The sequence below is a fragment of the Rattus norvegicus genome, chromosome 17 (genome assembly GCF_036323735.1).
Source record: "Rattus norvegicus strain BN/NHsdMcwi chromosome 17, GRCr8, whole genome shotgun sequence".
NCBI classification, from domain to species: domain Eukaryota; kingdom Metazoa; phylum Chordata; class Mammalia; order Rodentia; family Muridae; genus Rattus; species Rattus norvegicus.
In genome coordinates this window covers 66,535,756-66,679,934 of record NC_086035.1, presented here as the reverse complement: position 1 = coordinate 66,679,934, position 144,179 = coordinate 66,535,756, and the positions used below count along the sequence as shown (strand labels likewise).

Genomic DNA, 144,179 nt, shown 5'->3' with positions numbered 1-144,179 from the left:
GTGCCTGTGTGTGTGTGTGTGGAGAGAGAGAAAGAGAGAGAGAGAGAGAGAGAGAGAGAGAGAGAGAGAGAGAGAGATTACACAGGGTACACAGGCTATCTGACAGTATATTAAATTCAAGAGGCCCCTTCTATTCCTGCAATTTTATGATTCCGTGCATGCCTGGAAGCATACTACTCCATTCATTTTGCAAAATTAAATGTAATGCACCCCTGTATTATAGACTTGCCTCACTTCATATAAAAATCACATCCCTGAAAGGCCTTGTGTAAATTTAATTTGGGGAGAGCGAATTACATTTTAAATATAGTAGGCTCACCAGCTATTTAAAGACATGCTGTAATGTCTCACTTATACAATGCCTTTTTTAAATAAATAAGGATTTCTTTAAAGTAAGGCACCTTTATAAAGCTAATGTTCATGGATGAGCTGTGGATAGTCTGCCTCTGCTCTTAAATAACATGAAACTAAGTGCATGGTCATAGAAACTGTTGTAATGATCCAATGCTGGCCAAAGGGAAAACAGTAGTATGTTAATTAACTTACCAGACATTGCTCTACTAGAAAGTCATAGAAGTGACATTTGACCTTGGCTTGTTTCTGACCTCATCTTGTTAACACAATTTCGTGAACCGAAATGCAATTCAGACAACCTCGATGAGCATGTCTGGTTAATACCCTACACACACACACACACACACACACACACACACACACACACACACACCCATCAACCTCCAGCATATATGAGTCAGAAGGTTGTAGAGTCTGGCTGATTTCCTATGCAGATCTACTTTGGAGTAAGAGATAACATTTCAGAAAACTCACCAAAGATGATTAACCTAATTACAAACGCCACCACATCACTCTGCTGAGTGGCAGACTGAACGAACCTGCAGTAGCGTTTTGTCTGTTAAAAGATTACTTTTGTGGAAGAACCGTTAGTTTGCTTAGACCCTTAGGGAGTGGCGTTATTGGAAGTGTGGCCTTGTTGGAGTAGATGTGGCCCTGTAGGAGAAAGTGCATCACTGGGGGTGAGCTTTGAGCTCTCAGAAGCTCAAGCCAGACCTAGTGGCTCACTCTCTCTTCTTGCTACCTGCCAATCCAGATATAGAACTCTCAACTATCTTTCCACCACCATGCTTCCCTCTGTAGTGATAATAGACTAAACCTCTGAACTATAAGCCAGCCTTAACTAAATTTTTTCTTTGTAAGGGCTGCTGTGGTCATGGTGTCCCTTCCCAACTATAGAAACCCTAACTAAGAAACCCTAACCCTAATTGGGAAAGGACCCACTCCCCATGGCTGTTCAGAAACAATTGCTATTTATAGTTAATTCTGGTGATTTATTTCCTGACCCTGCATCATGCTTCAGCCACCCTTTCTGCAAACCTCTCTTTTCCTTGTCTTTTATACAAGTTTCCAAATCCTAGAGCCTGTTGCGTTAAGACAGACCCACGCAGAAAGGTGTTTCCTCTATTCTGTAAACCTGAGAAACGACCAGGTACTGTTAAGGTGTCTGTGCACAGTCCCCCACTAGGACTAGCCTTGTTAAAGGCAAGAAGAAGGGCAAGCAATTGTCCCAGAGATGGGGGAGGGAACTGTCTCATCTGCAGATCTGTCCTTTGGCCAGTAGGTGGTGCCAGAGTGTGGGGCGATTCTAGGAACCGATGATCAGAGGGCAGAGTTTTCAAGGAAGTGGCCCTGAAAACTGCCAAGTTGTCCCAAGAAGAGATACCCAGAGTGTGGGATTATTCCAGGAAACGGCACATAGAGTGGGATTTTGGTGACATGTCATATTTGGAAAGGGGGCTCTCGCAGTTCTGATTAAAGTTCATAAAATAAGGAGACTATGACATAATTCATTTGAGAGAGCCCCACATGCAATCGCATTTGTTATTATAAGAAGAAAGTCACAGAAAAAAATAAAAGACCTATGAAGTCAGAAGCAGAGATTGAAGTGATACAGACACAGACCAAACGTGTAATGGATATTCCAGAAAACAGAAGAAGGCTTCTCCCCAAAGCTTTCAAAAAGCACGGCCCTGCTACCTCGACTGGAGATTTCTGACCTCCAGAATTGTCAGAGTGCAGATCTGTATTGTTTCAAGCAATTAACTTTATAATAAACTAAGTACACTGCTCCATTGGTAAAGCATAATTTTCTCAATTTTAGAAATCATACTAAATTATACCCTATTGTTCCCTCATTACAAAATAATTCACCAAAGGCAAGTGTTTCTTAAAATTTGTATCGGGTCAATTTTATTTGTTTTTATCTTTTGAATGCTGAAGAGAAAGTTCCCAGAATCCTTGGAAGGTAGTCTACAGAATAAGAAACAAGACACCATGCATCTTAGTTAGGTTTCTACTGCTGTGATAAAACACCTTGCCCAAAAGTAACTTGGAGAAGAACGTACCTCTCCCTTCTTCCCAGGGGCTGTTGGCCATCAGCCCAGGGGAGGAGCGGTGCAGAGTTCAGACAGATGGTTTGTCTTCCAAGACCACCTTCAGGGAGATAGCTCAACCTCACTGGGGCAAACAAGGGCTATGTAAATCTTAGGGAGTGAGTGGAGTGTACGCTATTGAATAAGGTGGAGGCTTGGGAATGCTTCATTTACATAAAAAGGAATTCCTAGAACCTGTCTGGCAGGTTCTTATAGGGAGAGAGGAAATTGAACATGTAATCCCGCCGTAGGCTATGTGACTTTCCTCAGAGGTTTTTGGCAGTTACAGGAGGGAAGAGCTGATTGGTCATAACACAGAGCGGAAGGGCTGAGCAGGACTTCTCTGGAGAATCATGCAGACGGAGCTTGCAGGAAGCTCTGTGCAGGTTGTCCTCTAGATAAAGTCAGGCAGAAGAGGAAGGTCTGTTGAGAAAGAGAGTCCACCATTTTTCAATGAGCTAGGAGTGTTTATCCGGACATGATGGACGGAGACCTTAATAGCAGGGTCTTCCAACCAAAGAAAAGGTTTATTTCATTTTAAAATCCTCAGGTCACAGTCCATCGTGGAGGAAAGACAGGTCAGGAACTTAAAGCAGGGACCTGGAGCAGAGAACTGAGGCCAGGACCATAGACAAACCCCGTTTGCTGGCTTACTCCCCTTGGCTTGCTCACCAGCTTTTCTTATACAGTCCAGGACCTGTCTGAGGGTGGCACCATCTCCAAGGAGTTCTTACCTCCACAGCAAACATCAATCAAGAAAACGCCCTGCAGATTTGCCTACAGGCCAATCTTATGGAGGCATTGTCTCTGTTAAGACTCCCTCAGATCTGTCTAGGTTCCAACAAGCACACCATGGAGTCCACGTCACTTGCTCACAGTACTAGGTTTCTGACTTTTGATCCTTCAACAGGGCATATAGACTCTTCATTCTTTTTTTTTTTTTTTTTTTTTTTTTTGGTTCTTTTTTTCGGAGCTGGGGACCAAACCCAGGGCCTTGCGCTTCCTAGGAAAGCGCTCTACCACTGAGCTAAATCCCCAACCCCTAGACTCTTCATTCTTAGACTATAATCACCACAATACTTTTTTTTTTTCGTGTTCAAAATCTTAACTGGAACTAGACCTTCTTGTCAACTAGAAGGTTCTGGTCTGTTGGTGTCTTCCACTGGAGGCAAATTTCGGAATAGTCCTCAGAAGATACTTGATACCGTAAACCGGGGACAGTTGGCAATTCTGTACATGTACTGGATTATTAAGTGTGTGCTAATGTATTACCTTGAGAACGTTGTGGGGTGGGTCTTAGCAGGACACATTGTGGCCGCCTTTTATTGTGTCCTTATAAGTTGGTTTTTATTTATCACTGTATTAATATGTTTTAACAGAGAGTCCCATGTAGCCTACTCTCTGTATAGCTGAAGATGACCTTAAATTTCTGCCCTCCTGTCTCTCTCCACCTCCCTAGGGCCAAGATTATAAGCATGCGTCACCATACTTAGTTTTATGCAGGTACAGTGCTAAGACTCAAACCCAGGGCCTCAAACATTCTAGGCTACCTCCCCAGCTCACCATGTGACTGTGTTTTAACATTAAATCTTTTCATGTTGCCTCATGAAGAATAGCCCCTGTGATTTATGCAATGTATTTCTACATCTCTAACCATAGAGAAGAATACGTTAAGCACAGATAAGTCTTCCCCTTCCATGCCTGCGAGGATGTACCGCCATCTTACCCAACAAAATCCAAAGCCTAGCTAAGCAGTATGGACCTTAATGGTCTTTAAACACTTTTAAAACCAATCTTCAGTGGCCTGGAAATGGCCTACAGTGGATACCTACAGTAGAGTAAATGGATGGACTATAAGGGGGGAGAAAAAAATCTCAGGTCTAGAAAATGACTCAGTAGATAAGAGAGCTTTCTGTGCAAGCTTGAGGACCTGAGTTCAAATCTCTAGCACCTACTATGTAAAACCCAGGCATGGACATGCCTGCCTATGACTTCAGCATTGAACCACAGAGACAGGTAGATCCTGGGTACACACTGGCCAGCCCAGCCAGAGGGTAAGTTTCAGGTTTACTGAGAGATCATGCCTCAGGAGAGTAAGGCAGAAAATATAGAGGACACTGACATTTGACAACCTATGTGCATGCACATACACCATACACACTACACATGTAAACTCAAACGTATATAGCACTGACATACATAACATACACAAAAAAAGGAAGGAAGAGATGGGAAGAGGGAGGAAAAGTGGGGAGGAGATACAAAATCTACAGCGTTTCCATCTGTGTGTATATACAGGACTACCAAAAACCGTACCTGGAGTGTTGGCTTAAAATTTACAAAATCTACATGTAGTGAGCTCTTTTAAATATGTGAAAACATTTTCATAGAAAATAAATGTCTCCGTATGGACCAAAAAACAAAGAAAAGTCTGGGTGTCATATCATTATCTTATTAACGTATCCTCAAAGCCCCCATTCACATCCAAGGGACTGTGTGTTTGAATGTGATGGGGGTGGCCAATGGGGAACAAAAACAATCACCGGAAACAGAATAAAATGCAAAAACAAACAAAAGTGGCACAACTGAGAGGGCAGCCTTTTCACCATGACGCAGAGTGTTGTCACCATGCCACCCTTCATCACCCCACCATCATGGTCCTTCTCATGGAAAGAGGTAACCTGGTGTTGACCAGTGGCTAAGGAACTAGACTCCCCCTCACTCCAACACAACACCCAGAGACCATCTCCTGACACTTGACATTGTTGCCATCCTTGCAGGGTTTGCCCTACAGCAAAATACTGTGGTGCTGGACTGATGGGAATGCTCTGGGAGGTAATCATATGTTTCATTGCACACTGGTAAATCCACACATCGCATTCAAGTGAGTCTGGCACAGAGCTCCACCTCCTTTACTCTAATCAAAACCAATCATTAATTATAGCAATGCCAAAATTGTTCTGCTGGCACTAATATATTTCGAGTGACATTTCATTGCGGTGATTTTTTTTAAATGACATCAAAGGTTGGATTTCCATTCCCATCAATTGCTTTAGAGAGGATTTTTGTTCTTGCAGGCAAAGGAATAGAATAAAAATAATCTTTAAACTAGAGGCTCAGACAATGATAACTCCTGCAGAAGTATTAAAGGTAAATGTTGGACAAATGTATAAATGTCATAACGTGTATGTTTAATATAAAAATCCTCCTGACTTCTGCTTGTTGGTTACTCCACCCCCAGGATCAATCAGGTAATCTATCACTAAACCCGAGATATTTCCTGTCCTATAACTGGGAATATTTTGGTGTGTGGTTTGGAGAAGACTAAGCAGAGTAGAGGTGACCTTCAAATCATTCTTTAAATAACAATTGGTATAGCATTGGATGTCCAGACAGTGCTCTTTTCTACAGCATTTGACCTCTGCTTAACCTTATGAGATGAAGTTGCTGTCATCAGAGAGCAAAAGAAGAGAATGAATGATGTGTGCAGTCTTCAGGATGGAGAGAGGTTGGAAACCAGGTCTCTCCAGTTCCTAAGTCTTGAAACTTGTCTTCACGTTGAATCCCACAAGTCTATTAGCCTGCGGCTCCCATCCAATGTACCGCTCACGCTCCACTCTTCCCCTACATTCTCCATGGGTAGAAACGTGAATGTTTAGGGCTAACTTTCTGGGACAGCTGAAGCCCTGGCGAGTCAGACAGCCAAGGACATTGAGAGCAGAGCCCAGCAGCCAGGCAGCAGCTGAGCCTTCTCCAAGGCAGGTGCGTCTGCTTGCTGAGAGCCAATGGCGAAGCTCAATGCTGTCTCCAGGAAAGTAGAAACAGAACAGGAAGCAGAGGTGGGAAGAATTGCAAGGAAGGTCATGTGTTGAGATCAGGCATTCAAAGGCATTCCTCTTGAGTTCAGACTTTAGGATTTTGGAGAAGCCCCAAATACGTGCTTCAGTGGTCAAGCCCAATGTAAAAGCAAGGGAGATGAGAGACAGGGAAGATGGAGAGAAGAGCCTGCAAAGAACAGAAGAAATTGCCAGTCGACTGAGCCTGGCTGCCCACAATTCCAAAGCAGCTATCACATCCCTTTGTACCCAGTCGTCCCTGACCTCAACAGCTGCCTCTTCCTGCCAACATGGTCCCTGCCCAGTAGGACAGTCTATGGCTGCCAATGGGCCAGATTGTTTCCCCCTGCCCAGCTCTCAGGGGTGGGCAGTCACAATAGCAAATCACTTCTAGGGGAAAGAGCTGACGTGGATAGAATTTGCCTGAATGTCCAACATTGCCCATCCATGACCAGAAGAAGGTCACAGGGTGACTTTCAGTCCGGGCTCTGGGCTGTTTAGGTGGCAATTGGCAAAGTTAATGACCATGTGCTAAGAGAACACGTCTCCGTTCTACCCAAGAATACTGGACACACAGTTGAGCAGGTCTTCTGCTGAGATGGGAACTATTCCCACACATGGAGTTGAACACAGGCCCTGGCCTCCTGATGTGCCCTTCCAGTAGTGATTTATAGCTGGAATGCTTCCCAACACCTGGGCTTCTCTACTCAGGGTATCGCATCCCAGGAACACCTGAGCAGCCATCCTGCTGGAGTAAATACAATGCTCTTGCAGAAATCTCTGGTACCTCCTGGCAGGCTCCATACAGTCATGTGATAGACAAACAGACCTGAGAGTTCCAGGGTATGTTCATCCCTTTGACGCTTTCGGCACAATGTTTCCATCTGCAAAATTCACGTGAGAGAACCACACAAGTCACAAAATAAAATACAAGGACAACAAGGAAACAACAGGCTTATGTCCTGAGTGTCTTGTGGTTTGAAAGTGTCTATGTTCCCCATAGACGCTTGTTTTTCAATGCTTGGTTCCCACATGCTGGGGCTGTTTAAGAAGGTTGTGGAACCTTTAAGAAGTACAGCCTTGATGAAGGAAGTGGGGCACAGGCTTTGAGATTGTATAGACCAACGTCACTTCCTATTCGCCCTCTGCTTCCCGATCGTAAAGGAAATATGGCCAGCTAGCTTCCCACTTCCGCTGCCTGCCATGCTTTCCCCATCATGGTGAAGTGTGTCTCCTCCAACTGTAAGCCAGGAAAAAGAAAATGTTTCCTTCCTTAAATTGTTTGTCAGCCATTTTATCCCAGCAGTGAAAAAAGTAACTGGTGCAGTAAGTTACTGATTTTATGGTGGGCCGCATTCGTAGCTATCCTTGGCCACGTGGAGCTGGTCATGGTTAAACACGTCTCCTAATAAGTCCACCTGTCTAGTGTCAATGGCTAGAGAAACAGAAGAGAGTATGCAGGGATATGTGGATGGCAGGTTTGACCTACACAAAGTGAAACTAGACAAGAGGAGAGAGAGGTCCATCTGGACTGCCTTTGGACCAGGACTTATACAGGTGAATCTATAGGAACTGTAAGGGATGAGAGACACAAGAGACATGGCAAGAGGGCAACTGACAAGGGTTTCTGGGTTGGAAACAGAACCTTCCAGAACACCAGTGAAATGTCCAGACCCAAGATCAAATTCCTTGTCTGCTTATATTCATGGTGGGTCCCTGAGACTCTGAGCAAAGACTGGCCATACTGTAGATCGCTTAGGACATAGGATGGTGCCATTTGTTGTGCATGAGGTTGCGGTGGATACCATCTGGCAGCATTTATCTGGGCCACATGGCTCCAAACCATGCTTTTATCTACGTGATCCTTTCCCGGGGTGATGGGTCAGCAAACATAACCTTCAAAAGGGAAAGAAAATGAGAAATCACCAGACAGATGGCTGTGTTGGGTGGATCCTAAGGATGATCAGAGAGGGCAGGTATTCACTGTAGGTTACCAGAAACCTTCCCCCAACATTTCTGGGAAGTCCTAATCAAAGATGAGGAGTACTGCAAGATAACCAAGCAGGAAGTAAGGCTAGAGCTGAGCGTGTAAGCCAGAAAGCATAATGATATGCCAGGTTGCTGGGGAGAGCATCTCCCACAGTGGGGCGTCTTGGCTTCCTCTCTCTGCTCTGTGGTATGAAGGATTGCTATAAGGGTTGCACCCTACCTGGACTTCAGAATTCATGGTCTAACAGGGGAGGAGAGGTACTCTGTAAAACCTGGGTTTAATGAAAATTCTGGAAGGTTCATAGGCAAGATTCTTCATGAGTCCAAGATCCACCCAGGTACAAGGGAACCTTAGCTTAGAAGAACCCAAGCTTGGTTTGTTCTTTGTTGTCATCTAGAAAAATGGAGTCACTGTGCTGAGAATTGATCCTAGGGTTTCCTATGTGCTAGGCAAGTGTTCCGCTCCTGGGCTGTATGTCCATAGCCCTCTTGATTCTTTTATACTTGGAAGCAGGTATCTCGGCTGGCCTTGAGCTCAATTTATAGCCCTGTGTGTGGTGTGTGTGTGTGTGTGTGTGTGTGTGTGTGTGTGTGTGTGTGTGTGTGCGTGCGTGCATGCGTGCGCACATGCATGTGAGCATGTATGTATGTATGTATGTATGTATGTATGTATGTATGTATCCTTTAATTAACTAGAGGTCTTTTCCTCAAAACTAAACCATAAGCCAAAGGGTCTTTCAGGAACTGTTTACTAATCTTGTATTTGTGGTATTGAGTGAGTGGCCAATAAAGTCACCTTCTTAGAATTTTCAAGTGGCTCTGGTCATTACTTCATTCAACAAACATATATTCACGGAAGATGAAAGATCTGCCCATAAAATCCTTCCAATTAAAAGGTTAGCAGCAGATCCCGGCAATGGGTTTTAATACAAGGCTCTCATCGGAGTTGAACTTAGCTTTCAACCTCCAGTTAGACAGGTAAAACCATGCCTTCGACACTATTTGTTATTTTGTCTCTTCCCCGCCCCTCCCCCCCAGAGCTGAGGACCGAACCCAGAGCCTTGGCACTTGCTAGGCAAGCACTCTACCACTGAGCCAAATCCCCAACCTCCTAAGTCTTCGAAAGAGGAAAAACAGGATGGTGTTTATGTGAATGTCTCATTCCAGTTCCAACCCAAACTTTACTTAGGATTATCTGCTCTCACAGGAGCCCTGTTTGAGCGGAAAGCTTGACTGCCTCCCATTTCTCTCGTGACAGGTGTGAGTAACGCCGAGGCCCGGCAGCCAGGAAAGTCTCCCCACTTCAGTGCCAACTGGGTCGTAGGCAGTGCCGACCTGGAGATCATTAATGCCACAACTGGGAAGAGGAGCTGTGGGGGTTCATCCCGGCTCTGCAAGCACGTGTTTTCTGCTCGGTGGGCACGGCTGCATGGTAGGGTAGGTCGCACCGGTCCTTTCCGGGGAGAAAATTAGCTGTACCTGGGCTCGGGTTAAAACCCCGAGGAAGCTCTAGGAAAAAGAGACATCATTTGGTCTGCAGTAACCACGAAACAGGATGTGCGAAGTGGTCCCCAGGGTTACTGCTGCCCAGGAATTTCCTCCGTGCCCTCACAGCTTTGCTCCCCAAATGAACCATCCGGGCTTGGTGAATGTGTCTCTGTGAAATCAAGTCGCAAAGAAGGTTATTGGTGGACACCTACTGCCACCACACTAGGCCAGTTGGTTTGTGCAGGGTGTCATAAGAAAGGTATATAAAGAGGCTGGAGAGAAGACTCTGTGGTTAAGTGCACTTGACTTAAACTTGTGATTAAGTAAAGCTTCAGAAATCGTGGCCACACACAACTGTCTGCAGCTCCAGTTCCAGGAGATCTAGTGCCCTCTTTTGGCCCCTGCAGGCACTGCACACTTGTGGTGCACAGCCATACACCCAAGCACACACATAAAATAAAATAATGTAATTATTGATTGATGTTGTCCGTAGGTGTTGCAGTAGAAAGAGAAGCTCACAAGATGCTTCATTTTCTGAAGGAGCAGAAGGGTATAGCCTCTCAGGGAAGACGGACACCCAGCAAGTTACTTTATTCAAACATTATACAAAGCCAATTGGGCCTGGGAAAGGTTCCAGCTACCAAAGTTATCTTGCCCTTTGCAGCTCATGAGAACAGACAACCCACATAAATCTCAATCCTTTTGACTATAGCTAGCCATAATCAAAAGTAAGAACTTCAATTTTTGCCGGGGGTGTCTTTAGGACCAAGATTAGTGCAGCTGCAAGCTCTCACATATAATAAACCCTTACCTATACTTTACTTGATGAAGTGCACACTTTCCAACAAGACAACATTTCTTCAAGGTCCAAACAGCCTCATGACAACTTCTCAGCCTCTACTGATTGACCCAAACATAGCAAAGGCTTTGCTGGAACAACATACTCAAAGTCACATACAAAATCTTTCATTTAAAGCCAAACCACGACATACATAGTAGATCTCTTTCTTAAACATTGAAAAAGAAAGAGGGGATTTCATACTATTCCAAGTTCATAGATAAAGAAATTACTCCTCAGAGAAAATAGACAAGGGCTGGAAAGGTGGCTTAGTGGACTCGCCACCAAGCTTGAGGACCCAAGTTCAGTCTTCAAGTCCTGCGTGGTTAAAGAAGAGAATTGACTCCCACAAGTTGCCCCCTAACCTTCAAATGCATGTTAGGTCATGTACACACACACACACACACACACACACACACACACACACACACACACACACGGGAGGAAGGGAGGGAGGGAGAGAGGAAAGGAAGAAGTAAGGGGAGAAAGTGGGTGATTTCCAACTAAATTTCAAAAATGTGACTGTAGGGGTTAGCATTTTCCCGAAGCCCAAAGGCTGCTCATTTCTACCACAAGAATCTTTCAGAATCTGCTTCCACTCATCAATAGATAGCAACTACAATTGGGTGGTTAAAACTGAAATGCAGGCTTTTATGTGCTTTTAAAGAATAGCAGACTATAATTAAAAATATAATGCAAATAGCAAAAATGGGCTAATGAAGAAAAGCATTTTGCTCATTCTTCTGTATTGGGATATAACTCAATCAATGAAACTCTTGCTCTGCAAGCACAGGGCCTTGAGTTCAAGCCCCAGAGATCATGAGAAAAGGTCCAGCAGGGTTGACCAGTAGTCCCAAAAATGGGGAGGCAGAGATTAATGGATTTCTGGACTTAGCTGTCCAGACAACCAGCCTAGCCTAATCAGCAAACTCTAGGCCAATGAGAGACACTGCCTTATAAAAAAAAAAAGAGAGAGACCCTGCCTTAGAAAGAAAGAGGAGAGAAGAGAAAGATAGAGACAGAGATAGAGAGGTGGAAAAGAGAAAGACAGAATAAAGTTGGCTGTTCCTGGAGAACAGTACTCCTGAGGTTGATCCATGGTCTTCATATGTACCTGCACACATAGGTTCACCCATATGACATGCACACCCAATAATCATGTCTGGATTTGTATATCAACCAGTAGAAAAGCAGATATACAAACAAACATTTTTGTCTACCCGAAGAATGTTAAAGGTTGCAGTTATCTATTTGGCTGTAACTGTCTGCCTTTCTGCCTCTGCCTCTGCCCCTGCCCCTGCCCCTGCCCCTGCCCCTGCCCCTGCCCCTGCCCCTGCCCCAGCCCCTGCCCCTGCCCCTGCCCCTGCCCCTGCCCCAGCCTCTGCCCCTGCCCCTGCCCCTGCCCCTGCCTCTGCCTCTGCCTCTGCCCCTGCCCCTGCCCCTGCCCCAGCCTCTGCCCCTGCCTCTGCCCCTGCCCCTGCCCCTGCCCCTGCCCCTGCCCCTGCCCCTGTCTCTGCCTCTGCCCCTGCCCCTGCCCCTGCCCCTGCCCCTGCCTCTGCCTCTGCCTCTGCCTGTCACAGTCATGCAGATGTGGGTCTAGGGCACAATATGCTGCAGTCCTGATTAGAACTCTCTGCCTTTTCTAATCCCTTCTCCCATGTCTCAGTTCTTCCAAAGAGTTTGGAAGGTTTGGGGAAGCACAGGCTCTTCTTGCTTGCTAAACAAATAGGTCCTCTTCTTCTTGTTGTCCTCAAAGTTGACACATTGGTTACAAACACTCTGGGGAGAGCTTGCAGTGTTATCTAAAGTTTCCCTACCGTGGGCCTGCCCTTTGCCTTCCTGCCCTTCTGTTGGGGAACTAAAGACATCAGTGATGTTCTCCCTGCCTCACATTGTTCCAACTTTTGCCTCCTATGAATCTGAGATCCAATAACATTCTACTTTTACTGCCTTCCCAGTTGACTAACAACATAACTCAAAGTCCTTCTCTCCTGCCTGCCATGATGCTGTTAGTACACAAACCCAACCTGGCAACCCTTCTCCACCTAATCAGGTTTTATTATCAATGCCATCCTGATTTTTTCTGGGGTTTACTGGGTTTTCCTTTTGAGTTGGGGTCTTCTTATATATCCCAGACTGGCCTTGAACATGGCTGTCCTCCTAAGCCTCCCAAGTGCTGAGATTATAAGTATGTGTCATTACACTCAGCTAAGAAAGCAGTGTGCAATTCTTAATAGAAGGTAAGTCACGTGTCCCATTATACATGTGCTAATCATCTAAACTTCTGATGAAGGAAAGTATCCTTATCAATTGGGTTTTTTACAAAATTTTCCAAGAAAACTCAGACAAATGCACTTTCGTTTAGTTTGATCTTTCACATGTATGTGTATGTGCGAGTTCATATGTTCATGGTAGAGAATGCATATGCATATGCACACGAGTTTGAAGGCCAAAAGTCAATGCTGGGTCTGATATAGGGTCTCTTGCTGAACTTGAAACCCACCAAGTGGCTGACTAGCTAGCCAGCTAATCTCAGGCCCTTACCTGTCTCCACCATCCCAGTGCTGCACAAACTCATCCAGCTTTTTACCTCATATCAGGGATCTGGACTGAGGTCCCCAAGCTTGTGAGCCAGGCACTTTACCAAATAAGCCATCTCCCAAAGCCCTGCCACTGTAGTGTTAGGAGAAGCAAAAGGTTGAGATTGAGCTAGTATTTGGCTTGTGAAACTCCTTGTGTTCACATGACAGGCTGAACAGACTTTCTCTTTCTTTCCACAGCTAAGCACACGGATCCCAGGCCACGGAGACACACCCTCCATGTACTGTGAAGCCAAGCGGGGGGCTCACACCTACCAGTCTGTTAAACAGCAGCTCTTCAAGGCTTTTCAGAAAGCTGGTCTTGGCACCTGGGTGAGAAAGCCACCAGAGCAAGATCAGTTTCTACTAAGTCTCTAAGTTGCTAGACTCCTTGGCTATTGGACCAGAGTGAGATGCCCGGAGAGGATGAAGCCGTATGATGGTGTGGTGTGTCCATCAGTTCTTGACCTTTGTTCTCCTTCATTGTTCAGGAACACATGGCCTCATGTGTGGATGAGAGACTACACTTGAGTTTGGGTCCTGCTGCTTCTCCCTGGGCTGTTAGTTCCAAGTACCTGTCCACCATAGCTAGAGATAGAAGGAAGCATCATTGTATCAGCCCCATCCCTTACTGGGTGTCAAAAGGAAATTATCTGTCCAGGCAAGGGGAGCCCAGAGGCGAGACTGAAAAGTGGTACTAAAGTGGAGTATCATGCACCTTCCTCTGGGCTTCCCTCCCCTTCCAAGGGCCTCTCTAGTGGTGTGATCGAGTCTCACCAGCACAAGTTTATATGGCACTTCAAGATAAGCCACAGGTGAACAGGAAAGCCATGGGCTCCCCAACTCCAAAGAACCCAACAGGAATGCTATGTTGTTCTCATTATTTATTCAGACCTTTCCAACTTTTTTCAAGAAGGACTTGAGACAGACAGTGTTGAAGAGCAGCTAAGGTGAAAGCTACGCTTATGACACAAAGGGATAGTTACCTGAGACAGGAAAGAGTCATGATCGATGAGCTAAGAAAACTCTGTTCTTAAACTGGTCAATGATAGAATGTTGCAAACAAACCCAAGCCTATCCACTTGATGACAATGTCTCCATTGCTTTTCACAGACAAGGACAGCCATGGAAGAGAGAAATATAGGGTGGTTAACCACTACCCAGTAACCTCTCTGCTAGTTACGAGTAACGAAGCTGAGTCTTAGGTCAAATTCTAAATTGTAAGTGAATTTTTATTAGAAAGAAGGCATGCGCGCGTGCGCGCGCGCGCGCGCACACACACACACACACACACACACACACACACACACACACACCACTCAACATGCTCTCAATCAATCATTTTAGGTTCCTTGATCATCATGTTGCATGAAGAAAATAACAATGATGATGATGTCTTACCATAGCGGCCGCGATTAAAGGGACAGAGTCATGCCACTTTTAGAACAGGCATCAGCGTTCGTGGGTAGACAAAGATTTCTTTAATATTTAGCCTAGATCATCATCCCTAAGAGGGAAAAATTACAGGCCAGGGGGAGGCATGCTGCTAACCAATGTTTCTTGAACTAATTGTTTTTAACACTCGGAGCTCGTTTCTAACATTCATCAAGCTAGTTAACATGTGTCTAATCTTTTCTATTTTAAGAAATCCCATCTGATGGGCTGGAGAGATGGCTCAGCAGTTAGGAGCATTTGCTGCTTCCATAGAGGGCTCTGGTTGAGTTCCTAACTTCCACACGGCAGCTCCATACATGACTTCAGCTCCAGTGACTCCACACATGCATGCAGTACACCTGTATAAATGCGGGCAAAGTATCATAGACATAAAGTTAAAAATAAACAACTCCCTTTCAATCCCATCTGAGATGCATTACAGTTTCTGTTTCATTTTGTTTTGTTCTTCAAGTATCAGAGAAACCACTTCTAGGATGTGGGATTCTTGATTAGAATTCCAGCTCCTCGGTCCCCAGTAAATTTCAACCATTACATCATGTCGCATTTATCCCATCCTATATTGCAGATATCATAAGAATGCAGCAAGCATGAAACACATTGAATTGCCACTATCTGGTTCGATAAAAAAGAAGAGCAGAGATATTAATTCCTTGGAATAATATGAGATTGCATCACTAGTGTCCTTTGAGAAAAGAATATGTGTGCCATTATAGGAATACTTTCAAGATAAACTTTCAAAGACATGCAGTGTTTCTGCAAATAAGTGACTCGGGTCACTCGCAAATGGAGAGTAAAGTGGAATCTTAACTCAGGGTAAAGGCTAAGATCAAAAGGCCAACTTACAGGAATCTCAGATACTTGATATATCACTAGGAGGAAGCTTAGAAACCCAAGAAACCTTGAGAGCTGAATGTGGCTTAGCTGCAGTCCTTCAACCGTTAGGCACACTTACTTCCTGGCTGGACTCTATGACCCACCCTCCAATCATTTGTATTCTGAGCTGTTGACTGAAGAGCACACAGCACTTCAGAGACGTGAGCTCCAAACGGTGTTGTTGGTTATAAAAATAAATAATAATTGGCATTAACCTCGAGGTCTAAAACAAGATGGAAAGAAGCAGAATGGGCCCCTTTCAGATTCTCATGAACACCCACACTTTGGCCATTGCATGAGACAGAGAAAGCAGTTGCTGCCCGGCACCATCGTGTGCATAAATTCCAGGGCTAGGTCCATGACTCACGATGTCTAAAGTGCTGTTTTTCCAAACACAACCCGAACTCTCCTAAAGATTATTTTCTCCTTCTGAACGGAGGATTCATTCCACCCCTGGGCACTAGCATAGAGATTTGTTTATTTATTTTAGTTACATGTATGTGTGTGTGATTGTGTGTAAGTATGTGCATGTGTGTGCAGGTGCCTGCAGGAGGCTGAAGAGGGTGTCAGGGCCACTGGAGTGAGATGTGTCAGGGCAGATGTGAGACACCCTGTGTGGGTGCTGGGAAGCAAATATGGGTCCTCTGGAAGATGCTTTTAAGCACTGAGTTAACTCTCCAGTCCTGAGAATCACTTGTTAAGCCAACAGGAGACTCCTATATAGGAGAGCTAGGGGATCCACAGTTTTTATAGTGGTAAAAGAATGTTTTTAACGCTACAAGTGCAATTTTAAGAAACTGGGGATTTTCCAAAGAGACATCGCAGGAAAAAAAATTTTTAAGTAGTTGACTAGCTTGCAAGATACTTGTCAGAGTGACTGTGAAATAAAGGAGGTGGGAGGAAGGAGGCAGAGGGTCCCTGGATCTCTTCAATGAAAAGAGGTGTACTGAAATGATCCAAAGTGAACCCTGCCACATGCTTGGAAGCAGAAGTCAGGGGAAGACGATCTTCAAGAAACTGGAAAACACAAAGAGGTATTAAGGACGAAGAATGAAAGGCTTGGGTACATTTATTATCTGAAGCAGGCAGGTAGCTACATCAGGATTGCACACCTCTACCATATTGGACCATATATGTGTAGCCCTTAACCTGCAGAAACCCCACCCACTCATAAGTAGTCAGGCACTGAATCTGGTGTAGGGTCTGGTGTGCATAGATGTACAGAGTGTGAATGGCATAAGACATTGGGCATAGCATCTAGTGTACGTGGAATAAACCCTGAAAGGGTCAGTGACAACACTGCTGTAGGCTGCCTTGCATTTTAACTACTGAGTTAGTGTCTTGGGGTGCCTCAGCGATACCCCTTCTGAAGTTTCCACGAGAGTGAAACGTAAATAGGTGATATTTATCTATTAGTCACCCTGAAAACAAATACAGTCAAACGAATCCAAAAGAATGTGGTTAGAATATAAAGAGGGCGGGCAGGCAGCTTAGCCACCTTGACTGTTTCTTATATATCCGATTTATCCCAAAGCCATCCCTCCTCCCCTAGCCCAATCTCTTTGATCTTCACACCCTTCGTTTTCAAATCCTCTGTCTTCTGTATCTACCTCCTTTGAGTCTCATTCCTAAACTCCATATAGGAGTCAGCATTATCTTTATCTGTCTCCAAAACACATGTTGCTTTCCTATTGGGGAGATAAGCACATTAGGGTTTCCTGCCAGGCTCTCAGTCAAAACACCAGTGTCTGATCATTTGTGAGCCTCCCCATAGGACTGAGGCCCATGGTAAAGGCCCCAAGGACACGAAAGCACTGCTCACTCACCTGTAGCAAAAGATTTCACAACAATGTAAAATATCAAGTTATTGGATTTAGGATTTCTTTGGATTGGGGTTTTTGCCAAGGAAAAGATTTGCAAGTCTCTAACAATCGTTTCCTTTTGATTTCTGTGCTCCTCTTAGAACCTGTATATATCTATCACACTATGATTGATTTTGTGATGTCCTTTTTGTCTCTCACGGATGTCAGGCTAAGTTGCTTTTCCAAAAGATGCATAGCTCATATTTTTTTCCATATAATTTCCTTCTCACAGGACAGTTCTTATCAATAAATTTAAGTGCTTTTTTGTATAGTGTTTACCATATTTGATGAGCCATGAACAGTAAATACATAGTAATACCAATGCCCAGAATAGAATAGTTACAGTATTTTGATGAAATACTATTTTTAGATTATAAATTTCAAGACGAGTCTATAGTATCTTGTTTTAAAAAAAATTTAAAGAGACAATTGAAATTTAAATATAGTAGACATTTTTTTTACTTAGGGAAACTTCTATGATCACTTTTAAGAAGCCATTCTAATAAAATGACCCAATTGGCCCGAAAGATAATAATGACCACTTTCTAATAGCAACCAAAGGAAATTTAGAAAATGTCTTTCCTTTTTACGTGCTACCATTTGACTGCTGTGACCACTGCTTCCCGCCCAAGTCTCAGCATTCAGCAAAGCCTGTTTCTCCATCACTCCTATCGAGGAGAGTTCTCAGAATCTACAATCTTGTATAGGACTAAGAAATCGACCATGCTGAACATTTCTAAAACTACCCCCAGCTCTGGATGTTTACAGAGTTCGTGAAGGAGTGGAGAATTCAAAGTGCTGCCCCGGGAAAGGTGATAGCACCAAAATCAACCTTTAGCTGGGGTGTGGGGCAGGGAAGTGATAGGGGAAACATGGGGTGCAGATCGTTATATTCTATGGATAGAAGGCTTGGAGCCAGCAGATTGACTCCTGGGCGCTGCCCATGGTTCTGACTCGTAGTTGATCGTGGAAACAACTATTTTTGGGAATGCTAAGGTATCGGTGGCTCTTGTTAAACTTCTTCCACATATGAAGCAGATAAGTGATGCTGGAGAAATAAGGAAATAGACACAAAATGGCATATGTGGAGGCCACCGGAGAGATGCCATAGAGAACAGAGCATTGTCCCCATACAGTTCCTCCCACCCCAAGTCTGGGAAACCAGAAAACGAGTTTGCTCATTTTCCCGGCAATTCTACTTCTTTAGACTCACTTCTCCCTTCCCACCACCACCTTCCTTTTGTCCGTGCTTCCCTCCTGCTAAACGTCTGCTGTTTGTTCTGATCCCCTGGTGTACCCGAGAGAAGTGAAGTACCAGACAGACTGCTGCTTACGGTCAGGAAGCTCCCTATGTGTTCACGTGATAGCGTGACTTGGGTGGATTTACAGCGATCCTTCTGGACTCCCAGAGCATGTCCATCTCATCTGACCTCTAACCAAAAGAATCGCCAGTGGCCATGTCGCAAGAAATTTCAACCAAACAATAGCGCCCCTGCAGGGAAATGTACAGTCTCAAAACCTGGAGAAAATACCACCTTATTTCCCAACTCGTGTTTTTTAGAGGTTGGAGAGATGATATACCCTTTTGAAAATAAAAATAAAAATTATCTGGATTCTAGTGCCTCTTTCACATGGGCACCCGATTTCTATCTCCCAGAAGTCTGTGAATCAATTTAAAGAAATCTTTCCCAACAGTGCCCAGCTAATTTTCAGCACTTTTTAAGTAAAATGAACATTAAAAAAAAAAGTCCATTCTTAGTTGAAGGTATGTACATAAAAAAAGCATGATTGAATGGCAATATTGTATCAATGGATGTATATTTGTAATATTTGTAAAATAAAAATCCAAAACCTTACAACATGAATTTACATATGTTAATTTGCCTCTTCTAAGTTCTGTAAATTGCACTTTGGTGATACCTGATAAGTGAATGTTTCTCTTAAGTGAATAAAAATATCAAGTAAAGTTGTTCTTTCCTGGATTGTCTGGCCTTTTTCATCAACCACTATATTAAGGGTTGTCTGAAACACTGTAATATAAAGGGCTTAGGTAAAGCCTGACGTGGGCCTACCTTCTTCAGAGAAATAGAATATTCATCTCTAAAATCTTTTTCTCTAGTAATGATCACGTCAGTTATCAGAATATGCCAGAGTAAAGGCTCCTAGCCCAGATGTTGCCCTTTTAGAATGTATGTACTCAAATTAGTAAAACTATCATGGACCTAGGAATGAAACTGCCTGTCTTCAAGCCTCGAGTGACTTCATGGGTAACTTTGAACCTCAGTTTTCTCACTGTTGAGTGTTGGAAATGAGATTTCTACAATTTTACAAGATTTCCCAGGGGATTCAAAGAAGTCACAGTGTTACAACGCACTAAAATGTTAACACATTGCCAAGATTCGATATGTTCTCAGTTATCAGATGAAATACGGTAATGGCCAACAACTGTCCAGTTGAACACTGATCCTAATGGATACTGGGGCATACAATAAGCCTAAAGCTTCCCCAGGGGGTGGCTACAGCCTAACTCTAACTCTGCATGGACTGAACACTCTAGAGTTCAGTCTAATATCACCCCAATAGCATATGTTGCTTCTTTCCAGAGACATGGGCTTAGGCACAAATATATTCATAAAGGGACATTTGCTAATGAAAAGATCTTTGGGGTTTTTTTCTCCCATTACCCTAGGAATAAACAAAAGAATAAAAAATATGTTGAACAGGTGTCCTCTACACTAACATATTTGAAGGACTGAGTAATATCTTTTGTTTCAAAGTATTCTTATCTTACAATGTATCTGAAATTCTACTACACATGCGCTTTAACCCAGAATACGGATTTCTCCCCCTTTTCTCATGTTATATTTAGTTTGCATTAGTGAGAGTGGTGCTCAGGTTAGGTGAGGGTGTGTGATGTGTCAGGCAGAAGTGGAAGTAGGATCTAAAACAGACTGTGGGAAGATCGGTTTCCTCCATACTCGGTTTAGTATCAGTATTCTAAGAGTGTGTGTGTGTGTGTGTGTGTGTGTGTGTGTGTGTGTGTATGTGTGTGTGTGTGTGTGGTATATGTGGTATCTGTGTGGTCTGTCTGTGTGTGTGTATGTGTGGTGTGCGTGTGTCTGTATGTGGTATCTGTGTGTGTGTGGTGTGTGTGTGTGTGTGCGCATGTGTGGTATGTGTGGTGGTGCTGGTGATGGTGGTGGTGTATGTGTCTGTGTATCTCTCTGTGTGTGCATGTATGTGGTGTGTGTGTATCTGTGTGTCTTTGCGTGTCTGTGTGTATGGTGTGTGTGTGTCTGTGTGTGCATGTGTGTATGGTATGTATGTGTATCTATGTATCTGTGTGTGCGTGTTTGTATGTGTGATATGATGTGTGTGTCTGTATGTGTGGCATGTGTGGTAGTGGTGGTGTGTGTGGTGTGTGTGGTATGATGTATGTGTGTGAATGTACATGTGCATGCATATGCATATTCAAATGAATATGGGCATATGGGCACAAAACCTGTGTGTGTGTGTGTGTGTGTGTGTGTGTGTGTGTGTGTGTGTAGGCCACTGGTTGATGGCAGATGTCTTCTTTGAACATGAACCACTTTATTCACTGAAGCACTGAATCTGGAGCCCACCAGTTTAGCTAGTTATAGGTAGCCAGCTTACCACAGAAATCCCTTGCTTCACCTCCTGAGGGCTTTTGTACAGGGTCTGGACACCCAAATGCCAGTGTCCATATTTGCACACAAACACTTTATCGATGAAGCCATCTCCCCAGCCCTGAGCCTGATGGTTAGTTACCCCTAGCGGAGAGAATACTAAGATAGGACTACTAGTACAAAATAAAGGATACCATCTGGGGGGTAGGGCTATAGTTCCATGGTAGCACTCTTACCTCGCATGTATGAGGCCTTGAGTTTAATGCCCAGTACATTAAAAAAAAAAAAAAAATCCGGGCTAGAGAAATGGCTCTGTGGTTAAAATCACTGGCCATTTTATTTTTTTTCAAAGAGCCAAGTTTGAATTCCCAGCACGCACGGCCATCTGTCTGTCTATTTTCAGGGAATCTGATGCCCCCTGCTGGCCCCTGAGGGCACAGAGGATTCGTGTGGTGCCTGTGTGGGTAAAATCCTGTTCTCGGATAATAAGATGAAATAAAACTATTTCCACAGATGGTTTTTTTTTTCTTAAGCTAGGCATAATGACTCACACCTATAATCCAGTACTAAAGAAGCTGAGGCAGGAGAATTGTCATGAATTTTAGGGCAGCCTAGGCTATTTAGTGGCAGCCTGTCTCAAAACTACAAACAACAAGTCGTTGAACGTGTGGCCAAGAGGTGCGCGAGACAGCTCTCGTGTGCGTCTGAAGTCACCCTGTTGGCATTACTAAGCTTCAAGAACTTGAGCATCAGCCATTAACAGGAGTTGCCTCCCATGTGTAGGAGAGAACGGTCTCTGAGCTAATTTATATTATCTCCCCGAAGCTGCTTTCAGTGCCGCTTTACCCATTGCTTGATATTACTCACAGCGAAACCCCCTCTTACGGGGAAAAATGGTCAACCATGTTTGGAAATGAGTGGCCAGGGTCTTGGTAACCCCTTTAAACTTAATAGTTCTACATACCCATCCAAAGCATTCCTCAAGCCAGTCAGATCCCTGCCTGCCCTAGCCTGGAGCAGAGACATCTTTCTGGTGGCATTTTTCTTTCTTGTTGAGATTTTTTTTTTTGAACACGGAACATGAAGTTTATGATATATTGTCTTTGTAAAAGGTTTCAGCTCAGCGTCTGTTCCCAAGGAGAGAAACTTAGAATCTACTCCAACTCTTAAAATGCGATCAGTACACATGAAGGTTGAAGGACGAAATGGCCACAGCTGTGGGTGTTCAGCTCTGTGATTGATCACACCCTTGTCTACTTTGGAGCTGTTAAATCAAGTTCCTTTAGTCGAGTTTCACACGATGACAGAAATACACTCCTTCCACTGAGGTTCGGAAAGCCACTCTCCTTAAAGGGCCAGCTTCAAAGAAAAGACACGCAGAAGATGAAATGCAAAGGCATGAGTGGGGTTGCAGCTCAGTTGGGAGCATCCTTGCCTAGTATGAATGAGATTCTAAGTTAGATCCCCAATACCACATCAACTGGTATGGTGGTGCGTGCAAGCCTGCAGTCCAAGAACTTCAGAGGTAGAGTCATTTGGAGGCTCAGAGGTGCTCTGTCACCCTTGACTCTAGATTGAATTTGAGACCAGCTTTGGCCAGAGACCTTGTCTCAAGAAGAAGATGAGGCATGAATAGAGCTCAAGATGATCGAGATGATGATCACGATACTGACGACGATACCGACAACGATGGCCAAGTAACGATACACCTCAAAGCAGTCGCTCTCAGCCCCCTACTCTTCCATTAAAAATTGCTTGACTACACCTAAAATCGAACTCAGAAAGAACTTCAGAGGTATGTCTGTGTGTGAACATTTTTGAATGTGCATGTACATGTGTGTGTACATGCATGTGGAAGTCAGAAATCAACCATAGGCATCATTTTCTTTCAGTAACTGTATAACTAGTCTCTGAGCTCGAATCTGGAACTCTCCAAGAAAGCTAGCCTGGCTGGCTAGTGAGTCCAGTAATGTGTGTTTCTAACTTCCCGGGGTTGGGATTATAAGCATATGCATATGCTACGAGTGCCTGGCTTTGGTTGTTGTGCGGTGCTAGGGAATGAACTCAGGTCTCTATGCTTATAAGGCAAGCCCTGTACTGAATGAGCTACCCCAGGCCCTAACACTGGCGTTTTTAAATGTAGCCTGCTTCCTTGCTCAGAACTCAGGTTAGCTATACCATTTTGACAAATACCTGGCCCTTATTCTAAAAAGTAAATTTCACGAACTCTTCGACAAGAGCTAAGTTTGCTTCTGAGAAGAAGTGAGCTCAGGCAAAAGAGCGGAAGCTTGATTCTTCAGATTCAGAAAATGGATTTCTAGTCCCGGCAGGGTCATCGGTCATCTCTCTGGCTGTCAAGCTGCTTTGCTCTGTCAGGAACTGTAGCCACACTTAACAGGTAGCTCAGGGGAGTGACTTACCTTTATAAACAACAACACTTAAAGATATCATAATATTAATGACAAGAGCATTAGTCCCCAAGAGGCAGGAAGTATTGGAGAACAGAACAGGGAATTTAACTCCCAGATGACAATGAGTTGTCCTATAGAGTAACATGGTGCAATTTTTAGAATCTAAGAGAAGAAGAAAAAAATGTCAGAAAAAAGTGATTGGTCAGGATATAGCTCAGTGGCAGAACACTTTCCTAACATGCATAAGCAACATGGATAAAAACAAAAGTACAGAGACTTAGAGCAATTGTTCACTGCAACTAAGAGAAGGGGTGTTAGTGTTAAGACCAAGATGCCATTAGACGTTCTGACTTTGTAAAATAAGGTGATACTGAGACCATAGAGAGAGACTGTAAATATAGGTGGTTCCTTAAGAGACTTCACTGGAACAAGATAGAGCAGTGGAACCGAGGAGGCTAGTCGGAGGGGTGAGCGTTCAACATACGGAGCTCAAGTGGGCATGCTCAGAAAAGAAGTTTGGATCTTCTAGACATAACCAGGACCATTCAGGGACCAGTACAGGCAGGGGAAACCTCCAGAATTGACCTTGAACATATGACCTTGTTCCCACTGCTACCCTGGACCCAACTCACCTTAGGCACAAACCAGATGTCACTGGAAAATCTTACGGGAGGAAAACCTTGGCCAGCATGGAAACTCTACCAAGACCCAGATTTGAGGCTTATGACTTTGCTCTGATTCTTTACTAAGGCACCCTCGGTGCTTTGCACACAGCTTTATTTAATAACTGTTCAAATAAGCAAAGGAATGTGCATTTCTATTGATGATGGGAGCAACGCAGTAGGCAACATAAAAGCAAGACTCGAGCAAGGCCAGGCTAATCTTTGTAGGCACTCGGCACAAATGCAAGCATTACTACCTTGCCATTTTAGCTTCTCTAAGTTAGACAGCACTCCGAGACTCAACACTGAGCAAACCTAAAAGTGCTTCTACCCTCTTTCCTTTTGAAACCAAGACCTTAAACTGGAAATGCTCAGGAACGCACCCCTACTGCGCATGCTCTATAATGTGCCTGACCCTATCACACATACCAACCCATACAGACACACTCGGGCTCCCAAATGAAATCCTCACGCTTCCTTCATTCAGAGAAGTCAAGCATTGGAAACAGCTCCTATGCATTCCTTAATGCTGGAAGTGTTAAACCTTTCTCCTCTTTTGTGCTTCTTGGATGTACTTATTCAGGTTCTGCGCCCACCACCATGCGAACCTATTGACTTTAATTCCATCATCTTCCCCATTCTCAGGGGAGTCCATAATCCAAGACTGGCATGGAAAACAAAAGTTGCCCTTCTTGCCCTCGGGGAGTGTAATTCTTCTTTACAATCTCCCCATGGAATCAAGCTGAAGCCCAATTTATCCCTGGCACTCTTCTCGATACCTTTGTTCTGAACGCACGAACGCTCTCTCAGTAAATCCCGCACCTCTGGCTTCCTCTCAGGCTCTGCGTCCGGCATCAGCCAGATGGGGAAGTCTCCCCGCTATGGAAATGTGTCCAGGAGCTTGGCGTCCACAACGAACTGCGGCCCTTTATAAGGAATCTTTTGCTGTGTTTAAAAAGGGGAAATATTTCTTCCTGCTCTTGAAAATCGTTCTTCGTTTTTGTTCTCAGCATAGCAAGGGTCACTTTTGTTGAGATTCTAAGCTTGTCCTGGTGAGTTAGAGAGTTTCTGAGAATCTGTTTTCAAAAGAGACCAACGAGACTTCTCGGCCAATACTTACGCTAAACTTCACTCAAGTCTACGGAGTGGGAGACACTCACGGTCTGTCCCATGCCTTCATCGTTGTGAAGTCATGAGACGGATGAAGAAAGCAGAAGGGAACGAGCTATAATTGTTCGTTTTTATTATTTTAAACAAATCTCCATAACATATGACTAAAAGGCAATGAAGCTTTATGCTCGTGCGACTAAATATGGAATGGAGAAAAGACGCGCCTTTACTTCCGCATGAACTCTGGAGGATCAAGAGAGCACAGGGTGCCTGAAGCCCTGAAGCCCAGATCTAGGGCACCTCCAAATGACAGGAATGCCCCCATGCACACCAACCAATATGGCTCCTAAGGAGCCCTCACACAATTTCTCAAGTAGGTAGCCTGGAATATTTTTGCAAATATTTAATTGACATAAAGAACCTTCCCCCACCTTAGCATATGAAGACTTTAGAGGTGCAGTTCCCAAATTAGCATGCATGGCAAGAGTCCAGGAACAGAGCTCATCTTCTCTGGAGGCGTGTTCTAATCTACTGCTCAGGAAAGGTGCCCATTGCCTTTCCTAGGTCTTCCTGTTTCCTAAACTTCTTGTCCTCACAGGCCCTGACCCAGGCATTCTTCCTAGCTGGAGTTTCTCTTTCAAGGAAAGCAGTCTAACTCCTGACTGCATAAATTTAACTCGGCCATTAAGCCTCTTTGCATAAATATCAAAGACTGGTGTCTTGAAATTTTCTGTTCCCTGGGAAGAGCTATTTGCATTTCAAAAGAACCAGTACTACCCTGAAAGATCACTTGTGAAGACAGGGGCTACTCTGTGGATGGCACAATCTATTATCAAGTTCAGATTATCATGTCCATCCGTCCAAAAGAAAGGGGGAATGTAAAATTCAGACTGGGATCCACTTTGCAACTTTACCCTTAAGTGCATTTTGTACATAATCGAGCTGCAGAACACTCTTCGCTGCTTTTCTTGCCCTGTGCCAGATTTGTGTGTGTGTGTGTGTGTGTGTGTGTGTGTGAGTTGTTTTCTGACAATGAGCAGAAGATAATTTCACAAAGGCCGGCTGATGTCAGAAAGACCTCTGTCCGCTGTGTTTTCCGAAAGCTTCCATACTTACTCTCTTGCACCTCCAACTCTTCACTTGTTAATAGAATGATAACACCTGCATTGAAGGACCATTACAAAGGGTGACATGAGATGAGGTCCTAGAAGACGAAAGTAAGCACAAAGTGACTAACAGTAATGGTGGAGTTAGAATCAAGGCAGATGCTTTCCCCCACGTCCTACTCTCCTGGATGATCCCCATTTTCCCACCATTACTGGAAAATCATCTGCTCATCGTACAAAGGGCTCAAGGTAGCTACCATAGTAACCCTTTGAGCTCCCAAACTCTTTAATAAGTAAATATGTATTGAGCCTTACTGAGAATAAATCACAAGACCAAGTCCTTGGGAATAACAAAAAGAATAGGTGTTATCCTGGCTAGCTTTAATCGTTATCCTGACCTGGAATTACCTGGGGAGAAAATCAATTGAAGAATTACCCAGGTCATGTTATCCTGCAGACATGTGTGTAATGGATTACCGTGATTGCTAGCTGATGTAAGAGTGGCCAAACTATTTTTGGCGGCACCATTCCCTAGGCAGGTAGTCCGGACTGCGTAGGGGCTGAAGAAATAGCTTAGCAGTTAAGAATGCCAGCTGTTCTTCTAGAGAATCTGGGCTCAATTTCCAAGCACCTACAGGGCAGCTCATAGCCACCTATAAATCAATCCCAAAGGATTTGATACCCTCTGTGGCCTCCTCAGGCATCAGAGGCAGACATGGTGCACAGACATACCTGAAGGCACAGCACCTTTACACATAAAATATTTTTTAATTAAAAAAAGAATCAGAGAATTTGCTAGCCGGCCTGCCTGCTAGCAAGAATACATCCGCCATGATTCCTAGCAGACTCCTTTAGTTGTGGAGTAAGATTCTTGGTCAGAAGCATGAAATAGCAGATAGACATGTCTTCAAGCTCCTGCCTTGACTTCCCTTAATGCTGGACTTGAAATTGTCAGCCAAATAAACCTTTCCCTGCCTCCTCATGTTGCTTTAGGTCATGATGTTTATATCACAGCAAAAGAAGAAGAACAAGAAGGAGGAGGGAGAGGAAGAGGAGGAGGAGGAGGAGGAGAAGAAGGAGAAGAAGAAGAAGAAGAAGAAGAAGAAGAAGAAGAAGAAGAAGAAGAAGAAGAAGAAGAAGAAGAAGAAGAAGGAGGAGGAGGAGGAGGAGGAGGAGGAGGGAGAGGAAGAGGAGGAGGAGGAGGAGAAGGAGGAGAAGAAGAAGGAGGAGGAGGAGGAGGAGGAGGAGGAGGAGGAGGAAGAGGAAGAGGAAGAGGAAGAAGAGGAGGAGGAGGAGGAGAAGGAGAAGGAGAAGGAGAAGGAGAGGAAGAGGAAGAAGAGGAGGAGGAGGAGGAGAAGGAGAAGGAGAAGGAGAAGGAGAGGAAGAGGAAGAAGAGGAGGAGGAAGAGGAAGAAAAGAAAAGAAAAGAAGCTAAAGCAGACACTTCCTGATATCTGGTATCAGAACTTGACAGATATGTTGATTAAACAGAACTTGAAAGCATAAAGAAATTGAATAGCAAACACGGCATAGAAGTCGTATGGAAAACCATAATAGCTCAGTGATAATGTAGAAAGCGTAGCAAATGAAAATCAAAGAAAACCATCAGAGCATTTCAAGCAAGAACAGACTGGAGCAGTGAGTGGCAGGTGATATTTGAGGAAAATAAGGAGACAAAGGTAGGAGGAGGAAACAAAGTCGGAGGCACGGAAAGGGACTCGGGAGAAAATAAAAAGCAGCGGTTTTATTTTTAATTAGCACACGAAGTAATAGGTTTCATCTGTTACGGCGAGGAGAAAGCACTGAGAAGCGGAGGGCCTCAGAGCGACTGCGTGAAGCACATAGGATAGCACTCAAAACCCGAATTCCTGGCGTATGTGAGCTGTCATTGTGAACAAAGGTTCTTGGAACCCAGCTGCACCTTCCACTGAACTCTCCACAAAGCTTAACTGACTAGAACTCCACAGTCATGGAGACGTTGAAACATTGCAAGTTCGGGCCCCTAAATAGCTCTGCCTTGGCTACCTAACCTAACATCTTCGTCACTAAGAGGTGAAAGATCTCTTGGAATACATCAGCAGTTTTCACCAGCAAAGGGCCAAGAGTTTTCTCGAGACAGCGTCTGAGGCCAGAGGTTGCCCTGCTTTGCTTTGGCCTCCCACCGATGTGTTTGAGAAGTGCCTTGATTCATGACTCTTTGTTCTGTCATTCATTAGACTCTTGTCACACTGGAACAGAGAACTTGAGGTGACCTGAAACTGTGTTCCCAGGCCGTGGTCATTCAGAGGAGAATAAATTATCCCTTATCACTGAACCCACAGTGAACTAGTCTATGGGGGGAGGGCGGCAATGGGGGGAGGGTTGGGAGGGGAACACCCATAAGGAAGGGGAGGGGGGAGGGGGATGTTTGCCCGGAAACCGGGAAAGGGAATAACACTCGAAATGTATATAAGAAATACTCAAGTTAATAAAAAAAAAAAAAAGAAAAGAAAAAAAAATTATCCCTTATCCCCTTTGAGGTGAGATATTGACAGTGCAGTTGCTTTGTTTTGTTGTTTTGTTATTGGTGTCATTGTCGTCGGCATTTAAGAGAGAAGGAAAATAAAGAAAATGTTTATTATGTATATATCATACAGCTTTCTGCCTGCATGGATGACTGCAGGCCAGAAGAGGGCATCAGATCTCATTACAGATGGTTGTGAGCCACCATGTGGTTGCTGAGAATTGAACTCAGGACTTCTGGAAGAGCAGACAGTGCTCTTCACCTCTGAGCCATCTCTCTTCAGCCCAAGAAAATATTTCACCAGCCTGTTAACTGACCCATTATTATTAGACATCAGGAGAAAACTGTGCCTTGTGTCCAGATTTATGTTATTCCCACTTTGTCTACACTGTATGCCGAAACAGCACCTCTTAGTCCTTGGAATAATACATTAACATGTGATCCAAAACTAAGAGCATTGCTAGAGGACCTAACTACACCAGAAAATTTTATAATAGATGGGCAGTGGTGGCACAAGCCTTTAATCCCATCACTCAGGAGGCAGAGGCAGGCATAACTCTGAGTTCGAGGCCAGCATGGTCCACAGAGTGAGTTCCAGGACACAGAGAAACCCTATCTTGAAAAATGAAAACAAACAAACAAAACTCGGTTATAGTTGGAATCTCATGGAGAATCACAGAGGCGACTGATTATACATGGATGGGTTTTGGGGTTATTCACAATAGCAAAGAAGCCGGGCCAGTGAGGAAAAATGGAAGTGGAGCTGTAGCGCACATGTGAGGAAGGGGGACAAGGATAAAATGCACGTGAAGTGGGGAGGAATTACTAGAGGCAAAATAGTCCAGGTGAGGACAGGAGGATGAGGGAGATCATGCAGAAGCGGGAAGGAAGGTCATAAAGAGAGAGCACTGTCTTGATACAATCACAGACGAGGGTGGTTCAGTGACCAAAAAGTTTAAAATATAAGGTTCCACAGCACATAACCGGTCCGGAGCAGGCGGGTCTGCATTTGCTAAGAAACCCAAGCCAGTTCCAGCGCCTGTAGTGTCTGCTGCTCTTCGGCTGGCCTGTAGAGGGGGCACTTTCCTCCATCTCAAGAAGCTTATCTTATCATCAAAGGATTTTTATTGGTCACTGAAGGAGAACGCAAAAAAAAAAAAAAAAAACAGCGCTGGGAACGAGATCTTGTGTCACAGAATACACGGTGCTAGTGGGCAAGGCTGCCTGGTCCGAAGCTTCAGTCGACAGAGAATCGCTCACGACTCAACGTCGTTAGATCTGACTAATTGATGAGCGTCAACGGCGAATGCTTTTCCTGACCGTTTCAAGAGCCTCTAAAGACACAGCCTCTCCCTTTGAGAAATTAGAGATTTCAGTATACTTGGGGGAAAGAAAGGATAAGAAAAACCTAGTTCGTCTGCACAGTGTGATTTTCTTCAGTCACCAAGATGTAGACAGGAACACATAGAGAACTGAAGAGCATTACATTCTTAACATAAGCCAGGTTTGGGACGACAAATACCACTGTTTCCTTTTGTGTGTGGCATCTAGATTTAAATACGCGTGTGGGCATGCCTGAAAGCAGAGAGGGAACTGTGAATGAGGATGGAGACAAAGATGTTAATGGAAGGATATTTGGGGGAAATAACGGGTTACAGAATACATGTAGCACAGAATCAAGTGCACGAACCCGCCCGTGTGCTGGAAAGGGTCTGTGCTTCGTCACCGCGCAGAAGCTTCTGGACTTGGGATCCATGCACACTTCGTCCGTGTACCTCTTATCTGTCTCTTCATTATCATCTTCATAATAAGCTTAAATGTTTCCTTGAACCCTGTGGGTCTTATTAGCAAATAAACCCAATATATCCAGGTAGATAGTATCAAAACTAAACTAAATAGCACCCTGTAGGTGACCGCTGGAGAGATACGTGGTGTGGAGGGATGAACATGCATGTGATCGCGGTGCTGAGCTGTGAATGTGTGAATGAAACTGTTCTTCTTAACAGTGTGGCCTCATACTGTGTGTTTATATATACAGAATGCATGCATATTTCCTTGTTCTGGCCAAGAAATAATAGCCCTCCCTCCCTCTCTGCAGCAACAAGAACTACAAACACCCGAATCTTGGCTGCTGTACATCATCCAGGAGGAAAATGTCCTCGCCCAGCGATTCTATGGAGAATTGGGTCGTTTTTGGTCAGGGACAGGGAAAATGCACTATGAGCCTCAAATACCTTGTTGTATCAAAAGGTAATGGTGTCAAAAGAAGAAAGTGCACACGCACAATAGGGAGGTGGAGTCCAGGAACAGAGATATCAACCTGAAAGAGATCCTTCCAATAGCCATGCATGGAACTGCTGTAGATGGACAGAAAGGGATGAGTTCCGGGTCATAGCACTAAGTAACACAAATGCGCATGTAAACTGGTTATTTAAGCAAGGGGTAAGAGGCTGGTGAGGCCATTCTTCCAGAGGTCCTGAGTTTGGTTCTCAGCACCCACGTCAGGCAGGGCATAACCACCTGTAACTCCAGGTCCAGAGGCATTGTTCACCTCTGGTTTCAGCAGGCACCTGCACACACACACACACACACACACACACACACATAGACACATGCATACTCATAATCAAAACCAATAAAAATCTTAAAACTACTCAGAACAATGTAAAACACAAATGATTGCTGAGAATAGACAAATTTTCCTCATAGAATATTCCCAATGAAATAAGGAGGTGCCCCTCCCCCTTAGAAGGTAGAAATTACCTCACCCACACTCCCAATTCTAAGGAAAGGCTAAATGAAAGAAATGTTTCCAAAAACAGTTGGGGGGGGGGGTACCTAGTTGTGGAGGCAGAACCTAGTTTTAAAACATATATTATATATTATATGTCATATAGTATACATTATATATTATATATTAATTATACATTTTATAATCTATATTATATGTTACATATTATATATATTAGAAAAAAGTGTGAATATGTGTGTGCAAGTACCACAGTGTGTAAGTGAAGGTCACAGGTTAACTTTGAGGGATTAAGTCGGTTCTATCCTTCCACTGTGTGGGTTCTGGGATAGAATGTGGGTCAGCAGGTACAGCAGCAAACATCTTTACCACCTGAGCATCTTGCTGGTCAAAAACCTAGTACTCTTAGAGTGGAGAGACATTAACTACGGCCAACTCTTTCCCATACAATAAGGAGGTGCCCCTCTCCTTTAGAAGGTCTTCCACCTTCTAAATGTGTCAAGTCACACTGATATGATGTGTCCCCAGATTATGCCATGAACATGAAGCATTCTTCCATAAAATATATCCCAACAGCCTAGTCTAACTGTGATACGAACAAGGTAGAAGCCCAAAGTAATGACTTGACCTCAAAGGACACCACTCCTCAAAACTATCAAAGTCGGAGAAATAGGACCAAGCTGGTGTCTTTCGGACAAATGACGGTGAAGTGCAGTGGGGGGGGGGGGGTCTTGGACGGAACCCTGGGACAGAAAAATATAAGTGGGAAAACTCAGAAAGGCAAAGAGAAGTCTGAAGAGTTTAGTCTATGCTCTTGAGCTATTGTCAATCTGTTGGTGTTGAGTTTTCTCTAGTCACAAAGGGTATACACAGGAATTCTCCCTGCATGCTGTTTCCAAGTTTTCTGAAAGTCTAAAATTATCCCAACATATATAACATAAGGAAAAGGAAAACAAGCCCTTAGGAAATTTAACCTATTAAAATCAATACCAATATTAATTGCTTTTCCTTTTTTGGACACCATATAGAAATACTTTCGATTTTTTAAAATATCACGTGGGTGGTTGTGTCTATGTGAGGTAGCCTGTGAACAAAATGTCTGAAGAGGCCAGAAGAGGGCGCCAGATCCTGTGGAGGCGGAGACAGAGGCAGTGGTGAGCCACTTAAAATGGGTGCTGGGAACCAAACCAGGATCCTGTGCAGCCAACTGTAGTTTCAGGTCCAGAGGGTCGAACGCCCTCTTCTGGCTTCCATGGGTACTGTATGCATACAGTGCACAGACAGACATGCCAGGAAAAACCCCATACACATAAAATAAAAAGTTATTTTAAAGACCTAAAGCTCTCTCACCATGTATCGGAGTGAGAAATCCTTTATAAGATTACATAAAAAACTACATCGTCCTTGGGCTAGGCAAGGACTTTATGGATAAGATATAAAAATAAAACCTTGTAAAGGAAAAAAAAATAGGTAAACTTGAGAGATTAAAATTTTTAAATCCCTAGATTGGAAGATATGGGCAGCCTGCACAGTTGTCAAAATATCAGTTAATTATTCAAGGCGAAAAATCCAACCTCAGCAAAAAGTGAAACAGTTAGATACTATCCCTAACAGGGGAGATGTTCAGCAAAGACAAGGAAAGATCAGCCAAACCTCTGTGATGGCAGAAATGCAAATCACGAGCCGAGAGTAAATCTAATTACATGATAACCAGGCTAATACACGATTTAAACGTTTGAAAATGCCAGACACTGATGAAATGTCAAATATGAGATCATTTTCACATATGGCTGGCGGACTACACTCGGGTCAACAATTTTACATAATTCTCAAGACCAGCTGCCCACTATTCCTAGTACAAAATATAAAAGCAAAATCCCTACTGATAACACACATACGAAGACGGCAGTAGAGGTTTACCAAGCTATCAAGGTGGCCCCATATCCATGTACACAGGGGAAGGCCAAATTAGACTTAAGGAAGGAGGAGGGGGAGGGGAGAGGGGTAAGAGGGGGTGGGTGGGGGAGAAAGAGGAGGCGATGGGGAAGGGAGAGGGGAGGAGGAGGGAGGGAGAAGGGAAGGAGAAAGAAGAGGAAGGGGAAGGAGAAAAAGGAGACAAAAGGAATCGGAGAGAAGTCAGCCTTTGTACAGCAGCATGAAGTAGAGAAGAGGAAGTGAAGGGTGATGTGGAAGAAACTATGGGTGAGATGGGGCAGATCTAAGTGTATTTCATTACATACATGCAAAATAAGACTAAAGCCAGCAAGATGGCTCAGTAGGTGAAGATGCTTGCTAGCAAGCCTGACAGTCTGACTTGCATCCCCAGGATACCTGAAGTAAAATGAGGGAACTGACTCCCAAAGGCTGTCATGTAACTTTCACATGCACAGCACACACATGCACAGCACACACATGCACAGCACACAGCATGCACATGCACATGCACTAAATAATAGTAATAATAATAATAATAATAAAGTTTAATAATCAAAATCAAAATGGCAGTAACTGAACTATACATCAGGTGAAGACCCCTGTGTTCCCAAGAAGCCAGATCCGATTATAAACATGGCTAAACATGTGAATATCTGACAGCACATGCATTCAGCATCTGTGATTGGCCCAAAAGAATGTCTGTACATGCACACAAATAGACATATAATGTTTTGTTCATAACAGTAAATCTGCACTGTGCACCCAGAACAAGGAAGACTTAATGGGGAGCTCATAAGAAAGTCTGCACTAAGAGCGGCTGGAGACAGAATTGTCTCCGTCGTGACCCCAGAGCAGCAGGACTTCCTCAGTGTTCCTGTCCCTCCACCAGAGACCGTGGGTTCACGGCTTGAGGATGCCGGTCCTCGCACCGGGTACAGAATCCCTCCAGTGTGACATACAAAATCACCACGTACCACTCCACAGCTGACTCCACACTGAGTCATTTTTCAAAATAAAGCAAAGTGTCAGGCAGGTTTCCGAAATTCCCTCCCAGGCCTGGCAAGCAATGGCCCCGGGGACTCCTGAAGGTGTAGGGAGGAAGCCAGAGCTGGGGATGTGGACAGGCAGAGCCAGGACATTCTGAAGGTTGAAATTAATCACCAGATGGCCTCAGAAGCTCATTTCTCCACACACCACCAACAGGAGTGGAATTTCTCATGCAATCTCAGAAGCAAAAACAAATGGGTACTTGAAGAAGCTTGAGGGTTTCGTGGAACAGTGTTCAGCACCTCCAATACCTGGGGTCCTATGCTTGTTGCTAGGAGGTAGAGACAGATAAACAAGGCTACCTTTGTGTAGCACGGTGTTCTGCTGCAGAAAACAGGCAGGTGGGGTTTTACAGGACATGGAAATCCTGAGAAAGAGCAGCATCTGTCTGCTGATCACTATGGTAGGTAAATGCTTCTTCATACATGATACCGGGAAAAGGGCCTTCACAACCTGTCACTAGAACACACCAGATAAATCTGCATCCCAGAGGGCTAGGGTGCTAAACTTGGTCATACAGTTCATTTTTTAAAGGTTACCAGTGTGTTACAAGATCCTGAGTTTTCTAGAAAAATCTGGAACAAGCCAGTAATCCCAGATTTGGGGAGACAGAGACAGGAGAATACCTGGGTCTTGCTGACCACCCTAATCTAGTTTCGTTAATGAGACCCAGGCCAATGAGAGATCCTATCTCAAAGGAGGTAGACATTTACTTCCTGTAACTCCAGCCCCAGGGGATCCAACACCTTCTTCCAGACATCAAGTACAACTACACTCACATGTACACGCTCAAACACAGATTCACACACATACACGGTGTGTATTTAACAGTGGACATAATGCTCCTTCTGTGGTAAAGGATGAGTTTTGATGGTGAGGGGAAACAAGAGGAGAGGTAGCAGCTAGCCTGGCCACTGGGAACCGGGCAAGAACACAAACTCAAAGTTTCTCTCCTTGGGCTTCCCTGTGAGGCCAGCTGCTTTTGTTTCAGACGGAGAGAGCGGTGTGCTGACTCCTTCCCGTCTGCGTGACCCTATTTGGATCTCCTCTGTTGGTTATTTTTCTTACTGTTCTGACAAAAGCTTACGGGGAAAGCTTTCGTGCCACCCAACAGTCTGCAGGCACAACCCACGAGAGGGGAGATGTCCAGTCAGCGGCATGACATAGCCCAACATGACATTGCATCTGTTGTCGGGACCCCAGCCCACGGGATAGCACTGGCCACATTCAGCATGGGTCTCCCCTCCTCCCTTAAATCTTTCTGACAATACCTTCACAGACACCCCCAGGGGTGTGTCAACTAGCAGATTCTAATTTTAGTCTGGCCGATAGTGACATTAACCATCACACACAGACTCCAAAGCCTGGGGCTCTTCTGCACATTCCTTTCCGGCCCACCAACTGCGCTTAGTAAACCTATGTGCTTAGGTGCATGGATGGATATCTATGCCCATCAGCTGGCCCTCACATGGGTCCTGAGTTTATACAGATGCAGACAAGGCAATGCAGAGAGCCTGTCCTGACATGGAAGTCCCCTCCTCAGAGAGTAGCTGTAGCTAGATCTTAAAGTGGAGTCTTTTCTTTTGCGGGGGTGAGGGGGTGGGGGGAGTAGGGGTGGGGCTAATTGGCAGAGTCTTACCGTGTATCTCAGGCTTTCCTGGAACTTTCTCCCTCCTCCACCCCCTCAGGCCTCGGCTTGCAGACATGGGCCGTGCAGCCCAACTGAAGACATGTTGAAAGCCTTATTTCCAGTGTTTGCTGGCTACTGTGGGGGTGACCACAGAAGACCCAAAGGTGAAGGGTTTTCACTCTTAAGCTCCAGATCCTTCCCGTCTAACTTCTTCCTCCGGGGCCCACTGCGGCAGTGTTGTGAAGATATAGCCTTTGTGCACCAAGTTCCCTATGGGATGTGTTCATGCTACTCACCCTTAAGAGATCAGAAGAGAGGGAAATCGGCAAGATGATACTCAGGATCTCTGCGTATGGCTTAGGAGTTGCTCACTTAGATGTCTGTATTGACAGATAACAGAAGGTTGTTTTTTGGTTGTTTTTTTTTTTTTGTTTTGTTTTCCTCCAGAAGGCATCCCATATGGAGGCTCAGAAAATGGCGCTCTTCCTCTTGCAGTAAGAGAGTGCACATGCACACACGCATAAGCTAACACACACGCCTTGCTAAACTCTCCTGAGCCAGCTTTGGAGAGAGTGTCTTCCCTCCATTACCCTCCTTAAAACGGATATCCGTTACACATCGCATCCTTTAAAAAAAATTGTCTATGTATTAAGGGAAGCCATCGAATGCAGTCGCAAGAGTGCTTATCGGGCTCAGAAACAAAAACCACACCGCTGTTTTTGATGAATTTGTTCTGTTCGTCTAAACACGGTGTGAGGAAAGTTAATGAGTGAGGTCCAGGTAAGCCTGAGGGGCTTCTCTAAATCAGTGCATCAAAAGTCCTAGCACACTCCCAACGGCTTTAAGAGCGGCTGTTGATGGGCATATTTCAAAGCAAACAACACCGCTGCTCTGACAAGCCAATTATATTACCTTACAGTGCCTACAGGCACATAAATTATACACTAACACATTATAGCCTACTCCTAAGAAAGCGGGTGCTTCTCCGGCAGACCCGACAGCATGTCTGCCCTCTGGTGGGCTCTCAGGGAAATACTCTGTCCCAACTGCATCATGCCCAGGGAGCTTGTGGAGAACCAAATACGTGAGATCAGAGCCTTAGGACAGTGATTTGCATGCAGAGATCTGAAGGGTGAACCCAGCCTCAGAGTCTGTGGGGGGCGGGAGAGTTAGGCACCCTTTTAAAAACTTTTTAATTATTTTATTATCTTACGCTTACAAATGTTTTTCTTGCATGCATGTATGTGTGCCCGGAATTCCTCGGAAATCAGAAAAGGGTGTTGGATCCCCTGGAACTGGAGCTATGGGTGTTTGCGAGCCGTTATGTGGGTTCTAGAAACCGAACGTGGGTCCTCTGGAAGAGCAACGACTGCTCTTAGTTGTAGAGCCGATCCTCTGGACCCAAACAACCAGAACCCTAGGCTTCTGTTCTGATGTTAGGCACAAGTCAGGAAGAGATGGTGAATTCTCAGTCTTTCACAGCTCTCATCGTGGGTCCTGCCAGACCATCTCCGAAAGCAGTAGACAATTTCAAATCTTCTGAAGTGGCCCAAACAAATCTATTGAGAGCTTTCCTCTTTCTACACCCAGCTGCTACTCTCTCAACGGTTATCAGAAAAGTCCTGCAAAGAACCCAGGACTTGGGATGTGAAACACTGGTAGAGGCTGGAGAAGACGTTCAGTTGGTAATGTGCTTTAGCATAAGAACCTCAGCTCAGTGTCCAAATGTAATAATCCTGGTTCTGAAGAGGCAGACAGATCCCTGGGGCTCACTGGCCAGCCAACACAGCCTGCTTGTCAAGCTCTAAGCTATCGAGAGTTCTTATCTCAAAAATAAGGTGAATGGCACCTGAGGAATGACACACAGCATTGACCTCTGGCCTCCATGCATGAGGTATACACACTCACACACATACACATATGCACACATATATGTACACACATACACACATACATATATGCATGCAACATACATGTATATGTGCACATGCATACATATATGGATACATACATACATACATGGGTACATATATATACACATATGTGTATACATGTGTACATACATACTGTCTTAGTCAGGGTTTCTATTCCTGCACAAATATCAGGACCAAGAAGCAAGTTAGGGAGGAAAGGGTTTATTCAGCTTACACTGCCACATTGCTGTTCTTCACCAAAGGATGTCAGGACTGGAACTCAAGCAGGGCAGGAAGCAGAAGCTGATGCAGAGGCCATGGAGGGATGTTCTTTACTGGCTTGCTTCCCCTGGCTTGCTCAGCTTTCTTTCTTTTTTTTTTTATTTGTTTTTTGTTTTTTGTTTGTTTTTGTTTTTCAAGAGCTGAGGACAGAACCCATCATCTTGCTTTCTTATAGAACCCAGGACTACCACCAGCCCAGGGATGGCACCACCCACAATGGGCTGGGTCCTCCCACCTTGACCACTAATTGAGAAAATGCCTTGCAGCTGGATCTCATGGAGGCATTTTCTCAAGGGAGGCTATGTTCTCTGTAATAGCTCCAGCTTGTGTCAAGTTGACACACAAAACCAGACAGTACACACACATACACATATGCATACATACATACATACATGCATACACACATACGTGCATACATACACACACGCATTCACACATGCATGATTTTCGTGATTTTTGTTTTTAAGATTGTGAGAGTAAAGTGTAATCTAACTCCCATTTTCACTGGAACTCTTCAAATATGAACCACTGCCAATATTTCTTTCTACACCTGACGTGTATGCATATTCACAAATCAAAGCAATTTCCCATTTCCCAAACAAGCAGGAAGAAAGCAAATAATGCAAAACTGCTGTGTCCTCTGTGAGCATTTCTGGCTGAGTTCAACCTACATTTTACAGAGGTTGGCCTTGAATGCCAGGAAGACTTCCGATGAAGCCTAATGTTCTGGTCTCTCCCATTATAGACATTTGGTGCAAGAATTTGGTGCCGTTTATTGCTTTACCTATAGCAATATTATACCAGTTATTTCCACAACTTTAGGAAACATAGAAAATCTACTTACTGGGATTCATGCTGTGATACCAATTAGTATTAGGCTCACCATGACCATCAAAGAGGCGAAGTCAGTTCAGCATTATACTCTACCTTCCCACGTAGCAAACGGAGTCCTTTCACACCATTTCCTGTCGGCATAAAGCTCTGTGTTCCGAGTTCGGAGAAATTAGATTCGGGTGATGGGGAACTTTTGATTCATCCATTGCCAGAGCCAACAGTCTGAAGCTTCTAAAGAAGAATTCAAATGCTTGTGGGACAGTTTCAGCTTTCAAAAGAAGAAACTGGGAGGGTTTAAATCTCTGTGTGTGTGCGGGAAACTCGTGCACAAAATGCCAACCATATGGACATGGTGTGGCCTCGGTACGCTGTAATATAGAAAGTGAGCTTGTTGCAGTGAGGAAAAAATGATTCTCTTCCTCCAAGGACCTGAAGTTTTTGGAAGAGAGAAACCCTCCTATGTGGCTCACCGTGGCACAGCATAGCGTGGGTATCTCTTTTGGCTGCCCCTGAAGCCCCTTTTGCAATTTGGGAAATCCTTACTTTCTATGGGAACCCGATGAATGCGTGGAGGCCACGCCCTGGCTGAGGGTTTGTTCGACTGATGGTTATGAACACTACAATGCTCTCCATTTTTTAAAAATGTGTGCATGTGTGTGGGCTTGCACATGACACAGCATACAGACTGGTATGCACCGTAGAGGACACCTTTCAGGAATCAGTTCTCTGCATCCACCCTATGGGTCCCGTTGGTCACGACAAGAGTCCGTTCACACGAAGCCATCCATCTCACCAGCCCAGCAACATTAACACTTTTGATCAAGCTCTCTAGGGATTCCTTATGGGACGTAATCTTCGTTTACAAATGTTGAAAACTCAGGAAAGACTGTCATAAACCTCTGAATTGTGTTTAAAGGGGTAGCAAGGAACAATGGCGGACTCCTGGGACATTTTCCTCTTACTCCTTTCCATTACTTCTTGTTTAAAAATGTCTTCATTCCATTCACTATACGATGCATTTCTGCCATTTCATCCCACTGTGCCTCTCACCTCTCCCCCTCCCAGGGGAGAAAAATCTCTGGGTCTTAGTGGAAGGTGCATAATTCTCTCTGCCACGAATGACACTGTAAAAGGCTTAAGCTTCGACTCAAGACTGTTACTGGTTGTGCTGTGAGAGCTGCCATTCTTGGGGATGGTGACTTCCCACTATGTGGCCTTTACTAAGAAGACTGGAGCTGTCCCAGTCCAGAAGATTATCAGAATATGGTCAAAGTTTTTTTTCCCATTTAAATCCACAGATTTAATGAACCGTCATCTGAGGGATTTGGCTGACTCTTGCGGGTACCTGATAAACGGTACTGGTAGAAGTCCTGGTAAAGACCTAGATCTGTCTCGCAACTCATCCAATAGCTACAAACCACAGCGTCCCATCCCTTAAAGATTTAGCTCTTTTCACACAGCCACCTTCCACCCTCCAGTGAGTTCCCACATTAAGTCAAGAATTCAGGTGGCACTGCTCTTAAGACAGCCACTGCTGCTTTTGCTCTATGAGCCATTTGGGTAGGGAGGTGCTATGGTTACTCTTCACCGTCAACTAAACTGTACTGACGTACCTAAGAGGGGAGACTTGAGGCACATCAATGAGGTGTTTCCATAGATGCTTAACTAAGGTGGACCATCCATGAATTGAATAAAAGGGTGTGGGGTGAATAATAAAGCAAGCCAAGCACAAGAATCTACCTCCCTCTCTCTCCTTCCCTTTCTCTCTCTCCTCCCTCTCCACCTCTGCCCTGGCCACCAGACTGGAGGAGACACAGTGTGACTAGACATTGTACCATGTTCCTTCCTCAGCATGCCTTCCCTGTCATGGTGGACTGTGTGCCTTTCGTCATATCCTTTGCCACAGCAACCAGAAAAGTAACTAACACAGACCAGAGAGTAAGACTAGGTGCTGTGATAACCATTCACATGAAGAGTTTCTTTCTTTCTTTCTTTCTTTCTTTCTTTCTTTTTTTTTTTTTTACTAATCTGCAAGAGGAGGTGGGAGCTGTTTGGAACCCTAAAAATATTGCGAACAGAAAGCTTGGTGGGCTGTTATAATGATGCTGTGGAAGACCAGAATGTGAAGAGACATGTGCACCATGAGATCCCGGCTCAGGATGTCTTAGAGGAGGACAAGGATTCTATTGGGCATTGGACTGGGCCGGTTCATTTTACAATCTGGCAAAATTATGGCTATATCCTGCACATGACGTGAAAACTAAAAGGAGACTGGAATACAAAATACTGGACTGCCTGTTTGACAGAGGAAATGTTGGGGGAGCATGGCAGTGAGGCTACCACACAGTTACTACTCAGCCCTGTGATGGGAGAATGGAAAGATAGGAAAAAGGCTTGGCAGAGAACAGAATGTGAGTCTTAAGATGCAACAAGGCAAACGGGGAAAGAGCAGCTGTCACTGCCAAATTGGTTAATGCCATTAGAGAGAAATCAATCCTCTCTACAGGAAAGGCTTCCTTAGGACAAGACAAGGAGCTGTAGATACAAGCATCACCAACAGAATACAAGAGATAGAAGAGAGAATCTCAGGAGCAGAAGATTCCATAGAAATCATCAATACAACTGCCAAAGATAATGTGAAACAGAAAAAGCTACTGGCCCAAAACATACAGGAAATCCAGGACACAATGAGAAGATCAAACCTAAGGATAATAGGTATAGAAGAGAGTGAAGACTCCCAGCTCAAAAGATCAGTAAATATCTTCAACAAAATCATAGAAGAAAACTTCCCTAACCTAAAGAAAGAGATACCCATAGGCACACAAGAAGCCTACAGAACTCCAAATAGATTGGACCAGAAAAGAAACTCTTCCTGTCACATAATAGTCAAAACACCAAATGCACAAAACAAAGAAAGAATATAAAAGGCAGAAAGGGAAAAAGGTAAAGCATCATATAAAAGCAGACCTATCAGAACTACACCAGAGACTATGAAAGCCAGAAGATCCTGGACAGATGTCATACAGACCCTAAGAGAACACAAATGCCAGCCCAGGTTACTGTATCCAGCAAAATTATCAATTAACATAGATGGAGAAACCAAGATATTCCATGATAAAACCAAATTTACACAATATCTTTCTACAAATCTAGCCCTACAAAGGCTAATGAATGGTAAAGCCCAACACAAGGAGGCAAGCAACACTCTAGAAAAAGCAAGAAACTAATTGTTTTGCAACAAAACCAAGAGAAGACAAGCACACAAACATAATCTCACCTCCAAATACGAAGACAACATGAAAAAACAATCGCTATTCCTTAATATCTCTCGACATCAATGGACTCACCTCCCCAATAAAAAGACACAGATTAACAAACTGGATACATAATGACGACCCAGGATTTTGCTGCCTACAGGAAACACGTCTCAGAGACAAAGACAGACACTACTTCAGGAAAAAGGCTGGAAAACGACTTTCCAAGCAAATGGTCTGAAGAAGCAAGCTGGCGTAGCCATTCTACTATTGAATAAAATTGATTTTCAACCACAAGTCATCAAAAAAGATAAGGAAGGACACTTCATATTCATCAAAGGAAAAACCCACTAAGATGAACTCACAATCCTAAATATCTATACTCCAAATACAAGGGCACCTACATACATAAAAGAAACCTTACTAAAGCTCAAAGCACACATTGCACCTCACACAAAAATAGTAGGAGATTTCAACACCCCACTCTCATCAATGGACAGATCATGGAAAAGAAATTAAACAGAGACATAGACAGACTAGTAGAGGTTATGAACCAAATGGACTTAACAGATATTTATAGAACATTCTATCCTAAAACAAAAGGATATACTTGTTCTCAACACCTCATGGTACTTTCTCCAAAACTGACCATAAATTCGGGCACAAAACAGGCCTCGACAGATAAAGAAAGATAGAAATAATCCCATGCGTCCTATCAGATCACCACGGGCTAAAGCTGGTCTTCAATAACAATAAGGGAAGAACGCCCACATATACATGGAAGTTGAACAATGCTCTACTCAATAATAACTTGGTCAAGGAAGAAATAAAGAAAGAAATTAAAGACTTCTTAGAATTTAATGAAAATGAAGGTACAACATACCCAAACTTATGGGACACAATGAAAGCTGTGCTGAGAGGAAAACTCATAGCTCTGAGTGCCTGCAGAAAGAAACAGGAAAGAGCATATGTCACCTGCTTGACAACACACCTAAAAGCTCTAGAAGAAAAAGAAGCAAATACACCCAGGAGGAGTAGAAGGCAGGAAATAATCAAACTCAAAGCTGAAATCAACCAAGCAGAAACAAAAAGGACTATACAAAGAATCAACTGAACCAAAAGCTGGTGCTTTGAGAAAATCAACAAGATAAATAAATCCTTAGCCAGACTAACCAGACGACACAGAGAGTGTGTCCAAATTAACAAAATCAGAAATGAGAAGGGAGACATAACAACAGAGCCAGAGGAAATTCAAAAAATCATCAGATCCTACTACTACAAAAGCCTATATTCAACAAAACTTGAAAATCTGGAGGAAATGGACAATTTCCTAGACAGATACCAGGTGCCAAAGTTAAATCAGGAACAGATAAACCATTTAAACAACCCATAACTCCTAAGGAAATAGAAGCAGTCATTAAAGGTCTCCCAACCAAAATGAGCCCAGGTCCAGATGGGTTCAGTGCAGAATTCTATCACACCTTCATAGAAGACCTCATACCAATATTATCCAAACTATTCCACAAAATTGAAACAGATGGAGCACTACTGAATTCATTCTATGAAGCCACAATTACTCTTATACCTAAACCACACAAAGACACAACAAAGAAAGAGAACTTCAGACCAATTTCCCTTATGAATATCGATGCAAAAATACTCAATAAAATTCTTGCAAACCGAATCCTAGAACACATCAAAACAATCATCCATCATGATCAAGTAGGCTTCATTCCAGGCATGCAGGGATGGTTTCATACACAGAAAACCATCAATGTAATCCACTATATAAACAAACTGAAAGAACAAAACCACATGATCATTTCATTAGATGCTGAGAAAACATTTGACAAAATTCAACACCCTTCATGATAAAAGTCCCGGAAAGAACAGGAATTCAAGGCCCAAAGCTAAACATAATAAAGCCATATACAGCAAACCAGTAGCTAACATTAAACTAAATTGAGAGAAGCTTGAAGCAATCACACTAAAATCAGGGACTAGACAAGGCTGCCCACTCTCTCCCTACTTATTCAATACAGTTCTCGAAGTCCTAGCCAGAGCAATCAGACAACAAAAGGCGATCAAAGGGATACAGATTGGAAAAGAAGAAGTCAAAATATCACTATTTGCAGATGATATGATAGTGTATTTAAGTGATCCCAAAAGTTCCACCAGAGAACTACTAAACCTAATAAACACCTTCAGCAAAGTGGCTGGGTATAAAATTAACTCAAATAAATCAGTAGCCTTCCTCTACACAAAAGAGACACAAGCCGAGAAAGAAATTAGGGAAACAACACCCTTCATAATAGTCCCAAATAATATAAAATACCTCGGTGTGACTTTAACCAAGCAAGTGAAAGATCTGTATGATAAGAACTTCAAGCCTATGAAGAAAGAAATTGAAGAAGATCTCACAAGATGCAAAGATCTCCCATGCTCATGGATTGGCAGGATTAAGAGAGTAAAAATGACCATTTTACCAAAAGCAATCTACAGATTCAATGCAATCCCCATCAAAATTCCAATCCAATTCTTCAGAGAGTTAGACAGAACAATTTGCAAATTCATCTGGAATAACAAAAAAACCAGGATAGCTAAAACTATCCTCAACATTAAAAGGATTTCCGGGAGAATCACTATCCCTGAACTCAAGCAGTATTACAGAGCAATAGTGATAAAAACTGCGTGGTATTGGTACAAAGACAGGCAGATAGACCAGTGAAATAGAATTGAAGACCCAGAAATGAACTCACACACCTATGGTCACCTGATTTTTGACAAAGGAGCCAAAACCATCCAATGGAAAAAAGATAGCATTTTCAGCAAATGGTGCTGGTTCAACTGGAGGTCAGCATGTAGAAGAATGCAGATCGATCCATTCTTATCACCCTGTACAAAGCTTAAGTCCAAGTGGATGAAAGACCTCCACATCAAACCAGATTCACTCAAACTAATAGAAGAAAAAGTGGGGAAGAATCTCGAACACATGGGCACTGGAGAAAATTTCCTGAACAAAACACCAATGGTTTATTCTCTAAGATCAAGAATCGACAAATGGGATCTCATAAAACTACAAAACTTCTGTATGGCAAAGGACACTGTTGTTAGGACAAAACGGCAACCAAGAGATTGGGAAAAGATCTTTACCAATCCTACAACTGATAGAGGGCTTATATCCAAAATATACAAAGAACTCAAGAAATTAGACTGCAGGGAGACAAATAACCCTATTAAAAATGGGGTTCAGAGCTGAACAAAGAATTCACAGCTAAGGAATGTCGAATGGCTGAGAAGCACCTAAAGAAATGTTCAACATCTTTAGTCATAAGGGAATTGAAAATCAAAACAACCCTGAGATTCCACCTCACACCAGTCAAAATGGCTAAGATCAAAAACTCAGCAGATGCTGGCGAGGATGTGGAGAAAGAGGAACACTCCTCCATTGTTGGTGGGATTGCAGACTGGTATGACCATTCTGGAAATCAGTCTGGAGGTTCCTCAGAGAATTGGACATTGAACTACCTGGGGACCCAGCTATACCTCTCTTGGGCATATACCCAAGAGATGCCCCAACATATAATAAAGACACGTGCTCCACTATGTTCATAGCAGCCTTATTTATAATAGCCAGAAGCTGGAAAGAACCCAGATGCCCTTCAACAAAGGAATGGATACAGAAAATGTGGTACATCTACACAATGGAATATTACTCAGCTATCAAAAACAATGACCTTATGAAATTCATAGGCAAATGGATGGAACTGGAAAATATCATCCTGAGTGAGGTAACCCAATCACAGAAAAACACACATGTATGCACTCATTGATAAGTGGGTATTAGCCCAAATGCTCAAAGTACCCACGATGCATAGAACACGTGAAACTCAAGGTCGACCAAAATGCAGATGCTTCAGTGCTTCTTTAAAAGGGGAACAAGAATACCCTTAGGAGGGGATAAGGAGGCAAAGTTTAGAACAGAGACTGAAGGAACACCCATTCACAGCCTGCCCCACATGTGGCCCATACATATACAGCCACCAAACTAGATAAGATGGATGAAGCAAAGAGGTGCAGGCTGACAGGAACCGGATGTAGATCTCTTCTGGGAGACACAGCCAGAATATGGCAAATACATAAGCGAATGCCAGCAGCAAACCACTGCACTGAGAACGGGACCCCCATTGAAGCAATCAGAGAAAGGACTGAAAGAGCTGAAGAGGCTTGAGACCCCATATGAACAACAATGCCAACCAACCAGAGCTTTCAGGGACTAAGCCACTACCCAAAGACTATACATGGACTGACCCTGGGCTCCAACCTCATAGGTAGCAATGAATAGCCTAGTAAGGGCACCAGGGGAAGGGGAAGCCTTTGGTCTTGCCAAGGCTGGACCCCCAGTGACCGGGATTCTTGGGGGGAGGGCGGTAATGGGGGCAGGATGGGGAGGGGAACACCCATATAGAAGGGGAGGGTGAGGGATTAGGGGGATGTTGGCCTGGAAATCAGGAAAGAGAATAATATTTGAAATGTAAATAAGAAATACCCAATTTAATAAAGATGGAAAAATAAAAAAGAAAAGAAAATCCTATTTCGTCTGAATGAAGAGACCCTGAACTTAGAATGTCAATAAAGTTCTGTCCTTAAAAATAACCACCTAGGAAGCCAAGGGTGGCAGTGCTCCCCTTTAATCCCAGCACTCTGGAGACAGAGGCAGGCAGGCCAGCCTGGACTAGAAAGTGGGTTCCAGGACAGCTAGGTCTGCTACAAGGAGAAATCTTATCTAGAACAAACACCACCTAGGGACGTCTTCCTCTAAGCTCAGCCACCAACACACACAAAGTCCACACAGCTGTGTAAAACGTACAAGTTCTGCATCAGATCCTGACCAAGTTATCCACATGGTGATGCTTCTGTAAGCATGCAAAATCCAGGTGTCCAGGGGTCATGGAGGCTGCGCCCCAGCACGAGAAAGCCGCAGGCTAGCGTTCTACGGCAGAGAGATCCGTACGCGAAGCTGTGAAAGCGAGGCATTCTCCGTTGCATTTACGACTCCGGGCCTATCGAGAGTGTTTTCAGAGAGGCTCTATGAGAAGATGTACTTTAAATGTTGGTGGAAACATGCCGGGGCTCCAGATTAAATTTTAAAAAAGTTTAAAGAGCGAAAATGAACTAAACACAAGCACTCACCTCTCTCTTCTACCTGAGTGCAGGTGCAATGAGGTCTCAACTTCCTGCTGCGCAGTGACAGCTGCCTTTATGGCCACACCCCAGACTGTGGGGTAAAATAATCCCTTCGTGGAAGTTGCTTTGGTCAGGAATTTTCCTATAGCAATGAGAAAAGTCACTAATAAAAAAAGCATTAAGGTCCCCATTTAGTCAATGTGACTGTATCCCACAAGGGTACACCCTCTCCTAGTTATCACAAACAGAACAGAATACATCCTCTAAAAGTATAGGGTGTATCTTATTTTAGAAAGACAGTTCAATTTATGATTCTGGAAAACTACCCATTGAACTGTGATGGTTTGTATCTGCTTGGTGCTCGGAGTGGCACTATTTGGAGGTGTGGCCTTGTTGGAGGAAGTGTGTCACTGTGGGTGTGGGTTTTAAGACCCTCCTCCTAAACACATGGAAGCCAGTCTTCCCCTAGCAGCCTTCAGATGAGGATGTAGAGCTCTCAGCTCCTGCTGCACCATGCCTGCCTGGATGCTGCCATGTTCCTGCCTTGATGATAATGGACTGAACCTCTGAACCTGTAAGTCAGCCCCAATTAAATGTTGTCCTTTTAAGAGTTGCCTTGGTCATGGTGTCTGTTCACAACAGTAAAACCCTAAGACATAAACCAATTCGAATTCTATCCTTCTTTTATTTTTCCTAAATTTCCTGAACTGGACCATGAAAACTATTGTATATGATAAATACGATTTAGTTCTTTGACGTGTCCGATGTTCTCATGGAGACTCTTTCTGTCCACTGCTTCTCATGAGGAGGCCTTCTGACATCACTTATCTTAGCTTTCTTCACCAGCAGCCTCCATTAGCTTAGCTAACCCCCCACCTCCCCACTTGTGACCCCTAGTCTGACAGGACGCCTTGAAGACTCCCCAGGCCTTCTTCCCAACTCCATTTCCTGTCACTTTGTAGGATTAACTACAAAGATCCACAACACCCTGAGAGTATCTTTCCAACCCTTTATGCTGCCAGCCACTCACTCATCCTGGAAGGCAGCACATCGATGACACCACGTTCCGTCCAAGACATGGTAAAAGATGGAGCGCCAGGGTCAGGGTATCTGCAACTGAGACAGGAAGAGCCACACAGGTGCCTCTGCCATGTTTCCGTGGTGCACATGTACATGAATCTCCTCAAACATGCCTGCATGTGACTACTCCCCTATATTCACACACGCAGTTGGTGTGTGGTCAGAGGTCATGTGTGTGTGCAGTGATGTGTGCTGTGTATCTCCATTGTATAGTGTGGTTGTATATGCATGTGTCTTCAGCACTGTTCTGTGATTGTGAAGAGACAACCATGACCGCAGCAACTCTTACAAAAGAAAGCATTTAACTGGGGCTTGCTTGTGGTTTTAGGGGTTTAGTCCATTATCACCATGGCAAGGAACATACAGGTAGACAAAGTGCTGGAGAAGTAGCTGAGGGTTCTAATCTGTATCTGCAGGCAGTGAGAAGGGAGACATACTAGGTCTGGTTTGGGCTTTTAAAACCTTAAAGCCCACCCCAGTGACCCATTCCAACAACACCACACCTCCTAATCTGTCTCAAGTCGTGCCTCTTCCTGATGACCGAGCACTCAAATATATTCACTCACCTGTGGGGGCCATTTGTATTCAAGCCACCACATCGTACCTACATAAGTATGCTGTGAGCCTGTATAGGCATGTGTGTGTGGTGGGTACGTGTTTATGCTTCCCTGTGCGTGTGCATATTTGTGTAGTGGGTATCTGTGTGAATGTGTGAGAAAAAGAGAAGAGAGAGGAGGAGAGGAAAGGGGAGAAAAGGAGGGGAGAGGAAAGAGAGGCGAGGAGGAGAGGAAAGGGGAGAGGAGAGAAGAGAGGGAAAGGAGAGGGAGAAAAGAGGAGAGGAGGAGGAGAGAGGAAGGGAGGAAGAGAGATCAAATGGAACTGAAGACCCAGGAGAGACAAACAACAAAAGGAAGCCCAAAGGCAAAGCTGACCGTTGTCTCTGAGCATCCCCTGCAGCACCGCTTACCAGCTCCAGGCCTGGGTCAGGCCTCCTGTGTCACATGGGCTCTTGAGACCAGTTAAAAATGTCCCTGCTGTCAGTTAGGATCAATAGCTTCAGAAGGGCAGAGATTGTAGAAAATGTTCCCTGTGTCCTTATTTCTCTCTCCTCCACAGAGAAAGGCAGTCAGAGCCCCTCAGTCTCACAACAGATCGGGGTGGGTTTTTGTTTTTTTTTTCCTACCGGGCACTGATTTGCAGACAGGACTAATGTGCAGATTAAAACTGGACGCTGCTGAGTAAAGCGATTTCCACCCCGTGACATTTGAAAACACTGATAACTACCATAGAAACCCACCCGGTGGACATCAGCTTCATCAGCCGTGACTATGATGGCTAAGAGGTTAAGACAGTGTTTGTGCCAAGCCAGGCAGAAATGTGGCTGGGACACTTGAAAGAAATTGGATGCTTTTTAAATTAGGGTCACATTGAACGTATTTGTTTACTTATCCGTTGACTTGTGTGGGGGTCCTAGGAGTTGAACTTGGGGCTTTGTGTACGATCAGCATGGACCCTACAACTAAACTACAGCCCCAGCCCCAAGAATGCAGAATACTGATCGCAAAGGCTACATGATAGAAGTGCGGACTTCTCACTGTAGGAATCTTTCCGTTGTTTCTCTATGGCCTTAAGATTTGGGAGTCTGGAACTCTGTGGAAACACTTTTCCTGCTATAATATTTTTCATCCAGGGCCTAAAAAGCCTCCAACACAAAGTCTACCAGATGTTCTCAACCTGCTCACATAAAAAAAAACGACAATGTCATCAACAGAGCCTGTGCTGATGAACTGAGCAACTGAGTGTCATCAAAAGTACATTTACCCAAAACTGTCACAATGTTTCAAGTAAGTTTATAATTTTGTCCTGAGCTGTGTTCATCACTATCCAGCCACAGAGACACTGTGGATGATGGGTTGACATGTCTGACACCATAGAAGCTGTCTCTGGAGATAACCATCTAGGCAATGATTGGCACCCGTGTGATGGACATTCACAGTCCTTCAAGATCCAGGTGGTTAATGTCACTGAGCAAAGTAGTGTAGAGTTGCTCAGGCTGCCCGAGATCACCCTCAGCCATGCAAACAGACCCCTGGCTCTCAGCTCCAGCTAAATGAAATATGGAAATTCTGGTTGCATTTTGTCTGGTTCCAATATTTTCAAGACGGAGTGGGGTGGGGTGGAGTCAAGTTGTAATTTGCCTAAATAATGTGGTAGCACTTGCCTGGGTCAGTTCCTTTCTGCTGGCCCAGTTGTCTTCCTCCATGTGTTTCCGGACTATGAGACGGTAGGATGTTTCCTGTCCTCTTAACCAGTCATCTCTGGAAATGCCTTCACAGGTACAACCAGAGGTGCTTCGCTGACTTTCCAGAAGCGATCTTAAGTGAACACTGGGGCCGCATGAGGCAGAAGTGACAGTGTTTAAAGCACACTGACAGCAGTAACTGACGGGCTCTATCAGTTACTTGTCTCACTGCTAACACAAAGCGCCTGACAGGAAGCAATTTAAGTAAGTAGGGGTCTATTCTGGCTTACAGTTCAAGGGGATAGGGAAAGGAAATGGAGCCATGGTATAAAATCTCAAGGCTCACACCCAGCGAGCCACTTCCCCCAACAAGGCCCCACCCCTTCCACAGGGCCACCAGCTGGGAGTTCAAACCTACAAGTCTCTCAGGGGCCTTTCCCATTCAAACCACAGCACCAGTACCTTTTAAAAATTCTGCAGTGAGGGGTTGGGGATTTAGCTCAGTGGTAGAGCGCTTGCCTAGAAAGCGCAAGGCCCTGGGTTCGGTCCTCAGCTCCAAAAAAAAGAAAGGAAAAAAAAAGTTCTGCAATGAGTAAGTCACACAAAAGTCTCAACGCCTATTGCTCTTCCAAAGGATCCAAGTGTAGTTCATGGTGCTCGCACGCCTGCTTTTTAATGTCTCTCCTCACAAATCACTGTTCACAAAAGGTGCTGCTGTCTCACTCAATCAACATACCTAGAGATGATAAAGTCTGTTTCTGACAACACTGACAAGGAAGCGTCATGAAATCACAGGGGCACATGATATCACAGGGGAAGAGAGATGTGAGTGGGAACATGGGCTCGATAGAGTTTTGCACCCAGAATACAGTGACTATTGTGAGATCCACAGAGATCCTACGCCATCCAGAGCTACTGGCGGTGTTCACAGCACTTCATTTGCACTCTTCCTACTGAATCAGCCCTGTGCATATTCCAAACAGAGGCAGACTTCAGCTCTTTTCAGGCTCTGATGTTTACAATTCTTTTAAATTCAGTTCTACATTTTGAAAATACACATCCATTCTTCAGGAAGTGACTATTTGATGATGTTTTGTATGGACAAAATTTTTGAGAAATATTATTTGGTTAAAGTAAACACAACCATAACAATAACCTTTGCCAACTTAACACAATCTAGCATCACCTGGGAAGTGTCTCTCAACAAGGGATTATCTTGAGTTGGCATGATCATGAGTGTATCTGTAAGAGGCTGGTTGTCATGAGTAAATTATTGGTGAAGGCACAGCCCTCTATGGGCAGGACCATTCCCTAGGCAGAGGGTCTGGAGTTATGCAAAAGTAGAGAAATACAGCACAGCTGACCAAGGTAAATGAGTATGTATACATTTGTTTCTCTCTGCTCTTGATTGTGGACATAAATATGATGTTGAAGCTGTTTGAAGTTCCTGGATATAACCTGGAAATGTGAACCCTTTCTAAGTTGCTTTCTATCAGGGTATTTTATCACAATCACAATGAAAGTAAATTACCCACCATTGGGTATTTTGTGTATGTGTGTGTGTGTGTGTGTGTGTGTGTGTATGTGTGTGTCTACTTTTATTAAAATGTTTTTGCTTTAAAATAAGAGGTACAGGGGTTGGGGATTTAGCTCAGTGGTAGAGTGCTTGCCTAGCAAGTGCAAGGTCCTGGGTTCAGTCCTCAGCTCCAAAAAAAAAAAAAAAAAAAAAAAAAGGAACAATAACCCAAAATAAAAATCATATATTATCAGTATTAAGAGATACTCATGAATATCAAGATTTTCATTATGTATTCAAAGCTGGCTTCAAACTTATAATCCTTCTGTCTTGGCTTTCTGAGTTAATGTTTCATGTGTGTATCAAGGCCTGCATGGTTTAATTCATCTGTTACAAATACAAAAATGGCCCGAGTTCTGACTAACCTTGCAAAAGCAGCTCAATAGCACGAAAGGTAAAGGCTGGTAGTGTATATAGGCCTATGTTTTCTCCCTGCTTTCCACAAGGAGTAGTTCGTGTAGTGTAGTGAGTTCTCCAGAATCTAGAGTCTACACTGAAGGAGGGCCCTTCACTTACCAACTGACCACTGACCAGTGTGTCCACATGAAAACAAACAAACAAACCAGAGACCATAAGAGACAGAGGAACTGTTAAAGATAACATGGAGTTAAGACTAATGAATGATTGTCCCCTTTAGACAGAGCAGTGGGCACTGTGTAGTGTCAAAAAGATCTTTCCTCTGTTGTATAAAGTACCTAACGTGGGGAAAGCATCATTCTGGTTCTACCTAACACATCTTAAAAACAAGATCCAAAACCAAACAAACTACAACAACAACACAAAAAAACAAAAACAAAACAAACAAAAAATGCATTTAAAAATGACCATATGACTAGCCCAAAATCAAGAATATTTGTAGAAATATTAAAATATCCAGCACATTAAAAGATAAAATTCACTAGCTAACATATAATCAAATCTCACCATCTATATAAGAATACAAAATTAGAGTTAAAAATGGAAAAAAATCTGACCTAGAGTTTCCTGTTGTTAGATTTAGCAAACATACTAAATGATATTTTAATTATTCCCCATGTTATTATTATTCCCCACACAATAAAGTTGATGAGTAGAGAGAAAAGAAGACACTAGCTGGAGTACCAGAGGTGACCACTTCAGTCCAACTTAACAGACATGAAGCTAATGTTAAACACAAGGTTACAAACACAACACACAAGCATCAGGTTTATTGCAGAGACAGTGTTGGTGAGGATGTGCAGGAAAGGTCATACTCTCGCACACTGTTGGAGAAAGGTTAGGTAGCATATCCACTAATAAAAGAAGTATGAATATTCCTTACCCCAAATAAAAACAAAACCATCAAGTGATCCAGAAATCCCACCACTGGGCATTTATCCGAAGCAGAGGAGAGAGATCTGCATCCCCAATGTTTACAACAGCACTCCTCCCAACAGTCAGGAAATTAGGTCAAGCTGATGAATGCTTTAAAGAGACTCTGGCATACACACACAGAGACAGACAGACAGACAGACAGACAGACAGACACACGGACACGGACACGGACACGGACACGGACACGGACACGGACACAGACACACCATAGGGACACACCACAGGGACACACACACAGACACACCAGACACAGTGGCAGACAGAGAAATTCACAGTCATACAGAGAGACACATGAATCCTTTTCAGCCATTGAAAGAGATGAAATCAGACCCAACCGCCTGGTCAGGTGGGCACTCCTGAGGCTGCAGAGCGGAAGAGACCACCAACACTGCTCACCCCTGCCCACATCCCTGGCCCAAGAGGAAACTGTATAAGGCCTCTGGGCTCCCGTGGGGGAGGGCCCAGGAGCAGCAGGACACCTGCCAGAGACACTGCCGGAACCTGAAGGAAACAGACCGGATAAACAGTTCTCTGCACCCAAATCCCGTAGGAGGGAGAGCTAAACCTTCAGAGAGGCAGACAAGCCTGGGAAACCAGAAGAGACTGCTCCCTGCACACACATCTCGGACGCCAGAGGAAAAAGCCAAAGACCATCTGGAACCCTGGTGCACTGAAGCTCCCGGAAGGGGCGGCACAGGTCTTCCTGGTTGCTGCCGCTGCAGAGAGCCCCTGGGCAGCACCCCACGAGCGAACCTGAGCCTCGGGACCACAGGTAAGACCAACTTTTCTGCTGCAAGAAAGCTGCCTGGTGAACTCAAGACACAGGCCCACAGGAACAGCTGAAGACCTGTAGAGAGGAAAAACTACACGCCCGAAAGCAGAACACTCTGTCCCCATAACTGACTGAAAGAGAGGAAAACAGGTCTACAGCACTCCTGACACACAGGCTTATAGGACAGTCTAGCCACTGTCAGAAATAGCAGAACAAAGTAACACTAGAGATAATCTGATGGCGAGAGGCAAGCGCAGGAACCCAAGCAACAGAAACCAAGACTACATGCCATCATCGGAGCCCAATTCTCCCACCAAAACAAACATGGAATATCCAAACACACCAGAAAAGCAAGATCTAGTTTCAAAATCATATTTGATCATGATGCTGGAGGACTTCAAGAAAGACATGAACACACTTAGGGAAGCACAGGAAAACATTAATAAACAAGTAAAAGCCTACAGAGAGGAATCGCAAAAATCCCTGAAAGAATTCCAGGAAAACACAATCAAACAGTTGAAGGAATTAAAAATGGAAATAGAAGCAATCAAGAAAGAACACATGGAAACAACCCTGGATATAGAAAACCAAAAGAAGAGACAAGGAGCTGTAGATACAAGCTTCACCAACAGAATACAAGAGATGGAAGAGAGAATCTCAGGAGCAGAAGATTCCATAGAAATCATTGACTCAACTGTCAAAGATAATGTAAAGCGGAAAAAGCTACTGGTCCAAAACATACAGGAAATCCAGGACTCAATGAGAAGATCAAACCTAAGGATAATAGGTATAGAAGAGAGTGAAGACTACCAGCTCAAAGGACCAGTAAATATCTTCAACAAAATCATAGAAGAAAACTTCCCTAACCTAAAAAAAGAGATACCCATAGACATACAATAAGCCTACAGAACTCCAAACAGATTGGACCAGAAAAGAAACACCTCCCGTCACATAATTGTCAAAACACCAAACGCACAAAATAAAGAAAGAATATTAAAAGCAGTAAGGGAAAAAGGTCAAGTAACATATAAAGGGAGACCTATCAGAATCACACCAGACTTCTCGCCAGAAACTATGAAGGCCAGAAGATCCTGGACTGATGTTATACAGACCCTAAGAGAACACAAATGCCAGCCCAGGTTACTGTATCCAGCAAAACTCTCAATTAACATTGATGGAGAAACCAAGATATTCCATGACAAAACCAAATTTACACAATATCTTTCTACAAATCCAGCACTACAAAGGATAATAAATGGTAAAGCCCAACATAAGGAGGCAAGCTATACCCTAGAAGAAGCAAGAAACTAATCGTCTTGGCAACAAAACAAAGAGAATGAAAGCACACAAACATAACCTCACATCCAAATATGAATATAACGGGAAGCAATAATCACTATTCCTTAATATCTCTCAATATCAATGGCCTCAACTCCCCAATAAAAAGACATAGATTAACAAACTGGATACGCAACGAGGACCCTGCATTCTGCTGCCTACAGGAAACACACCTCAGAGACAAAGACAGACACTACCTCAGAGTGAAAGGCTGGAAAACAACTTTCCAAGCAAATGGTCAGAAGAAGCAAGCTGGAGTAGCCATTCTAATATCAAATAAAATCAAATTCCAACTAAAAGTCATCAAAAAAGATAAGGAAGGACACTTCATATTCATCAAAGGAAAAATCCACCAAGATGAACTCTCAATCCTAAATATCTATGCCCCAAATACAAGGGCACCTACATACGTAAAAGAAACCTTACTAAAACTCAAAACACACATTGCACCTCACACAATAATAGTGGGAGATTTCAACACCCCACTCTCATCAATGGACAGATCATGGAAACAAAAATTAAACAGTGATGTAGACAGACTAAGAGAAGTCATGAGCCAAATGGACTTAACGGATATTTATAGAACATTCTATCCTAAAGCAAAAGGATATACCTTCTTCTCAGCTCCTCATGGTACTTTCTCCAAAATTGACCATATAATTGGTCAAAAAACGGGCCTCAACAGGTACAGAAAGATAGAAATAATCCCATGCGTGCTATCGGACCACCACGGCCTAAAACTGGTCTTCAATAACAATAAGGGAAGAATGCCCACATATACGTGGAAATTGAACAATGCTCTACTCAATGATAACCTGGTCAAGGAAAAAATAAAGAAAGAAATTAAAAACTTTTTAGAATTTAATGAAAATGAAGATACAACATACTCAAACTTATGGGACACAATGAAAGCTGTGCTAAGAGGAAAACTCATAGCGCTGAGTGCCTGCAGAAAGAAACAGGAAAGAGCATATGTCAGCAGCTTGACAGCACACCTAAAAGCTCTAGAACAAAAAGAAGCAAATACACCCAGGAGGAGTAGAAGGCAGGAAATAATCAAACTCAGAGCTGAAATCAACCAAGTAGAAACAAAAAGGACCATAGAAAGAATCAACAGAACCAAAAGTTGGTTCTTTGAGAAAATCAACAAGATAGATAAACCCTTAGCCAGACTAACGAGAGGACACAGAGAGTGTGTCCAAATTAACAAAATCAGAAATGAAAAGGGAGACATAACTACAGATTCGGAGGAAATTCAAAAAATCATCAGATCTTACTATAAAAACCTATATTCAACAAAATTTGAAAATCTTCAGGAAATGGACAATTTCCTAGACAGATACCAGGTATCGAGGTTAAATCAGGAACAGATAAACCAGTTAAACAACCCCATAACTCCTAAGGAAATAGAAGCAGTCATTAAAGGTCTCCCAACCAAAAAGAGCCCAGGTCCAGACGGGTTTAGTGCAGAATTCTATCCAACCTTCATAGAAGACCTCATACCAATATTATCCAAACTATTCCACAAAATTGAAACAGATGGAGCCCTACCGAATTCCTTCTATGAAGCCACAATTACTCTTATACCTAAACCACACAAAGACACAACAAAGAAAGAGAACTTCAGACCAATTTCCCTTATGAATATCGACGCAAAAATACTCAATAAAATTCTGGCAAACCGAATTCAAGAGCACATCAAAACAATCATCCACCATGATCAAGTAGGCTTCATCCCAGGCATGCAGGGATGGTTTAATATACGGAAAACCATCAACGTGATCCATCATATAAACAAACTGAAAGAACAGAACCACATGATCATTTCATTAGATGCTGAGAAAGCATTTGACAAAATTCAACACCCCTTCATGATAAAAGTCCTGGAAAGAATAGGAATTCAAGGCCCATACCTAAACATAGTAAAAGCCATATACAGCAAACCAGTTGCTAACATTAAACTAAATGGAGAGAAACTTGAAGCAATCCCACTAAAATCAGGGACTAGACAAGGCTGCCCACTCTCTCCCTACTTATTCAATATAGTTCCTGAAGTTCTAGCCAGAGCAATCAGACAACAAAAGGAGATCAAAGGGATACAGATCGGAAAAGAAGAGGTCAAAATATCACTATTTGCAGATGACATGATACTATATTTAAGTGATCCCAAAAGTTCCACCAGAGAACTACTAAAGCTGATAAACAACTTCAGCAAAGTGGCTGGGTATAAAATTAACTCAAATAAATCAGTTGCCTTCCTCTATACAAAAGAGAAACAAGCCGAGAAAGAAATTAGGGAAACGACACCCTTCATAATAGACCCAAATAATATAAAGTACCTCGGTGTGACTTTAACCAAGCAAGTAAAAGATCTGTACAATAAGAACTTCAAGACACTGAGGAAAGAAATTGAAGAAGACCTCAGAAGATGGAAAGATCTCCCATGCTCATGGATTGGCAGGATTAATATAGTAAAAATGGCCATTTTACCAAAAGCGATCTACAGATTCAATGCAATCCCCATCAAAATACCAATCCAATTCTTCAAAGAGTTAGACAGAACAATTTGCAAATTCATCTGGAATAACAAAAAACCCAGGATAGCTAAAGCTATCCTCAACAATAAAAGGACTTCAGGGGGAATCACTATCCCTGAACTCAAGCAGTATTACAGAGCAATAGTGATAAAAACTGCATGGTATTGGTACAGAGACAGACAGATAGACCAATGGAATAGAATTGAAGACCCAGAAATGAACCCACACACCTATGGTCACTTGATTTTTGACAAAGGAGCCAAAACCATCCAATGGATAAAAGATAGCATTTTCAGCAAATGGTGCTGGTTCAACTGGGGGTCAACATGTAGAAGAATGCAGATCGATCCATGCTTATCACCCTGTACAAAGCTTAAGTCCAAGTGGATCAAGGACCTCCACATCAAACCAGACACACTCAAACTAATAGAAGAAAAACTAGGGAAGCATCTGGAACACATGGGCACTGGAAAAAATTTCCTGAACAAAACACCAATGGCTTATGCTCTAAGATCAAGAATCGACAAATGGGATCTCATAAAACTGCAAAGCTTCTGTAAGGCAAAGGACACTGTGGTTAGGACAAAACGGCAACCAACAGATTGGGAAAAGATCTTTACCAATCCTACAACAGATAGAGGCCTTATATCCAAAATATACAAAGAACTCAAGAAGTTAGACCACAGGGAAACAAATAACCCTATTAAAAAATGGGGTTCAGAGCTAAACAAAGAATTCACAGCTGAGGAATGCCGAATGGCTGAGAAACACCTAAAGAAATGTTCAACATCTTTAGTCATAAGGGAAATGCAAATCAAAACAACCCTGAGATTTCACCTCACACCAGTGCGATTGGCTAAGATCAAAAACTCAGGTGACAGCAGATGCTGGCGAGGATGTGGAGAAAGAGGAACACTCCTCCATTGTTGGTGGGATTGCAGACTGGTAAAACCATTCTGGAAATCAGTCTGGAGGTTCCTCAGAAAATTGGACATTGAACTGCCTGAGGATCCAGCTATACCTCTCTTGGGCATATACCCAAAAGATGCCTCAACATATAAAAGAGACACGTGCTCCACTATGTTCATCGCAGCCTTATTTATAATAGCCAGAAAATGGAAAGAACCCAGATGCCCTTCAACAGAGGAATGGATACAGAAAATGTGGTACATCTACACAATGGAATATTACTCAGCTATCAAAAACAACGAGTTTATGAAATTCGTAGGCAAATGGTTGGAACTGGAAAACATCATCCTGAGTGAGCTAACCCAATCACAGAAAGACATACATGGTATGCACTCATTGATAAGTGGCTATTAGCCCAAATGCTTGAATTACCCTAGATTCCTAGAACAAACGAAACTCAAGACGGATGATCAAAATGTGAATGCTTCACTCCTTCTTTAAATGAGGAAAAAGAATACCCTTTGCAGGGAAGGGAGAGGCAAAGATTAAAACAGAGACTGAAGGAACACCCATTCAGAGCCTGCCCCACATGTGGCCCATACATATACAGCCACCCAATTAGACAAGATGGATGAAGCAAAGAAGTGCAGACCGACAGGAGCCGGATGTAGATCGCTCCTGAGAGACACAGCCAGAATACAGCAAATACAGAGGCGAATGCCAGCAGCAAACCACTGAACTGAGAATAGGTCCCCTATTGAAGGAATCAGAGAAAGAACTGGAAGAGCTTGAAGGGGCTCGAGACCCCAAAAGTACAGCAATGCCAAGCAACCAGAGCTTCCAGGGACTAAGCCACTACCCAAAGACTATATACATGGACTGACCCTGGACTTTGACCTCATAGGTAGCAATGAATATCCTAGTAAGAGCACCAGTGGAAGGGGAAGCCCTGGGTCCTGCTAAGAGTGAACCCCCAGTGAACTAGTCTATGGGGGGAGGGCGGCAATGGGGGGAGGGTTGGGAGGGGAACACCCATAAGGAAGGGGAGGGCGGCAATGGGGGGAGGGTTGGGAGGGGAACACCCATAAGGAAGGGGAGGGGGGAGGGGGATGTTTGCCCGGAAACCGGGAAAGGGAATAACACTCGAAATGTATATAAGAAATACTCAAGTTAATAAAAAAAGAAATGAACATGAAAAAAAAAATAAAAATGGATTAAAAAATAACATCTGTAACTAAAAGTGTAAACATTACAGCATAAGTGCATTTTAATATCTTCTTTTGTATTTATGAGCAATGCTTTCGTTTTATTTGCCATTTTGTTATTGAAATTTCATATGCAAAACAATGAGTTGTTATGCAGAATATCTATACCGTCTTGCATGGAGGTAAATATCAGGGTAGGACAGGTCCAAGAGAAGGTCTCTAAGGAGTGGTAATTGGAAGGGGCAGAATGATGACTCTTTGTACATACAATTTAATGCTGCCTTAAGTGTTAGCCATTGTATATATTCCCTGCACAATTGTATAAAAATAATGTAATTTTAGAAATTTACAATGTGTAAAAAATAAAATTATTCCTATACACTTGCTCCCCCCCCCAATAAAAAAGAAAGAAAACCAAAAAAAAAAAAAAAAAGAAAAGAAAGAGATGAAATCTTGCTATCTGCATCAATGTGAATATAATCCAGCGAGTCACGACAAATCCAGAAGGGTAAAGGGCACACAATTTCCCCACACATGTGTGGTATACAAAGACTGATTCTCTAGAAGTTGAGAAGTAGAATGGCAGTGATTAGAAGCTGGACGGTGAAGAGGGAAGGAAGGGATGAGGAAAGTCAGCCAATGGTACTGTTATGATTAAATAGGTTATGCTAGTTCTGCTGCAGAGCAGAGTGACTGTAGGATATATATATATATATATATATATATATATATATATATATATATATATATATATATAAACTAGGATCAACAGCAAGAAATGTTTGTAGAGATAGTTACACAATTTTAACACTATACAATGTACCCTTGTATCCAAACATCACATGGCACTTCATACATATATGAGGTTATATATTGGGATATATACATATATAGGGATTATATATATATATATATATATATATATATATATATATATATCTGTATCCAAATATCACATAGTACTCCGTATGTGTGTGTTTGTGAGTATATGTAATAATATTGTACTATAGTGTCAATTTAAACATATATATTTTATGTGTCAATTTGAAAATCCAAAATTGGCCTAGCAAGATGGTTCAATGGCTAAAAATGCTTGCTTCCAAGTCTGACATGAGTTCAAGCCCCAGAACCCACACAGGAGAAAAGACTCTCATTAAGTTGTCCTCTGACCTCCACATTCATGCCATGGAGTATACACACATAGTAATACATACATACAACATACATCAAACATACATGCATACATACATACATACAGGATCTCATTATGTAGCCTTGACTGTCCTGGAATTTGCCATGTAGATCAGGCTGGCCTCGAAAGCACAGAGATCCTTCTGCCTCTGCCTTCCTAGTGCTGGGACCAAAGGCATGTCCCATGATGCCTGGGTAAATATAAAACTTTTTAAAAATGCAGAATAAAATGTTTTGGAAGAAGAAACAAGTGAAAAATCATGAAACATGAGACACAAGGAGAAAAGGGACTAAAAGAAAATTTGAAGAGTCCATTATAGAAAACATCAGGCAATTGGATGGATAGATTGATTACTGGGGCCACCGAAACAGAACAAGGAACAGAGTGAGGTGAAATATTTGAAGAAACCATAGGCGAGTGAAACTTTGAAGGCACAGACATTTAATCCTATATTACAACTGCAATCCCAGTATGCAAGATTATGAGCTCAGATTGAACCCCCTGGCTTACAGCAAGACGGGGGGGGGGGGAAGGGAAAGAAGAGGGAGATGGAGTTAAGAAATGAAGGAGGGAGAGAAAGGGAAGCAGAGAGCATAATGATGGGTAAATATGTACAATAAAACTCAAGCTCAACTCTTGAACTGTTTAGTGTCGTGTGTCCATGACAGCAAAACACAGCTGCTGAAAAACGGAGGGGAAGTGAATTTAGCTCCATCTAACAGAAATTAGTTACAGGAGAGAAATACATTTACCAACTGTACATTTTGCTTTCCTGCAGGGCTAGGGATAAGACCCAAGCACCACACCCCTGGGCTACACCCCGGCCCTGTTGCAAAAATGTTTTAGTATTTTTGGAGAAGCAACTGGAATCAGAAAATGTGTGTAAAGCATACGTGTGGGAGAAAATGGTCCGATCTTGCAGAACATCCCCACCTATCCCTAAGATGCTGTTTTCACAAAACACAAACTCAAAGAATAAAAATGCATCTCTGCTCAACACAATTCTTGGACCGCCTCCCAGATCTGCAATGATCTTCGGTCTCAGTGTAAGAGCAACATAAGAAAACGACTTTGTTGTTTTATGTTCACACCTGGTAAGTGAAATCCTTATTACAGTTGCTGCTTGGACACATGGAGTTGTAAAATGTATTTGAAAACAGCCCAATTCTGACACAGTATATAGCATACTGCCTTTGTCCAATTTCCTTAGTGACCATTTTTTCAAGAACACAAAATTGGCTTCATGGCCTCTTATGGGATATGTACAAACTGAATGACTGAGGATGAGCCGTCCATAAACGACGAAAGAACTGAAGAATCTGAAGTGAATAAAATAGACTATCATGAAGCATCAGCATTCACTTTACACACATTTGAAATAGCACACATTTTCCTTTTAATAATTACTCTTAATTATATACTATTATGATACACTAAAGGAATATTACATGTTATGAATTATGAAAAACCAAAACACCAAGATCTGTCTTCTTACCATCCTTAAGGACAGGCGCAAGATGGCTCACAATCAGAGTTCAATCCCAACAAACTACGTAAGCATAAAGAGAAAGCCTACTTCACGAAGGCGTCCTTTGACCTCCACACGTACGCCCTAGCATGTGCACGCATGCACACATACTTCTTAAAACTTGTCTTCACGGGGTTGGGGATTTAGCTCAGTGGTAGAGCACTTGCCTAGCAAGCGCAAGGCCCTGGGTTCGGTTCCCAGCTCCGAAAAAAAGAAAAAAAAAAAAAGAACCAAAAAAAAAAAAAAAAAACTTGTCTTCACACAAATTAAACATGGGACTTGCAAAGCCCGAGCTTTCCCTATTTGACCCTCTGCCTTCCTAACCCGGCCATGCCAGTCCAGAAAACGTTAGACTAAATCTTGCATTTTGGTTTCTGTGTGATAACAGATAAGATGTGTAATTGTGATAGACAGACTTACATCTTCACTCACCATAAGGATCCAAAGAGCTCCTTGGGTTTAGCTGATAGCAATATTTCAGTGTGTAGACTTACCATCACTTATATATATGCCTGCCCCCACAGATATTTGCACCTTCTAACTGCCGGATTATAGAAATAAACATTGTACCATACGACTTTCCAGAGACTGCAGTATCTCCTATCCCAGCCGACAATGTGCAAAGGTCCAGTAGTCAGTATCATTAGTAGCTCCTTCAATCTAATGATGGGTCTCATTCCTGATCCCGGTCTTCATTCTTACCTGCTGCCAGCTTCCGGTTCTCCTGTCGACATGTACAACTTTGATACAATACTCTCACGTATATCGACTACTGACTTTCACCTCACTTTGTTTTTACAATGTCTCGTAATGAATGAAATCCATTATTTTACTTAAAAATAAGCAAAAACCCCTTTGCCTTTAATGTAATTTTCTTAAACCTTTATAGCACAGTCAACACATTTTTGTTGACTGCTCTTTTTGACAAGTTCACTCATATAAGCGCACACACACTCGTGTCTTTCTTTTAACGCTACCTTTGGTAGTAACTGATGGACTGAGTAACCACTTTCTATTATTTTAATGTGTTATTTTGTGTGTCTGTTTGTCCAAGGAGGCTGGAGAGTGTATTAGATCCACTGGAGCTGGAGTTACTGATAGTTGAGAACTGCTGATGTGGGTGCTGGGAACCAAATTCTTAGTCTTATAAAAGAGCGGCAAGCACCACTAACTGCTGCTGAGCCACACTGAAGTCCACGTGTTTTTATTTTTAAGTGATTGCACTTGAAAAACTTACATTTACCAATTTAAAAAGACTGCGATCCCTATCTCAATGCCCCAATTAAAGAAAGCTAAAAAGCCAGTAACATTAATCAGACATAACTGTCTGCTGATGCCTTTGGTTCATTTTAAAACCATTTCCTCCCTAACTTATTTCACACTTATTCTTCACATGTAGTTTCTCGCTGAGAACACACTTTGAAACACTCCCTGCTGTTTTCCCCTCAGATTAAAAGCATCACTAATAATTCTTGGAGCTTTACAGTTTACTTAAGAGAGAAACTGGCTCAACCAAGTCTCAGTCCAAAAGTTCAAGGGAGAGTCCTGATTGGCCATAGAAAAGAAGGGACTGGGTTGGGGATTTAGCTCAGTGGTAGAGCGCTTGCCTAGCAAGCGCAACGCCCTGGGTTCGGTCCCCAGCTCCGAAAAAAAGAAAAAAGAAAAAAAAGAAAAAGAAAAAGAAAAAAGAAAAGAAGGGACTGCTCCTACTGTGTGTTTGTGGCTGAGTTGCGGGCACTACGTCAACTATGCCAACACTAGTGACAGTGCTAAGTGATAGTGACAAACTATCAAATTAACTTAGCAATGCTAACTTAATGTCTCACATGGTTGAAATTTCCTAATGTATTGTTTTTAAGGGGGAAATCCTTACCATCAGTATCTTAAATGACTTAGAGACCCTGACGAATGTGTTCACGAAGGTAGAATAGGCAGCTCTTCAGATACGTTCTGGATTGTGGCTGAAGTAATGCTTTCTTCCTGCAAGAACTACCTGTGTTAGCCCCAAAATAAACCTCAACCACATCTCCATGAAGAAGGAACAGATGGGGAGTGAGATGGTACCTGGCCCCAGGTAACCCACCTCACCCTGTGCACCGCCACACTGTGGTGAGTGCCTGCATCCCGCCATCTGTCTGCGCAGCAACCTACCAGGAAGTGGTCCTGCAGCTTCTTATCTACTTACAACATTTAGGCTTTGGTTAAACGTTGTCGTAACAAAGGCTTCTTGGCTAAACGATGTGACAGAGCTACTGAACGCCTCTGGACCTAGGCCCACAAGTCATGAGTCCCTAGGACACTGCCATCATTTCTTTCACACAGGATGCCCAGCATGCCAAAGATCCCTGCAATCTACTGTCATTTTGACCAAAGCTGCTGAACAAAAGCTATTTTAATGAAGCTAAAGTTAAATCTTGCAACCTCCATGACTTCATTTTCAGCTCCTTTCCACAACATGGCCCATACTCTTTTGCATAAGTGAAATGTTCCCAGTTTTGAAACATTTTTTTAATCCTAAGTTATTAGCAAAACCCAACATCTATAGATCTTATGCTATGAGAGATAAAAGATGAAAAAATATAACTGGGTTTATGTCTAAGATAAAAATATTTTCAAACAGGCATTATAAGCAATGCATTCAATTTCTGGACAGCTATGATAGTTCTGTAACTCAGCAATGCTTCACAAAGTAACACATGAGGGGCGCAGTAAGAACACAAGACTCTCAACAACATAAGTCTTTATAATAGTAATTATGGAACACAGAGGTTTTAATGAACTTCGTATTTCAATGAAGACACTGAACGTTTACAAACAGTTACATCAATACAGTAAGGATAACTGATTCCACAGAACACTTATAAATGCACTTTTCCCTCAAAAAAAAAAAACCACAAAACAAAATACAACCTTTTTTCACAGATTTAAGTAACAAGTGATTTACATAGTCTTCAGATTCCCAAATATGTACAAAGTTTTTTCCACTCTACAGAAATCAGTATGCATCGGTTACGGTGGGGGCTGGGATATTCTGTTCAACAAATCTCTTGGGAAATTTTGTATTAATGCACATTTAGTAACCACATATTTCCCCTCCATTATTAAGTGAAATTCTGGACACTCCAGCACATAATAGTTCCAAACACTACTTCTGATAAGAGGACTTGTGGCTGACAGCTTGACTTATTGTTAGCCACATGCACACCAGCCTACAACATTCATGAGCCCACGCCCGTGCCAGTCACGAACTCTTAAAGATAGCACTGTGGTCACAGCAGCAGTGTGATGAGAACAGATGACGAACAGCAGCTAAGAGAAGTCACATCCCGCTCCTGAGCTCTCATCGAGCACCATTAGGGTCTTCTGCCCTCATGGAATGAGTGAGGAGCCTCGATTCTGGGTCAGAGGCTGGTCCCTCCAGTTAGCCAAAGAAAACAAGCAGCCACTGGCAGTGAAGATCACTGGACTGCACACAAGTCGATGGTCACCAGGAACGATTTCTAAAGCTCCAAGACTATCGGGTAGGTCTTCTGTTTGACTCTGCTGCTCCCATTTGCATGCACATTCTCAATGCTCCTAACTATACCTCGACCTTCAGATTAAGATGCCAAGAACAGAAGAATGTGGCTTGTCACCGACATTAACAACTCTGAAGAGAGTGGACTGGAGGGGATACAGAAACCTGCAGTGGCTGTGAAGTAGGCCACTAGGAACATCATCATACAGTACTCCACCATCAAGCAAATACATTCAAGACAGCCAGAGCTGGCTCTTAAAACTCTAGTCATCTACAGTGACCAGCCTGACTCAGCTCTCAAATACGCCGTGGTGAGACTTGTCATCAGAAAAGGTCAGACTTTAAAAATACAACCTCTTTTTTTTTTTTTTTTAAGTTGAAAAAACAAAATTACTCAAAGAATCTCTCTAAATGAGTCAGACACAAAGTTCCTAAGATCAGCAACTTTGGCGCCCGAGTCAAAGATGCCAATGACCAAGTTCCCAGTCGTGGAAAGTTACACATTACACATCTTACAGCCGATTCCTACCACTGAGTAGTTCAGCTGCCCTCCTGTGCCACCCGAGAGAGAACCAGGGCTAGGGGAGGGCAGGAGGTGAGGTAACCATAACAGCATACATCACTCCTCTTCTCCCTAGACGGTCACTCTCCAAAGGGCAGTATGGACAGGATTAAGATACGAGGGGCAGTAACTGAGATGTCTCTTTATCAAAACTGTAACTCTGTACGAAACACAAACTCACGAACATCAGATGAACAGTGATCTCTAGAAGGCGAGAACAAAGGCTCACTCATGCAGTAGAAGGACTGGTTTAAGAGGTCTCCAGGCTGCTCAAGACCTGTGAACTATCTGATATCACCTTCCGGCTACCTAGAGAGCCTTTCACCGTCAAGGTACATACGGTATGGTTGTCTTTCTCCTTCTACCTTGAAGTCAGTATTCCAGCTTTAAAGCAAGTGCTTATCCAGGCAGCAGTGAGACTCCAAAGGTTTCCCAATATTTATTTTGAGGTAGTGCTCATTTATTTGCATTCTTGGCTCTCAAACACCACCAAGGAAGTGAACCCATTTAAAAATATGAAAACTAAAGATGTAGAAAATAAATAAGATTTTGTCTTCAGGTAGCAGGGCCTTTGTATAAAGGTCAAGTCACATTCAATGGATAAATCATTTGAAACTTCTAAAAACTGTTTATAACCACAGCTATAAATTAAAGTGCTTTGAATTTTGTTTAATGTCTAAAATCAGTGATTAGAATAATCGTATTTTAAAATTTGCTTGTATGAGACCTCAAGAGATTGAAATAATTTTCTATAAAATAGCAGAAACATTTTCTTCTCAAAAGAAATTCTGCACAAACGTTGCAAATCCAGGTTACTTTTACAGAACTGGAACAGAAATCAAGAGTTGAAATGGAATTACACGACAGCGCATTCTACAACTTCACATAAACCAAGTACAAAATCCGTCTGTCCTGCCTCTTGCTAGCCTATGCGAATGAGCTCTGCAGTCTTCCCAGGACAAGGCAGTTGTGCAGTTACTCCAGACACGGATACACAGTTCACATTGGATTCATACAATGTAACGTAATGCCCTACTGCTCATCCCTCAGCATCAAGAACTCAAAGCATTGTGTATGCTACGTGGGAGGTGAGCTTCACTTCTACTGACCAGAGGATGCCAATATACACAAGACAAAAATAAAAACAGAATCACACATCTCTCTGTACACTTCATGCAAGCTGGGCACAATGTGAAAAGAACATATACAAGGCACCCTTCCCAGGGTCAAACGCTCACTAAAATGGCTGATTAATATGCAGAAGAGCCTGCATCAATCAAAAGTCCATGGCAAACTTCGAGCTAAGGAACATCAGTGACTTATTTTTCTTGTAACAGTGCAGGAATATTGATGTTCCAACCAATAGCTTGCCTATCGAACCCACAGGTAAACAGATTGCATATGGGGTGGTCTTCACTCCACGCTGAGCAGCACACCATTCGTCTGTGACCCTAGGAACGAACACACAACACAAAATTAATGCATTATTCCTGAAACAAAATTTAATACTTGTGCCATGCTAGCTACCATCCTTAAATGAATAATGTAATAGCGAAACCCAACACACATGTAGCCAAGGGGGCCAAAAGCTGCTGTGCATGGCAAGGGGCTTTCAGAGCCAAGCATCAGGTGGGCAGTGTGCCAGAATGGGGAGTGGATGGGGCTCGCACCAAATCATCACTAGTCTCTTGACAAAACGACTAAGTGTGCAGTCATACACACAAAAATGGTCACTTTGAAATTTTTAAATGAACAAATGAAGCTAGAAGACATATTTTCATACACACTAAACCAAATTCACTCAAGGACCTCAAATATCATATAATAAAGAGTTCCAATAATAAAAGAACTAAGTATGTGTGTGTTACACATACATATATACATATATACGTACATATATATATATGATACAAAATGAAACAAAAATAAGAAATGACCTTTTGTCTAGATTCTAGAATCATCAGGATTTCTAATTAAATATCAAAATATTGAAGGAAATTACTACAAAATAGTTTTGTAGTTTTGACTAGCTCATCATCTCATAAAACACATGCTAAAGTTAATTTTTATGTCTTCTAAATGTTTTAATGTATCCTGTTTCTATTTCCCCATGGCACCACTGATGTAAAACCGGAACTGTAAATTCCTTCATGTTCGTAATGAACCACCGTAACCAATACCTGTCGGCTGCTCCGGGGGAGCCGTGCCAGTCGCACGCCTGACATGTCAAACAACCGCACTTGCCGGTTGTCATGGGGGAGAGCTATGATTTTTTGCCCAACACATACATTGATCCTACAAAGAAGATACAGAAACAAGTTTGTAAAAACACGACAGGATAATGTTTTGAAATTACAGAAAATAATTTACATTTCAAGACAAACTAAATGAGTAAACCATAGGGCTAGTCCATCTATGACACTGGACAGAGATTAAGGCACACTCGACTGCCAGATCACAAGTGACCCCACACACATGCGCAGTACAGTCACACACTGTCCAATAGCAGACAGGGCCTCAGAGAGTTATCAAAGCCCTAAAACATCTGGCTACCAAAGGCCATTTCTGATCTTGTCTTACTACACTAACATACTACACAAGTGAGTAAGTTTAAGTAGTCACAGATACTGAATTCAAATAAGAGGGTTCCCCAGGAAGTTGAACCCTCTTCCCAAAAACTGTATGATCAAACAAGACAATAGATTACACCTAACCCTTACCTATTAATGGCAGAGTCTGTACGAATTGTTGCAATTGGAGATCTCATATTTTTTAAATCCCAGACTTTTACTGTGCGGTCATCACTGCCTGAAACGACGTTGTCTCCCACAGTGAACACAGCAGAGGTCACAGTGCTACAAGTAAAGGTTAGACACAGTTAGAGTTCAGGATGTACCCATTACCCCCTCACAGTACATGCTACACAGTTTTGCTTCCAGAGCGAGCAACAGAGGGCAAGGAAGTTGGAAACGTGCAGGCTTACAGTGTCTTCCACTCTGCAAGCCTGTGCCCACTTCTTAAATTCTCCTTGTATATGTTAAAGACCTTCTTTATGTCCTAATAGAGGAGGCAAAATGTACTGTCTACTCTGTCCTATCATCCTCAGACAGTGCAGCAAGATATTACTAGAAAAATATGGATTAAACAACCTACCAAATATCGATATAGTGGGATGAATTAAATAAAGATCTAATCCAACTGCAAATTTCAATTCAATCAAAACACAAGATTTGCAGAAAACACTGGGTAATTCACAAGTGGCAAAGTTCAACTGAGATTTTTTCCAAATAAGACACACCCATGAGATGGCTCTGTCAGTAAAATGACTGCCACACAAGCATTAGTCCCAAATTCAATCCCCCAGATATCCCATATAAAAGCCAGGCATGGCGGCATGTAATCCTAGGGCTGAGGGGGTGAAGATTGGAGGATTTTCCTGTCTTCTGAAATCTGTGAACTCCAGATTCAGTGAAAGAATCTGTCTCAAAAACTAAAGAGAACAGCAAATGAGTGATGAAGATACTAGATGTAGACCTGCAGCCTCAACGTGCACACGTGTACACTTACACACACACACACACACACACTCACACTCATACACACACGTACTCACACACTCATACACACACACACTCACACACACACTCACACACACACACACTCACACACACACACACACACACACACACACACACACACACAAACACACACCACCACCACCACCACCACCACCACCACTAGTCATTAGGAAAGTTGTCTCCATTAGAAGTGGCCACAGCCTACTGAGTTAATGTGTGATGCAGCCCTTCCTTTCAAGCCAAAGTCACCAACCATTTGCTAAGAAAGGGCTAAAATAATAAAATGGCACCTGAAGAAAACAACCTCAACACAACTACCTCTCTTCACTGGAGAGTTCTGTAAGAAACTATGATACAAGCCTACGTCCCATGAACTAAGGACTGATAGTCCATTCCTTAAAACGCAACCTGGCACATCATGTAGGAATACTTCAGGGACTGCTACTGTTTTGACTTCATATAGGCCAGTCTCCTCCATTTTACCATGCATCTCTGTAGTAGAACTGTTCAGGCCTTGCTTCCTGCCTGGTACAGTGTGGGCTGTGTGTGTTGGTTAATGTTTTAATATCTAATCTCCCCAGGATCAGTACATAAAGCAGAACACTGCCTGATTCCAAATGCCCAAATCAGCAGGTCCAAAGATGCCAACGCAGAGGCCTTTCAAGACTGCAGCTTCACCTACGGTTGCCTCCCAGCACTACAAACCCCAGGGCCATCCCTCCCTCCCACAGGAAGGCTCAGCACTCAATGTTCCCTTCCAGGTGACATGCAGGTAAGCTTGGTTATGGTGTCTTTTTATCCTCACAAATCATTAATTTGTAGAAACAAAAGCTTTGTTTCTGTTCCAAAATTTACACATCAACTGCTAAGAACTCAGAATTCCAATTTAAATGATACTTGGTCCTGTTCCACAATCTGTACAAAGATGTGATTTTATGTTCTATTTAGACTCTTGAGAGGAATCTAATCAGTCACTAGGTCCGATTTATGAAAACTCTATTAATGTGAATAGGCACAGCTAAGTTCTAATTAAGTCTAAGTTCTACTACATTAATCAAGGATTTTAAATACCACCACCAATGTAGCTACTAAGAACCAAAGGATTTCAACAAGATCTGACAACAAACTATGGTACAACACTGAAGCCCCAGAGCACAACCAGAACTAACACTGGGCTTGTAAGACTATCTTCACATTAACACATCTTGCCTTATGCAGGACAGCCTTTGCCACGGCACAGGCATTGGCCACTAGAACTGTCTGACGGTGTACGTGCTGGACACTGAAGTACTGCAGCCTTCCTCCCTCTACAAGATGATACCAGCAGGTACCTCCTCCCTGCATGTGACAATCAATGACTCACAGAACCATCTGTGTTAGAAACAGTGCACTACGTTTGGATGGGCATAAATGACACATAATACACAGAAAGATATGATACCGGAGAAATGGACATATAGACAAACCTGTAAATCATGACTGACCAATCTGTATTATTTGATGATTATCTTTATTTTGAATGCACTGGGGTTTTGTCTGTGTGTATGTCTCTGTAGGATGTCAAATCCCTGGTACTAGTGTTACAGACAGCTCTGAGCTGCCACATAAGTGCTGGGAACCGACACCAGGCTCCCTGGAAGAGGAGACAGTGCTGTTAACAGCTGAGTCATCTCTCCAACCCCACATATTCTTTATTTAAATAAGTAACAGCATAGGCCTGACTTTAAATGATGTATAGCAGAGGTTACAGGAACATTTAAAAACCTTTTTATACTGCCAGAGATTTCAAAAGCATGAGGTAAAGATATCCACTGACTTCTGTTTGCAGTATATTCTATATTCTAGGAGGTTTTGGCCAAGTTAAATTTCAGCTAGCATCTTGCTCAATTAATACAAAGGAAAAAAAGCCTCAACAAAAAGATCATCTGACCCTATGTTAATGAAATGCTAGAAGACATTAGGTTCTTAATAAATCACGATCCTGACAGGTATTGTAGGACATCAAAAGAAAAACCTGGCAAAGAGGCAGTAGTTTTAAAGGCACCCTTGGACCATGGGTCCCACAGGGAGGCTAGTGAGCTACAATCACTCACTGGAAAAGCTTCAGACTCTGCCAAACTGCAGCAAAGCTCATTTATCTTGTCGTGGGGGGCAGCCGAGCATGTACTTCCAGCTGACAGATGGTACCTTCTCACCACACACCACTGCCTGATCTGGAACATTCTGCTCCCTCCGTGGGTCCTCAATCAACGGCAATACTGTAATGCTAGCACTCCTCATTAGGACTAACAGCTGTCTTCCCAGTCACACAGAGACACAAAACTGTTTTGCATAACAATCTGCTGAAATTTCACAGCTAAGAAAAAAATATATGATGTGGAAAACACTGGACCATGAAATGCTAATGCAGTGTGCTTTTCTGGCATCATCTCAAAACTGACTACCAGGTCGCCATCCCTTATTTATTTATTTATTTGTTTGTTTGTTTGTTTGTTTAAAATTTCAGCTCCTACAAAACAACAATTTTGTATCTGTGGAGCAGTAGACCTAGTGTTTACAGAAGGTAAGCAGTCCCTAAGCAGAAACACAATTGTACAAAACATCCCCTATTAGAACACAGGCTTCTGTGTTCCAGCACACATAATCCATCTTTGAAAAGAATGTGTTTCTCCCCCTGTCCACTTTAGCATGTCTACTGTTGTCCTTGCTCAACTCATGTTTAGGCAGTCCTGTTGATGTGACTTATGGTTATCCCCTCTGACACTACTAGGAGAACAATCTCATAGATAATCCCCTAATCCCCTTAACATCTTTTGGGAGTTGTTGTGGATGTAGCATAGAACAATAAAAAAAGAGGCCGTGAATTTGAAGAACAAAGAAAGGTACATAGGAAGGAAAGAGGAGGAAAGAGAAGGAGAAATAATACATTTTAGTTATATTATAATCTCAAAAGCTATTTTAAAAGACATGTACAGGGAGCTGGAGATGGTTCAGCAGGTAAGAGAACTTGCTCTTGCAGAAGACTCGGGTTTGGTTCCTGGAACACAAATGGTAGCTCATAAACATCAGTTTAAGAATACAAATATATTTAAAATTATTACTAAAAAGTTAAAATACTAAGATTCATACAATAAGCTAGGCAGTGGTGATAAACACCTTTAATCCCAGCCCTGAGGCAGATCTCTGAGTTCAAGGCCAGCCTGGTCTACAAGAGCAAGTTCCAGGACAGCCAGGTCTACACAGAGAAACTGTCTCGAAAACCCAGAAGGCTTCATACAATGTCATCCTTGCAACAGCAAATGGCAAGGCTTATTTGCTTTCCTGAAACCTGGTCTTTCTGACTTAGAGCAATTGTAAGTTTAGAACACTTTTAATTATATCAATAATTTTAAAGAAACTGGCAACAAATATATTTAAACTTAGTGAAAAGTGACCTCCCTCAGCCCAGAAAAAAAAAAAAAAAAAGCTATAATGGCATTCTTGCAACCTCAAGGGTCAATTTGTTCTTTCTTAAAACCTGGTCTTTCTGACTTAAAAACATTGTATAGAGTGTTTTATTTTATTCTAAAGTAGTTTAGAATATTTTTAATTATATTGATAATTTTAAAGAAACTGGCAACAACTGTATTGTTTGAACTTGGTGAGAAGTGACCTCCCCTGGGTTTTAATTATTTAACTTTCCATTTATTTTTTGAACCCAAGATACTGACTGTCAATTAACAGTGACCAGCATCTCAAAAGCAGATATTATGAATTCATTTTTAAATATAAAAATTTGAAGGTTCTATTTTTTGAAATATTATAAATTACATTCTATAACAACTTTTAATATAATAGAATGCTTGGGCTGATGAGATGGCTGGGAAAAGAAAAAGGTGCTTCCCACCTGACAGGCCTGACAGCCTGAATCTGATTTCCAGAACCCATATGGTGGAAGGAGAAACTGACTCTCAAGTTGACCTCCAGACACCTGCCTAAGAGCCCTCTCATGTTCATACATATATGCACATGCACATGATACATACAGAATGTAAGTACCTTAATATAGTGCAGAAAAGACATTCACTAGAAAGAATAGAGAAAGTGAAGCTACTACAGCATAAATTTTTTTACTCTTAAATATTAACAAATTAGAAAAACCTCACATGTCAAAACAAAACTCACTCCTGCTTGAATAAACAGAAGATAAGGCACCACACAGAGCAGAGTGGGCCACATGGGGTACTAGTGCCCAGGCCTGGGTCAGCAGTGACTGTTCCAGGGCCTGAGAAAGGCCTTCATCCCAAAACAAGGAAGCTGACCAAAATGATTCCCAACTTGAGAATGGGGTTACTTCTACCTAATACTGGACTGAGTGTGCTGAAAGCAGCTGGCTACATCTTGGGCCACAAGGAGAGAAAAGCTCCAGATACCACGAGAAAACCTCTCAGAGGTGGAGTACGGTGTATATATCTACATGTGTGCACAGTATATATGTGTAGAACATTCCTACAACCTCCCCCAGACAGAAATAGATGCTACCAACAAGCGGACAAGGAACCCTTTAAAGCAAGGTACACTTGATTCTGCCCCTCATTGAGAAGGCTAAGGGAATAATAAGATGGTGTCAAGAAGGACCCGTGGGTTCTAGGCTTAGGCAAGGAAGAAAGACTGAAAATAAAATGTCACTTTTAAAGTTCAAAATGACATTAGGCATCGCAGTTCATGCCATAATTCAAAAGATAAAACAGGAGAGTTACCAAAAGATTGAAGCTAGCCTGTGCTACATAATTAAGTGCAGTTCAGCCTAGGTACAAGTTGAGATTCTGTTTCAAAAGGACAAGTCCACAAAAAACCTTCAGAGTGGGTTATCATCACAACTCTCTAACACACAGGAATTCTTTAAAGAGAGCAAGCCAAGAAAACAGCTCACTGCTTTCCCCCAGCATGTGGAGCATCCACACCCTGTCTACTTGCGGTTATTGGAGGACTGACACTTGATGGCAACCTTTATACGACATCAAAAACCCTCCATCCTTTACAATATGATGATGCCACAATGGTAAGCAGCCCTAGAGTGTCCATCATCAGACTGCTGGCAGAAATTTCTATAACTGTCCCTCCAACCTAGAAAAGAAGTGTGTCTCCGTCCAGCATCCCCACCAGATGTGGCTGACACAGGAGCAGGGAAGAGTTGTGACTGAAGCTCTGCAATGGGAAAGCCATGCCCTACTCATATTCATCAAGCTGGGGCCAGCACAAGCTAAGGCTCAGGTATCACAATGAGTGACACAGGCCAATCGACTTGCCTTCAAGGGGCCCACCAGCGCTGACTGGTAGGGAATGGCAGCCATGGTGCTATTGGTTTCTTCCTTGAAAGTTTCAGAGTCCAGACTACTAGACATTCTAATAGACTCAAGGTAGCTACGGATCTATAATCTTCATGACACCTTTGTAAACTTCCTCAATACGCTCTAGCCTGTCTGACTTCATTTGTGTTCCCCTGGAGAAACCACAACCTAATTCTGCAGCTCTGCACATCCCACACCTGCCTCTCCAAAGAAGATGCAATGGCCCTCCTGCTCCTGGACATGCTATGCCTGCTGATGCGCCACACTACCCAGCCTCAGATGCCTGCCTACTTCTTCCCTTCACTGTTTACTTGAAGAGACTTCCATACCTAACTTCCAGGAAACGCCAAAAGCCACAGAGACCATTCAACCACCAGATTCTGCATTACCATCTGCCTGTGTGTGACAGGAAATGGCCACCATGAGGCCTCCCTCTGCTCTCCCAAGTGCTCAGCTCCAAGGCATTCTCCCAAAACCTTCCATCTAAAAACAAACCTTTAGAGTCCTCTCCACACCTCTTCAACAAACTTCTCAGAAATCAATGCCTGACCCCACAAAAGGAACAGGTAACGTCACTGCCACCAGACAAGCTGTGACACAGGACGCAGCTCTACAGTTAGCCCCCGACAGCCATGGTGGCAGCTGGCCTAAGCTTCACTTCCACCTCACTGCCAGTAACTATCCATTTCACACTGAAGAACTAATTTTGTCTCATTCTTTTAAAATGGAAATTCATACCTACACCATTCATCAAAGATAGGTGTTTTTCCTAGTGAAATTTCACAGCTGTGTAATATGTGACATGTTTCAAATCATCTTCTTAGAAAAGATGCATACTGGCACAAATATAGTAACTTACTTTTTAAAACCTTCTCCACAGTACATGTTACTTGAAAAGCTACAATACTAACACCCTACAATATGCGGCAGCTTCCCTTCAACATGAGGCAAATGACACTTTTATTATGAACCAAATTTAACTACTTTTCTGAAACTGATTATAATTACTACTCTGAATACATACAAAGTTTTACCTTAGTGCCTCAACACTGCAAACATAGTGACAGCCCTTTGGAGTTATTAACTAAGCAGAAGAAAAGCATAGCATCTTGGTCATTTTACAAAGGGAAGCAGAATCACTGTAGAAATGCAACCCACAGTGCTAGAACAGCACTCTGCTTGGTGCTCTCTAGACTAAGCAGCAGTACTCATCTACCTCAGTGCTCTCTAGACTAAGCAACAGCACTCATCTACCTCAGTGCTCTCTAGACTAAGCAGCAGTACTCATCTACCTCAGAGCTCTCTAGGCTAAGCAGCAGTATAAAACTATATGCTCTTGGCCCATTTTATAACACAGAAGGGAATACCTAAAACCCACACAATCAAGTCCTTGCTTTATAGGAATGTGCCTTAAGCTATTACTTAGAATTGACATATGTTGATATGCCACCTGTGATGGTTTGAATATGGTTGGCCTGGGAAGGGGCACTATTAGGAGGTACAGTTTTGTAGAGACGGACTTTGAGTTTTGTCTTAGAGTTTTATTGCTGTGAACAGACACCATGATCAATGTAAGGTTTATAAAGGACAACATGTATTTGGGGCTGCCTTACAGGTTCAGAGGTTCAGTCCATTATCATCAAGGAGGGAGCATGGCAGCATCACAGCATCCAGGCAGGCATGGTGCAGGAGGAGCTGAGTTCTACATCTTCACCCAAAAGAAGCCAGGAGCAGACTGAGCATCCTCAGGCAGCTAGGAGGAGGGTCTCCAAGCCCACCCCGACAGTGACACACTTCCTCCAACAAGGCCACACCTTCTAATAGTGCCACTCCCCCCGCCAAGCATATGCAAACCATCACAAGATCCTATGCTCAAGCTCTTTCTTCCCAGTGCAAAAGAAAGCCTTTTCATGGTTGCCTACAGAGGGAGTCTCTCCTGGTTGCCGTCAAACCAAGATGCAAAACTCTGAGCTCTTTCTCCAGCACCCTGTTTGCCTGGACACTGCCATGCTTCCTGCTATGATGATAGTGGACTAAACCAATGAATCTGTAAGGCAGCCCCAATTAAACGGTGGCCTTTGTAAGAGTTGCCCTGTCATGGTGTCTGTTCACAGCAGTGGAAACCCTGACTAAGACACTATCTTAAAATGTCAGGAGCAGGCAGGAAAATAACTCAGTGGCAGAATGATTCCCTACCATATGAGGGTCAGAGTTTAATCACCAATATTTCTTCACCCTGGTATATCCATATATATATATACATACAAACATATTTATTTCTTTTAATATATGGAGCAGTAAATGAAGAAAATGAGGACTAAAAAAAAATATCTTTAGACATTGTTTTAGACACTGTTCCATTGGCACCATGACCAAAGAAAAATATTTAATTGAGGCTGGCTTACAGTTCAGAGGTTTAGTCCATCACCAGCATGGTGGGAAGTAGGGCAGCACACAAGCAGACACGGTGCTGAAGAAGCAACAGGCAATTCCAACATCCGGATCCCAGGGAGCAGGCCAACAAGACCACACTTCCTAATCCTACTCAAGTAGTGCCACTCCCTAATGACTAAGCGTTCAAATATGAGCCTATGGTAGCCATTCCTATTCAAATCACCACAGACATTAGCACAAAGAACCATAACTGACTTCCAAAAAAGCCAAAACAAAAGACAAAGCAGAATGCAAACCTCAAAATGCACCAGTCCATTTGATGTGGAAACAACATAATTCATACAGGATTCCTCAAGGTATCCACATCTGTCTTGCTTTACTCAAACATGATATAGAGGAGCGAAAGTCATTTTCAAAGTTATAGTTCTTAAGATATTTGCAGATTTGAGTTATTCATTTGTTTATTTTTACTGTTTCAGAATTTCATACACACAAAGACTGTGTTTTAATCAAGTCTGGGCACCATTCCCTCCCTTCCAACTCCTTCCCTAACCCTTGTCACCATTTCTGCCCAATGTCGTGTGTGTGGTTTTAGCGCACTGAGTCCAGTCAGTGCTACAAGTGTGTGCACATGAGGGCCATCGACTGGCACATGGACAGCCTTTGAAGAGCCAAGTCCCCAGAGAACTCAGCTGTGATTCTGAAGCCACTGCAATCTTACACATCTTTTTATTTCTCAAACAGCCATTTCTACTTATGAACACACTTCTGGAGTCATACTGTCCCTAGAAAGCATTACTCACTAGTATCTGTGATCCCAAATTACTTCCTCCTCACACAGGAGAGGGGAAGGCTATTGTGGTGCTCACCTGGGAGAGAAGTTCAGGCTTACCCTCAGCGATACATTCAGTTCAACGCTAGCCCGAGTTAAAAATAAAAAAAAAAAGATTTTAGCATAGATTTAAGTGTAGTTATTAAGGAAGAGAGAGGCTCCATGAAACTCTGTCTCGAAAAAAACACAAAACAAAATTTAAACAAATAATGACTAAAATAAAAAAATAAGTACCATCCTCTAAACTCTCCATCATGAGGCGGCTTGACAACAGAAAGCCATCCACTTCTCCCGAGCCTGTACCCCAGTGATTCCCATATGCTAACTTGGACAAAGAACAAAATACAGTTCTAATTAAAATCGATTGCCATCTAGGTAAAAATGTCATTTTCCAAATATTCTTTCTTAAAAGCAAAGAAAAAGATCCTGTTGCTATAAGACAAAGCTTCTTCCACATTGCCAAGTCTACCTAGAATTAAGCATTTAGTAGTAACTACCTCCCACCCACCAGATACTTTCCAATAAAGGCACACGAAAATCTCATAGCCTCAAAATAATCATTATGATTTCAAGATAATTCTTTTGTTTTGTTAGGTGCATTTCAGTTTCCTTAGAAGAAACCACCAAAGCTCACATTAAAAATAAAGTTACAGTTGTGTATAAGAAAACGTCAAAAAAAAAAAAAAAAAACCCTCCCGTTCTCAAATATTCGTCCATGCTGAGCTAATTTCAGACTGTTCTCAATGCCAAAGTTTATTCACACTTGTAAATAAACTGTCAGTCGGGTATAAACTAGAGTCATTGGCCACCCATTGAGGAAGTTTAATGACCAGTGACTGCCTCAACTGTCAACTCCTTCTCATAGTAAGAAAAACAAAACAAAGGGGAGGGAGGGGTGGGGAGGGGAGGTTCAGAATGAGGAATGGGGGAGAGTGGAGGGAAAGGGAAAATGCCAAGCATGCAGACGACAACGACAACGGTACCAAGAGGATGCATCTGAGAAGACTGGAGTTGGGGCCTCAGGTTACTGTAAGCAATCAGTAGTCATCTGCAGTTAACCTAACAACCTCCATACTGGTAAGAGCCCCCTGCACATGCACGTCATCCACATAGTTCAAGACCTGTGTAGAGCCCAGCTCAAGAGGAGAGTGCTGGGTGAAGAGGGGAAACACTGGCTTGGGAAGTACATACTTGGGCTACTAACACTACCAGGTAAAAAACACATTATTATATAAAAGGGCCAATTCAGAAGAAAAACACTGAATTTTCCTGCCAGCTTAAGATAGAAATTCATGGAAAACAATCATTTCAGTCACTAGCTGAAATTCCTATATCAAATTTTTCAAAGTAATCATCTATTTTTCCAAAAGCAAGGCATGCAGTTTTGCATTCCTGCTACTAGGAGAAAAAAAAAGCTATATAGAGTACCTAAAATTATTCTGTAAACAAACTGGTATCCACAGAGCTGCCAAAGACGAATCCAATAACAGATGCACCATTACATTCAATGAATACTACAACAGTAGATTTCCTATTATAATGAAGAAATACAGGATGAAAATCAATGGAACACATCAAAAACGTGTGCTAGAAGTAAGAGCCTTGAACACAGCTGACATCAAGAGCTCTGTCTGTACTCAGCAAACATAATGACAGTATACATCTCAAGGGACCATTTGGCTAGGTTTTTTTTTTTTTTTTATCTTACAGTGAAGTATTATATCTTAAGCCCTAGTTTTTCAAAAAGGCACCCACACCACAGAAAAGTAGAGTGATAACAGAAAGAGAAAATGAAAAGGGAAAAAAACCTCTCTCAATTCCTTGAGAAACTGAATCACAAAACTGAGCTAACAATCTTGATGCTTATATAACTACACTGCCTTTAAAAAAAAATCAATATACAGAAATCCAGAATAACTAGACAGCTGTTAATTGTCCACACTAAAGGTATTGGTTCTTTATAAAGGACTTATGGTGAATTTCCATAAATAAGAACATACCTTAAAATACCATTTTCAAAAGAGCTGCATACCGTGTTAATAGGGAATATGCAAGAATGGCCTCTGTAGAAATACTGTCTATCTCTAATCAAAGATTCACTAAACAACCTTCTCATATTCACCTTTTAGAGCTACACCAGTAAGAACAGCAAACCTAAGGGCTGAGAATGTGACTTCTGCTTGTAAGCGTTCAGGAAAAGACTCCAGAAAATCATCTTTGTTAGACTGGAAGACCGCACTGATCTCCGTGAGTGTGGAAAAGCCCCTTGCCTTCACTCACTCAGAGGATCCTCCAAACAGAGCATCAGGGTGCTACAGTCCACTGCAAGAGGCCTGCAGGGCCTCCGAGCTCTGCAACCCCACTGAATAGTAAAGTAGGAAGGCAGGGCCTGTTCTCTTAAGTCATGTTCAGAACAGCAGACTAAATGACTGACGAGAACACACGCACACTGCAGACCCTGGCCATTCTTCCATTCTTAACGGAGTCTGCTTTTAATAAAAGTATGCCCTTTATGGATCACAGATGCACATCTATATGCATTTATTACCTGCTATTTGGTTGTATAGCTCAGCCTTCCGGAATCCATGACAAAGGCAGAAGGCAACAGTCACTATGAAGATCCCTCAGATAAAACCACAACAAATGTCTTGTTTCCTGTTCTTCTAAATGTGAAGTGTTTCTAAAAGCTTACTGCTTACCAATCATTACAAGAAATATTCTGTGTTCAGTAAAGATATCTGCAGCTCCACCTGCTGACCAAGTCCTAAACCCACACAAGAAAGGCCAGCGGCTACTTTAACTCGGCTACGTTTTTTAATTTTATTTTATGTGTATGGGTGTTTTTCCTGTGTGCATGTATGTGTGTCCATCAAAGATCTGCTCACTTTTGCTGAGTGTGTCTGATTTTTAAAATAGGGACTTGTGTGTGTTGTTCTGAGGAGGCCAGGAGAGTGCTTTGGATCCCCTGGACTAGCGTTCCAGACTGTAGGGCTGGCAATCAGACCCATCTCTTGTACAGAGCAGCTAATGCTCTTGACCACTGAGCCAACTACACAAAGTCTAGAAGCAAAAGAATCCAGCCAACTCCCGCCAATCCAGACAGGGCTTAAAATTTTTAAATGTGTCCTTTTTGACAGAGCAAGGAAACTAGTATCAAAGAAAAACCATTTGGATGCTTTTTAGATATACACACCAATGCAATTCTAGTTCTTGACTAATCAAGAAAGAAAAGAGAAAAACGTAAACAATCTGGGTTAGAATAACACTGATTCGTATATTTTACTCTCATTAAAACTCACGTTTATCCTGTGGCTAAAGCCAATCTAACAATATCCTACATCTCAGGAAAGCTGGTGGGGAGACAAGGCTCGTGTGAATTAGAGACAATTACTTTACAAAGTGAGTTCCAGGACACTCAAAGCTATGTAAAGAGATCCTGTCTCAAGGTGTGCACCTGGAGTTGGGGGTGGGGGACCAACAAACCTGTGAAATAGCCCTTGGTCTTTATTAAAAATAGGGACTCAAGAGCTGCCCCTGCCCCTGCCCCTACCCCTACCCCTGCCCCTGCTGGCTGCAGCATTGGGTGAGCCAGCCCATGGCAGGGCTGGAGAGCTCGCCCTGGTGGTCCGGGTGCAGGAGACCAACTCAGCGAACCCAGGCCCAGACGCAGGGCTTTGAGTTGAGCACCACAACACTTACCTCATCTATAAACAACTGAACAGTGTCAAGAAGTCAGTGTGCAGATGCAAAGCTGCCGGACCTCCATGACACAGGGCAACAGGGTATCTGAGAGCAGGTCCTAGTGAGGGTCCAGTACTGATAGTGTAGCAGAAGCCAGAGGCCTCAAAGCAGAACAATTACTCACTGCCGTGTACAGGTATGTGGACAAAAAGGTATACTGTGGGTCACATTACAGCTTTCATGACAAGATCTCATTTCTGTTTTGTTTTGGGTCCTTTTTTTGGGGGGGGTGTTACAAGGGTAGAGGGCAAATATGAAGGAATGGGGAGACAAGTGGGATTGGGGTGCATGATGTAAAACTCACAAGAAATAGATAAAAGGTTATAAAAAATGAATGAATGAATGCTCCTTAGGCCAGATGTGGTAGCACATGCCTTTAACCAGTGCAGGAGGATCTCTGAGTTCAAGGTTAATCTAGTCTATACAGTGAGTTCCAGGACAACAACAGCCACATTGCAAGACCTTGCCTCACAAGGGGGGTGGAGGGGGTGTCACAATCAGTAATGTTCCTCATGTTGCTAAAACAACTTCTATTTCATGTAATAGCAAGACCTAAAAGCAGAAACATGCATCTCCATCAGTTACCAATAATGTAAACATATTCTCCTCTCAAAGCATGAAACACAAAAATATTTTAAATAACCCGAGTGTGAATTTTAAGTCTGTAAACAGCACCATGTGGCAAGCTGAAGACAGCAGAAGAGAGTAATGTAGAACACTCCCTTAGAATTAAAGCTCACTGAAGCCAGGCTGCCCCCTGGCCTCTCCGGCTTACTTTCTCTGGAATGAAGATGATACCTGGCAACCTCAGATCCAGCCTGGGACTTCTGACTGCATCTGGGCAGGCACACCAAGGACTACGGAACCGTGGCTGTCTGTACCTTTATCTGGACACAAGTCTCCAGCCTTCACCAGCTCCCCACAACTTCTATTCAGTCCTTGAAGCGTGGTTAAAGACAAGCTAGCCAGTGTCCCTTCCCTGTGACCCCCATCTGCTCTACCCTACCAAGTAAAGCTGTCTTACTCTCTGAAAACAAAACTCTCTTCTTGACCCAACTCAAATCTCTGATAGATTTTGCTTGCTCCAGTACAAGTAAACAGAACCACCTGCGTGAGATACCAGTGCTATTTTCCAGCCTAGGGCATCATCTCAGCATAGGAAAAGGACAGCAATGGCTACGGACCTCGGCCAAGTAGAAGGTTCATGGCACCAAGAGCCTAAATTAAAATGACAATGAAGGACAATGACTATCAAAATGACAAGCATATCCAGAAATTTGTGTTTATTCTCAAAGGGTGAGGGCTGGCCATTGGGAGTGAATGGCAGAATGAGAAACCTGACCCCAGCACAACACTCTGGTACTAAGTTGGCACTCATCATCAATGTTAGACTCATGTGATAAAAGCTGCTGGGAAAAAGATAGCCACATATCTCAAAAAGTGTCATTTTAGCACCTCTAAACTGGAAGAATAACTTTCCAGAGAGGGACCTGGCAGACATGCCCTTAACTGTGTCACGAGGAGCTGATAAACAGTCTCCTTGTTTATTGAAAAGACCAAAGAATATACGTCTGTGAAAGACTGTTAAGGTAGCCTTGACGGGAACGAGAGGGACACACACTAGACTGATGACACGTACGCTTGTGTGCGTATACACAGGTATAGAAACCTCCTCTCACTCAGTGTATCCATGTCTGTGTTGGGAGCCATGAGAGGGGCTGGAAAGTAGATCATAACGGAGGTGGGAAAGAGAGTGTTGGAGTATGTAAGAGGAAAGCATAAGGAGGCAAACTGGAGAAGTAAGGGAGCCAGGTAAGGAAAGGGGAACATCTGAGAATAAAGTATAATGACACATGGGTATGCCACTGCCATTATCACACCCAATACTCTATTTGCTAGTCTAAATCAACTAATTTGCCAATCAATTAATTGTAAAGACAAATTACCATAATTTGTGAGTAAGCTGTGAAGAGCTTAAATTGGGCCCCTTAACAGATAACAAGGAGTTTGCTCCCACTAACCATGCCTGGAGTACTTGTTGATTTTTCCCTCACTGAGCCACCCACTCCCAGCCCCTGCCAGATTCAATCCCATTCAATTTCTTGAAAGACCACCAGAGCCTTCTTTTATAGTCTTCTTCTATGTCTTTGGAACCACATACCAAAATGTTTAGAGACAGAGTGATCATTGTGAAAAGGAGATAAATTTCAAACAGTAGAAATTAAGATTAAAGTTTCAATGGCAACCTACAAAACTTTCTTCACAGATAGTTAAGATCTCTAAAGAACTGTAACTCACTCCGTGTGTCCTTGGAAAACATTCACAGAGTGGATGGAAGGGTCCCTGAAATCCCAGAGACGGAAAGTTGTGTCACGGGAGGAGGTCACCACGAGCCGCTGGGTGGGGTGAGTGCAACAATGTGTTAACTCCTGGTCATGCCCTACAACCAAATACAACAAGATACAAGGTCATCCACCTGCAGACACACAATGACAGTGAAGCTTTTTAAAAACATAAGAATCAAAAATGTCTACCATCTTTACAGGCACCACTAATATCGGATGGAAAAGTAAACCTTGAGGAGTTACGTAAGTGGTGTGGAAGGCTATCTCTTCAGATGCCTCAAGTCTCTTCGCTATCTACATAAAAGAGTAGGGAACTAGATAAATCATAGCTCAATTTCTAGTCGTAACAGCTAGAAGCTCAGACAAATTAACAGGCCGGCTGCAACAAGAATAACTGCTAATGGTGCCATTTTATAGGCCATTGGAACACCCTGTCTTGCATTCGGGCAAAACCTGTAAATATATCTGTCTATAAACAGAATATACACTAGACCAAAGGAAATATCACATATGTAACTAAGGTCCCTAAATCAGTCAACTCTCTGTTAATCAAAAGAAAGGCCTGATCTAAACCACTGAAAAGACCAAAGTCCACCCAGAAACTAGAGAATCCAGGGCAACCGAGGCATGTCCTGCTGGCCTACAAGCCAGCACCCTGCATATGGGAAGGGGCCTTTCCTCAGACTCCTGGATGCTCAGACGAGACCCTAACTGACCACTACAAGGAGACACCCACAGCTGAGGAGCAGCCACCACAGGCATAAAAAGGCTGACAAGGAAACATTGAGTTAATAGTCTCCTGTTATTTAAGTTTACTTAAAAGGGGTGGGAAGCTTATCAAAGAGAAACAGAATACCAAGCACCACATTTGGGTACAAGAAACTGAATGGGTTTTCTCAGGAACCAGTGAGCATGGAAGAACTCCAAGTCCCAGAGACCCTGCCCAAGCTGTACCTTCACTTCGACCAAGGAGACACCCAGAGCTGAGGGGCAGCCGCCACAGACACAGAACGGCTGACGAGGAAACACTGAGGTAATAGACTCCTGCCTGTTGTTTAAGTTTATTTAAGAGGTGCCAGGGGGTGGGGTGGGGTGGGGTGGGGTGGGGTTGAGGGTGTCAAAGAGAAACAGAATACCAATATGACCATATTTCAAATGTTAAAATACCACATGCTACAGTTAACCTCCTGAAGGTAAGATACAATTAGCTACAAAGAGTTCTATTAATCAATCAGAAAGGGTCTCCAGGATGACAACAACCAAAGAGTCAAGAGCATTAAAACTAAGAGAGTCCTGGCCTGGAAGTAATTTATAAGTTCGACATAAAAACAGCCCAACCAGGAAGAATTTCAGATGTTTACTGCAAGATACCTGTCAGAGAATGAACAAGTTCAGATGTCTCCACATCATACAGGTTGGCGGTTCTGTCCCATGAGGCTGTCACCACTTGTTTCCCACCAACCAGCCAGTCAGCAGCAATAACCACGCCCTGATGGCTTTTGAGAGATGTCAGTGGGACGCGGACAGTAGGGCAGTCACTGGACACGTCTCCATCAAGGTCAGGCTCATCTTTATCAGAGCACTCTATTTCATCTTCACCAGAAATCTGTTGCTAAGGGTAAAAATCAGAAATAAAGACTTTGTAGGAATCTTTAGTTTTTTTCTGAAAAGGCTACACCATATTACCTTTCTAGATTTAGTCACCATTAGGGTCAATGTAAGCATAGCATCTGACATGTAACTGGTGCTTAAGGAACGTTTTCTCAATGTTAAGTCATAGCTATAAAAGTCAGAGCTATAATATCCTGAAAAATGCTAAAGCCACTATGGCACCAAAAGAATTAAAGTTCATTTTCACTAATCAATAAAACAGCAAATAAGCAATTTTTAACATTTTCCATTTTTACCACTTAATAAAAAACCCAGTAAGAAATTTAAAAAATACATTAAAAGTCAATATGTCATAATACAAAATGCATTTTGATTCTTATGAGCCTGTTTAAAATACTTAAAAGACTTCTAAGTTATAATAACTTATAATTCCATTGTTTTAACGAGAGATCACTTAATTTTCCTGTATCAATTAAATCTTTTGTTAAAAACCAGATAACACAAAAATGTAACAGCCAGTCTATAGTCCATCTCTTCAAGAAAATGTTTATTCGTTCAATAAATATTGATTAAACTGTCATGCTGTTTATACAGCAGAGAAGACAGAGGACATCCATCATACCTAAGATGATGTTTACTCTAAATGATAAAAATGCTGGCATAAATACAATTGGCAAAGTTCCTGTCCTTAGAGGAGAGAGGTACAACACACACCCACAAAGCATACAAACAGTGGCTAATATAAGAATGAACTTCATGGGCTGGAGAGACGGCTCAGTGATTGCTCTTGCCAAGGTCCTAAGTTCAATTCCCAGCAACCACATGGTGGTTTACAACCATCTGCAATGGGATCTGATGCCCTTTTCTGGTGTGTCTAAAGACAGTTATAGTGTACTCACATACATACAATAAAAAAAAATTTTAATAAAAAAATGAATGTCATGTGTGTATACATACTAGTCTGAGCATATATCTCCTGAACAAAATACACAAGGAAGTATGTCGTCCATGTCTTCTGGACTCACGTGGTACGGAATGCACTGCATGCACAATCAGGTGGGAGTGAATATGTTGAAGAAAATAAGAAAGGGAGCGGAAGACATAGGCAGCTGAAGGACTGCTGTCTTACACAAAATTACTGAAGAGAGACTAACAACAACTGAGTCCAATTCTGGAGAACAAAGGAGAAAGATATATAGACAGTGAAGGAATATCCTTCCAGGGAGAAAACTAGTATAAAGACTTTTCTCTGCTACATAACTAGGCTTGCTAGTATGTGCAGGGACACAGAGACAGGGTGAGAAGCAACGTAGCAGGTGATATGGAAAACCTGGTGAGCCATGGAAAGGACTCTGCTCTACTCTGTACGTGGTAGAAAATCATCACTCTGAGCAGAGACATGTCACCTGAGTTAAACACAGGAAAACGAGAGGAGGCTGCTGTGCACTAAACTGTGCCACCCACACACTCATATGCCTAAGTCCCATCTTCAAGACCTCAGAATGTGACCCTAATAGAAAAAAGGTCCTTAAGAGGCGATTAAAATTAGGCTGAGTGTAGGATCTAGTCTACCATGACTGATGTACTGCACTCAACATTACAATAGAGACACAAGGAAAGGTCATGCAAGGCACAGTGACAAGGTGACCACCTGCGAGGCAAGGACAGAGGCCTTAGAATAAACCAATCCTTCTGCTACCTTGCTCTTAGACTTCTAGTCTACAGACTGTGGGAACATTAATTTGATGCTAAAGTTACCAGCTATGGGAAGAACCAGGGAAAATATAACTAGAGGAAAGAGAAGTCTCAATGTGGGTATAGTAATGAAGGTGATATCCACATGGAAAACACACACGTACACACACGCATGCGTGCACACGTACACTTTGAAGACAATTTAAAGGTCTATGGTCCAAACTCCTGAGTAGACTGGTGATAGCACAGCTGAAATGAGCAACAGGAAAAAAAGCAGCAGTTGGGGAACATCCAGAACCCAGTAGCAAATACAGGACATCCAAACCAAGTAGGGATTAGTTACCTGAAGTCTGGAGTTGAAAGGAAAGTCAGTATACAAATTTTGAGACCCACAGCAATAGCTGGTGCTTAAAGCCATAGATGCCGAATGAGACCAACTAGGACTAGTATAAGAAAGCAACCACAGTTACAGCAGTGGGTAGAACACCAGAGAGCCACCCAATAAGATTTAAGGGAAGGAAGAACAGGAGGAAAGGGTGTGTTAGAGTCTCCAAAAGCAGCTTCAGTGTCTGCTGGAGGAGCAGCCATGAAGGCAACACTGATGTCAGCAGTTGGGGGACACTAAACCAGACAGAGTGGGACTCAGGGGGGAAAAGTGAATTTTCACAGGCACTGCTGAAGATGATGGTGTGGGTAGGGAAGTCAGTGAGCTAATAGCTCTGGGACAAACATGTGCTGGTGTTATAAGAACTGTTCTAAGGACACAGGGAAGCACTGCAGAACATCATCAACAAGAGGAAGCAGAACTCTAGTGACAAGGAATTAATTACCAGACTGTGCTAACATCTGCTAAGACTAGTGTAACTCTTCACGGAAGCCACACATGAGTGGCAGGAGAAGGAAGGAGAGCTTGGGGAAAACAGGTAGAGCCCAGGAAAGGAAAGAAGGTGATAGCTATATGGCTTTAAGCGTAGCCACGTTCAGTATGGGTTAGAGTGCAGAAGGAGTACAGACTAACCCCAGAAAGGTTTACAAAGGGAAACCAGAGTAGACCTCTAGTCCAAGAATGCAATAACTCCTGCCTATAATCCCTGCACTTTGGAGGCTGAGGCAGGGTTACCCTAAGTTCAAGGCCACCCAGAGTTAAACACTGAAGCTGTTTTAAAAGCAAACAACAGAAAGGCAAAGAAAGAACTCCATCTCAGAAGCAAAAAGGAGCCACTTATGTATGTATCAGCATATCCATTATTCTAGAAAGACAACTCCTGACAAATTATGAAAGGGAGCCACAGTGGGATGCCACTAGATTAGATTTAACTGGCTAATATGGACAGCCTAAAAACTGTGAAAAGGTTAAAGGTCTGCAAAACCAGCTCCCTTCTGCATGCGATGAGCACTTCATTCCCAGGTTGTGCAGGTCAAGAGAATAATGACTCCCAGCATATAAACATATCAAGACAGGAAGGGCTGCTACAATCACTGGAAATGCCTGATGGGAACTTCTGCTGCAGCAACCCTAGGGCTCTGAGCTGTTTCTGGATGCCTTCCAGCTCTGCTGTTGATCGCACTGTTCAGAAGCCTCCCCCCACCTCCCCCCCCCCCGGTCTTTGTCATGGGGCTCCTCAGCTCCCACACCTGCACCTGAGAACTCTTACACCCCGTGCCTGTACTGCTGCACAGATCTGGACAGCTCTGTGGACAAGGATCTCTTTGGCTAGGATCCCAACACGGCTTCAACAAAGAATATTGAATCTGACACATGGTCTTGTCTCTGTCTTATACTTCCTAGGTAACTATGTCCAATGGTGACCCATAGGAAAACTCAATGGGTATCTCTTTTGGATGCTATATAACTGTTTCCCAATGCACAGAAAAGACTGAACAACTAAACCCTTAAGATTTCATGAAGTAGCTAGAAACAGAGCAGGGAGATAAAAAGAGTGTGTCATAGAGAATTCCAAACTTCATGATAGGTGTGTTAACTGCTGGATTCCTGACCTACAATAGTGAGCACAATAGGCTTTCACCTAGAGAACAAAAACATAAAAAGACAGACAGGCAGGCAGGCAGACAGACCTCGAATGGAGTTAACTCCTCAGCTCCTCAGACAAGCAACACACAGAGGGGAGGATTTGAGAGTTAAGACCATGTATATGGTTTGGGCCATGTGTAGTATTAAGCACCTGTTCCACTGGAGACCACATAAAAAAGGCTCAAAAAAAAAAAAAAAAACTGAATCCTCAGGTTGTAGAAGGTGAAATGGCAAAGGTTAATTTTGGAGAGCAGACCTTGCTTTCTGATGAAAGGTCTTTCCTGTTGAGCAAACAGCTGCCTTTCACAGAATGGGGAAGTAAGAAAGCAGAGTCTCTGATGTCTTAAGAGCACTAATGTCATCAGACCAAGACCCCATTCTATGGTCTCATTAACCTGAACTACTTTCTTAAAGATATTGCCTCCAATTATAGCCACATTAGCATACAAATTTTGGGGTGACACAAACACCCAATTGTGGTTTGAATACGAATGGTAAGCCCATAGACTCATGTGTATGAATGCTTGGCCTACAAGGAGGGCACTATTAGGATGTGGCCTTGTTGGAGGAAGTGTGTCACTGTGGAGGTGGGCTGTGAGGTCTTAGAGGCTGAAGCCAGTTCACTTCCTGCTGCCTGTGGATCAAGATGTAGAATTCTCAGCTCCTTCCCCAGCATCATGTCCACCTGCATGCTGCCACCATGCATTCTGAGATGTTGGCAGTGGACTAAAACCTCTGCTGAACCTGTGAGCCAGCCCCAGTTAAGTGTTTGCCTTTATAAAAGTTGCCTTGGTCATGGTATCACTTCATAGCAATAGAAACCCTAAGACACCATCCATAACATTCTAACCCTGTGCCTCCAAATTATAGAGCTTTTTTACACTGAAAAATATATTTATTCTATCCCAAAACATCAACTCATTCGAGCATTAATACTGAAGTCAAATGTACATTCCTAACAAAATACCATTCAGACTGGGAAGTCTGCATGAGAATCAAGGTATACTTCACACCCAGGGAAATTCAAATCTAGCTACAGACCACAGAAAACAAACAAGTCATATTTATATAAAATATAACATCGAAGAAGTTCAGGACAGGTAATTCTATTTCAAAAGAGAGCTAAAGAAAAGAATGGGAGGACAGTGGGTTCCAAACAAACCCCAAGTCCAGCAAAGCAAAATCCATTAGAGTTAAGTCTCAACATCAATGCTCTTAGGCTCCATTCCTTACCTTTCAGATCCACTGAGGTAGCGTCTTTACCAGTGACAGCTAGCTGGGCAGCCACACCCACCCCTGCTGTGGCTTCCTACCTCCTCCCCAAACCAGAGAGAGGCCAGATAGACTGGCACAGGCTTATAATCCCAGCTCTAAGGAGGCTGGGGAAGAATGCAAAGTCAAGGTCAGCTTGGGTTGGGCTACAATGAAACCATGTCTCTTAAAAAGAAAAAGGGAGGAGAGAAAGAGGAAAATAAAACAGAAAGGCAGGGAGGATGAAAACCAAGAAGCCAGCTCTTTCAAAATGAGGATGAGCCAGCCCCAGGACTATGAAATGGGAGTGACTATCTCTTATCACTAAATCACTTTCCGATCCTTGTTCCTCTGTCCAAAGGAAGGAGCTATAGCCAGGCCGTTCCATTTCCTCATGTCTAGAGAGCCCAGCACTCTGACAGCCTTCTTCCTTCTCACCCAATGTTCTGTTTCCTTCACCCCATCTGTCTACTAAGGTGGCTGATTAAATTCACAGTTCACAGCTACACTCATCTTTTAAAACATAGGTCAGTTAAGCCACATACAACCACACCAGATACGATCAGCTTATTCTAAAATTTGAAAACATCCAGTCCTACATGAATAGACCAACAGAAAACTGTCAAGAGTAAGTAAGCATGCTTACACTAGTGTCAGCAACAGGCTGAGGTGTCGGAAGCTGTACCACGTATCTCCAAATATGAGCAGTCTGATCTCCAGAAGCTAAAGAGACAAATGGGGAAGATTATGCACAGGGCACACCATGCATAAAGTATGCGCTTCTTACACTTGTGGCCAAACACCAACCATGCATTTCTAACTCTCTGATCATTTGGTGAAACAAACATACTTTACTTAAACAGTGATTTCTGTACAAGGCTATTAATAGAATACATGTATTAAATTAGGATTATTATTCCTAATACTAAAGAAAATAATCCCCTTTCATTTGAGAGAATTTTTGAGGATTATAGATATATAGATATTTTAATCTATGTAGTAAATGTCCCATTGCATTACACTATGGAGTCCAACATGTTTCCGGGACAGGGAATGATACCTTCATCCATTCATTACTACTAGGACTGTACAATAAGCACCATTCATTCACGTTTGTGTGCTCTCCTATTCCTGAAGCAGGAGTTTGCAAGGAAATGCTTTGACTAGGAATGAAAGACAAAGGACAACCACACAGGACACTGAAGACCCTCCCTCTTCAGAGTGGTTACTCTCACCCCTCACCACTCCCTTCACTGCTGCACAACTTACCTAAAGAAGTTACCATGTGCTGAAAGAGCATGTGTAATGGCTGAATGAGCGTCCTGACTTGCCAATGTCTCTTCAGTCAACACTATGTAAGAATTGCAGTCTAATTTTCTTTTCTCCTTTAGCTGTCTCAAAGTTCCTATTAGTTCCTTTTTTAGATATCACTTGGTTTCACCTCTCCTTTCTAAGCCTTTGTTTGATATCCAAACACATCCAAATGCCCACTGGTTTGCTGTCCTCTCTCTCTACCAATCACATAATAAACCTTCAGGGTCTTACTCACTTTCACTCCTCAGATCTGTATTAAAGTAAATAAATCTTGGCTGTGACCACCTAGGACTGGAAAAATGGTTAGAGAATCTTCCCACTACATCCTCCCACATGTGACTGTCTGACCAAAATGAGTAATCACTGTACACCACACATGAAGAACTCATGTTGGACTCCATCTTTAATACATCCACCTACACAAAGTACCCACCCTGTCACCTCAGCTTGCAGACACTACAAGTCAGCAGAATATGGCCCATGGGAAAAGCACAGGCACGTCCCAGTTTTATAAATGAACAGTCAGGTCCCTTCACCTGCTGCGGATATATACTTTTGTGCTACAAAAGCAGGACAGAGCAGAGACAGGTAGATACGGTCTTTTTCAGAAATATACCAACCTCTGGCCCATCAAAGCCAACACATACTCTCCAAGTTTATCATCTGTATCCCAAAATATGACCCCACAGCTGACAATTTTATAGAAATAATCTTCAGTAAAAAAGGCTACCTTCCAAAGACAGTAAATGAAGCTATGTTTTTAATTGTTTAACTGGTCGGTTTGGTTGTTTTTTGTGACAGGATTTCTCTGTGTAGCCCTGGCTGTCCTGGAACTCACTCTGTAGACCAGGCTGACCTCAAACTCAGAGATCTACCTGCCTCTGCCTTCCGAGTCCTGAGATTAAAGGAGTGTGCCAGCACTGCTAGAGCCAGCACAAAATGGGATGCATATAAGCTACTAAAGCTTAGATAAACAACCTAGAGGAATAAAGTAATTCATAAAATATCTAACTTTCCTAAGTACCATGGATAACTTTGCTAGCACTAACAAAATTAAAATTATAGTTGTTTTAAGATTATTAATAATTTCATTCAAGAAAGAAGAAAAGCCAACATACCAGTAAGCGCCAACTGCTCTGAGGGATGGAATTTTATAGAATTTACTGCAAAATAAAAATATTACAAAAACAGGTTTAACATAACAAAAACATGATGCTAATATTTATTAACTATTTTATATATTACAAAGTTAATTATAAACTTAAAAAATTATGATAGTTCATTAGATCCTCTGATCTGATTAAACTATGAGTTAAGAATAGAGGTATAATAAAAAGACTAAAATATCAATTAACTTGCAAAATTACAGAATATACAAGAAAGAATATTACTAATCTACTTTTATACACAGATTAAGTAATTTAGAGTTAAAATAAATCAGGATGAACAAAGAAAACGAGGTTATCTGACAAGAAGCAAAAGCAAACTGTAGTGTACAGTCACTGCCCACTGGCCTCACCCTGAATCTTCCCCAGCTTACAGAAACCTTATCTACTCCACAGGAAAGAATTTCAACCAGACTCAAGTATGAATGGGGATTCCATTCTGTCCTCTCATTTTCTTACCCACCTTCAAGACACTCAAAGGTTAAGTTTTAGCAATGTTTCCTGAGGAAGTTTTCATTTTCTTAATAAGAAAGGATAAAGCCAACAAACAGACCCCCAGAGCCCCAGCAGCCTTCTGCCGTCCTTCTTTGTATTCGGCTGGACTATTTTAGTGGCTGGTCAGCAAGCTAACATGCATGCACCCAACTCAATGGTCAGGTACTAAAAGATTCTAGGCCCATCTCCCTAGTCAGGACTTTGCTAAAGCAAACCCCAGGCTTTAGAATAGACTGAAACCAGGATTAGTCTAACCAGGAAGCCAAGAAGAAGCAACCTTCATGACTCTGCTTCACAAAGAAAATGCTTATCCCTTAGGCAGAATTGAAAAAATTCTACCAAACCTCAAAAAATTATGTCAGTACAATTATATTAGCTATGCCTTTAAAATGATGGTATACTAAGAAACTACATTAAAGAGAGAGAGAATTCTATGTGTTTTCAATACTGGAATATAAATAATGTAGTAGAGCTGGTAAAAATGTTGTCATAAGTATTAAATGTAAGCTATAATGCTACAAATAAGCAAATTTATTTTAAAAGTAAATTGAGAGTGGGGGATTAAGAGCTCCTGCTATTCTTATAGAAAACCCAGGTTTGGACTGAAGAGATGGCTGAGCCATTAAAGGCTAGGCTCACAACCAAAAATATAAGAAAACCCAGGTTCAGCTCCCAGCATCCATGTAGCTGCTTGCAAGCTGCTGTAACTTGCATTCCAAGAGATTCAATACCCTCTTCTGACCTCCTTCGCACCAGGCACACATATGGTGCATATATTTTCAGACAAAAACAATACACATAAAATGAAAATAAATATATTTTTTAAAGACATGGAGAAGGTAACACATGTTTTACAAACTTTTTTTTCTTTTTTCGGAGCTGGGGACAGAACCCAGGGCCTTACCACTGAGCTAAATCCCCAACCCCTACAAACTTTTATCATAGTTTTGAGTCCCTAGTAATTAAAAATATACTTTAGGCACTGTATTTATAAACTAAGAAAGAAAAGACTAGGAAGAAAGAAAAAGAAAAAAACAAAAGAGACAAGTAGCAGCAAGAACAGCTAAAGAAAAAGAAGAATTGGGGTCTACCAGTTAGAGCCCTCTCCATAGAGCACACCACCAAGATGGTCAGGAAGGTGCTGGATTAAATTAGGATTCATTCATGGGTGTGGCTTTGCACAAGCTAAAAGGTGATGTTGAGTCTATAAATGTGAACCTAGGCTGAACTCCAATGGGAGCAGAGATATTCTCAAGAAAGACACTTGTATCCCTCTCTTTGGCTACCAAACTCTAACCTTTTCTCCACTGACAGAGCTGTCATGTTTTAACAGACATGCTGGAGTCCAGCTGAAGCTGACCTTCTCCAAAAACAAAAGGCTTCCACTCCATACACATAACTTAATCTACAAATAAAAAACGCTCAGGACTGGAGTGGGGATTGTATATATCCCAAAAGAGTCCTTCAAAAGTGAGATCTTTAAACTCCCTCTTTGGCTGAGACTTAGCACAAAGTTTCTGTGAGGAAACGGAGAAAACCTGGCTAAGTGGTAAGGGATCCTGCTGTTCTCGCAGAGAACCCAGAGTCAGCTTCCAGCACCCATGTAGCTGGGAAGCACCAAGTTCCTTCCCTAGAGATGGTCTCATTGCTAAATTCATATTATGTTCTAGCCTTTGTCTTGTTGACTTCTATGAATTAGTGCAATCTTCAAAAGCACAGTGGAGAAGAATTCTCACATACTCACACACACACACACACACACACACACACACACACACACACACAGGTTCATGGACCTGAGTGCCCAATATCGAGACTATCTATCAAAGCTAAGGAACAGTGGAAGGGGGTGCATAGGTTGGCAGCCTTGCACAAAGACTAGATAAAGACATTTTAGGTGGAAGAAATTTACGTACATTTAGGAGAAAAGTACAAAAATAAAATTTGGTCAGAACACTGCTAATACCTAGGTATAACTGAAGGCAGAAGAGAGCTACTATAAAATATTATAAACTACAGCGTCAAATACACAAACAGTGGGAGCTTGACCAAAGCATTACAGATTAATCTCTAATACATGGTTTACAGTAAATAATTATAAAGTTATACAATGTAGACTAATATGTAGCAGCACTCAAACATTAAGCTTTTTCCCTTTATTACTCAAAGTAAAAACCAGTTTATTCTAGTCTCTGACTACATTACACTGTACCCCGACCACCAAAATATTAAAATTTGTATCAAGTGTAAAACTTTCTACTAATACTGTTAGTACTGTGAAAATTTTTAAAAAGAGGAACCAGGTGAAATACAAGTTCTGATTATTGTGTTCATTGAGGTTAATGCTTACCTGAGCCCACATGGCCGGCATATTTGACAAGACATTTGCCAGTCTCTATGCTCCACAACAAAGCCGTGTGATCTACAAAATGAAGAGTCATAGTTTAGCCATCACTAATTTTATAGACCCTTTATAAACACAGTAATACTCTAAAATGGCAAGTCACATCACCCCTAACAGTTATTTTTATTTTTATTTTATGTGGATGGGCATTTTGCCTGCATGTGTACCTTTGTATGCAGTACCCTTAAAGGACAGAAGAGGGTACTGGGTCCATTGGGACTGGACAGTGTGAGCTTCTGAGTGGGTGCTGAGAATCGAAAGTTGAACCTAGATCTCTGGAAGAACAGCCAGTGCTCTGAACCACTGAGTCATCTCTCCATCCCTCAAATAGTTCCTGCAACTCTGATTCTACTACTCTGTACAATTCAAGTGACCTAAGAAAAGTTTCCAACATCAGCGAGGCATGAGGCTGTGGCTTGTCTGAAGCCACAGAACTGGAAATGGACAAAAGGACTTGGTCTCATAACTAGACCATTACACCAAGGCTATCATGTGTGCAACTGGCACACAGAAGCCATTTATACCACAGTTACATTATTTTATCCAAGTATTAGAGCTTTCCAGAACATCTTATCATTCTCGAAATCAGTTGTCTCCAAATTCAGTTCAATCATGTGAAATAACAGCTGTTCCTCTGTACTTTGTCCTCTCATAGGTACTAAGGGGGGGGGGGGGAGAAAATTCTGAGAAGAGTTGCCAATTATCTAAATGAAATTTCAGAAATATTAGAAAAGTCATGCCCTCTTCTTTTAACTAATACTTTCAAACCATGGAAGATGTTTAAAGGATGAGAACAATTTCAAACAGGAAAAGAAACTCTCAAACACTCTAACTAGGTTTCATGTGTTATTTTACTTTTAAAAGTCAGAATCTAGTGAGAAAGTAACTTCTCACAAGCTAAGAAAGTCATTTTCAACGGCCAACCCTCATTTTTAATTTGGTAATTTTTACCTGAAAAGGTAGCATGTTAACTAGTCTGAGTTTTCACAAACTATGGAGCGGGGGTGAGACCTGTCACTCCTGAAGAGCAAACTCCTCTGACAACAAAGCTGGATAGAGAATACGCAGTTTTCAGTTGTTAGCATAACACTTTTATTGGTGGAAGAAAAATGACAAATCTGTCCCCAAATCAGAAGGACCTCTGGCTTGAACAAGAACAAACCAATCAAAAAATAAAATGTAATGTTTAAAGCCTATCGCCCCCATGTTGCTCCTACCATGTAAATATTGATACCCTCACCTAATACATAACACACTTAGCTAAAGCCACGTATCCGCTTCCTCAAAAACAAGAGTCCAGCTTTGGCCGTGACATCCACCATAAGACTGCTACCAAGAAGACTACAGGTCTCAGGAAAACCGGGCATTCCTAAGTCAAAACGAAAGCTTCTCCTTTCCTTTTTCCTTCTTTCCCCTTTAGCTCATCGTTTTGTCTGAGACAGTGTGACAAGGTTTTTACGTTGCAGCCCATGCTGGCCTAGAACTCCACCCTGCCACAAGTGGATCCAAAAGCTCGAGCTTGGATAACTCTTCCAGCACACTGTTTTGTCCAGGAACTGCTCTGCTGCTGCCAACTCAAAGTCACATCTATCAGTTATCAATCAAAGTCCTATCTTAATGAGCCAGCTGCAACAGTGTCTGGCTCACCGGCAGACGCTGTCCCAAGAACAATAGGCTGTGTCCTTGCAACACTGACGTCCCAGATGCCGTCCCTGTGGCCAATATACTCCTTCACAAGCTGGCAGATGGCCCTGGATGTGGTAGTCTTAAAGCTGGAGACAATCTAAATTGAGGAGAAAAGAAGCACTTTTAAACACTTACTAAATTAAATTTCTAAATTAAAAAATGCAAACATCAAAAAGACGTCTTTAAAAAATATGTTAGTCACTTAATAGAGTATGGTAAACACCACCAGAATATAATACAAGCATGAACAAAACTGAGATGCTTCAAACGGTAAGACTGGTCTCGCTCAGCTTGCTATCAGAGGCTTCAGAAACATTTCCCCACTCCACTAGTGGACGGAAGTCAGGCGGGTAGCTAATGTCTAACTGCACAAGAAAGGCACAGATGGGCCTTGTTAAGACATTCATCCCCAAATCTCAATCACCAAACAAAATTCCCCATCTTTAGAACATATACAAAGAAAAAGAGACAGGGAGACAGAAAGAGAGAGAAAGACAGTCAGGGAGACAGAATCATAGAAACTAAGAGAGGGGGTTGGGGATTTAGCTCAGTGGTAGAGCGCTTGCCTAGCAAGCTCAAGGCCCTGGGTTCGGTCCCCAGCTCCTAAAAAAAAAAAAAGAAAAGAAAAGAAAAAAAAAAAAGAAACTAAGAGAGATCGTCAAAGAGGGAGAGGGAGACAGAAAGAGACAAAGACCAGACTGATAGACAGACAGAGATATAAACAGACATGGAAAAGTTGAAGAAGAAAAAAAGTACCCCAACCTAATAACACTAAAGAAGGGTGCTCACAAAAGAACGTTCATCTTTTTCTGAATGTGATCATTTTACACCAACCACATTTCAAAACAAAAAAAGCCCATGATGTAAGAGGAATCAAAAGACCACACTTGTAACAGATGAGGAGGTTTGTTAAAGATTGTTTATTGAGCACTTGCTTGAAGCCACGTGCTGCATTAGATGAAGACAGCTGAGAGATACAAAGACCTTTTAGAAGCTCTTAGTCTAATGGAAACAGACATGAGGTGATACAGACAAGGAACACACAATTAGATACTGTCCCATTTAATGACACATAATGAACAACTCTCATTTCCCTCATAATGAAGAATATAAAGTGAGGAAGATACTAAATGCAAAATATTCTTTAAACTTTGTAGTAGTGAAGCTGTTCTCAGATAAATGATAAAGTTTCAACTGTTAAAGTAAAACAGAAAAAAATATAAAGAATAATGAATCTATTAAATCAAGCAAAAAAATCAGAATTTAATGAATTCATACAGCTTGCTTTTTAACAATTCTGCAGAGCCCAGGACATGTATATAAATTTACTCTTACATAAATATATGAAGATACAATCTATTACATCAATTAGGAATGTGCTTTCAGATTATCCCCAACACAGTAAAGACAAAAATAGAAAGCTCAAGAGACTGACATTTTACAAGTAATATAAATCAATTCTATTTACTTGGTTTAAACTTTACAGAAAACAGAAAAGGACTTGCTCAAATCTCAAACCCACCACTGTCAGCTTACCTTTCTGAAAGCTAGCCTCCCTCCTACAATCAAAAAAAGCATCCCTCTACAATGCATAAGAGCTCCTGTTTACAGAAAACACCACTGAGATGCCCACAGTAGTACATTTTAGGGGAGAGAAGTCACAGACCACATAAAACTTACTACCATCGTAAGTTATGGTAAATATCAACATTTCTAATATAAAGAATGCTAGAATAAGAACTACTGAGTCACACGGCTTAGCTACCCCACTCACAGGGTAGAATGGAAGTGCATTACCATGGAAATACAACCTTGTACATGAGACACAGGACACTCGGTGCTCATAAATGCCGTGGCAGCATCCCATCTCCCATGCTACTTCCACATGCTCAGTATACTTTACAAAACAAAGACACTGACTCAAGCCCGGGCAGGGTGGAGCACACCTTTAATCCTAACAGTCATGAGGCATAGGTAGGAGACTCAGTTCTAGGACAGCCTCATTCACATAGGGAGTTCCAGGCCAGTCAGGACTACATAGAGAGACCCTGTCTTAATAAAAAAACAGACAGACAGACAAGCAAACAAACACTGACTTGGTCAAGATAACAAAGAGAGCCAAAGACACAACTAAATTACTTAGAAGGAACATTTGGACAGAACAGCAGCAGAGTAACAATGGTAGGATGGTTTCCTGTCATCCTAAATTTTTAACTAGAACACAGCCTACAGCACTTTAAAAACAAATCAAAAAGGGCCTTTTCCACTACAAAAAAATACCCTCTAAAGAATATCTGCAAACATTTCCACAGGTTTCTTTAAAGTAGTTTTCAGAGTAGAGTGTCTCCCCCATCCCACCCCATAAGCATTAGCAAACAGTTATGAGCTGCCCAGGCAAGGGGAACCTCTGTGGGTTGACTTCATACACTTCTGCGCTCCCACTGTCTCACCAACATGCTACTTGCCTTTCATGGCTCTGAGTCACAAGGAGGGCAAGTACTGAATCTAGACTGTAGCATGTTCTTGTGGCATTCGTGCTTAGCTCTAATACCAAGAAGCCATGCTGTGGTACAAATCAGAATATAGCGTTACCAAATTATCTCTTCCATTTAGATGTCTTGCGTTTCATTATTTTTAAGATGAGTACATACAGCTGTAAAGTTCATAGGAATATGCTTCTGACATATTCTAATCCTAAAATGCCTGCCATTAAATATTGTAGAACTCTAATATATTTTAAAGCAAAATACTATTGTGCATGCCCTTACCTTTGTCCAAACTTTGTTTTTTATTGATCATGGTAAAAGACTGCTATATATAAGCATGTCCTCCTCTACTTCAGAAACAACCAGAAATCATAAGACCACACATTGTATACACAGAATTGTAAACATCAGAATAATCTAATTTAATTCAAATAATTTAATTCAAAATAATGTAACAAAAAATGAAGAACATAATTTTGCACTTCATTTTGAAGAAAAACTGAATTACAAATTTCAAAAGTAAGATGAATTAGACATTACAACAAACAAAAATCCAATGAAACAATTTACATTCCAGATGTTATCAAAGCACACAATAGCAAAATGTCAACAATACTCATGTTCTCTCCTAAATAAAAATTACCAAGAATTTCTAAATAAGGAGAGCAGGCAGAAAGGCTAGACTTGTCCCCTTAACTGAAGTTTTCCTCAGTAGTCCTGCCGAATAAATGACTGTCAGTCCAAGACGATGAATTGTAAAAGTGAAAGGCTGGGAGTATTCATGTAATCACGGCACACATTTCAATTTCTCCTCTCACATTTAACCAGAGGAGTATACATTCGCCAAAGTTAGGTAATTGATTTATCTTTTATATATTCAAAATACTCCAAATTTGATATGTACAATATTACATCAAAATACTATTATACAATAGATTTCCAAACAGTTAACTCCTTGCCACTTCAAGTCAGTCCTAAGCATTGTAAAGGAAAACTCCTTGAACACCCTACACGCCTTACAAGTAAGCCCTCACTTCCTTCTAGTACTTAGAAAATAGAAAAATAATAATGAAAATTAATTTTAGCCAGATAGAACTTTCCCCCTATATATTTATCAATTATCTATCTCTCTGAATCCATATACTTTTTTATCAAGCCAATCAGCAGTACAAAAATGTTGTTCTTCTAATAATAAAAAATTGCTAATACACAATACATAGATCTCACTGGAGTTTGAATCTAAGTTAGTATTTAAGCATCTACATACTGTAACCATTTGGCAATGGTTGTTTCTAGAAACCAGACATTTTCCTATTACACATTTCTAACTGGAAAATATGCAAGTTAAAGTACACATCTGCACACCGCAAGCACCACATGACTGGCTCCAGAGCCAGTGCCTTGCATACCTTGCTGGTAGAAGCCTTGTAGGTGGTCTTAAGCTTCTGAGAAAGCTGACTAGTACTGTGACTGGCTGTGGAGACAGAGAATCGATAATCAAACACCCTCAAACTCAAGAAGCACAGCACGCCAACGTGCAGCAATGTCTTAGAAAGACAGGGAGACATAAAGAAGACACGGGGACAACAGCAGCACTAGTGGGGACCCAGGCTCTTTCTCATCTGACTTGTACCTGAATTATGTATTCCAAGTCTGGGGAATAGTAGAGAGCAAAGAGTCAGAATCCTCCATGAAATCCCAGTTTCCTTGATAAGTAATCTACATGCAATACCTTATAAATATCTTACCTTTTGTTTTGAGCTGGCCCTTACTCAATTCTGCCCCATCAATCGCTTGTCCTTCACCAGCTAAACGTTCATTAAGACTATCAATTTCTCTGCGCACTAGAAATAAAAACATTTTTAAATAAAAATGCATTCATCACTTGTAAACTAAAATACATGAGTGTTGAATTGGGACTGTCAAAACAAACACATGAAAAATATTCTAAAAAGCAAGGTGATAATTTATACTTTCCAAACACTCAAGCCATCATTCCATGAACAAAAAGTCAGGGCTGAGGATGCAGCTTGGTTGGTGGCGTGCTCACCAGCATGTGTGAAGAGCTGCTTCACCCACACACCACACAGACTGCCTGTGGATGCCTACAATCTCACACTTAGAAGGTGGACACAAGAAAACCAGAAGTTCAGGGTCATCCTCAGCTACATTTCAAGTTCAAGACCACTCTGGGCTACATGATACCCAATTTTTAGAAATAAATAAATGGAAATTCACTCTTGTGACCTGTGAAGGTGTTACTGTCAGGGTCTTAATCACACCACTTGCACATATCCACATTCTTATTCAGTACAGCTTCTTTTTTGCTAATTTCATGCACTTAAAAAACATTCTGATACTATCTAAAATTCAGTAAAATATTTATAGTTTACCTGTGGATACTGCAACTGAGAAAAAAAACATAATATGTAACCACTGTCACATGACACCAGAAAAATCTCCACATCAGAATTATGTATAACCAAGATTTTAACATTCTAGAATGAAAAATTAGTAGGAAATTCAGGATTGGGAGTGTCAGGGGAGAGAAACATAAAAACTGAAGATACAGAAAACTCTGATCCTCCTTGCTACCTGAGGACATAGGGAATAACCTCAGGCATCCTCACTATAAACCCGAGAAATGACTTGCCCAAAAGTAATTGGTCTAAAAGCACCAAGTTGTAACCTAGCACAACTAGGACCTGGTTTACACACGTCATCCAGCTCCAGGGCCTACATGCTCACCAGGACACCGTGAAGCCTCCTGGGACTGCAGGATACTTGTGAGGAACAGGCTAAGGACAAGGGCTCTATCCAGAACCCAGATTAAGCAATGAGGGCTTTATCTTATGGGCACCAAGAAGCTACAAATTCTCTCATGCTAGACAACATAAGATCAAAGCGCCTTTCAACATTAGTAATTTTTAAGGATTTATTTTTAACTGGGGTGGGGGTGGAGTGTTTTGTGAAAGAATGTCTTAAATCACAATGAAAACATCAAAAATATTTCAGTTGTTAAAACTCTGATGCTTATTAGTATCCATTCAATTCTTAGAGAAAGCACAAAGTCCTGTGATAGTTCATTTAAATGGTGTATGTGTTATAACCTCCCCCCCCCATGAAAACTACCCCATAACAGAACACCAAAAGGGATAAAAGACACTAATTTCCCAATGGTGAAGCATTAACACATCTGGTCTCATCTAAAACTGACTGGAAGAAGATTACTTATGCTCAAAGAAACAATAACCAGAGGAACTCAAAGCAGCAAAAAAACCAAAACAACAACAACAAAGGCACAAAGCCACAGTTAATGCATTCTGTCATCACACAAAATAAGTAGAAAATGTTTGTCCCTGGAGGTTCCAGAAAGGAACACAACTCTGCCAGGATTCAACACCATCCTGGAAGACTCACTAGGCCCATAGAACTGTAAGATTCTTTTTTATGCATATGGCTTTTCTCCTGCATGTATGTCCATATACTACATGAATGCCTGGTGCCCTCTGAGGCCAGAAGAGGGCATCAGATCTCCTAAAACCAAAATTACAGTCATATGGATGCTGAGAACTGAACCCAGGACTTCTGGAAGAACAGCCAATGTTCTTAACAGCTGAACCACTGCTCCAGCCCCAATTAATATGATTAAGTCGGCATGTTTTACAACAGAGTGCAAAGTGAATAGAGTGATGAATCTCAACCCACAAACACTGTTCTCAGAGACTTCTATGGACAGGTAAGAATTTCTTTCTAAAAATACATTAAGATAGGAGATACTCACATTCTAAGTTTTCGATGTAAAGATTTTCAAATTCTCTTTCTATCTGACCAAACAGTTCCAAAAGTGTACTGCGTACTGAGGACGGTAGTTTAGAATCCTGTACAAGAGAAATATTTTCTGTTTAAAATAAATGAATAAATCATTTTAATACCAGGCAACAATATATTTTTTCAAAGTGAATTATCTTTATAAACTCTTACTTTATAACATCATATAATGTATTTCTTATATGTATGGAGGCTTCAAGGGTTTAGAATTGGCTAGGGACACAGCTGAGGGACATAGCTCTGTGAGAGCATGTACTTAACACAGGTTCAATCCCTAAGACTCATGAAAATCTAAGGCTCAAGTTTCTACAAAGTTGACAATTATCAAAATGTATTCCTAAAGGGATAAAAGATTTAAGAGCACAGAATAACCTAAGCTTTCCTTCTGCACATGTGAACATACTTCTCTGAAGAAGCTGCGGATCCTCAAGACTGACTGAAAGAAGCCACGCACCTTAACTGTGGAGATGGAATGCTTCAGACTGAGAACCCCAGTGATCTTTTTAACAGCTATGTACTGTCAGCCTCTGTGCCTACCTAACGTCCTGACTGCTCGGTAACCTTTTAGAGTGCACTGTGACTGCACACCCCTAGGTATTCACCAAGCCTACAGCTAAGACTGTCAGAACATCTGACACCTACAGCAAAGACTCCCTGCTTTGCTAGGGCCTGCCTGCCAGATGTCCAGAGAATACATGTGGGTTAGTGCACTGATGTATGACCTTCCTCTGTTGTGTGACTGCAAAAGGCCTCCACCCTCTTCCACAACAGAATGTGTTATACAGGTGAACATAATCTGTGTTCTTGGGCCTTGGTCACACACACTAGGCTTAGAGTGAACTTTTTCCCACTGAAGGAAAAGCTCTGTTTTGCACTGACCCAGAGGGAACATGAGTTTACTTTATTCAAAATGTCCAAATTTGTAGAGAAGCAAGGCCATTCCCAAAAGTGAATCTGTTACAAATGCCTTTAGACTCTACCACATGCTATTAAAAAACAAACAACAGGTATGTCAATTGAGTATCTCAGTGGACTATACACATTAGGAGAAAGAAGTACCTTACCACCTAATTAGATCCATTGTGCTTCAATCTAAACAAACTGAGACCTCCTATAACTCTGAAACTAAGACACGATAAAGGGGGTGAGGCAGGTAGAAGATCTTGCCTACAATAGGAACAAAACATCTAGTAGTTTAGTCCACTTATAAAGCAGGTCCCACTTGGGCCTCATTGCTCGTGCCTTTGCACATCGCCCCTTCCTTCTTCGTCCCTAAAGCAAACTGAAGGCAACAGGAGGCAGCAGCTCTCCAAGGCACCAAGCACATTCACGAAAGAATTTACTTTGCCCAAACACTGAGTAAACAGTGACTAGTTGATAAGCCATCTACTCTACTCTACTCTCCACATGGGCATTATCTCCATCATAAGAGTATGTGTGCCCCACCCCTCCTCAGCACAAAAAGTGTATTTCAAAACTAAAAATCTCAAATACTTCTATATTAATATTCCAATATTTAAGTAACATCAGTATAATCTTCAAGTGACTTTTCAAGTTTATATACAGCACCAATATTTATTAAATTCTACCTCAAGTTCACTTCTTAGAACTATAAATTTCAGGGAAAAGTAAACATTTCCACAATTTGAGTTTTTCAATAATCATGTATTCTCATAAATTTCATAAACCACTTAAAATAAATACATGCTAGCTTAAACAATGAATCTGGTGGAGATGGCAATCTTAACATCCCTCTAAAAGTTTCACATTTACGACTTCAAGACACAGAACATTAATATAATCCCATGGAGAGTAATGGTCACCTTCTTTTTGATACTGTTCCCTAATAACGGAAAGGGCAGTGCTACACTGAGACTAAATGACCACTCCAGTACATCAAGACTACTGCCATGCAGTGCATCTCCACTCTCCCACTCAGTCAGTCCACTTACACCCACCATGCCAGCTGCAGCGTCAGACACCATCACTCTCCTCCCTCCTGTAAAGGAGAGGGTCACACTGGCCACTTATAGAGCCATCTATCATGCAAGTTGGTTCCAATTCAAGTAACTATACTCAGTAAACAATAGGCACTATCTAGCTAACAGGGGAAACTCAGAGAACCCTAAGAGCAGCACACAGGTCTGCGTTGCTCAGGTGAAAAGAATTGTGAATCACCTTGTAACAGTTACTACGAGCTACAATTATTACCTTATACTCCATCACAATGGAAGGCAACACTAAAAACAAAGTCACCTCATGTGGGAGTACGTCTAGAATATGCCAGCAAACAAAGTAGAATTTTCACTGGTAGAAATATAATTGTTTATCTCTACTGCCCAATTAGTAGCCACCAGCCATATATGACCATTTAAATTTCAATGTAATTCATGTTTGTTTAATCTACATTTTAAATCCTAAATCATACCAACCATGTTTAACTGACTACATGCTATATCCACCCTGTGACACCTTTATCAAAAGTGACACTTCCACCAAAGAAATCCTACCATGCAGCTGCAGCTTTACTCTTTCAAATAGACTGTGCCCCAAACCTGAATACCCCTGAATGTAAGTATATCAGAAGTCAAGATCTTTACTGAAGTGACCAATAAAATGCAGTCATAAGGTGATCCTAATTGATGATGACTGCTGGAGTTCTTAAAAGAATTAAGGAAGGGGCTAGAGAGATGGCTCAGAGGTGAAGAGCACGGACTGTTCTTCCAGAGTCCTGAGTTCAAATTCCAGCAACCACATGGTGGCTCACAACCATCTGTAATGGGATCGGATGCCTTCTACTGGTGTGTCTAAAGACAGCTACAGTGTACTTATATATAAAAATAAATATAAAAAAAAAGAGTTAAGGAAAACACACAAAGAGGAAAGACCATGAGGATACAAGAGGTGACAGTCGCAAGCTATAAGTGAGGCCTTGGGAGGCCCTTGATCTTGAATTTCATCCTCCAGAATTATGAAAAAAAAATTATGCTGTCTACCTACCTAATTTATAGCACTTTGTTACAACCTAACAAAGGTAAACACTGTCAAAGCTACTTTTATATTTTTATATCCACCACTAATTAAAATGTAACTTTTTATATAAAGCAGACAGGGCAGAGCTGAGCTTCTGTATTCAAAGTTGAACATCCATAGAGTCAACCAACTAACTGTAGGTGAGAAACATTTAGGCAAAAGCAAGAGAACACACAGCATGCCTATAATCCCAAGGCATGAGGAACTGTGACCAAAGGATTCCAAGCCCAAGTCCAAAGTCAGACTGGCCTATATATAACAAGACCCTCTCTTAAAACAACAGAAAAAATATAGCATGCACATGTGTATGTGTGTGTGTGTGTGTGTGTGTGTGTGTGTGTGTGTGTGTGTGCACGCGCGCGCACGCTGTAGCCAAAAAAAAAAAAAAAAAAGAACCTGTAAAGAGTAGCCTGTACTGAACAAGTAGCAACCTTTCATCATTATTTCCTAAAGACAGTGTAACAATTACTTTCCCAGCATCGACACTATAACTCTACAGCAGGCCATAATTCTTCTGGTTTTTTAGCTGAGCACTACTGCCAACAGTATTAAAGTATGGAATATAGAATTTATATACGAGAAGTCACATGTAGGAAGTTGCTTACACGGTTCTAATAAGATCCAACATTCATTTCTCATATTCAAGCCTTTTTATCCTACAGAACTATTGCTGATACAGTCTAATTGTGGAAAAAAATGCTACAAAAGTGTAAGTGCATTCTTACATAGGTAGCACTATATGATTATTTTAATTAAGTCTACTTTATCTAAATATCACAATAATACCCTTCAAAAAAAAAAAAACCTACCATTTTTTGACATCTATAAAGGCACTAGAAAAGTATAGGCAACACTTAACATTATTGGTCACGTATTAGTACATTCATTCAAAGACAGTATAGTCACTATATATAACAGAGACAAGGACAAAGCAAGTCACTTCAGAAGCAGAAAGAGCATCAAAATTTTAATTCCCCTCTTTTCTTGAGAGCATTAGAAACAAAAAAACTTGGCTTGAAAACCTAGACAACTAAACTATACAAAGAATAAAATAAGTTCTTATTGTAACTGTCACACCCATACATTTTTGTTATAAACATACTAACCTTAGCCAGGCATGGTGGCACATGCCTTTAATTTTAGCACTTGGGAGGCAGGGTCAGGTGGATCTCTATGAGTTCGAGGCTAGCCTGGTCTATATACCAAGTTCTAAGACAGACAGGACTACATAGAGAGACTGTATCTCTAATAATAATAATGATGGATGATGATGATGATGGTGGTGGTAGTGGTAGTGGTGATGATGATGATGATAAATAACCGAGAAATCTAATTCTCTCCGTGTGTATGCTGCCAAATTTACTGCATTCTGTTTGGCCGTGTAAGCCTTCCTTCGGCTTTAGAAACCTACATGCATTAGTTTATTTCAATTACACTACAAGCATGACAGTCATCTGTAAGGTGGGCACTGACCAATGCTGACTTACTTGTCCTTCTAACATTTCTCTTGGTAGTCCAGTCCTCTCTTGTTCTGAGCTGTTAGTTCTTCGTATAGAAAGGCTATGAGATTTGCGCTTTTGTTTTGCTTGGCGAGCAGTTGAACAACTTCCGCTTTCTGTGGGCATTACTTCTAGAAGGCAGTGTCCTGGTCACTCCTGCAATGCGCTAAACAACAGCAGGGAAAACAGTGCTTCATTTCTGACACAGCAAATGCAAAGAATCAGCAGACAAGGGAAGGATTTCTTACTAAGGTCAGAGCTCACTAAACCACACAGAACTCAAGTTGAAGTCAGTTAAAATGATTCTTGTTTAAATCTTTCTCAAAATTGTTTAGCTATTCTAGTTCCTTAATATAACCCTCTAATTTCAAAAGATTTTTTTCACTCTCAAAAACTGCTGCTTTGTGGGTTAGAGATCACTCAGTGGTAAAGAGCCTGAGAGTTCAATTCCCCACACCCACGAGGTTGGCTCAGCACCAGAGTTACCTTCTATAACTCCAGATCCAGGCGATCTGGCCTCCACTGGCACCAGGCCCACATACTGCATAGACATACATGAAAGCACACCACCCATACAAGTAAAACTTTTTCTTTAATTCTTGCTATAACTTTAAAAAGAATTTTGCTAACTCTGTTATCAATTTGGGCCTTCAAACCAATGAAACATTTAATCTTTCATCAGTCTCCAGTTTACTGCTAAATGAACAACCCAATTCACTACAATATCTTTTATAGTTTTTAAGCATTTTAAACACTATTTTCCTTTGCTTTCATATGTTAACTGCTAATATACAAAAATATAAACGATTACTGTGTATTGAGCTTGTATCTGGCATTCTTACTGAATTTCTTTATAAATTTTAGGAAAAAAATTCTATAAATTACTTTGTCATGTTTTTTAATGTAAATTACCGTTCCACCTGAAAGAACAAGGACATTTCTTTCTTTTTAATTTGCAAGTCTATTTCCTTATACTTTTAGCTAGACATTTTAGTATATCCTTGCTTTTTTTTTTTTTTCCAATTTCATCCCTGAGAATAAAGCTACCTACAGGTTTTCTCTAGTTATTTCCCCGGGTGATATTTCTTTCTCATGTATTTTCTATGAGCGTGTTTCCTAAGTCCTGAATTGCCATGCTTTCTCTGTACAGATTAATATGAGGCCATAGATTCTCTTTGTTGACCTAAACAGGGTTTCATTACATTGATTATTTTCAAACACAGAGCAATACTGATACCAATGGGAATTCAGTCTCCCTCTATCTCTACTTTCTTGTAGATTACCTAAACATGTTTAAACTTTTACACTGGGGACAGGGAGATGGCTTGGCTAACAACACAAGCTCAACCCCTTGAACTCATGAACCAAAACAAAAGACAAGAAACAGAATGCTGTGGCCCAAATCTCTAATATAAACCCAGGAGCTGTCAAGCTAGCCCATACAGTACTATTATAAAACATGCTTAGCTTTCTGAGGACTCTCCCACTGACTGACAGCGTGGATGAACTGGTTTACATTCCCACCAACAGTATACAGAATCCACTTTTCTCTACATCTTAAACAACATTTGGTTGTTTGGTTGGTTGGTTGTTTTCCTTTAAGATAGGTATACTGGCTGACACAACTTGACACAAATCTAGACATACCTGGGAAGAAGGCCTTTTAACTAAGAGTATGTCTCCACAGACTGACGACGTAGGGCCCAGCCCACTGTGGGAGACACCATCCCTGGGTTGTGTAGGAGAGCAAAGCAGGCTAAGCAATCCAAGGGGAATAACCAGTAAGCGCACTCCTCTGCGATCTCCACTTTAGCTCCTGTCTCCAGACTCTCGCTTGAGTTCCTCCTTGGAACACACTATAATCCATATATCAATTATACCCTTTGCACCCAGAGTTGCTTTTGGTCATGATGTTTAAGCACACAACAGAAAAACCAAGTAAGAGTCAGGTGGTGTAGCACTTGAAAGGCAGAGGCAGAGGGATCTCCCAGTTGGAGGCCGGCCTTGTCTACAGATCAAGTTGCAGGGCAGCCTGAGCTACATAAACAGTTTCAAAAAATCAAAAATGAAGAAAAAAAAAAAGAAGAAGAAGAAGAAGAAATTAGAAGAAAGACAAAAGCCAACTAAGATAACAGGCATTCTAACCCGGTGGAACAAAATCTCAACCTAGTCTGGATTTGCATTCACTGATGGATAAAGATGCTGAATATTAGCCATTTATAGTTCTTCATTTGAAAAGTATTTGGGGTTGGAGAGATGGCTCAGCAAGTAAAAGCACTGGCTGCTCTTCCAGAGGACCAGGGTTCAAATCCCAGTAATAGGGCGGCTCACAATGCCACATGTCACATGTCTGCAGGAGAACTGACGCTCTCACACAGACATACATAAAAGCAAAACACCAATGCACATAAAATTTTAAAAAGATAAAGTAAAAATTATCTTTGAAAAAGTATTTACTCAATTCATTTTTTCCATGTATTGACTTTACTGATTCAGTTGTTTTTTTGGTATGTAATTTTTAAAGTCTCTATATTCTGAATATTCTCTTTGGCTAGATAAATAGGTATCCAAAAAACATCCTGCCATTCTAAATGGTGTTTCTTCACTCTGATGTTTCTTTTGCTGTGAAGCACCTTTGAATTACTGAAACCCCATCTGTCAATCCTTGTTATTTTCATAATAACTTTAGAGTCCTGGTGGGAAACCTCTTAACTGACTGTATCTTGAACTGTTTTCCTCTAGCAGTTTCAAATTTCCCATCTTCCAGGAAGATCTCTAATGCATTTGAGTAGATTTTGACAGGTTAGAAGGTTCTAATTTCAATCTTCTACATGTATATACAGAGTTTTTTCAACACAAATAAATGTTTTTCATACCTGTCAAAAATCAGACGCCTGTATTTGCATGATTTTCCTGGTTCTTCATACACCAACTGATTATTAATTGAAACCCTGACCCTTTGGACATGATGCTATCAGTCTTGGGATCTGTTACAGCAGGCCTTTCCTAGAACTGCTTTGACAAACAGGAGTATTGCTTACTGCTGCAAAATGAGTAAGGAAAGCAGAATTGAATGAAGGCTCCTTATTCATGTGCCATCACATGGGGAAGACTCCTAGTAACTTCTGAGAGGTAACACAGTAGGTCCACCTCTTCTCTGGCTCTCACTCAGATTGCCACGGCTGAGGATGCTCATTAGTGTTCCCCACAATTTCCTTGCCACTACAGAGGGATAGCCCATTTTGATTTTTGAGTGTTTTGACTGCATGTATGCCTAGTGCCACCAAGACCAAGAAGGGCATCTGATTCGCTGGAGCTGCTGGAAATCAAACCACGGTGCCCTGCAAGAGCAACAACAGGTGCTCTGAACTGCTGAGCCACCCTCTGCCCCGGACAGATATCTAGTTGATTTCTTTCTTCTGTTCTGTACTGTTCTTTGCCTGAGCCCTTTTGCTGTCCCTGGGTTGCAGACTTCTACAGCATCAAAGCAGGAACATGTGATGGAAAAGGAAACTAAATTGTATCTCACGTTTCAGATGCCAAGGAACTTACCCAGGCAATCTATTTACCTCTCCAGCTTTCAGTCTTCCATTCTTTTTATGGACAAAACTGGGCTTCACTTTTTCTCTGTGGGAAATTATTTTTGTTAAGTTTTCCCCAACCTTTTTTCCCCAAAAGCAGTGTTTTTATTTCCAGAGTTCTACCCTCATCAGTGGTGGAAAAGTACAAGGATCTTTTATCATTTCAGGGGCCTCTATGCTGATGTGTTATTAGCAAACATACAGGCATGCAATATGCTGGGTTTGATAAACTAATGACAATATTTAGTCTCTCTCTAGTAGAGCAACAGGTGTCAACTGGCCTTTGCTTCCATAGAATCCTGGATTTAGGATATTCACTTACAATTTTTATTTGTGAAGGTTTGGAAACAACTGAGAGAATAGTAGGCAGGAAAGAAAATGCAGTTTCCACCATGTAGTCAAATATCCAATTAAATTTCTTCATTTATTCTTCAAGAAAACTGGCTGATTCATTGCTTTAAATCCAGTCAGAATATGCAAGATCCCACTCATAGATCTGAAAGCCTTATTCTTCATCTATTCCAATTAAAGAATACATCACAGTGCTCTCATTTTAGCATCCTCTGTGCAATTCTTTTGCATAGTATTGACAGTTTATTTCCAATTACTGCCTCATATTTTCTGTAACTGGGATATGTTGTCAGCTGTCACCCCAAGAATCACAGGTATCTAGTTGATTGAATAAATGAGACACTATTGGAACCCAATAACTTGTCAGGTGCTTTTTTTCCATATGACATTCTTGTCTTCTAACAGCCACTGATGTTAAGGTTACTATTAATAGCCTGAAAAGCAGACTGTAGCTAGGAAAGTTAGCCCCAGGTAATGTGGTAATGTGGAGGCCAAAACCAGCACTGGACCTACCAGACATGTCTGCAACCACAACTTCAAACTCAGCCTCTGAACCTGCAGCTCCTACCCTAGGACACCAGCTCCTCTCAGTAGCTTTATCTGTCATCAGACACTCTCTGTGACAACTTCCTCCTCTTTACTTTTGCTTCTAGATTTATAACCTCTACCTTTCCCCTCAGCAATCTGTGCTGGTCCTGTGCCTGTTGACTTAACTGACTTAAATACAGAGGAATGAACCACACATTTGATTGCATCTGTGAGATAAAATCTGTGAGAGAGCGGAGAGGAAGACACACATCCTAGTCTGTACATTGCCAGCTCTTGGGCTGGGGTCCGGGACTGAATGAAAAGGAGGAAGAAAGCTAGCAGAGCACCAACTCTGTGTGCTTCCTGACTGGTGCCATGGACTGGAGCACCCCTGACAACATGCCTTGACGGGCTGTATTCCTCTCCACTGTGAACCAAAACAAACCTCCCTGCTTTAGTTGCTTTGTGTTAGAAAGTTGGCCTCCGTGATAAAAGTAACTTCCAGGTCCTGTTATCATTTCCTCCCATTCACACTACATCAAAATATTAAAGAATATGAAAGCTCTGCCCTGGTTCCAATGAGCCTGGTCCTGAGAGTGGGAAGTGTGGCACATTGGAGTGGGCGTGTCCTTGTTAGAGGAAGCAGATGCCTCCTAGATGCCTACAGTCTTCTTCTCCTGTTTGACTTCAGAACAAGATGAAGAACTCTCAGCGACTCCTGTACCATGTCTGCCTGGACTGAACCTCTGAACCTATAAGCCAGCCACAATTAAATGTCCTTTATAAGAGTTGCCCTGTCATGGTGTCTCTTCACTGCAATGGAAACCCTAACTAAAACAGCTTCCAAACCATGTACTGGTATTAACAAAAAAGTAATCAGAGAAGAAGTGGCAGGAGGATCAAAATTCTAATCTAGCCTTGGCTGAAAAGAGAATTCAAAGCCATCCTGGGTTACCTGAAACCCTGTCTGAAAAAAATAAAAAGATGACTCAGAGGTTAAGAGCCCACGGTGCTCTTCCAAAGAATCCAAGTTCACTGCAAAAACAGTCAACTCACCACTACCTGCAACTCCAGCTCTAGGGTAATCTTGACCTTTCTAATGCTGCAACCCTTTAATACAGTTCTTCACTTCATCATGACCCCTAGCATAAAACTGCTTCATTGCTACTTCATAACTGTAAGTTTGCTATTGTATGAATCATAATGTAAATATCTTTGTTCTCCAATGGTCTTAGGCAACCCCTGTGAAGGTCAGAACCCAAAACTGAGAACCTCTGCTCTAGAGAACCTGATTTCCTCTTCCGTCTTCTGTGGCCACTGCACTTACATGGCACTGATGCAGATACAATTAATCAAATGTTTGAATTACTAAATTTCAGAGGCTTGAGGTTTGTTATCCTAGCAAGAAGGTACACAAGGTAGTAATTACTTGTAAAAGAAATACTGAAACAGTATGCACAGACCCAAGCTAGACAAGTGAAAACAGAAAGAATTGAGAGGAAAGGGGAGAAAGTCGATTGTGGGAAGACTGAGGTTGAAAAACTACCACCGGCTGTTGCTTATGAGACTGAAACTTGATTAACAAATACAGAGGCACTGATCCTCATAAAAAAACCACTGTGAGGAAGAATTTTCAAATTCAATTCATAGTCTGATGGTATTTTCAAAACTAGACAGTATTAAAAAGGTAACTGAAAAGAGAAAGAAAACTCTTGCACTCTGAAAATAAGATAGGTCTACCTGAGCATAATGGTGCACGCCTTTAATCCTAGCACTGGGGGGAGAAGGGGATGAGTAGAAGCAGGTGGATCTCTGAGTTCAAGGCCAGTCTAATCTGGTCTACATAGAGAGTCCCAGGACAAGACAGCCAAGACAGAGGAACTCTGTCTTAAAAGGAAAGAGAAAATGAGTCACAGGTGGGATGAGCTCAATGGGAAGGAGACTGATTGCTAATCACGGCTGAGACCTTGGGTTTCCTCACCAGCACCACACCAAAACATCATTTTCTAAAGTTACTTTTACTATGCATTACTTCACCTATACATGCTTTTAAAAGGAAATCCGAAGCTCCAAAAGGCAATTACTTTCTTTCAAAATACATCAATTCACCCAATTCAGTAAGATGTAAAACTACAATAGGTTCCTCCGGCACCTTAACTGATGGCCTGTCAAACTCATTTGTCCTTAGTACGAGCTGTCACGGGCATCTCCTCTCCTCTGCGGTTTGTAAGCAAGGCAGAACAATACTTGTCCAGGGCACATATTTAACAAATGAATAGCACCTCTACACACGCTGTTAGATTACAGAATTCACCACTTTGGCAAACGCTTTAACATTAAACAGCATCAGTGAACTCTTAGCTTTCTCTTTTCAAAGGCTCTTTTTAGTATGTACGCTCAAAGTAAGGTGTTACAGCATCACATTTTTATTAAGTACATAAAACCAAAAAGGGAGCCTGCTGAAGTACTTTTTACAAGCAATACAACAAACTCTTAATTTGTGCTTTTACTTGAAATAATATAAAACACTGCTTTCCATTTCATACCTTGGAGGAAGAATTTTTAATTTTCTTTCAACAAGAAAAAAAACCTGATTTATTTCAAAATAAATACCCGGTTTATTTCAAAAATGTTAGTTATATATAAAAGAATGGTTATATAATTTGCAGATGGTAGTATAAACTATAAAATGCCACTGAACATCCAGAAGTTCAATAAAGGTACTAATATTATTAATATTTTAAGTGTTTATTGTAATAGTACTTTTAAAATTAATTTCTAGAGAGCTGAACACCAACTCAATATCTAATTAGAAACAGAGAAGAAAATGGTCTCTACAAGCAACCTTGGAAATCTATCACTAGAATTAAGTTCTTTAAAATGCTCTGTCACTGGTGAGATGAAGGCACAGAATCGCACACTTATCGAGTCTAAGGATGACACTGAGCTCATAGGCAGCATTAATTAAATAAGCTATCACCAAAAATTTTCTTAATAACCAAAAAAAAAAAAAGAAATTCAAATCTAGAAAGCATATCTTTCCTTAGAGAAATCAGGACAGGACAACTAATCAAACTCTTTAGTTTCACAGTATCACTGCTGGGGGAAATACCCAACCCCAAGGATTTTAGCTCAAATCAAGGGCAAAGTAAGTTAACGGACCAACATACCTATACAAAAAGAAGTATCAACACAGAGTAAGAAAACCGAAGGAAACATAGTTAGGTCTTGTGTCCTGAAATTTCTGCAAGAAGGCTCGATATACTCAACCTTCCAACTGCAAAAATGTAGCTATCATAAACATCAAGGTCACATTGCTAGTACATGTGGCTACTGCCCACACTGCCCTGCTGTCACCCATGGGCAGCACTAACAGAAGGGCTCTATTTACTTGGTCAGGATACACACACACACACACACACACACACACACACACATATATATATATATATATATATATATATATATATATATATATATATATCATGCTCAAGTATGGGGACTAGATGTCACAAACACTTGAATCAGCGAAGTTACCAAAACAGCAAGGAAGGTACCATTATAGAAGACTTCTTAGAAAAGGGAGAAGTATCCTGGAGGCTTATTATCATCAGCTGCATTGCTTGGAGGTAAAAAGGTTTCAGTAATGCTTTGATGGCATACTTTGTAGGTCAAAATAATCAATGTAAAGAAAACCCATCTGAACTTCAAAGAAATTGCCTAGCAATCTACATCCGCGCAAAACAGTGGTGTAAAGCTAACGGTCCTGGTCTTCAAGCACAAAAAACGTCGAAGAGTTCAAGTTAGATGATAAAACCTCTAAGAACCTGATCAATCGTTCAGTTATGTCTGCTCGTAAATTGGAACGGCATATTTATGCAACTTTTTTGGTAAAACTGGTCCATTAGGATGCCTTAAAACTTCAGAGATGGAAGTGTACGGGAAAGAAAAAGAGGAGTCTTCAGAAAGAGAAACAAAGGCGTGGCGGGGTTTTACGACTTCAGCATCTGCTTACCTCCCACTCTCTGCCCCCCACCCTTACTCCTTCCCAGAGGCCATACCCCGTCTTTGCGGGATCGAAGGCCACCATCTTCGAAAATCCTGGGCTTCCCTCAGGACACAGGTAGTCAGGCAGCCGCCACTTGAGTACACAGGGAGCCAGAGAGGGCGCGCAGGGTTAAGACTGTATCCTTCGTCCACCTCAAAGCCTCATTCCTACCCCCACCCCCACTCCCTGCCACCCGGACACCTTACATCCCCCGAGCACCCGAGAAGGACGCCAAGCCAGACAGCTGAGAAGATGGCGTCACCTGTCACAGCAGCAGCACTCGCGTCCGCCTGGAACCAGCCTAGGTCGTACTCAATTCGTAGATTCCGCCCCCGACGAGGTTCCCAGGACAGACCCAGAGCAGCAAAGAAAACCGGCCGACTACCGCACTGACACGACCCGGCGACCCGAACTGGCGCGCCCGCACTTCCGGTAACTGCGGAAGTCCCGCCCCCAAATGTGTTCATTAAAAAACAGACCGGAAGCTCCGCCCCAGGCTCAACGGCTGCGGAAGTTCTTTCCTGGTCTCCTTCGCACAGTTCCACAGGATTGTTCCATGCGGATAGTCTCCTGCTTTGGCTTTCGGCCTTGACGCCCGTTCCTGGAGACCTGGACTATGGCCTAGCTGTGCGCTGAGCCAAGACCCAGCGAATGACTGCAGAACGAGTATGGCGTCCCCTAGTGGCGCAAGTAGGTTCAGCGCTTTCCCTGTTAGAAGCTTCTCCAAGATGCCAGTCACAGGCACTACTAGACCCCAAATTCTGCACCACACACTAACGGTACACGCGATTGTTGCATGAATTGCTCCCCGAGACCCCGTAGCGTTGGTAACATGGGAAAAGCACACGCAGCCATCGGGGCCGTGGGTACTTACCACTGCAGGGATTCCGGTGAGGGATCCACGGTCAGGCAGGTTTTAAGTCCATCTGCCCTAAAAACTCGCACAAGCCCAAGAACTGAAAAGGAAAATAATCTATTAAAATGTAGAGTCAAGTGTACTATTTAACGTAATCGGTTTCAGAATCTCTCCAATCCAACTGCTTTACAGGCTGACTTGCTAGGAATGGCTTCTCAAGCAGGGCTCAGTGGGAGGCTTGCTAGCTGGATGCAGGAGAGCCTGGTGGAGATAGAACTATTAATATTTCAGCTTATCTGCAGAAGATGACTCACCCAGTTTCCTTCTGAAATATCTGATCACCATTGGCTAAGAAGGGAAAACAGAATCAGCTGTTCACTGCAAAAGGTGGGACTTGAGCTGCTTTTTTTCCCCTTTAATCTAGGTTGGGAAGACCTACATAATAACAGACTGGAACCGTTATATAAACAGCCTTGTCTTTACGAGCAACTTTAACTGGATGTATAAAATTCACCTAAAGTAAAAGCACTAAAGTATTTTCCTCCTATATGGGTCAACATTTTTCCTCGTCCTATAAGATAAAACTAAAGGTTCAGATTCAAGAAGCAGAAATGCAATGTTTGCTGGAGAAGAAACAAATTTATCGCAGTTGGAGACTCGAATACCCAAAACATTTTGTAAAAGAAAATGCGGGGTTACTTGTGTATTAAGTATAATATTCAAAGCTTATCGATAGTAACAATTCTATAAATATGAACTGAGGGAAAAGATTTGGCTTCTCACAGAAGTTACTGTCAAACTTGGGGGCCGTGATATTTAAGAATATTTTAACTAGTAACAATGGATATATAAGCCATTCTCCTGTTGATGGTAGCCAGCAGAAAGGACTATAAACCACGATTCCATATCCAAGCAACATTCCACTAGGTTTAGAACAAAGCAGCCACGTGTGGATGGCACTTAAGATATTTTTAATGGAAGTACATTTTATCTTTGATATATTTAGAGTTCCACAAAAAAAAAAAAAGCAATAGGGTGTGGTGGTTTGAATAAAATGGCTCTTATAGACCCATAGGGAGTGACAATATTGGAGATGTAACCTTGCTGGAGTAGGTGTGTTGTTGAAGGAAGTATGGGCCTGGTGCAGATTTGAGGTCTCAAGTTCAAGTGTGGCAAGTAAGTCTCAGTCTCCTGCTGCCTTTGGATCAAGATACAGAGCTCTCGGCTCCATCTGCAGTACTATGCCTGCCTGCATGCTGCCATGCTTCTCACCAAGACGATAATGGACTAAGCCTCCGAACTGTTACCAGCTCCAGTTAGATATCCTTTGTAAGAATTGCAATGAAACCCTAAGAGGGAGCTGTCTGTTAAGAGCACTGAGTACTCATGCAGAAGACCCAAGTTCAATTCCCAGCACCCACATGATAGGTCACAACTGTCTGTTGTTAGGGTCCAGAAAGTGCATTACAAACCATATTAACACAGATCCTAGGTGAGAAAGAATGGTTTATAGAACACATACCACAAGACTGATCAGTCAGGACCATAGAAGGAACTCAGGAACCTAATTTTGTGGTACCAGTCTGTTCTTGGGGCAGGCTTTTTATAGGAAAACCAGGTTCAGAGGTTTAAAAGACAAGGCGGGAGCAGTACAAAATTTTGCCTAACTAGACAAAAGTAGTATCAGCTAACCTTTAAGCTGATTGGTCCTGAGTGAGGTAAGAGGGGTGGTAGTAAATGGGAATTTCAGAGCACTGAGATAACAGCATAAACATTATAATCATAACGTTTTGGCTTATTAGTGGCATTGTTCAGTGTCAGCTATGAATCATTACTTCTGGGAAGTGGAGTCTGAGAACCTGAACTTAATTTCACCTTATGAGCAAAATAGAGACTGAATGCAAAATGGCTACACTTATGTTAAAAAGGAGCAGGCCTCAACATCTGCAGTGTTATGAACTCCAAGGCCTTTCTTCTGATCTCCTCAGGTATGAGACACACATATGGTATACATGTATGCAAAATATTCATACACATAAAATAAAATTCAAAAACTTTAAAGAAAACAATCAGCAGGGCACCAGCCTAAAGTCACAGAATAAGAGGCGAAGTGAAACTCTGCATAATAGTAGGCATTTAGAAAGGGCTGAATAAATCTGAGTTACATAAGGGAGCATAGTGTCCTGGTGTTATATATCTCAAACTCTATGTTTCACCATCTCAAGAGTATATACAAAGACATCATTGTGAAGATATCATCCGACCAGATCTCATGGCAATACCTAAATAACAGATTCTTCACAAAGTACAGTTGAAATGCAAATATGATGATAATGTGTTAGTTTTCTATTGCTTGGTCAAGATGCCTTTTATCAAGATAAAAAAGGAAGGGATTTCCTCTGGTACATGGTTCCAGGGGAATTAGCTCACAGTCGCTTGTGCAGGATATCATGGTGGTAGAAACATTTGGCAGAAGAAACTCTTAACCTAATGCCAGACAAGAAGCAAAGAATAAGGCAAGGAGGCAAGGAATAATACACCCTTAAAGACTTATCTCCAGTCTTAGACCCCATCTACAGAGTATCCTGACTCTTCCAAAGTAGCACCCCCATCTAAGGAAAATGCACCCAAAATGTAACCCTGTAGAGATCTTTTTATTTCAAACCATACCATTCTGCCCTTGGCCTCCAAAAATTCATAGTCACCTCATAATGCTAAGTGTGTTTAGTCTACTCCCAAGAGTCCCCCAAACTCTGTAACAATTCCAAAATGTGCTCCAAAGACTAAGTTCAAGATCTATAATTTTTAAAGTATGTTCGTGTGTGTGTGTGTGTGTGTGTGTGTGTGTGTGTGTGTGTGTGTGTGTACATGACTACAGTTGTCTAAGGAGTCCAGAAAATAGTGTGGATCTCCTAGAGTTATAGGCAGTATAAGCATTTGGACATAGTTCTAAGAATCAAACTTAAGCCCACTACAAGAGCAGTTCTTACTGTTAACAGCTGAGCAGTCTTGACAGCCATCTCAAATACTTAGATTCAAGTTTCTTCTGAAACCCAAAACAAACTTAGCTATGAGCCCATATAAAAACAAGTTACATCTTCCAACATTCAAAGGCAAAAAAACAAATGTTGCTATTATACAAGGATGAATGTGAGCCCAAGATATAATTCCCGAACTTCATCTTTGTATACTTCCCATATAGAGAGGTAGTTGTATGACTCTGAATTGCATAAAGAGGCCTATGCATGCAGAGAAGACGTCTATCATACATTCAGAATCATGCATTTGCATTGGACCAAAGCAAGACTGCAAATCAGCATTGGAAGCATTAACACATGGAAGAGGTGGGGAAAGGACTAAGGAATCCAGAGAGGATAGGAAGTCCATAAGAAGACCAAGACCGGGTTGGGGATTTAGCTCAGTGGTAGAGCGCTTGCCTGGCAAGTGCAAGGCCCTGGGTTCAGTCCCCAGCTCCAAAATAAATAAATAAATAAATAAATAAATAAATAAATAAATAAATAAGACCAAGACCAAGACCAAGACCAAGACCAAGACCAACAAAGTCAACTAACCTGGATCCTTGGGGACTCCTAGAGACTGAACTATCAGTGAGCACACAAGGGCTGCACCTAGGTCTACCCTGACATAGGTACTGTATGTGCAGTTTGGACTTCATGTGAGTCCCCCAACAACCGATGCGATGGTTTACCCTGACTGTTGCCTGCATGCCCTTATGTGGCCTCAGTGGGAGAGGATGTACAGTCATCCAATGATAGTGGATAGTCGTGTAGTGATTTGAGGTGCCAGGATGGGTTGGTACCCAGGAGAAACCTTCCCCCTTCTTAGGGGTAAAGGGGAGAGAGGAATGGGGGAAAGGGTCATGTGAGGGGAAGACTAGAAGGAGAGGACCTACAATTAGGATAAAAAGTAAAATCAATTAATGGAAAAGGATACATAACTCCATATCTGATGTTCACAGTGGGACTTTTGACAGCCTTTTGGGCTGATCACTGTGGCTTTCTTTAGCAAATATTCTGTATTTCTAGCATTCTGGGGTCTCTATTGCAGCTTAAGACTCACATTCATAGCCCCCTGTATCATCTCTCAGAGGCTGTCTATGGGGGATCCTGACCTGATGAACATCTCCTGTCATCTGAGTCCTTCCTGTGAAATCTTGGTGGAATCCTCCATGACTACATCCATTGTTGTTGCACCGTGTAAGCCTGCAAAACCAGTATCATGTGGGTAGTACCAAGTTCAACCACAGAGACCCAGACCCTTTGGGTCACAACAGTACTGGCCTCAGATTCTGGGTGGCTGACTTCAGAAAAGTATTTCTTGAGGTGGCCCTATACCTCTCAAGAGAATGTCAAAATGGATTTGTAGTTTTACGCCTGAGTTCATGGTGGGAAGAGTTGGCCGATTCCCAAAATCTTCTGAAGACGTCTTCTTTACTGTCCCTGTGCACACTGCATCTTTCCATTTTGTTTGTTTTGTCTTTGCTTGAGACAGGATCTCATGCAGCCCAGGGTACCTTCAGACTCACTAGGTAGCCAAGAATTTTGAGACCCTGTCTCAAACAAATATAAGTGCTGAGATTATAGAAACTGCATCTAGTTTTCTAAAAAGTAAAATTGTCGTTGGCCTACAAAATAATGGTTTCATTATGACATATATATTGTCTACCCCAAAGTATGAACACTAAGCTGTCTTGAATTTTTGCTGTTTAAAAGTAATTAGTTCATTACCTTTAAACGCCACACCTGTGAAAGTCTCAGGATGTGGGCAAAAAGTAGGCAAATTCTTAGCTAGAACCTAACATGAGTGGCCTCTGGGATGATACAAAAAATTGTATTTTGAAATTTTTGTAACCACTAGAGGTCTCCAGAGCATTGCTTCCTGTCTGCTTTCTACTACATTCTGGTCTACAGAGCTCATACAGAATAGCAAAGCATTCTAAGCCTTCTCTAGACTACTCCAAACTCTTACAAATTCCTCCTGCAAAGCAATACCAGTTGTTACTGGGTGTAGTGGCTCAAACTGTAACTCCGGACCTTGGAAGCTGAAGTAGAATGATCACAGATGTAGACAAGCCTAGGCTATGCATAGCTCCAGGTCAATCTGAACTACAAAGTGAGACCCAGAATAAACAACAAACAAACAGTCAACATTGTCAGACAGTCATAGCAGTGATTCTGCTTCCTCCACTTACTAGTGTTTATGTCTCTGTCACCAAATACCTGACAGAAATAACTTTAGCATGTCCTGGGCTTGTGGCAAAAGCATATGGCAGTAAGAAGGCCAGGGTAAGCTATAGCCCAGGCCTGTCCTCAGTGGCCTACCTCCTCCAGTAGGCCACCTTCTCACCTTCACCACTTGCTAATACCATAGTAATTCCACTGTTATAAATCTATCACACATTAGGCCGCAGGCCAACCTCAGATGGCATTCCTTAGGCACTGTCCACCTTTCACTAGAGAGAAGGTCTCTCCCTGACCTGGAGCTCATCAGGTAAGCTAGGCTGGTTGGCCAGAGAGCCCCAGGGATTTATGTATCTCCCCCTTGAGAACTCTGGATTTACCAGAATACCCACCATTCCCAAATTTTGTTTGTTGATTGTTTTTGAGACTGGGTTTTCACTATGTAGCCTTGGCTGGCAGAACTCACATTTATCTCAAAAGTCCATTTATCTGTGCCTCCTGACTGCTGGGATTAAGGTGTGTATCAACAGACACAGTTCATACTCGTCTTTTTTATGTGGGTTCTGGGAATCGAACTCAAGTCCACATGCTTGCACTTCAGTACCTAAGCCATCCCCCAGTCTTCAAATGCTGTATTTTAAATATTCCAAGAATATTCTTACATGTTTCATTGTCCCTTCCTAAAGGATTCCCAGTATTCAAAGAATATAGAGTGAAGTCATAAGATAATGAAAGAATCAATAAGCTTGCAGCTCAGATCTGTCCCACACTAACTCAGGAACCTGAGATGGGAGGACCACTTGTCCAGGGACTGGTTCATGGTTTTTAAAGTGAGAAGAAAGGGGTGGGTATGGACCGAGCCCAGTGGTGCACTGCTCAGCTAACATTCATGAGGCCCCAGGCTCAGTCTTCAACAATGGGTATAAGAACACCTCTGCAGTGCCTAAGATTTTACTGTGACACTCACTGACTAGTTTCCAAACTGAGTGTGTTCATGAGTGTTCCATTTCAGTGATCACACACGAGAGTAAAGAAAGGAGTGTCAGACCATGGTCATGAGGCCGTGCTGACCATGGGCCTGTGCAAACAAGAAGGCAGTCATAACATACAGGGCAGGACAGAGCAAAGCTGACCCAACCTTACTGAAGCCAGAAGCGCATCAGCAGAAACAAACCATAATCTTCAAGAACGTGTACCCAGTAAGTTCCTCCAACTCAGCCCCGGCCTAAAACTGTCAATTAGCGCCTAACAATCCCATCAGTTGCCAGTACAATGGGATTAACCTGTTGAGAAGATCATAATGCTCATATTAACATGACCCCAGGTTCAACCGTTGACTCCTGCTGTATTGCTACGTTGCGGACTAAGCCTTCAACACATGGCCTTTGTGGGCAATTTTCTATCCAAACCATGAACAATAAGAAAAAAGAACTTCCATAAATGTGTTTCTTTTTTAAGATTTTTAAAACTCAGTCTATTGGTTGGATTATTCTGCCACTTTGTCTCTTGCTTCATCACCCATAAATACATAAAAACATAAAAGTGCTTACAAAACTAACCATAATATAGTATGCAACAGTTGGAGAAAGCCCTGAAATAATGCCTAGGGTTCAATGCCTGTACACGACAACCATATGGAATTAGGAAAAAGGGTAACGATTATATTTCTAAACTCCTGTACTGTTCATCTCTGCTTATCCTTTGAACCTTACACTCACATTCTTCTTTTTTTTCTGATTCAGCCTTATTTTAATAGAAAGGTTCTATATGTCTGGGTTTTTTTCCATTTTTTTAAATTGGGTATATCTTATTTACATTTCAAATGTTAACCTCTTTCCCAGTTTCCTGTCCATCAGCCTTCTAACCCCTCCACCTCCCCTTCCTTATGGGTGTTCCCCTCCCTAACCTCCCCCCATTACCGCCCTCCCCCCAATAATCACCTTCACTGGGGGTTCAGTCTTGGCAGGACCAAGGGCTTCCCCTTACACTGGTGCCCCTACTAGGCTATTCATTGCTACCTATGAATTTGGAGCCCAGGGTCAGTCCATGTATAGTCTTTGGGTAATGGCTTAGTCCCTGGAATCTCTGGTTGGTTGGGATTCTTGTTCATATGGGGTCTCGAGCCCCTTCAGCTCTTTCAGTTCTTTCTCTCATTCCGTCAACCAGGGTCCCATTCTCAGTTCAGTAGTTCGTTGCTTGAAAGGTAAAAGTTTTAAAGTTGTCCCCCTAGACACAAAGTTTAGAGCAGAAAACAAAAAAAAAAAAACAAAAAAAAAACAAAAAAAAAAAAAAAAACAAAAAAAAAAAACAGGTTAGGCCCCAGAATTGTATGTTCCAAGAAGCCTCTCCTAGGGCTATAGAATGGATAATTACATTGGCCAGCTCAACAGCTTTCTCCCAGAAACTAGCTGACCATAAATCTTAGAGAACAATCTTGAGAAACAGGAAACAACTTCTCCTAGGAACTAGCGGACCATGAAGTTAAACAATCTGAGAAGTAGGAGACAGCTTCTCCTAGAAAACAATCTTGGGGGACAGAGAGTTCTTCCTTGTGATTTTTCACTGTTATTCTACACACTTTCCAATGACGCCATCCCTGCCCCCTCAGGTTGTGGTTTCTCCCTTTAAATACCTCTTCTCCCATCCTCTTGGGGTCGAACTCCACTGCCCCTGCGTGGGATATGAGTCTCGACCCCAGTGCACTGGTTGCTATCGATAAACCTCATGTGATTACAACAAGGATGGTCTTGTGTGAGTTCTTGGGGGGGTTGCGTCATCCCGAGACTTGAGTGAGGGTCTCCCCACTCTGAGGGTCTTTCATTGCTAGCATTCACCTATGTATTTGCCATATTCTGGCTGTGTCTCTCAGGAGAGATCTACATCTGGTTCCTGTCAGCCTGCACTTCTCTGCTTCATCCATCGTATCTAGTTTGGTGGCTGTATATGTATGGGCCACATGTGGGGCAGGCTCTGAATGGGTGTTCCTTCTGCCTCTGTTCTAAACTTTGCCTCCCTATTCCCTCCCAAGGATATTCTTGTTCCCCTTTTAAAGAAGGAGTGAAGCATTCACATTTTGGTCATCCTTCTTGAGTTTCATGTGTTCTGTGCAATGTGGATAATTCGAGCATTTGGGCTAATATCCACTTATCAGTGAGTGCATACCAAGTGTGTTTTTTCTGTAATTGGATTACCTCACTCAGGATGATTATTTTCCAGTTCCATCCATTTGCTTATGAATTTCATGAAGACATTGTTTTTGATAGCTGAGTAATATTCCATTGTGTAGATGTACCACATTTTCTGTATCCATTCCTCTGTTGAAGGGCATCTGGGTTCTTTCCAGCTTCTGGCTATTATAAATAAGGCTGCTATGAACATAGTGGAGCACGTGTCTTTTTTATATGTTGGGGCATCTTTTGGGTATATGCCCAAGAGAGGTATAGCTGGATCCTCAGGCAGTTGAATGTCCAATTTTCTGAGGAACCTCCAGACTGATTTCCAGAATGGTTGTACCAGTCTGCAATCCCACCAACAATGGAGGAGTGTTCCTCTTTCTCCGCATCCTCGCCAGCATTTTCTGTCACCTGAGTTTTTGATCTTAGCCATTCTCACTGGTGTGAGGGGAAATCTCAGGGTTGTTTTGATTTGCATTTCCCTTATGACTAAAGATGTTGAACATTTCTTTAGGTGTTTCTCAGCCATTCGATATTCCTCAGCTGCGAATTCTTTGTTTAGCTCTGAACCCCATTTTTTTGGACCCTGATCCCCATTTTTAATAGGGTTATTTGTCTCCCTTCAGTCTAACTTCTTGAGTTCTTTGTATATTTTGGATATAAGCCCTCTATCTGTTGTAGGATTGGTAAAGATCTTTTCCCAATCCGTTGGTTGCAGTTTTGTCCTAACCACAGTGTCCTTTGCCTTACAGAAGCTTTGCAGTTTTATGAGATCCCATTTGTCGATTCTTGATCTTAGAGCATAGGCCATTGGTGTTTTGTTCAGGAAATTTTCTCCAGTGCCCATGTGTTCGATATGCTTCCCCCCTTTTTCTTCTATTAGTTTGAGTGTGTCTGGTTTGATGTGGAGGTCCTTGATCCACTTGGACTTAAGCTTTGTACAGGGTGATAAGCATGGACCAATCTGCATTCTTCTACATGCTGACCTCAGGTTGAACCAGCACCATTTGCTGAAAATGCTATCTTTTTCATTGGATGGTTTTGGCTCCTTTTTCAAAAATCAAGTGCCCATAGGTGTGTGGGTTCATTTCTGGGTCTTCAATTCTATTCCATTGGTCTATCTGTCTGTCTCTGTACCAATACCATGCAGTTTTTATCACTATTGCTCTGCAATACTGCTTGAGTTCAGGGATAGTGATTCCCCCTGAAGTCCTTTTATTGTTGAGGATAGTTTTAGCTATCCTGGGTTTTTTTTTGTCATTCCAGATGAATTTGCAAATTGTTCTGTCTAACTCTTTGAAGAATTGGACTGGAATTTTGATGGGGATTGCATTGAATCTGTAGATCGCTTTTGGTAAAATGCCCATTTTTACTATGTTAATCCTGCCAATCCATGAGCATGGGACATCTTTCCATCTTCTGAGGTCTTCTTCAGTTTCCTTCTTCATAGAGTTGAAGTTCTTATCATACAGACCTTTGACTTGCTTGGTTAGAGTCACACCGAGGTACTTTATAGTATTTGGGACTATTATGAAGGGTTGGACTCACATTCTTAACACCGTTGATTGGGCCAGAATGGGATTCTGACACAAAAGCTGAAATACAAATCTAAACCAAGAAATATATAACAAAGATCAATTCAAAAAGAGTACACAGGGCTCTCCAAATAAGTCCTCTAGAAAGTTCAATTAAAATAGAGAGCATCTGACAACTGGGACTCAAGTTGAAAGGACCCGAGACACCAAGGAATGCCCAGGAGACTGTACCATGAAGTACTCGAGGCCGGTAGCCAGTTTGAAGTCATGACATGCTGCTGGGTTTCCCGTTAGTATGAGAGTCTAGAACTGTCTTCCTTCTAACCTTCAACCACAAAACACAGCTAAAGTTCCTATTCTCGGCCTACTAAGTTCTACTTCCCTTCTATCTTTACACCCCTCCCCCTTTTCTAGCACTTTTTGGATCAAATAAAAACAGAGTAGGTTAAAATATTTCCAGCCAAACTCGGTGGTGCACGCCTGAAATCCCGGCACTCAGGCAGCCCAGGCGGAAAGGCTGGAAGTACAAGAGCAGCCTAAGGCTGCATCCCATCCCAAAGACGTTCCTCAGCAACAGAAACCTTTACTACCAGTGTAAAGCCAGCCTGGGGCTACATGACATTTCAATCACTGCCCTTGCCATTGAGGAACACCACTAGTTCAAGGCCAATCTGGATGACTTAGATCTTTTCAGCTTAGCCTATGGTACATAGCACAAGACACTGTCTTAAAAAAAAAAAAAAACTCCAGTCGCAGGCCTTTGGTTTGGTCATTTGAGAAAATGCTGTCACTCTTATTTCCTAAGGCTTTAAAATTTTTATGTGAATGAACTTTTGCCTACATGTATGTCTGTGAAGGCAAGGGAAGGTCTCAGATCTCCAGAATCGGAGTTGCCAATGGGTATGATCTGCAGTGTGGGTGCTGGTAACTGAATCCAGGTCCCCTGCAAGAGCAGCCAGTTCTTCATGGCTAAGCCTTTTCTCCAATGTGAACCTCTCCCCATCTTGACAGGAAAAGCTGAGGCTTCTGATGACAAAAAAAAAAAAAAAAAAAAAAAAAAAAAAAAAAAAAAAAAAAAAAATCTGCCATAAACCATTCCAAACATAACATTATAGCTGCAGGAGCCATGCTACAAGAGTGACACTTCAGCAGTGGCACCTGTGCATAGCTTCCTCATGATGCCCTGAGTATTCAAAATGACTGGAGCTAGCATGAAGGTAGTCCAGCTAGTTAGTTAACTGGTTGGTTGGCTACCTGGTTGGCTGGTTGGTTGGGTGGGTGGTTGGTTGGCCGGTTGGTTGGTTTGCTGGTTGGTTGGTAGTCCTTTGTTCAAAGAATTCTGAGCACCAGAGAGGAGATATCAACCCCCCCACTTCCCATTTCAGCTCATATAAAGAAAAAATAACATTAAAAGGAATATTAGGAATAAGGGGTTATTATTATCATTATCAATGACTTAATAGTATTTAGCAGTGTTTCAACAATGCTTCACTCCTTGAACCTTCCCAGGGAAAGGTACCTAATGTGTCTCAAGATTATTAGTGATAGTAATATGATTGCTTGACAATGAATAATGAAATGTGCCAACATTTGGAACACTTGCTTAATTAAGTAACTCATTATTTTCTAAATGGCCAATGCGTATTACAAAATCATACATGGGAAATATGCACTTGAGTTCCACATGCATTGGGCAGGGAAGAAGGTTCAGGTGAATGGTGAAAGCTTGAAGACCTGAGCTCAGATCCCCGCACCCATGGAAAAAGCCAGACATGTCAGTGTGTATCTGCAATCCCAAACATGAGGATTTGCTGGCTATACGATCTAGCTAAATCAACACGGTCCAAATTCAGTGAGATACCCTCTCTCAAAAAATACAGTGGAGAGGTTGGCAAGATTGCTCAGTGGGTAAAGATACTTGCCCCCAATCCTGAAGACCTGAGCTTGCTGGAATGAGAACTGATTCTCTTAGCTGTCCTCTAACCTCCACTAGCCTCTGAGCATTGTGCTATGCCCACATCCACTCACAAACAAAATATTAATGATAATATTGTGAAAACAAAATGTTAATAAAAAGTAACAGAGGAAGATATTATGCACCTTAACACACATATGCACATAATGCATACACTACACATATATACTACAAAATAATAAACGTTATTATGTAATAGCTTAAATGAACTTTTTCACAACGACATCACATCTTATAATAATTGCTATTATTAGAACTAATTATTATTATCATTATTATATGTATTCATGTATTGACTTGGTTGTTCGAGACATGAACTTTCCCCCAGTTACATAACATAATAATTAATTCATTTTTCCAGACAGGGTTTCTTTGGGTAGCTCCGGCTGCCGTGGAACTAACTCACTTTGAAGAGATCCGCCTGCCTCTGCCTCCTGAGTGCTGAGGTTTAAGACATGTGCCACTAAATCTATAAAAACTTCACATACAATCTGTAGAGAAAGATTCCTAGCCTATAATAACCTTGAGTCACTGAATTTGTTAAGAATGGACTGCCACACGATAGTTTAATGACTGTCAAATCGAGTACAAACTCTATTTTCCCAACCGACCTCTGCTTCATTTAACTTTGCTTTTATTCCGCATTGCAAAGCGCCTTGGGAATTATCGCTGCTGCTGCAAATCTACAGGATCTTCTTACTGGAAGTAGAGTGGACTAACATGTTGGGGAGGCAGGATGAAAGCTTCAAAACTAACACATTAACAGTGATTTCTTAATTTTCCTTAATATCCATCAAGACCAACCCACAAGAACTCCGGTAAGAAAACTGTAGTTGTCAGAGCGCGCACCTCAAGGCGTCTGACATCATCACGCACACGCGCACACAAGCTGAGTCAGGGGCCTGCCCTAGCCTTGCCTCCAGCTGATTGGTGAGCCCGGGCATGGTCGAAGATGCCATTGGCTGGCGACCGACCAGACCGATCCCCCTCCTCAAGAAGTCTCCCCAGTGAGGAAGCTTCCCCACCGCAAAGCAGCTAGACGTGCGGGCAGTCTCAGCTGTCCACTGGGAGTCGCCAACACCATCTCTTGGGCTCCAGGGTCGCAATCACTACCGGGGATCTCCAGCAAGTCTTCCGGACCCACGCGTAGAGGAGGTGGTGCCACCGCGCGCAAACCTGGCGCGGTCGTGACGTCAGGACTACGCTAGATTGGCAATTGGCTGGAGGCATGTGGCGCGGACGGGCACTGGCAGGAGTGATTGGATCAGCTCTTAAGGGGCGGGGTCTGGAGGCGGAGCATGCTGCCGAGAGCGTTGAAGTACGGCGCTCCGCACAGCTTCTCGATACTCCTCTCTGGAATCGCTGGTAAGCCTCCCTTGTGCTTGGGGAAGGATGGCGAGAGGGGACCAGGAGGGGTCGGGTGGCTGTATGAGGCTGAGATGACCCGGTTTCCCAGCTTGGCTCGCCATGGTGGCCTTTGACGTTCGGGGCTGAGTGCCTGGTCCTAGAAAGCGTTGGGTGGTCGGATGCAACCCAGTAGGGGAGCTAGTCCTCAGGGTTGTCCCTGGAAACGCCCTGAGAGCGATACAGCAGTCCGGGAAATGTAGTGGTTCATAACCCTTGGGGAGTTGAGAAAAATCTGGTCTTCGCCCCACTATGGAACACTTGACTTGTCTTCTTGCAAAAATGAATAAATAGGTCTACTCCTAAGCTTTCTTCTACCATAAGAGAGATTTGCAGGTGTTGTGGTCGGTAACTGTCAACGTGGGTTTTATTGATGAAAACGCTTCTCTTATATGTTCTTAGGTCTTTTTCTTGAGTTCGATGATGTGCATTTGTACTTTCCGCGTCTTTAAATGAATGAGAAAATGTCACTTTATCCTGTAATCATTGAAGTCCATTCTTTATATCCTGGCATTATGAGTTAAGACGTTATTTCAGAAAGTCTAATACTTCTGCACGTTAGACATCTACCTTAGCGAGGATTTTAAATTAATTTATAAGTGTTGTAGATAAATCCTGTGAGTTGAAGTCCACTTTCACTTCTAACAGTGCTTGTATTAGAATGTCTGTACTACATTTACATGCCATTTAGAAAACCGTAATACAAATGACTTTTCTCTTTCTTAGTGTTCTAGGTCAGATCAGACATTCTGTCACAATGCCTGAAATCAATGCCAGCAATCTTGATGAAAAACAGGTTCAGCTTCTAGCAGAGATGTGTATTCTTATTGATGAAAATGACAATAAAATTGGGGCTGACACCAAGAAAAATTGTCACCTGAATGAAAACATTGACAAAGGTACTGTCTTAAGGTATTCTTTGTTATAAAGTGATTTGTCTAGACACTTCTAGTTAGCTGACAAAAATATTGAGATGAAAGGAATGCTTTCTCTTTTTGGGGTTTGGAAAGAATGTCTCACTGTGTACAACTCTGGCTGGCTGGTTGTCATAGAAATCTGCCCCCCTGGAACAAAAATATTCATAGGAGATATGGAGACAAAGTTTGAGCAGAGATTGAAGGAATGGTCATTCAGAGCCTGCCCCACATGGGGATCCATGTGTGTGTGTGTGTGTGTGTGTGTGTGTGTGTGTGTGTGTGTGTGTGTATATATATATATATATATATATATATATATATATATATATATATATATACATATACAGCCACCAAACCTAGACAATATTGATGAAGCCAAGAAGTGCATGCTGACAGGCGCCTGATAAAGCTGTCTCCTGAGAGGCTCTGCCAGAGCCTGACAAATACAGAGGTGGATGCTAGCAGCAAACCATTGAACTGAGAATGGGATCCCTGTTGGAAGAATTAGAGAAAAAGTTGAAGGAGTTGAAGGGGCTTGCAATCCCATAAGAATAGCAATGCCAACCAACCAGAGCTCTCAGGGACTAAACCACTACCCAAAGAGTACACATGAACGGACCCATGGCTCCAGCTGCATATGTAGCAGAGGATGGCCTTGTTGGGCACCAATGGGAGGAGAAGCCCTTGGTCCTGCCAAGGCTGGACCCCCCAGTGTAGGGGAATGTCAGGGTGGGGAGGTGGGAAGGGGTGGGTGGTTGGGAGGAAGAACACCCTGTTGGAAGAAGATGGGATGAGGTCTTATGGACCGGAAACCGCAAAGGGAATGACATTTGAAATGTAAATAAAGAAATATGTCCAATTTAAAAAAAAAAGAAATCTGCCTCCCCCCCCCCCTAAGTACTAAGAGATCCATTTCTGAATGCTAATTTCTCTTTCATTCCAGTTAAATGGTGTAGAAATAAAATCTACCTTTCTACATCTCCTGTAATATTTCCCTCTTTTATTTTGGAATCATAAGGAAGGAATAAACCATTAATGATAGTTCTCATGTCTGTCTTTCTAAAGAGTACAGAAAGGAGTAGTTATTGAAGAGAAATATGGACCTACACACACACACACACACACACACAGAGAGAGAGAGAGAGAGAGAGAGAGAGAGAGAGAGAGAGAGAGAGAGAGAGAGAGCGAGAGCGCAGGATACCAAATGGCCTGGGTTAACTGTCGTGGGTTAACTATTCCTGAAGGAGCATCTGACATGCATCAAAGCTCCCATCCCTTTCTCTTGAGTCTTGCTGGTTTTCTAGAACTATTCTCCATAACAGCCACAGAGAACTTCCTGTTAGGAGACTGGAACACAGCTGCACTGTCAGCAAGGTGCCTTCTCAACTGCAGGAGGGAGAAGTGGAGAAATAGCCAGCACACTCTGACCAATCATATCTGTTTTGCTTTTAGGACTAATACATCGAGCTTTCAGTGTCTTCTTGTTTAATACTGAAAACAAGCTCCTGTTACAGCAGAGATCGGATGCTAAAATTACCTTTCCAGGTTAGTGTACTTAAGGAATAAGGGAGACTTTGCTGGGAACTATATTCAGTCTGACTGAACTTCTTGGAGCCAAGATCCAAAAGAAACAGCCAGGCACCTGGCTTCATTTGTATTTTATATTAAATAATCTTATCCAGTGAGTATAATCTTAATCCCTGAATTATCTGTATATTTTGATCTTGATTAAGAAAGCATTAAAACTTACCCATAAATGTCTTTCAGAAAATATTTCTGGGAACCTGTTATAATTAACTTTTAAAACTATCTGATTGCTTATAAAAATTTTTCCTTGGTCTTTCAAGGATTTGAAGATAATTCTTCTTTGTTCATATTATTATTTTCCAGGTTGTTTCACCAATAGTTGCTGTAGTCATCCATTAAATAACCCCGGGGAGCTGGAAGAAAATGATGCCATGGGTGTCAAACGAGCAGCACAGAGGCGCTTAAAGGCGGAGCTGGGGATACCCTTGGAAGAGGTAAGGGGTCTCATCTCTGTCACCGAGCAGCCCACAGCCCAGCTCTAAGCAGGCTGAGACTGGTTGTTACCAGGAAGAAGTTCTCAGCAGTGCTTCCAGGGAACCCAGAACTGTGTACATTCTTGGCGAGTGCGCTTCCAGTAAGAACAGCATGGGGCCAAAGCTTGCCTTAAATTCTTGATGCTTCTGCCTCGGCCTCCCAGTCGCTGGGATTGCAGTAGTTCATGGTTTGATTTTCCAACTTCCTGATGGATAGAATTAACCCCTCAATAAGGATGTCGTGTGCATTTTTATTGTTTTGGTTTGGTTTTATTGTTCTGGCCTTTGCTGCCCAGCTCTCACTGGCCTCCAACCAACAATATGCTTGGTTTTGCTTCCTAAATGCCGGGATTATTGGCACACATTCCAAACCCAGCTAAGTTTTTATTCTCTTTTTTAAGAAATACCTTTTTAGATTTGCTTATTTTATTTTGTATGTCTGAGTGTTTTGCCAATGTTTATATGCACCATATGTGTGCCTGGTGCCCAAGGACACCAGAAAAGAGGGTGTTAGACCCCCGCATGTGTGCTGGGAACCGGATCTGGATCTTCTGGTAGGCACTGCTGAGCCATCTCTTCAGCCTCTTTTTTTTTTTTTTTTTTTTAAACAATACTGATTTTTACTTTATGTCTGTTTTCCTGCATGTATCTCAATGTGCGCCATCTACATACAGTACCAGAGGAAGCCAAAAGAGGGAGGTGAATGCCTTGGAACTAGAGTTAAGACCAAGTGTTAGCTGCCGCGTGGGTGCTGGGACTCAAACCACAGTCCTGTGGAAGAGCAAGACAGCACTTTTAACTCCTGCGCTACCTTTCCAGCCTCCCTCTTTTTTTTTACTTTATCTTATTATTTATTTATTTTTGAGATTCAGTGGATCGGTGAGATCTGATGTGGCTCAGTCTGACCTTGAACTTAAGCTGTAGCTGAAGATGACCTTGATCTGATGAGCTGCCTCTATTTTCCTAGTGATGAGAGTGTACACCATGGTTCTGGGGATGGAACCCAGGGCTTCATCCATGCTTGGCAAGCCCTCAGTGAGCTAAATCCCAGCACTCAGGAGGCAGAGGTAGATGGTTCAGAGTTTCAGGTCAGTCATATCTATGTAGAGAGTTCTAAGCTAACTAGGGCTGCATGGTAAAACTTCACCTCAAGAATAGGTTAGGTAGGTAGGCAGGCAGGCAGGCAGGCAGACAGACAGACAGACAGACAGACAGACAGGCTACATGGTAAAATTTCGCCTCAAGAATAGGTTAGATAGGCAGGCAGGCAGGCAGACAGACAGACAGACAGACAGACAGACACACACACACACACACACACACACACACACACACACACACAGATTGATAGAAAAATGTTTTTAGAAGGAACAATTCCAATTCCAAGGAAAGAAAAGTTTATTTCAGTTCATTCAGATTTGTGGTTCATGTTCCTAATGAAAACATTCATTAGCTCTGATTTGATCAATTATAATAGCCAATTTGATCAAAACTATGTGGTTTTAAGAAACAGATTTTAGGGCTAGCTAGCCTAGAGCTCATTGTAGACTAGACTAGCCCTGAACTCCTAGAGATCTGCCTGCTTCAGCTTCCAGCCAGCATGCTAGGACTAAAGGAGTAGAGCACCAGGCCTAATTAAACTGTCCTCTTTGAAGATTAAGACAAAGTGTCTTCTCATATGCAGTTAAAATGGTAAATGTTCTTCTGTAATAGCAACTATAAAAAACAGATGCTACATTCTGGCTTGAGCAACTACTTTTTAATATTTTGAAAAAAATTAACTTATGTTGGGTCTCAGGAATAAAAATTTTAGACACTCAAGACTAATAATTTTTCCATATATTCAAAAGCTCTGATTGTGAAACTATGCTGCTGTCATTCAAGATACTGTTGAAGGACTGGAGAGATGGCTCAGCTAGGAGCACTGGCTGCTCTTCCAGAGGACCCATGTTTAATGCTCAACACCAACAGGGCAGCTTACACTGCTCTGTAACTCCAGGTCTAGGAGATCAGTTACCTGCTTCTAGTCTCACACCTGGGACACAGGTACACATGCAAGCGACATACTCATACACAAAAACATAAATTTAAAAAATAAGATATTCTTGAGACAGATGTGTTGATTTTAAGTTCTGTTTTGTCACTAGTCACTTTTTCCTTCTCTTTGGCTTTCTGTTTGTTTGTCTGAGACATGTCTCAGTGTGCATCCTTACTAGCTTGGAACTCACTGTGCCCTAAACTCAAGAGAACCTCTGCCTCCTGAGTACTGGGATTAAAGACTGCACCACCTTACTGATAGTATTATTAACTGATATTTCTTTTTATGTTGTAGGTTGATCTAAATGAAATGAATTATCTAACAAGAATTTACTACAAGGCCCAATCTGATGGTATCTGGGGTGAACATGAAATTGATTACATTTTGTTTCTGAGGAAGAATGTAACCCTGAATCCGGATCCCAACGAGATTAAAAGCTATTGCTATGTATCAAAGGAAGAACTCAAAGAAATTTTGAAGAAGGAAGCCAGGGGCGAAATTAAGTTAACTCCATGGTTTAAGATTATTGCAGACGCTTTTCTCTTTAAATGGTGGGATAACTTAAACCATTTGAGTCCTTTTGTTGACCATGAGAAAATACATAGAATGTGAATGTGTAAATGATTTGAGATTTTTTTCTACCTACTAAGAATGGTTTGATTTTGTTTTAAATTGGGCTCCCTTGTATGACACATAGATATTTTACAACCAGAATTTGTTTTGAGAAAAGAAAAAAAAAAAAAAAGAAAAATTCAACTATCTTACAGTTACATACATATATATATATACATATATATATGTATATATATATATGTATATATATGATGCTTATAAAAGACATTTAGGAGAGGTTATTATGAAATTATGCCATAAGGAAAACTTAATTTAGCCTGTACAAATACCTGGCTATGACAAGATTAAAGGAATAAGTAGAACTCCTCATGTTTTACATTCTGACACTTTCAGAACACTTTGCTAATTGCCAAGTGTTTTTTTATATCATTAGATTTTTATCATAGAAAATTGAACAGAGGACACTGCTTAGCTGCTTTGAAACAGCACTAAGAGATTAAACGAACTTGGGGTACAGCTCAGTGGTACCATGTTTGCCTTGCAGGCATGATGTCATGGGTTGTCGAGTCCCTAATCCTAAAGATAATTGTAACAACAATAATAACAGACAGCAGGTTCAGAGGAAAGCAGGTAGCTCCCTCAATCTTCACACAGGATGATGAATTTCAGGAACTCCTGTATAACCAATATTCTGGATGCTCAAGTCTATAGAAAATGATAGAACTTATATACATCTTCCCCACATTTCATCTCTGGCATGGTCATAGCACTGAACTCAGTGTAAATGCTAATGTAAATGATTGTTGTACTATGCTTTATGATAAAGAGAAATCTGTATGTGTGGTACAAATCAAATATTAATATACAATTGCTTTGAGCCCTTGAGTGTTTGACCCACACATTTGAAAGGTCAGTTCTGTATACTAATTTTTGTCATTCTCAGTTGATTTTGTGCTTTAACCATCCTGAAATTATTTTACTATTTAAAGATGACTGTTACATTTGGTAGTCATGGTAACTGATTAGCTATTCTGCAATCTGTTTACAATCAGAGTGAAAAAGATGGGTTAATCTTAAGAAGAGAGTGAGCTCTGCTTTAAACAGTTGAGAAAACCTTTGGCACTACCACTGCTGGCCTGGCTTGTCTTTGGGTCTGGCCTGTGTTGAATGATTAGTAGCATTTACACCCCTTTGTTAAGACAACCAAAAACAAGAAAAACTAGGGAAGTGGGAGGGGTGTTTTGAGACAGGGTTTCTTTCCCTGTGTAGCCCTGGCTATTCTAGAACGCAGTCTGTAGACCAGGCTAGCCTCAGAACTTAGAGATCCATCTATCTGTTAAGTGCTGGGATTAAAGATGTGTACCACATGCCCAGCAACAACCAGAATTTTAATGGGTGATACCAAGGGTCCCATAATGGGCTCACTGCACCATAATCAGGGCTTAATTTAGAGGTGGAAGTGGGAGGGAGTGGCAATGAGGGATGTTCGGAATAGGCACATGCTAAGATTTGATGTTCTAGAATAGGCATATACTGATATGTGTTTTCACTAATCTTTAAAACTTTCCACAGGTGTGTAAAATTTGAGCTCTTCAGACAGCTTTATTCTTAAATGGTGCATAATAATTTTTTTCTTACAAAAATTTTATAAATCTGATTTCTTGGTAACTCAGAACAGTTGATTTATCATTGGGGATATGACTATGTAGCAAGTATTTATTGAAAATTAAAAATAAATTATTTTAATATTGTCTGGCTTGTTAATATCTGGATATAATGGTTAATCTGTGTATTGTATCTTAAATATGATAAATGCTATGTACCTTTAGCATTTAAAATACTTGTAGTTTTATTTTCTAAGAATTGGCTGACTGCACATGACTAGTTCCCAGTAGTTTATAAAGCTAGTGGTTATTACACTGAACTATAAACTATAACCTGGGACTGCAAGGGTTGGATATTGCTGTATTGCCAGAACGATGGGAGGACGTGATGTGTACGAATAGCTGGGTCCCATAAACTCCTTAGTACAAGCATGCACACACACACACACACACACACCCTCCCTCCCTGGAGCTGAGGACCAAACCCAGGGCCTTTGAGCTAAATCCCCAACCCCAAAAGCATCTTTTATAATAAGGAATTGTATCCCTCCCCCAAAGCATAGCTACCTCTGACCTTAGGACTGTAACACAGATGTGTTAGTTTTGAAGGATAGTTAAGGTGTTTGGTTGTTTATTGTATTCCTTACCCTACTGGATGGGGGTGGGAACAGTGGCTTTTGAGTGGAGGAAACACATTAGCACAACACAAGGAATCCTAGCTAAAGTTGTCTTTATTCCCTGGGACCTGTCTAGTGAGGTGGTGACCTTCCCTCAGTTGGATCAGCCTCGTCCATTGGACCCTTACCAGGGTAAAGGGGACAGAAATCTTATTGGTTGACTACCTGGCAAAGGTAAACTATTTTTTTTTTAAGGTTTTTGCTTTTGTTTTTTAGCCTTAAGGATGTACTTTCTACATAGTAAATGTGAGCATATTATACTTGTATATCTGGCAGACAGCTTTCTGCCTTAAATTTTTATATTCATGTATGTGGTATTGTTAAGGTCAGGAATTTCCAGAGAATAATATCCCAGGCTCAGATAGTTTGCAAAAGCAAAGGGTGTTTTTCAGCTGAATCTCCTGCATGCAGCGGTCTCCCCATTTGGGAATGGAGACGCCTTGTGAACTCTCAGGCCCAGCTCTTTCTGTTGGGAATTCCAGGGAGGGGTTGTGCCCTTACATCTTGAGTGGGTAGCTCTGTCTCTAGGGCCCTGGTGTAGGAGGTTGCTTACTCATTATAGCTATCTTCTTACTCCGGGCCAAATGACAAGATATCCTCGGATTGTCTGCCCGAGGCTGTGGCTGGCTACCACAGGTTCCTGGATCCAGATTCTCATTTCTGGGACACAAACTAGGCCTAGTCTCCCAAACTGCCAGTTTGCAGCCTGTCATGGAGTCAGCCTGGCTCTGGCTAATTCAGTCCTCACAGTATGTATGCACATGTGTGCCAGGATGCCATACATGTAAAGACTAGAGGAGGAAGTTAGGCGTCTTAGTCAATTGCTCTTCGCCTCAGTTTCTGAGGCAGGTCCTCTCTGAACAGGAAGGTAGGCTTGCTGGCTAGTGAGCTCCTCTGATCTACCTACCCTTGTCCCTGATCTACCTAACAATGCTAGGTTATTGGGACAAGGGAATCATGGCTTTTACATGGGTACAGGGGGTTTGAACTCTGGTCCTCTTCCCAGCAAGAGCATATGCCTCCTGAGCTGCCATCTCCATCTTCACATCCTTTATGCTAGATTTATGGTCTACATGGTTGAGAGTCCCAAATGTACATTTTAGCATAGAAATCTGTTACGTTCATAGAATGGGATGAACGAACAACATGGAGCATTCAGACAAACATTCCATGCTAGAAAGAAATGAGCTACGGAGAGGACGGATTCAATCCGTAAAGTGCTGGCTGATAATCATGAGGCCTTGGTTTTGGATCCCAGCCACTCCTGTGACAGCTGGGTACTAGGCATGTATCTTGAACCCAATGCTGACTGAGGGCAAGCAAAGGTGGATTTCTGAAGCTTATTGGCCAGCTAGCCTAATCAAATCAATAAACTCCATGTTCACATGTTCAGAGAGAGAGAGAGAGAGAGAGAGAGAGAGAGAGAGAGAGAGAGAGAGAGAGAGACTGCCTCAAAGAACAAAGTGGAGAAGTTGAGCGTGCTAACTCATGCCAATCTCAGTGCCAGGTGACAGAGGCAGAACTCTGAGAATAGGCCTACAAATGAGAGCCCATGTGGAAAACAAAGCAAAATAAATCCAACATTTTAGAGATGAACCTTACCATACACACACACACACACACACACACACACACACACACACACACACATACACACACACACACATACACACACACACACACACATACACACACACACACATACACACACACACACAAACATACACACACACACACAAACATACACACACACACACACATACACACACACACATACACACACACACACACACATACACACACACACACACACAAACATACACACACACCACCCTGTGATTGGTATGTGTTGCGTTGAAGGAGAAGTTTGTACTCAAACCCTGCCTGATGAGAGACTTACCTAGAAGATTGGCTTGACTACCATTTCTTAATCGTGGCTCAGATTCAGACTCTTGCCCTCATTAAACAAACCCACTGGCATTTTTCTTGAGCCAAGAAATCAGTGACACACTCACATTCTCTGAGAAACTAGATCTCTCCTAGGTTCTCAAATTAACCCCTCTTTGTATATAGGACCGTCCTAGAACTTGCTGTGTAGACCAGGCTGGCCCCCATAGAGGTTCTCCCTCTGCCTGCAAAGGGTTGGAATCAAAGGTGTGCCACCATACCCAGCAGTCACACTACCTTTCAATAGGTGATACACTGTGAGTCCTTCCGTCTGTACCTGTGTCTATGTGTGTACACCGACCTATGTGTAGAAGTCAGAGGTTGAGGTCAGATGTCTTTCATCCATCACAAGCTACCTTATTCGTCGAAACAAGGTTTCTCACTGGATCCAGAGCTAACCAATTGGCTAGTTCTGCGTGGAGCAGAACTCAATGACACACCACTAGTGTTAGGGTTACAGACATGTACCACCACTCCTGGCTTTTACCTAGGGTGCTAGGGATCCAGATTCAGGCCCCCAAGCTTACATAACTCCTCATGTTTACGTAACAGGCACTTTACCATTTTACATGGAGTTCCTACTAGCTTATGACATCCCAGCTGAACAGGTATAATGAGTAAATCCTTGGTGCTTATGACTTGCTATCAAGCAATGAAAAGAACAAGTATCGTACCCACAATAGTAGAACAGGCCACTCTAGCATAGAAGCCAGAAACAAAAAGTACATGTAAGCACTCCATTACGACGGCTTGAAGTTCAAAGACAGGCCATTGAAGTTGGAAGCCAGAATAAGTGTCTATGTCAGAATAATCAAAGCTTAAGGTTTGTTCACGGTATATGTTAGCTGAATAAATGAAAGAATGTAGAATTAATGTCAAGTAGGGGCAGCAGCAGTGGCCAATCATCAGCAGTAGACTTCTGAGGACTGCTGCCTACTGCTTCCTGGTATGAGATTTAATCAGTTGGTGGAGCCACACGTCACCTACGTAGAAAAGAGACGGTAACTATGGGTATCAGTCCCTAAAGTCCCAGCAACTGATCACTGTGTTAACCTGCACACATCTCATGAAAACAATACACCACCCTCAGAAGAGACTGTTCATTTGGCCATGTAATGTATGATGTGTACACAGAGTCCCTGCTGTGTTCCGTTTATGAAGAACAAAAGAGTATACACAAACTGAGGCAGAGAATGGTGTCCACTTAAGGGAACAGGTATAGCACCAGCTGGAGGGACTCTTTACCTCTTGGTTTCAAGGGTTAAACTTTTTTTTTTTCCCGGAGGTGAGGACTGAACCCAGGGCCTTGCGCTTGCTAGGCAAGCGCTCTACCACTGAGCTAAATCCCCAACCCCAAGGGTTAAACTTTTGCATCTAGAATACGCATTTTTTATAATTTTTCTTCCACCTGGAACATGTGTTCTCTTAGTTTGCACCTGGTTGAATTTGACTCAAGACTTAAATCCTTAGCTTCCATGTCATTCTGAACAGTTCTTCTAGACTGATGAATTGAAGTTATGAAAGCAACCTGAGTGGATCTG

The 144,179-nt window shown here is 42.1% G+C and overlaps 3 protein-coding genes and 1 long non-coding RNA gene across 10 annotated transcripts in view; 3 read left to right on the top strand and 1 right to left on the bottom strand.

The window, feature by feature from the left end:
- Adarb2 (adenosine deaminase RNA specific B2) overlaps window positions 1–19,349 on the top strand; it is a 550,519-nt gene extending 531,170 nt beyond the window's left edge. The window contains exons 7-8 of one of the 3 annotated variants that reach the window (XM_039095307.2): window positions 9,531–9,709; window positions 13,379–19,349. In XM_039095307.2, coding sequence (XP_038951235.1) covers window positions 9,531–9,709; window positions 13,379–13,555 — 356 coding nt within the window. In that variant the 3' untranslated portion in view covers window positions 13,556–19,349. 3 annotated transcript variants of the gene reach the window in all.
- A 46,744-nt stretch (window positions 19,350–66,093) lies between these two features.
- On the bottom strand, window positions 66,094–132,510 carry Wdr37 (WD repeat domain 37). Of its 5 annotated transcripts, none has more exons than NM_001399297.1 (14): window positions 118,941–119,118; window positions 110,159–110,336; window positions 105,592–105,688; window positions 103,556–103,651; window positions 103,217–103,281; window positions 99,283–99,418; window positions 97,582–97,653; window positions 94,689–94,733; window positions 92,903–92,979; window positions 87,039–87,279; window positions 85,621–85,762; window positions 70,168–70,302; window positions 69,628–69,742; window positions 66,094–68,898 (listed from the first exon to the last, which is right to left on the bottom strand). In NM_001399297.1, exons 2-14 carry the CDS (start codon window positions 110,294–110,296, stop codon window positions 68,767–68,769), a joined length of 1,491 nt encoding a protein of 496 aa, NP_001386226.1. In that variant the 5' UTR covers window positions 110,297–110,336; window positions 118,941–119,118; the 3' UTR covers window positions 66,094–68,766. The 5 variants fall into 5 exon arrangements, with proteins under 5 accessions (NP_001386226.1, XP_038951697.1, XP_038951698.1 ...); XM_039095769.2 differs by having other exon boundaries at window positions 66,107–68,898; window positions 110,159–110,326; window positions 118,941–119,104; XM_039095770.2 differs by lacking the exons at window positions 110,159–110,336; window positions 118,941–119,118 and adding an exon at window positions 107,597–108,975 and having other exon boundaries at window positions 66,107–68,898.
- On the top strand, window positions 119,164–120,081 carry LOC134482867 (uncharacterized). Its single transcript, XR_010059493.1, has 2 exons — window positions 119,164–119,368; window positions 119,959–120,081. It is a non-coding gene; the product is annotated as an uncharacterized LOC134482867 (long non-coding RNA).
- Idi1 (isopentenyl-diphosphate delta isomerase 1) lies at window positions 132,411–140,174 on the top strand. The gene is made up of 5 exons (NM_053539.2): window positions 132,411–132,783; window positions 133,549–133,721; window positions 135,192–135,284; window positions 135,630–135,760; window positions 138,132–140,174. Exons 1-5 carry the CDS (start codon window positions 132,647–132,649, stop codon window positions 138,447–138,449), a joined length of 852 nt encoding a protein of 283 aa, NP_445991.2. The 5' UTR covers window positions 132,411–132,646; the 3' UTR covers window positions 138,450–140,174.
- Window positions 140,175–144,179: the final 4,005 nt, after the last annotated feature.

Coding starts and splice junctions, on each gene's coding strand:
- Wdr37 (NM_001399297.1), bottom strand. CDS start 110,296: ATGCCCACAGAAAGCGGAAGTTGTTCAACTGCTCGCCAAGCAAAACAA. Junction 105,689..110,158: donor GAGAAATGTTAGAAGGACAA/GTAAGTCAGCAT, acceptor TCTCTTGTACAG/GATTCTAAACTACCGTCCTC. Junction 69,743..70,167: donor ACAGACTCTGCCATTAATAG/GTAAGGGTTAGG, acceptor TCTTCTTTGTAG/GATCAATGTATGTGTTGGGC.
- Idi1 (NM_053539.2), top strand. CDS start 132,647: ATGTGGCGCGGACGGGCACTGGCAGGAGTGATTGGATCAGCTCTTAAG. Junction 132,784..133,548: donor ACTCCTCTCTGGAATCGCTG/GTAAGCCTCCCT, acceptor TCTCTTTCTTAG/TGTTCTAGGTCAGATCAGAC. Junction 135,285..135,629: donor TGCTAAAATTACCTTTCCAG/GTTAGTGTACTT, acceptor ATTATTTTCCAG/GTTGTTTCACCAATAGTTGC.